The 143605-nt window shown below is 44.1% G+C and overlaps 4 protein-coding genes and 1 pseudogene across 6 annotated transcripts in view; 3 read left to right on the top strand and 2 right to left on the bottom strand.

Annotated features, from left to right (window-relative positions):
• TMOD2 (tropomodulin 2) overlaps nucleotides 1-29381 on the top strand; it is a 36275-nt gene extending 6894 nt beyond the window's left edge. Inside the window, exons 2-10 of the mRNA XM_080934885.1 lie at nucleotides 5030-5222; nucleotides 7739-7895; nucleotides 10186-10308; nucleotides 14806-14892; nucleotides 16624-16754; nucleotides 20610-20717; nucleotides 24838-24981; nucleotides 26499-26643; nucleotides 29243-29381. Coding sequence (XP_080791011.1) covers nucleotides 5097-5222; nucleotides 7739-7895; nucleotides 10186-10308; nucleotides 14806-14892; nucleotides 16624-16754; nucleotides 20610-20717; nucleotides 24838-24981; nucleotides 26499-26643; nucleotides 29243-29277 — 1056 coding nt within the window. The 5' untranslated portion in view covers nucleotides 5030-5096 and the 3' untranslated portion in view covers nucleotides 29278-29381. The remainder of the gene's footprint in view (nucleotides 1-5029; nucleotides 5223-7738; nucleotides 7896-10185; nucleotides 10309-14805; nucleotides 14893-16623; nucleotides 16755-20609; nucleotides 20718-24837; nucleotides 24982-26498; nucleotides 26644-29242) is intronic.
• A 14429-nt stretch (nucleotides 29382-43810) lies between these two features.
• TMOD3 (tropomodulin 3) lies at nucleotides 43811-96086 on the top strand. The gene is made up of 10 exons (XM_080934884.1): nucleotides 43811-43948; nucleotides 66084-66254; nucleotides 69942-70098; nucleotides 81495-81617; nucleotides 82736-82825; nucleotides 83930-84060; nucleotides 85119-85226; nucleotides 87382-87525; nucleotides 89370-89514; nucleotides 93675-96086. Exons 2-10 carry the CDS (start codon nucleotides 66129-66131, stop codon nucleotides 93707-93709), a joined length of 1059 nt encoding a protein of 352 aa, XP_080791010.1. The 5' UTR covers nucleotides 43811-43948; nucleotides 66084-66128; the 3' UTR covers nucleotides 93710-96086.
• Nucleotides 67512-68090, top strand: LOC308434140 (high mobility group protein B3-like; annotated as a pseudogene). The gene has a single exon. The product of its transcript is annotated as a high mobility group protein B3-like (transcript).
• A 7056-nt stretch (nucleotides 96087-103142) lies between the features above and the next one.
• Nucleotides 103143-114059, bottom strand: LOC308434176 (RNA polymerase-associated protein LEO1-like; the record flags this gene model as incomplete). Its single annotated transcript, XM_080934345.1, has 9 exons — nucleotides 103143-103189; nucleotides 104148-104246; nucleotides 105564-105768; nucleotides 107155-107287; nucleotides 108690-108824; nucleotides 109832-109926; nucleotides 112108-112192; nucleotides 113199-113359; nucleotides 113979-114059. The coding sequence occupies 9 exons, from the start codon at nucleotides 114057-114059 to the stop codon at nucleotides 103143-103145; spliced, it is 1041 nt and encodes a 346-aa protein (XP_080790471.1).
• Nucleotides 114060-118237: 4178 nt separating this feature from the next.
• LEO1 (LEO1 homolog, Paf1/RNA polymerase II complex component) lies at nucleotides 118238-142064 on the bottom strand. 2 transcript variants are annotated; one of them, XM_080934278.1, is made up of 12 exons: nucleotides 141953-142064; nucleotides 137274-137969; nucleotides 136425-136529; nucleotides 134747-134841; nucleotides 133792-133937; nucleotides 132779-132863; nucleotides 128736-128830; nucleotides 127808-127942; nucleotides 126451-126586; nucleotides 125402-125588; nucleotides 123271-123368; nucleotides 118238-118548 (listed from the first exon to the last, which is right to left on the bottom strand). In XM_080934278.1, the coding sequence occupies exons 1-12, from the start codon at nucleotides 142008-142010 to the stop codon at nucleotides 118444-118446; spliced, it is 1941 nt and encodes a 646-aa protein (XP_080790404.1). In that variant the 5' UTR covers nucleotides 142011-142064; the 3' UTR covers nucleotides 118238-118443. The 2 variants fall into 2 exon arrangements, with proteins under 2 accessions (XP_080790404.1, XP_080790405.1); XM_080934279.1 differs by having other exon boundaries at nucleotides 118238-118544.
• Between the last annotated feature and the right edge of the window lie 1541 nt (nucleotides 142065-143605).

Raw genomic sequence — 143605 nt, 5'->3', positions numbered from 1 at the left:
GGTTTTAAAACCCAGTCTGTAATTGTCACGTCTATATTTGCCTATCATCTAACAATTAATTAAAGTATATGTCACCCTTGCCTTTAATCCCAGCACTCTGGAGGCAGAGGCAGGAAGATCTCTATGAGTCTGGGGCCAGCCTGGTCTACAAACTGAGTTCCAAAGGCCAGCCTGGGCTGTATAGTGAGATCCTGTCTCACCCCAACCCAGGGAAAAGCAATAGAGATGAATTAAGTATGCAATAATAGTGCAAGTTTTGTTAGAGGAGTGTGATAAACTCATGATATTCTGTTTATCAGTTGTAGAAAATACGGCTTGACTCTTGTACAAATTTATTCATAATTTTTTTCAGGTCTTGTGAAATAATGAAGGTTTATTAAACACCTGAAGATTATCATCATTTATTGATTCAGAAGTTCAGCAGCTTGGGTTTGCGTCTGTCTTTGGGTAGAGAATGTAACGGGCTGGGCCCTTCGAGTTGGAGCTGATTTTCCTCTTTCACGGGAACACAGTTGCATTAACAAGACAATGGAAAAAGAAGCAAAGAAAAGCATGTGCTTAACTTTCCTTTCCAGGGCTTGTGTTTCTGGGTGACAGGAAGAGGCGCTTCCTGCAGCTAGCTGCCACTCCTATTTTCCAGTTTGCTGATTGGCTCTGTGTTTGCCCACCTGGGCTCCTGGAAACCTCAGAGGCACATGCTCCATCCCAGGCTGTGCTCTGGTATCCTGTTGCGTGTTGAATGTTCGCCATGGGATAGACACCCCGCTGGAGGCGAGGCTGCCTCAGGACTTTGCAAACTTTCCACTGTCTCATCGATCCTGGGAGGGGAAACAGATGTGAACCCAGCAGGGCCTGCGTGGGTACAGCAGGCAAGCTAAGCGCTGGGAAGTCAGAGATTTGACGTTAGGAGTTAGGAGCGAATCAGCTCTATGGCATACCTGCATTTGTTTTAGGAGTTTAGTTTGGTTTTGAGATGGGACTCTTACTATGTTAGACCAGGCTGGCCTCAAATGTCTATCAATCCTCCTGCCTCTGTCCCCAAAATGATGATGATGATGATGATGATGAGATGTAGCAGGGTTTGGCTGTGTGTGCCTGTAGTTAACATTACTCAGGCTGAGGAAGGATTGCTGTAAGTCAGCTCTAGGTTACACAGTGAATCCAGGCTAACCTAGGCTATAGAGCCTGATTCAAGCAAACAAGAGCCTGGCTCAAATAAAACAAAACAATTCACCAATAATTCAACGTTCTCTTTGAACCTTCAGATCTGTTTTGTGCTCTAAACAGACACGACTCTCTTTTCCCCCTCTGTCTCTGAGACACTACCCCCCCCCCCCCCCGCACCTTGCTATAGTATATGAAGTTCGCTTTGATAGACACTGTTGGTGGTTTTGATTGTGACAGTTATCACTTGATGTTCTTTCCCTTGTGCATTATGGCTAGCACCCAGTAGCATCTGTTTTGTCTGCCGCGGAATCCCAGCAGTGTTTGGAAAAGGCAGGCCCTCATTTGTTGAATGAATATGCAAGCCTGAACTTGAGAAGTCCGGAAGCATTGAGAATTACAATATGGTCCCTACTTCCTGGGAGGTTATGGTATCTGGAGAGAGATCTCTATGGCAACATGCATGAAAGATAGCAAGTGATGGATTCAAATGGGAGACATAGGCAAGTTTAGGGAGAGAAGCAAATCCTGTGGGCATAGTGATCTCAGCAGGCTCCACGGAGGGGGTGACGGGGAAAGATGGCCGCCATGGGAAGATCCCTGGATCCACGTCCACCTCACTAGTCTGAGCTCATTTCCTTCATTCGACAGCAATATTTACTGCATGTCTACTGTGGGTCAAGATCTTTGCTGGGAGCCAAGATTTTATTGGTGGATAAATGCTACATGGTCTCCACTCTCATAGAGATTAGCAAATAACTTGGCTGAAGCCAAGCTGTAGTCAAGGGGGTACTGTGGGGGCGGCAAGTGACCCAGATTTTGATGACTCAGGGTCTGATCCGATGAAAGAAATAAAGCTCGCATTGACACTGGAAGATGAGTCTGGCAGAGTCAGCCAGGGGTGGGATATGAGTAGGAGTTCTTAGTGCTCTGAGCAGAGGGACCATACATTTATGTTCCAGGAATTAGAAATGGTCCAGGAGGCTGGACCCAGGGGGACATTGGGGATGCAGTGCAGGAGGAGATAGAACTGCAGGGGCTTGAGTGTGAGTTTGGACTTCATCCTTGGGGCAACAAGGAGCTACTGGGGGATTGCAAGAAGATTGAAATAAAGGTAGTCAAAAAGCACTGTGTGTCGAGTGATCAGAAGATGAAGGGCTGGACCTGGGCATGGAGATGGAGATGAGGTCCCAATCATTCTGTAAGGATAGGGTGGTGGAAGGGAGGGGGAGGGAAATGGCCAAGATGACACCCTGGTTTCTGAAACTACTTCTTGAAATTCTACAGGAGGAAAGGGCAGCTAAGGGCTCTTCTGGTGTGTTTTAAGGGTCTGAAGTAGCCAAGGGAAGATTTTGGTTAGATTACTCAGATCTGGTCCTTGGGGACAAAATTCCTAATACACATAGAGATTTTAAAGTTAGCAGAATATAGATTATAATTAAATTTTCAAGGCAAGTAAACACCCTTGCCAAACTTGAGGATAGGGCTACAGTGGCCAGAGTATGAATTTGAACTTCTTCCTCAGGGCAGTGAGAAGCCACTCAGAAAGTATGTAAATCCTAAGGTGAGACTCTGAAGAATACCAGTACTCAAGACAGAGGAGATGTGAGAAAGCCCAGAGCTGGCTGGCTGTGTGTCTGGGCTGGATAGCCACAACCTCCCTCACTCAATCCTGTGGTCCTGCAGAGCCTGGGATCTTAGCCAGCCTCAGAGGCAGTACACAAAGAGAAGGGGACATTCCAAGCCATGGTGCCACATCTGCCAACTTCCCGACAAGAAACAGAGGGTGGGCTCAGACCGAATGACTTCAGGAGATCTCAATAAAGAGGCTATTTACAAGGATATAGGAAGCTTTAGAGAATCAACAAGGCATAAATCTGGCAAGAGTCATTACAGAGACCCTTTACCACCCCAAGGCCTGGAACCAGCAAGATGGTGGCCCTGGAGAGACATGGTCTTCTGAAACACCCTCTGCACACCCTCTCACCCTACCCCCACTATGTCCTCCTCTTTGCCGCTGGTGCCTCCTGTTGGTCAGACAGAAGGCAGAAACAGCAGTCTGCGTCAGATAGTACTCCCGAGGCACAGAGCAGAGTAGGCAGCAGAAAAGGAAGGAGGAACTGAGGATTCTAGAACAGTTACCCTGGAGATGAAAGCATTCGGGGTGGGCGGAGCGTATTTTAGTTTCTGAATTGCTGTTGTGACAAAGAACAAACTCAGTTGCTTAAAACAATATGAATATATTGTCCCTTCAGAAGTTAGGAGAGTCAAATGAATCTTGCTGGTATTGGCAAGACATTATCACTCTCTAAAGGCTGTGGGGGGCAAGTCTTAACTTATTTCAATGTTCCTCTTCTCGTGGCCCTTCCTGCATCTTCAAAGCCCCAAATCATGTTGTTAAGACCATGTTCTGTTCCAGCCATGACCATTTGGCTTTCTCTTCTGTCACCTGAATACTTTGGAGTAAATTGTGACCACTCAGGCAATACAGAATGCTTTCCCTGCGAGAGGTCCCAGTAATGGCTCAGCTGGTAAGATCCAGGTCCCTTAGGTATAGTTTATAACTTTCACCAACATCTCGTTTCTCCCAGCCAACCAGTCCACCCCCTAGCCACCCTAACCCATTCCACCAACCCATCATGTACTGTCCTATCCTATGTTTCTGTGTATGCCCTGCTCTATCCTAGATGGCTCTTGCACTTACATGTTCCCCTTAGGGCCTCTTCCTTCAAGATGCAATGACAATCTCAAACCTCCCTTTCCATTATCCAACAATTTTTAACCCACTTCAGACATTATACATAATTGTAACACTTGCCACATGGCATTGGTACCATCTGACCTTCCTAGGGGAGCTTTTCTGGAACTGTACTTTGTGGTAGCAAAGCCCTTACTGCATTTGAAGAGCTGACTGAACACCGAATGCAGAGTTTGTCTTGTTAGGGAAGAATTGCAGATTTTTTCTCAAGGGGCTGAGTAAAACTTTTGTTGGGCATGAAAGTTCAGGAATGAGGCATTTCAGAGGAGTGGGAGACTGGAGGAGAATGTCTTAGCAGTATAAAGAAAGAACAATTAGGAAGAATGACTACAGAGAGAATAGTAACCAAAAGAAAGAGGACGTGAAGCTGGGAGGGAGATGGGGAGGGGCACTGGAAGGTGTTGGAGGGAGGTTGTCATGGATAGATGAGATTGAAGGACTGTTATTTAAAGGTAGGAATTTTCAAGTGAATAAAAAACAAAAAAACTATTAGAATACTCTCAAAGACATCATTAAAGGTGGAAGATAAGAAAAGAAGAAGAAACAAGAGAGAATAACTGTGTGGCTAGAGCTTCAGAATGTCCCTTGGCTTCATTGCATGGACTTAAGGGACAATGTGTTCTCACCCAGAGCCTCTAAACTCTTTGCTGAATGAGTCCCATTCTGTGTTCTTCACAGCACTCTCCACCCTGAAAGGGCACAAGTGTGCTGCTTACAACTGCCATACAATTAGTCGTTGTTCTTCACTGTTTTCAATGGAAAGCAAGGAGAGGCTTTGTAGTAGAATGGAAAAGCACTCCCTACCCTGGGAACCAGAAGCCAGGCACACCTCCAATAGCAAGGCCTCTGGTCGCCACCGTCCTAGTCGTGGTCTGTAAAATCCAGTGATGGTGTTGTGCAGCCTTCTTTACACGGCTGCTCTAAGCAGGGAATGATTGGAGTAATCTGCTGTGTGTGGAAATACTGCAAACTGTGGTCGGCTCTGGAGATCAGGGTAATACTGCTTTCGGGCCAATTGTCTGAGCAGTAGAATCCATTTCACGCCTGGCACAATGTTACTAATTTTTCAGTGTACAGTAAGGAGATGATGGTGTTTCTCTTTGTCAGTGGTAGTGTGACGTCTCAGGAAGCTGGCCTCCTCGAAGGTGTGTGAGGAAGGTGTATCTTGGAAACCATGGCACTCCCCTTTCAAAAAGGACTGGAGAAATACAAGAATATCGACGAGGACGAACTTCTTGGCAAACTCTCAGAAGAGGAACTGAAACAGTTGGAAAATGTTCTAGATGACCTAGATCCTGAGGTGTGTGGCGTCGGACTGGAGTGGGATACTTAATGAGCACACAGGAGAGAGGGGGTGGGTGGCTTTCTCCTTCAGCACTTGCTGAAGTCTCCACAGCTCCGGTACGGAGTTATTTGTTCTTCCCTATTGCTGCTGAGACATTTTTGCAAGTTCACAGTGAGCCCAAGGGCCACTATGGTGAGAAACAGCAAGTGTGTTTCTCAAAAACTAGTCCACTGTAGATGAGCAAAAATGTTTTCTATCGGAAAGGAATAGTCTGATTTAGCCTGGGGCTTGGGGGAACAAGAGAACAAATCTTACCAAGTATATTCCAGTGTCAGATCCCTTGCTGAGCCCAAGAGTCCTTGGGGGAAATGGCATTAACTCTGTTTTATAAATAGAAGGCACACTAACAGGAGTGACCCGTGCAGGATCCCACGCTGGTAAGTGTCCAAGGGGCTGTTGCATATACTTGTATAGTGTAGTTTCTTTGGGTTTCATTTTTTGAGACAGGGTCTCATGTACTCCAGGCTGGCCTAGAACTCGTCATGGAGCTGAGGATGACCCACACTTCTGATCATCTACTCCCAAGTGTCTGAATAACAGGCATGAGACCCCACACTAGCCAGACTTTTTGCCAAAGGCAGGTCTCACTATGCAGTCTCATCTGGCCTGAAACTCACTATAGCCCAGGCTATTCTCAAACTCATAGAAATCCACATGTCTCTGCCTTCCAAATTCTGGGATTAAACATATATAACACTATAACTAGGCCAGAATCTTTCTTTTTAAGATGGAGTCTCACCATGTAGCTAAGGCTAGCCTGGAACTTATTACATAGCCCAAGCTAGCCTCTTATGTATTGACTATAAGCATGCAACACCATGTCTGGCTTTATACCATTTTTTTCTCTTTTTGGTTTGTTTCTTTTTGTTTTGTTGTTATTTGGGGTATTTTGTTTTGTTTTGTTTTGTTTTGAGACAGGGTCTCACATAGGAAAGACTGGCTTCAAGCTTATGTATGCAAGGAAAACCTTGAAATTTCTATCATTTTCTTTATCTGTAAAGTCCAGAGATTGTGTTGCTATCACAACTGGCATTATTTTATTCAAATATACTAAGAACTTGAAATTCTATAACAATGTATAGATTATTATCACTATAATATCAATTTCTAATATTTTTATCAGTTCTTGAAAAGCGGGGTGCCTCTTTATAGTGTCTCTCTTGCAAGTATTTTCTTCAGCCCTAATGACATTATCTTAAACTTAAAATTGGAGGTATCCAAAATTGTAATTTAACTCTAAAGATGTTAGCAAATAAAATTATTTATATGGCATTTTGCTGTACTAGATACTTTGGACATTTACTTTATTTTTTTTAATTTAAGTATAAATCATAGATATAGAGGTAGAGATAGAGATATATGGGTGGGATTTTGGGGATTAATCAGAACCGGTGGGTATAATGCCCTTTGCCCTATCATCTCAATGCTTGGGTTGGGGAGGAAGATTGTGTGTTTGGGTCAAACCTGGGCAACATGGTGAGTTCTGAGATAGCATGGGCTACAAAGGAAGACCTTGACTTAAAAGTCTAAAATATAGCCAGGCATAGTGGTGCATTTCTTTAATCCCAATACTTGGGGGGTAGAGGCAGGCAGATTTTTGAGAGTTCAAGTCTAGCCTGTTTTACATAGTGAGTTCCAGGACAGACAGCCAGGGCTACATGGTAAAACTTTGTCCAGGAAAGAAAGAAGAGGAGAGAAGAGGAAAGGGAGAAAAAAAGAAAAGGAAAGGAAAAAGGAAACAGACAAACAGAGAACCTAAAATGAGAGCTGGCCCTGCTGGCACATGATCTTGATCCCGGCACTCAGGATGTGGAGGCAGGAGGATCAGGAGTCAAGGCTAGCCTCAGTTACACAGTGAGTCAAGGCTAGCCTCAGTTACACAGTGAGTCAAGGCTAGCCTCAGTTACACAGTGAGTCAAGGCTAGCCTCAGTTACACAGTGAGTCAAGGCTGGCCTCAGTTACACAGTGAGTCAAGGCTGGCCTCAGTTACACAGTGAGTCAAGGCTGGCCTCAGTTACACAGTGGCCAGCCAGGGCTTCATGACACTATCTCAAAAAGACTTGGACAGATACCGACATATACCATAATATTTACTTACCTCTTGGTTATTTCTGGAGGAGATAGATTAGAGACAAGTGAGTATAGCCATCCTGCCTTAGGAGCCCTTGTGTCCACACCTGACCAAACCTAATCATGGTGGACACAGAGCAACCTTTTCCCTCCACATTCTAGAAGGCAGTTGCAGAAAGTCCAAGGTTGATACCTCTGCCGCTGTGCCCCTTGAGCTGGGTTCCCTTCCTCAGCAAAGGTGGTGAAAACATGCACATCCCCAGAGCCATCCTAGAGACTCCGGGTCTTAGCTGCTGTAGGTGCTCCCTGCTGTCCCACTTACAGCTAGTGCAAAAGACTAAAGACACAACAGACTCAGCCTAGTCAACGTCTTCCCTCCATCTCACGTGTGTCTTGTCAGAGTGCGACACTACCGGCTGGATTCCGACAGAAAGACCAGACCCAGAAAGCAGCCACTGGCCCATTTGACCGTGAGCATCTGCTCATGTACCTGGAGAAAGAGGCTTTGGAACAGAAGGACAGGGAGGACTTTGTACCCTTCACAGGAGAAAAGAAAGGTAAGGTCCACAGACTACATGTCTTGGGACAGAATGCCCTTCACACACTGTGAAGTTCCGGTCAAAGGGGGAATCTGTGGATAGGCAAAAGGCCTATGAACTATGCGTGGCAATAGGCCTATGAACTATGCGTGGCAATAGGCCTATGAACTATGCGTGGCAATAGGCCTATGAACTATGCGTGGCAAAAGGCCTATGAACTATGCGTGGTATTTTAGAACACTGTGGCTCGAAGATACGCGTCCAACACCCAGAGTGAACTCTAAGGTAAATTACAGCTCATGGGTGATGCTGGTGGGTCTTCATGGGCTCATGGTTGTCACAAATGCTCCTACTGTAGTGTGGAATATTAGTGGGGAGGTTTGGGGAGGGCATGGTTCATGAAAAATTTCTGCTCAGCTTGATATGAACCTAAAACCATTCTCAAAACTAAAATTCATTCACTTAAAAGAGAAACGCAGGGCAGGATGTGTGATTAATTAAATGAATACATGGATTGAAATGGTTCTGTGATTGATTCTATCAAAAAAAATTATTTTCAAAGTCTGAAGAAAAGGCATTGAAAACATAAAGAATGGCTTACCTGAATGAACTGCACCGGCAACGGTGTGTTCCCCTCAGCCTTTGATTCATCAACTAAAGGTGTCTAGCAAGGCCTTTCTACTCCAGTGGTTAGAGCCCCATCCCCCAACCCTAAAAGCTATGGTGCAAAGTGTGCCATTCTTTCATCTCAGATTCACTGAGACCCTCTAGGGTCGACCAGACCTCCAGGTATAGAAAGTTTCACCTGCCCTCTAGAGGGAGACTTGTCCAGTGACAGGAGCACAGGAATGTGACTGGGAAGCCCATGAGGAGCAAGTCCGTGCCAGGACCCTTTCTCATCCCCTCCTCTCTTTTCTTTCCCTCTCCTCCTTCTCATCCCTCCCCCTGCCCTCCCCCATCACTGTGTAACCTACATAGGCTCCTAATTCGTATCATTCCTGACTTTACCCTCCTCCAGTGCTGAAACTTCAGGCATGCTGCCTGCATCTCTCCTTTCCTTGCTAAGCCCCAGCCTGTGTCTTTGTTCACTTTCCCAGATTTATCCAACTCAAGTTAGTTTTCTTGTCGCCTCTTCTCTCTTACCCACATCCCCCTCCCCGCCACTTTAAATCAAGAGACTCTCAGCTAAATGCTAGGCCTTGGATTTCCCTGACCCCTCTCTGTCATCACCCGTTTCCTACCGGAATGACCCCTGAGCATTGCTTTCATAGCCCTGTGACTGTGTTTACCATTTTTGCTGGTTTACTTTGGTGGTTGTGTGGTCTCTGTATCAGTCTAAGAAACTAGGTAGAGCTGAATAACAGGAAGGAGAGTCTCCTTCCCCTGAGCTCCAGTGAGGTTGTTTTTGAAGAAAAGGGAGTCATCCCTGCCACTCCCTCTGTGCTGGTCACAGGCCACTGAGAAGGAAATTAAGAAAGTATAGCTGATCAATAATGAGTCAGGTTAACAGCCTCAGGTTACTATGGGATATGAGCTGTTTTTATGGTAACACAGTTGCCACTGGACTTACCAAATTATGACAAGCATAAAGTATAATATTAAAAAAATCTTCAATAAAATTTCAAAATTGTTATGTATTTAATAATGACAAGATAACAAAGGATGAGATTATGACATGTCTTCTCTGAGTTGAGGAGTGTCTAAGGCAGATTGACCTACAGGAAGCTTATAGAGAGATGGCGTGGGGTAGTTACCCTCCCTGCCGTGACTAAGTAGCTTACTGAAGCAACTTAAAGAGGGATGGGTCTGCTTGGAGTCACAGTTCAAGAGTACAGCCCTAAGTGTCATGCCTTCACGGCAGCAGAAGCCTGCAGGAAAGGCTCACTCTGCATCCACAGCGGGAATCAGATGGACAGGCTAACTCTCCTTTTTGTTCAGTCCTGGACCCCAGCCCACAGATTGGAGCCGCCCACACTTAGAGTCTCTCCAATTAACCCAGTCTAGAGACACCCTCATAAATATGCCTGCAGATTTGCTTTTCTAGATCCTGTCAAGTTGATATTAGAAAGTCTGTTAGGAAGACGCTTAACTACTAAAGTGAGCTCCGGGGAGTTGTATGTGGTAAAAGGCAAGGTTCCTTCCCTCTCACACTAGATTAGCCCCAACCTAGCAGTTCAGTAGCCTCAAATGATACCATACAGCTCAATGGTGTGTGTCTTTAATGCCAGTGTTGCATTTTCTGTTCAGTGTGCCAGTCCCACACATAAGGCAATAGCTCAGTCATCTTTGTTTTTCTTCTAATTTAAAGGGAGAGTCTTTATCCCCAAGGAAAAGCCTGTAGAAACTCGTAAAGAAGAGAAAGTAACTCTGGACCCAGAACTGGAGGAAGCCTTGGCCAGTGCCTCAGACACTGAACTCTATGACCTAGCAGGTGAGTTTTCAGGGCTGGTCTGTGATCCTCCCATGTGACCCCCAGGCATACACTCACTGCCCTGGTGCAAACCTATGAGCTGCTGGTAGCTGTTGAGTACTGTATGGCCAGGGTGACAGCAGCCCTATCTTATCTATAAGACTGGAGCTCAGCCATGTTTTAGCCCGTTTTCTTGTTCAGATGAGTCCCATCTTACAAGACTCCTGTGAGAAACTGAATAGAACAATAGGAAATCTCATATCAAGAGCTTAAAAGGAGCAAATTGCAAGCTAAGTGTGGTGACGCATTCCTGAAATGGTAGCACTAATACTCTAAAGGATGAGGCAGGAGGATTGTTGTGAGTTGGAGCCCAGCCAGGGCTATAGAATTAAGACCTTGTCTCAAAAAGAAAACAGACTTAGAAATTAAAAATGAATGAAGTGACATCCCCATATGCTTTCTGAGAGCTTCCACATTAAAACACACTCATGAACATCACATAATTATGGCCACATTTCTTTTTGTTTGTTTGGTTGGTTGTTGTTTTGTTTTTCAAGACAGGGTTTTTCCATGTAGCTCTGGCTGTCCTAGAACTTGCTCTGTAGACCATGCTGACATCAAGCACAATGATTCATCTGCCTCTGCCACATGAGTGCTAGGATTAAAGGCATGCACCACCTTTCTATGGAGTTCTTGGTCTCCCCTTACAATTGCCATTACAAGCTGATTTGTGCCAGGAGGTCAGCTAGCCTTCTAGTTTCTTTAACAAACTGAAACATGACAATGACAACAGGATTGTTATTTTAATTGACTTTACATGTAGATTGGATTAGTTACTTTGCTGCTGCTATAACAAAGCACCATGACCAAGGCAACTTATATGTTTAATTGTAGTGTTAGAGGGTTAGCGTCTATGCTGGTGAAGCGAAGACATGGCAACGGAAGCAGCTAAATACTCACATCTTGATCCAAAAGCAGAAGGCAGAGAGAGCACACACTCAGAAATGAGTCCTTTAAAACCTCAAAGCCAGTGACACACGTTCTCTGACAAGGCCACACCTCCTAGTCCTTCCCAAACAGTTCCACCAGCTCAGGATCAAGGATTTAAACATATGAGTCAAATGATGACCATTAGCATCCAACCTATGATGTAGATATCATAAATATCAAAAGTTCAAATAATACAAAAGAAATGAAAAGCAAGCCTTTCCTCCAAATTAAATACTTTCCCTTTAAAAAAAAAAAAAGATGTGATGTGCGTGGGTAATCAACATAGAAAGTTCTAGAGTAGCATGGGCTACATGATAAGACCCTGACTTAAAAACCTAAAACAAGAGTGAGCATGGTAGTTCATGTTCCTAATCCCCACAACTCAAGAGGTAGAGACAAGAAGCTCAGGAGTCCTGGCCAATCTCAGGATGTATGTGAAGTTCAGAGGACAACTTTATGTAGGTTCTGGGGATCAAACTCAGACCACCCAACTTGCATTGTGGAGTAGCAAGTGCCTTTTCTTGCTAAACCCCAAGCCCCACCTGCCTCTACCCACCAAGAATTGGGATCACAGATGCACACCTCCATATCCGACATGTATCTGTTTCTTTCTTAAGTACTGGGATTCTAACCCAGGTCCTTGAGCTTTTGAGGGAAGTAGTTTATCAGTTTTTAGCTGCTTCCCAGTTCCAGAACTCTGATTCTTATTCCCCTAGAAGATGTCTGTAGGGATCTATCTCCTTCTTGTGGGGATGCCTGTCCTGCCTCATTCCACTGTGTCTGGAATCTCCACACATCTTCCTCTGCCTCTCATGTATCAGTAGGGGACATCAGGTTCATGACTGTCAGAGGTCTCTGTAGCATCTGACTCACCTAGTGAGGAAAGCGTTTCTCAGTGACTGGGCATCAAGGCCCTGTGGTTACTATGGAGAGATCTCTCCATGGTTACTGCTTCTCCCAAGGGTTGTCTCACAGGTTTTACTGGAATTGCCCAAAGGAAGAATGCAGGGTGGAACTTTGATTCCCAGAAAACACCTGAGAAAAGAGAAAGAAAAAAAAGCAATCATTCTGGAGATACTTGATCCTAGAATCCGGGTAATAAACCCAAGGAGAAATTGCGAATAGAACTGCCTTTGTTCTCCTTACTCAGCTGAACAGACACTCCCTAAGAACTCAGTGGAAAGCCTTCTGTGGGGATGAAACTCAAGCAGCTTCCTCTCTAGGGTGGGTCTTTCTAGAAGACTGGGAATAGCCTGTCAACGAAAGGGCTCACAGCAAGTGAGGGAGCCCTGAGGAGCATCGTCTGTGCTGGTACGGAAGGTAGAGAGTAGAAAGACAAGCAATTCAAAGTGTGGCCGAGCTCCTCTTGGTCTCCTTTCTTCCCTCAGTGGTGGTGCCAAGCACATTCGGAGCAAGGCTTCCCCCTTAGTGAATGCTCTGAGGAAACACACTCACAGAAAGTCCTGCCTGTGCTTCACTAACCTAGCCACTAATCAAGTTAACAATCTGTTGGGGTTAATGAGGAGGCGGACTCTGGGGGCATTCCATGGCTTCCTGAATCCCACAGTTAGGATGTGGCAATCAGGGTTCAAACTCAATGTATTCCACATTTCCCCTCTTTAACTCTGTGATTGTTGTTGTTACTGTTTCCAGTGCAAGGGGTTGGCTGAACCCACGACTTTTGCTTTAGGCATGCTAGACAGGCACTCTACCATTTAGCATAAGCCTGGGGTCTCACTATGGTAGTATACTGTCTAGGCTGGCCTTGAACTCCCGAACTGTCTTTACAGCCCCCAAAAGACCTCCTGGAATCCTTTTGCTTCTCACGTACAAGTCACACACCCACCTCTAACCCTGTTCCTTTTTACTCCATGTTGCTGTAGCTGACTTGGAACTTGCTCTATAGACCAGACTGGTCTCAAACTCAAAACATCCACCTGCCTCTGCCTTCCGAGTGCTGGAATTAAAGGTATATGTGCCCACCACTGCCTGGCCTAACTTCTGTTCTTACTGACTTAACCACTGACCTTTCTTCTCCTACTGCCTCCCTTCTAAAATGTAGTTTACAGTCGATCCGGTCAGACTCTTAGGGACCTGTGCCTCTCACCTGTAACTTCATGAGAAGGGAAATCGGTTTCTACCTGCCCAGGACCACCCGTAGTGTATGTGCCTCCTGGTGCCAGTTCCATGTAACACTGGGCACTAAGACCTTGATATGCCCATCTGGCCTTTTGTTCCTGATAACACCTCTCTTCTTTCCCAAAGGGAAAGAAAGGACAACTCCTTTTTCTACTGAAAAGGGGCCACAGTCTTTCTGGCCTTACCTCTGGAAGGGGGAGGGGAGGACAACACAATAATCTATATGGCGTTAGACCTTTAAAATGTGTAGATTCCACCAGCCTTACTAGTACCATGTTAATCTTACTATTCAGGAGGCAGAAGGAAGCAGGACTCCTGCAGCTCTAGGGACAGCCTGCTTGGTCTACATGATGAGTTCCAGGCTAGACAGGGTTACACAGTGAGACCTGGAACAAAGCAAAATCCTTAGCTTGAATCTCACCTTTTTAAAATTTTTGATAAGAGGACGTGTGGGTAAGGTGGCACCTACTCAAAGTCACAGCATCTGGGAGCAGAGGCAGGAGGATCACACTGAGTTTGAGGTCAACCTAGCCTACAAGTGAGTTTCTGGCTATCCAGGGCAATAAGGTGAAACCCTGAAAACAGTATAAGAACGAACAAAGAAACAAACAGCTGAATGTTGGGTCTACTTAACTAGGGCAATATTCTAGTTTCATTCCTTTTGCCATAGTAAGACACCCTGAACATAAGCAGTTCAGGGGAGGAAAGGGTTTTTTCTGCTTACATTGCCAAGTTACAGGTTACAAGGGGGAGTCTAAACAGGAACCTAAGCCCCTAGTCACAGCACATCCACAGCCAACAGCTGAGAGAGAAACAAAATAAAGAAACACATAGATGCCGCTGCTTCCGTGAAACTGGCTTCTTTCATGTTTGCATACTTCAGGGCCCAGTGCATAAAGTGGTGTTGCTCAAAATGGGCTGGGGCTTCTGAATCAATACTAATGAAGACACACGCACACACACACACACATACACACATACACATGCCACACACACACACACAGAGACAGTCATCTAGAGAATTCCTCATTAAGACTCTTTCCAGGTGACCCTAGGTTGTGTTAAATTGCCAGTTAAGACTAACCGCACAGAAACCTAGCAGTGTTCCAGTGACTGGAAGATATGGCTGCACAGTTGTTTCCCAGTTCCTAATGACCCTACACATTTAACCTCACAGAGGCCTGTAAAGCTACTGACAGTCTTGGGAGGAGTTTTAGCGCTGAGGTTTTTGAATGCTGTGTACACAGCACACACTTCCCCAGGAAAGGGGACCTGGAGACTTTCTTCTGTATACAGAATGGTTCTTCTATTTGCAAACTAACAATGTGGCCATCCTAATTCGAGTTTCGAAACTTCCTGCTTGTTGTTGTTACCTGTGGTTTCTTTCAGCTGTCCTTGGAGTCCACAATTTGCTCAACAATCCGAAGTTTGATGAAGAAACGACCAATGGCAAAGGTCACAAGGGGCCTGTGAGGAGTAAGTTGATAAGGGATCTGGGAGCGTGGGGGGCTTAAGAGCCACTGTCTGGTGCCTATAGGACAGAGAGCTTCTAGATGAAGTCACTGGGCTCTGAGCAACCAAACTACGTGAAGTTGATGCTGGGCTCTATGCCCGGCATGACACACGGAGCCACAGGACACACATTCATGGCAGGTCTTCTAGTAAGAAAAAAAAAATCCCTGATAAGTTTGCAGAGTCAGCTCAAAATGCAAACAAAGTTTTCCGTTCGAAAGGATATCTCATCAATGAGGGAAACTTGGCAACATTCCCTCTTTTATGCCAGTGTCTTTTTGTCTTGACTGTGGACGCTGGTCATTGGACTCTACTTACTTCCCCCAGAAAGCAAGAAGGATACCCTGGCTTGGACAAGCTTCAGCCTTCTGTCACCTTCACCAGGCATTTGTTAAATACCTACTGGGTGTCAGGAACGCTCTGGGCATATATAGAAAGATCTTTTCCAAAGGAACTTATTCAGAGTAATCAGTTGGCCTTTGTCCGCACTGTGAGATCTAAGTGGATGCAGACCCTGACTCCTGGATAAATCATTTATTATTCTCTCTCATGGAGACTTCAGAGATACTGCTCAGTCTCAGTAGCTTCCTGTTTACTTGGTTAGTTATTAAGAGGTCTTGTTACTTAGCTTAGGATGGCCCCAAACTCCTGTTTCCCAGAATCCTCCTCTCTCAGCCTCTTCAGAGCTGGGATTATAAGTGTGTTGCTGATTCCTAAGAGCTTTCTTTACATTAGAATATCAATCCTTTGTGTGTTGCATGCACTCCAAATATGATAAATTAGTGTGTGTTGGTTTTTGTTGTTCTTCGGGTTTTGTTTGTTTTGAGACAGGCCTGAAATTCACTGTGTAGCCCAGGTTGGCCTCAAACTCATGATCCTTCTGACTCAGTCTCCTAAATCCTGGTATTGCAGACATATACTGCTATATCTGGCTTAAGTAACTTTATTTATTTATTAGTATGTAAGTGGGCTTTTTAATAGCATTATATATGTTTACCATATGCATATCCACTGCCCAAGGAAACCAGAAGAGAGTTTCAGATCCCTAGAAGTGGACTAATTAATGTCTTTAAGACACCACTAGGGTGCTGGGAACCAAACTCCAGTGCTCTTAAAAAGTAGCAAGTGCTCTTAACTGCTGAGCCACATTTCCAGCCCCCAGAAATTGTTTTTAAGATGCTTTTCATTCTTCTTTTCCGTTCCTTATTCTCTCCATACCTTTATCAAAGCGAGAGATGCAAAATGGAAATTGGAGGAAATGCAATCAAGAAGCCAGGGGGATATTAATATTTGGGAACTGGGGATAGAAGCATAGCTCAGTACTAGAGCAAACGCTTTGAGTAGGTCTTGGGCTCGAGTCTTAGCATCACACAAAATTTTTAAAACGGATTTGGGAAATGAAGAGGCTTATCGTGGTAACCATCTTTGCATCTCAGAGCCTATGGTCTGGTGCACATAGTGTGGGGGAAATCCATGTGGTACTTCAGTGCCAGTGGATGAGATGTCTCATGGTGGCTGAAGAACATCTGCCTTCCAAACTAACTCAGAGCGGCACCACTGCACAGTGAGAATGAACTGATGGTGGCTCCCACTGGAGGGTTGGGCTCTACTTGAAGGGATGGTGCTTTCCAGGGAAGCTGTCTCTAGTTGGATGGAGAACCTCTTGCACTTTATAAACTAAAACTTGTATTTTAGATGTCGTCAAAGGTGAAAAGGCCAAGCCGGTATTTGAGGAGCCACCAAACCCCACAAATGTGGAAGCAAGCCTGCAGCAGATGAAGGCCAACGACCCCAGCCTGCAGGAGGTTAACCTCAACAACATTAAGGTCGGTCACCTCCAGCAGTCTGGTATCACAGAGCTGATTGGACACCACTGACTGTCTGATTTTACACTGGCTTGCCATCCTTTCCAGTCACTGATTTCAGACAGAATGTGCTAGTCAAAAGAAATGGGTCTATAAGAAGAATAATTCCTAGAACTTTTTGAAAACGTTCATAGAACTCAGGCCAAACAAAGCCCATTCTACCTGATGCTAAATAGCCACATCAACTTTTCTTTTTTTCTCTTTTTCTGAGTGTGCTACAGCATTCTACCACTTAGCTATATCCCCAGCCCCATCACACAGTTCCAAGTGTCAGGAATGTCAGAGTAACTTAGAAGGGTAGTTGGTACTGTAGTGAAGCTGCCAGTCAAGGCTAAGGTATCCAAAGGATCCACTTCTAAGATGGCACCCCCAAGCAGCTGTGGGCCCACCACATGGGCCACTCTTCGGGGTTACTTGAGTGCTCTCACATAACCACATCTGGCTTTCCCCAGAGATAGTGATGGCCGAATAGAAAATGTCAAGAAGCCAAAGGCCCAGTGGTTAGAAGAAATTGCTTTCCTTGCAAAGGACCCAAGTTCAGTTCCCTGTACTCATATCAGGTGCCTCACAACCACCTGTATCTCCACATCAGGTGGGTCTGACATTTCTCTCTGGGTTGCCCCCACGACGCACACAGTATTCTCCATGACCTGGTTTTGAAGTCACTACCATTGTCATTCCCACCTTGTTCTTTTTGGTGGTAAGTCTTGCTGTTGCCTCTAGTTGGCAGTGTGGACCTAAAACTAAGGTAAACTGAAGTCTCACTCGGGAGCCAACTTTATTCAGCGCATCGGACAATTTATACTCTGGGGGTTAAGAAGAGTCACCTGAGTGAAGTGTACGGTCACAGGGACAAGAAGCACGTGGCCAAACACGTTTGTTTCCATATAAATAAAAAACAGTAGCGGGTCGTAATGAATAATCAAAAGTAAACACACCCCTAGCCACTACGCCTTGGAGGGGCACGAAAGCACATTCCAAGAACAATCCACGCTATAAAGGAACAGAGATACTAAGACTCTTGTTTACTTGGAGCTTTCTCCCAGGGTCTTAGAAATCTCTCGAAGCTTTGTCCATTGACCATGCTGAGAGGAGCATGAACACACGTGACCTGCCTGTGGCCTAGTTTATTCATTCTCTTCAGTCGGTTGGTGACTTGGTTGGCTAGTTTGAGACAAGGTTTCACTGTGTTGCCAAGACTGGCTTTAAACTCTTCAAAATCAATATGTAAACAAGGCTGGTTTCAAATTCTCCATCCTCCAGCCTCTACCTCCCTAAAGATCGGGTATTAGGCGTGTGCCTTCAGATAGGTTTGTTTCGTTGGCTCATATTGAGCTCCTAGCATTTAATATTATTTCTAATGAGCGTTTTCTTCTATCTATTTATTCTTCTCCCAAACAATGTATCCTGACTGCACACCCCCTTCCCTGTGCTCCTCCCAGTTCCAGCCCCCACCCACATCCACTGCATCTCCATTTCCCTCCAGAAAAGAGCACTCCTGCAGGGTTACCACTGGACAGGACGTAACAAGACACACAAGACTAGGCAGAGACGCTTAGGTCAAGACTGGATGAGGCAACCCAGCGGGAGGAAGAGAGAGGGTCCAGCAAGCAGGCAGAATGAGTCAGAGAGACCCCCACCAGCTGCCCAAGGAAGCCTCTTACTTCTCTGATAAAGATTGGGCTCTTCAGGGATCTATGAGCACAGCAGAATATTATTAGAAATCATTCCATTGGCCCTTTCTTTTCTTTTCTTTTCTTTCTTTTTTTGCTAGTCTTGTTTCATTCTACCCTAGATCTCTGGGACCCAGCTTTCAGTTCCTGGCCCTCCAGGCAGTTTTAGGCCTGGGCTTCCTCACCTCAAGTTAGACCAGCCATTAGTTGGCCACTCCCACAGGCTCTTAGTCACCATTGTCCCAGCTTATCTTGTAGACAGGACAGGTTGTAACAGGTAGAAGGTTTATGGCTGGATTGGTGTCCCCATCCCACCACTGCAAGCCTTGCCTGGCTACAGATGCCTGGTTACAGAAGCCTGGTTACAGATGCCTGGTTACAGATGCCTGGTTACAGAAGCCTGGTTACAGATGCCTGGTTACAGATGCCTGGTTACAGAAGCCTGGTTACAGATGCCTGGTTACAGAAGCCTGGTTACAGAAGCCTGGTTACAGATGGCTGGCTACAGATGCCTGGTTACAGATGGCTGGTTACAGAAGCCTGGTTACAGAAGCCTGGTTACAGATGGCTGGCTACAGATGCCTGGTTACAGATGGCTGGTTACACTGGTTACAGATGCCTGGCTACAGATGCCTGGTTACACTGGTTACAGATGCCTGGCTACAGATGCCTGGTTACACTGGTTACAGAAGCCTGGTTACAGATGGCTGGTTACAGATGCCTGGTTACAGAAGCCTGGTTACAGATGCCTGGTTATAGATGCCTGGTTATAGAAGCCTGGTTACACGGGTTACAGATGCCTGGTTACACTGGTTACAGATGCCTGGTTACACTGGTTACAGATGCCTGGTTACACTGGTTACAGATGCCTGGTTACACTGGTTACAGATGACCAGTTACAGTTGGCTGGTTCAGGCTCTGTATCCTCCATTACTGTGAGTCCTTGCTAGGGTCACCCTCGTAGGTTTTAGGAAGTTTCCACTGCGCTATTACCCAATTCCAGTTACTTCTCCCCATACTCTCCCTCCATCCCTCAGCCCCTGACCTGATCCCCCGTGTTTTTAACATGTATAGGTGTGTTCACATGAGTGAGGTTGCCTGTGGAGGCCAAGAAGGGTATTGGATCCTGGAACTGGAATTACATGCAGTTGTGAGCCATACAGCACGGATGCTAGGAACTGAACTCAGGTTCACTGATGAGCAGTCTTTGCAGCCCCAATAATACTGTTTTCACTGAGTGTGCATTATGTGTTACATCTTTGGCTACTTAAAACTCATTCTCTCGTCTGCTCCTCCGTGAGAATTGAGGATCACGTTGCTGTGGTCACTCAGCTTACCCATCACACAGCAAGGCTCATATCCACTGCTGTCCCCTTGCTACTTACTGCCTTCTTCTACAGTGGTAGGTGATTTGTGCATATGATTTATAAGAAAAGTCCACATATACATTCATGCACGGAAAACACTCATAAAATGCAATTGATAATCTAAAAGAAAAAAAGGAATGCAAACAAATGTGTTAGGTCATACCTCTGTATCCAGAGGATCCACTCCCAACATGGCACTTCACTGTGCCCACAGGCAAGAGACCTCGCTTTGTAGATACTCTGCCTTGTAGAGGCAGGGGCCCCACACAGAGAATTGTAGGAAAGGAAAAATTTAAAGCTGCCTAGGAGAACTCATAAACCAAAGAGGAAATAATTCAGGTGGTCTTCAGAGGTGAAGAAAAAGATATCAGGAGTTTCCAGGCCAAGGAGAAACTCATCTTTAGGGTATCTTAAGGCTATCTGTGAGAGAGATCATGATTGTTAACCTGTCCTAGAATATGAGACTGAAAAAAAGAAATCTTTGAGTTATATTCCTTTATTGGGCACTAGGGGGCGCTGTTCATTCAGAATAGCTTAGTTATCACACATGGATTTTTTTTTAAGAGGTATTATGTAATCATCCATCTAAATACAGGTGGTAGTCAAAACCTGAAGGGGGCTTGCCGATCAATGGTGGAGCTCAGAAGCAGAGCATTTATTTGTGTAGTGCATGTGAGACCCTGGGTCCAGTGGAAAATGAAAACAGTATTTTCAAGTTGAGGGTGAGTACAGTGCAATGTGAACGGTTTATAACTAACCCTGTCTTCTATGCTTAGAACATTCCAATTCCAACCCTGAAGGAATTTGCAAAGGCTCTGGAGACTAACACCCACGTGAAGAAGTTCAGCCTGGCTGCAACCCGCAGCAATGACCCTGTGGCCCTTGTAAGTGAAACTTGAAACACGCCATGAAGTCATTTAATTCCCTGGTGACTTTATTTTTAGTTTTTTTCTTATTGTTTAAGATTAGCTGGCTTAACTTTTCGTTGTTTTGAGATAGGGTCTTGCTGTGAGGCCTGGGTTTTGAACTCATTGTGTATCTTGGACTGATCTTCAATTCCCAGTAATCCTCCTGCCTCAGCTTGCCTAGTGCTGAAATTTCAGGCATGAAATCACCATTCCTGGCTAATTTGTTTCATCAATTGAAAGTCTTGGCTCTGGTCGAATCTGACAAACTTACAGTTCCAAGGCTCAGGCTGAGATTAGTGGACTTAAGTGGATTCTTGTCAGGGCTGTACTTTCCAAAACAGAACAAGACAGGCATCTTGGCATTTAACTAAATAAATATTTGGAGTTTGTTGTATTAAGAAAAACCATTCTGAAACTTTCCCTCCTACAGTAACTTCCCATATCAATCATTGGATGTTATGACCTCCCCCCAAAACTTACTTAAACCTGGCAATGTCAGAGTGCATTTTATCTTAATTTTTGTGTGCAGTCATGTGTCAAGAGTACTGTAAACAGTCAAAATAATGAAATGTTTCATTTGATATTCAGTTAATTCGAGTATGGAAAGAGAAATAATAACGAAAACCCTTGTCCTTTTATGCATTTGGGGTTATCGAGCCAAACAAGAATGCTACTTAGCCTAAGTAAATACCGTCACTGACATGGCCATCACCCCTTCCTCTTGTCCGCTTCTCTTATTAGAAGCCACTCAGCGAATGCAGCTCTGACAGCTTAGCTCTGCATGCTTACCTCACCCAATCATGGCTGTAGTGCTCCAAGCCTGTTGTTCGTCCCCGAAATAGCATGAGAGGTCAGATCCTCCCAGATGTGGCAAGTAACGTCAGCCAAGAATCACCACCAGGGCTTTCTGGTTCCACTACACTACATATACACACACAGCCCCACCATTGTCGAAGGGTCTCTGGGGATCAACCTGAGAATTTACAACACCGGCCACTTGCTCTCAAATCAAACTGGAAAAACCAAGGTCGCGCGCGGCATAACGGTTCATTTTAAAGCAGTGGTCTTAGGCTGGAGAGATGGCTCCGTGGTTAGGAGTGCTCGCAGCTTTTCCAGAGGACCTGAGTTGATTCTAAGTACCCACTTCAGACAACTCACACGTGACTGTAAGTCTCACTCCAGGGAATCTGATGTCCTCTTTTGGCGTCCTTGGTACCCCACACACGTGGTGCACAGACAGACCTGTAGGCAAGACACCCATATGCATCAAATAAAAATAAACTCCAAAAAAAAGTAAAGTATATAGAGATATGTCTGGGAGATAGATAGGGCTTAGAACTATAGTGGGGTGCTCTACATTCGTTTATTCATACTGCATCTTTGAAATCCGTGGTGTGCTTTATATCTCTAGCACATCAGCTCAAACTGGCTGGTTTCCAGGAGCTTAGTAGCTGCATTGCTTGTGGCTACCATTTGCTCAGCGGTGAAGCTATGCGTTTTGGGTTCTGTTTGTTAGACTTAAAAGACTAATTTTAATTTTTAACTAAAAGTGTGTGTCCTTGAAGTTTGGAAGAAGGTAAGTGGACTCCTGAAGCTTGAGCTACAGGCGGTTGTGAGCTGCCGGATGTGGGTGCTGGGAATTGAACCTGTGTCTTCTCCAAGAACAGCACGTGCTCTCAACTGCTCAACCATCTTTCTAGCCCCAGGAAACTATAGTTTTGTATAACCCCATAGAGTGCAGAAAGCAAACCTTTTCTTGAGACATGTATTTCTACCTGAATCATTCAGATAGCATTGAAGGAACTGTCTCTAAGTTTTTCTGACACTACCATCCCACGCATGGGAGAAATGTTCAGATATTTGCTGAACCAAAGTGAACTCAGCGTAATAACTCAGTTATGTTTGGCTGCCTAGGCTCCATTTCATTCGGCTTGAGAAAAAGTGTTTTCTCGAGTTTAAGATAAAGCGACTGCCTGCCAGGAGGTTGCAAGTTTTTATAAAGAACTAATTGCTCTGAAATGTCCTTATTCTGGGACTGAAAATTCATGCCAAAACTTGGTGTGTCACATAAAAAAAAAAAAGGCTTGCCCCACTCCCATCCCATGCTCTGATTAAAATGTGTACATTTAATTTTAAGATCAAGTATTAAATGGAGCACATATCTCTAATACCATCACTTGGGAAGCAGAGGCAGGTAGATATCTGAGTTCAAGACCAGCCTAGTCTACAAATGAGTTCCAGGATAACCAGGGTTACATAGGGAAACCTTGTCTCAAAACAAACAAAAAGCAAACAACGAAAACCAACTATTGAATGAAGGTACCTTGAATTGCTGAGTGTGCCATCCCATCAGCCTGTGACCCATCAAGACACAGATTGTTATTCTGCCCCAGTGATTCTCAGTTCAGGAGCTCTTTTGCTCCCGGGACACACTGACAGTGGTAGGAAATGTTTGAGGTTGTGACGAGAACAGATGCTACTGGTATCTGTAAGGTCTCAGAAGCCGGAGAGGCTGCTAATGGGACACCCACAGCAAAGAAGTCTCTAGGCCCAGATCTTAGCCATGCAGAGGTTGAGAAACCTGCCTCATCTCTTGTGGAATTCCCTCTCTTCCTTCTTCCTGTCTTAACTGCCATTAAGATAATTAAGATAGTTTAGGGCTTCTGTGATCTACTCCCTAGAAGCAATAAGTATTAGCAATTTGTTTTCCATTCTTCTACTTACTGTCTTCATGGATTTAATGAAAGGGGCTGTCATGTCAATCTCAACTGTTCATGCACTTGAGGAACAGAAGGCCAGGTCTCAGCCTTTGTGCTCATCTGGGCGGGACCAAAATATACTTAAATTTTATATATGCATATGTAAATGTTATCTCTCTCTCTCTCTCTCTCTCTCTCTCTCTCTCTCTCTCTCTCTCTCTGTGTGTGTGTGTGTGTGTGTGTGTGTGTGTGTATTTGCATGTACGTGTCTCAGTGAGTATATGCACACAGTGTGGGGTGCTCATGGAGGCCAGAAGAGGGTGTTGAATACCTTGGAGCTAAACTTACAGATGTCTGTGAGCCTCTGGATGCTGGGATCTGGAGACTTGTCTTTATGATTGAGCATCAAGTGCTCTGAACCACCGAACCATCCCTCTGCCCCACCCCCCAGTTATATGTGTATTTTTGAAATTTGTTTGTACCGAGACACCTTTAAACCATTATTAAAATGTGTTCTTTTAGGGAATATGTCTCTTGAGGAGTACAAACATGAAGATCAGCACTTCATGGCCAAGCCTCAGTTACACAAGTTCAAGGCCAGCCTGAACTACCTGAGAGTCTGTCTTCACACACACACACACACACACACACACACACACACACAGGCTAGAGTGATAGCTCAATGTTTAAGAGAACTGGCTGTTCTTCCTGAGTTTTTGTTCCTCACCTACATGGTCCCCACAGTTGTCTGTAACTCCAGTTCCAGATGATCCAACACCCTCTTCTGGTCTCTGCTGGTTTAATCACACACATGGTACACAGACATATATACAAGCAAAACACCCATGCATTTAAAAAATAAAAGTACAAATATAGAAAACATACAGTTGCACACACCATGTGGATGCTGGGAATCAAATCCAGGTACTCCAGAAGATCAGCCATTGCTCTAACTGCTGAGCTGCCCAGCTCTACTAAGCTATTTTAATTTTTGTTTGGTTTGGTTTGGTCCTTTGGTTTGGTTGTTTCTTTTGGTTTTGGCTTTTGGGCTGTTTGTTTGTATGTTTTGGTTTGGTTTTTGAGACAGGGTTTCTCTGCATAGCCATGGCTGTCCTAGAACTCGCTCTGTAGACCAGGCTGGCCTACTCAGAGATCCGCCTGCCTCTGCCTCCTGAGTGCTGAGATTACAGTCATGTGCCACCACTTCCTGGCACTATTTTAGTTTTTTTAATTGTAGCTCAAGATTTTAATTTTACATAAGAGATGAAAATATGACTGAATAAAGTTTTCTTTAAGTGCTGTAAAACAATCTTTTTTTTTTTTTTTTTTTTTTTTTTTAAATTTGGGAGAGAGATGTTCATGTTTAGAAACCCTGATGGCTGTTTTCGTACACTTAGGCCTTTGCAGAGATGCTGAAAGTCAACAAGACCTTGAAAAGTCTAAATGTAGAATCCAATTTTATCACTGGCCCTGGAATCCTGGCCCTGGTGGAAGCGCTGCGGGAGAATGACACCTTGACAGAGATCAAGATTGACAATCAGGTACAGAGGAGGTGGGGCAAAGCTGGCTTATGTTGTAGACAGTGGAAGGGGGTCCCCGCAGGGAGTGGGCTAAAACTCAAAGCTCTGTGTGGACTTGTGAGGCCTCCTGGCTTTCCTATGAATCTGAACAGCTTCTGGCCTATGGAACGTATATGTGCTGTCTGTCTGTCTGCCTTTCTCTCTGTCTCTCTCTGTCTCTCTCTGTCTCTCTGTCTCTGTCTCTGTCTCTCTCTCTCTCTCTCTCTCTCTCTCTCTCTCTCTCTCTGTGTGTGTGTGTGTGTGTGTGTGTGTGTGTAGAGACCAGAGGACAACCTCAGCTACCTTTCTTCAGGTGTTCACCATCCTTTTTGGGGGACAGGCTGGCTGGTCAGCCCCAAGGACCCCGTTGTCTCTGTCTCCTCAGTTTTGGGATTACAAACATTCACCAACATAGCAGCTTTTTAAATGTGGGTCGTGGGGGTGGGGATTGAACTCATGTCCTTAGGCTGTTGTGGCAAGTACTTTACTGACAAGCATTCTCCCCAGCCCCAGAGCATGTTCTTCAGGAGACTTCACAGCTGGTCAGTAGACACTGTTTTTATAATGGGGTGTGTGTGTGTGTGTGTGTGTGTGTGTGTGTGTGTGTGCCAGAGGTAAAGTGGTCAGAGATACCTGATTTTGGGTTGCAGGAGGTTGAAAATGCCTAATGTTAGTGTGGGAATCAAGTACAGGACTAGATCTTTGCTTATTTTGGGATATGGATTCCAGGATAGAAAATTCAGCAGCTAGTTTCATGGCTGTCAGACTTTTCTTCTATTTAAGAAACATCCTTGTTTTAATCCCACTAGTACTGACTAACTTGGAAGCACACATACTAGTTTTGCTCAAATACATCAGGAATCACTTTCTCTCTATTTTTGTTGGTTTTGATCATATATTTGTTATTGAGACAGTCCCATTGGTTAGCACAGGATAGCTCTGTTTGGTTTTGCTTAAGTGTATGTTCGTATTAGTGTGTGAACACATGATGTGCATGCAGAGCCAGAGGCTGATGCCAGGGGTCTTCTTGTCACACTCCGCCTTAGTTTTATTTTTTAAACACAGTCTGCCACGGGACCTGGAGCTCACTGATTAGCTAGACTAGTTGACGAGTGACTTCCAGGAACTGACCCATCTCTGCACGCCCAGCTAAGGAAGCTCTAGGTTCATGTCACCATGCCTGACTTTATGACATGGGTGCTGGGCTCCAAATTCAGACCCTCATACTTGTACAGAAGCACTGTTCCCACTGAGCATCTCCTGCCCAACTTTCCGCGGTTATTGCTGTGGTTGGTTGGTTGGCTGGTTGGTTGGTTTTGTTTTTCATTTTTCAGTACCAGCAGACTGGACTGTCTACATTTTGATTCTAGACAAAGAGCCAGATTCAGTGGCTGCATGGAAAGAAACATCTCAGGTCTCTCCCCCACCCCCTCTCGGTACCATGTAGTTTTCCCCTGTAAGTAACTGTTTCCTTTCCCTTCCTGTGTATGTACAACCAGAGGCAGCAGTTGGGAACAGCTGTGGAGATGGAGATCGCCCAGATGCTGGAGGAGAACTCAAGGATTCTTAAGTTTGGGTACCAGTTTACCAAGCAAGGGCCACGGACAAGAGTGGCCGCTGCCATCACAAAAAATAATGACCTGGGTAAGGCAGTTGTGATCTGTGCTAGTGACAAATAGGACAAGCACCGGGAACATTGATCTTCCCACTTTAGAGGCAGCGTCTCAGACGCCATGCACTGGACTTGGCGACACTACGAGGTAGTCATGTCAATGCTCTGGTTTCCAAGGCTTCAGTGCAGTGCTGTTTTAAGATAGCCCTCATCTAGCTTAGCTCTACTTGTTTGTTTTGGCCTCTCTTCCGGTCTCCTCCTTCCACTCTCTCTGTTAGACAAAGGCAGAGGAATCCCAGGTTCCTTATGTTTGGGTTCTGATGGTGGGTGCCTTTTTCACTACTCAGACTTAGCTGTAGGCACATGAATACTTTTAAAAAATATTTATTTATTTGTTTAATGTAAGTACACTGTATACTAGCCTTATCTTAAGACACACTAGAAGAGAGGATCAAATTCCATCACAGATGGCTGTGAGCCACACAACCACATGGTGGTTGCTGGGAATTGAACTCAGGACCTCTGGAAGAGCAGTCAGTGCCCTTAACCACTGAGCCATCTCTCCAGCCCACATGAATACGTCTGTACTTTATGTGTCAACTGTACTGACAGAGCTACATAACACAGGTTAAAGTCTCACGGAGCTTTCAACTGGGCCTCTCTATAACTTCCTGTGCTGTTACACTTTGCCAGTGATCCTCACTGTTCCTTCTGTCAGGAAGAGATGGGGCATGTCACAGTGAGAAGGAGGTCAGTCACAGTGTAGGAGGATGGGACAGAATGGGAAGGCTTGGTCTGGAGACGTCTCAGTTAACTGGAGTAGCATCGCAAAGGGACATCAAGGACTGGACAAGTCCACTTGGCAGTCAGGCAGCATCAGGCTTGAGTCTCTTGTTTGAGGTTTGGGAACAGTGTACCAGATCTTGGACAAGAGAGAAAGAGAGACACTGGCAGGACATAGGCTGTACTTACTTACCCACTGGGTACAGAGAGTAAGACCCATGACCCAGCAGGAGGCTTTGGGAAAGGATGGAGACAACCGGAAGATGCCTAGGAAATAGACCGTGTAAGACCCGGATCTGAGCGAGCCAGAAAACAAAACAAAACAAAACAAAAATAATAATAAGGCAGAGCAAAACTCTAGAAGTATTGACCATAATTCCCATGCCCAGAAACAGCCACTGCGGGTGTCACCTTTGTCATGTCCTTCAGCTTAGGCTGCTGAAAAACATCGAGGTAGAGAGGACTTTGGACAAGGTACCAGTTGGCCAAATCCAGGGGCCTTCCATAGGCCCCATTCTACCAACCAAAAGAGCCTGCAGCCCAGGAAGTGAAAGAAGAAAGGGGTTATAGAAACAGGAATGTAGTCAGGTGTGATGCTGTGTGCCTGTAATCCCATACTTCAGGAAGTTGAAGACCAACCTGGGCTGTGTGGCGAGACCATGTCAGAGGAGGGGAGAGAAGGATGGAATCAGGCCATCTTTTCTGTTTAAAATGTGCTAATTTCTGCATACGAATGTTTCCTTTGTATGTCTCTCTGTGTGCCTTGTACATGTCTGGTGCCTCGTTCGGAGGGAGCATCAGTTCTCCTGGAGCTAGAGGTGTGGCTGGTTGTGAGCAGTTGTGTGGGTGCTGGGAATTGAACCAGGTCCTCTGCAAGAAGAAAAGTGCTCTTAACTACCAAGCCATCTCTCCAGCTCCCAAGTCAGGTGATCCTGACAGTATCTTTGATTCCCAGTGCTGGTTTGAAGGAACCTCAATCTCTGATTTTGCCTTTGGTCCAAAACCACTTTTTTAAAAAGGCCAATATTTAGGATTTTGTTTGTTTTGAAATAGAACCATGTTATATTTCCTAAGCTGTCCTGGAATTCAACTCTGTAGCCCAGGCTAGTCTCCAACCCTTGATTCTCCTGCCTCAGCCTCCAGAGTACTACGAGTGCAGGTGTGCTCCACCATGTGTAGGACTTGGGAGTTTTCAAGATGAGCTGTCGAGAACTGGAGCTTCTGTTTATAGATGCTTGCTATCCCAGCTATGATCAGGGATGCTGGGCGTGGCTGTGTTCCCCCCGGGGGCTTCAAGCCGGTTGGTGACTGAACTGCACAGAAGCCAAGAGGATGCCCTGTGTGCACATCCCCGTGAAAATATTTAGCAGTTCACTACTCTGTGGTCTCTCAGGTTACCCCATAGACGCATGGAGAAGCTCTCACACTCACGTGACCAGACACAGCTTGATTTAAATGTGATTATCTTTACCATTTCCATGTGTTACCCTAGATCACTGAATGTTGGAATTTAAGATGATTTATGCCCCCCGTGTGTGGCACAGAGCTTTGTGGGATGAATACAAGCCTCTGAACAGAGATTCTCAACCTATGGGTCACAAGCCCCACGGGGATCACACATCAGATGATGTCAGACATTTACGTTGTGATTCATAACAGTAGCCAAGTTACAGTTATGAAGTAGCAGTGAAATAATTGTATGGTGGGGGGATCAGCACAGCAGGAGGAACTGTATTAAAGGGTCACGGCGTTAGGAAGGCTGAGAACCACTGCTCTAGAGTGATTTTTAAAGAACATTCTTTTCTTCTGTTTGTCTTTTTTTTCAATTTTTCTCTCTCTCCTACCCAGTTCGCAAGAAGAGAGTTGAAGGAGACAGGAGGTAAACCTATACTGAAAGAGGTGAAGTCTCACCACTCAACCATCCAAAAAAAACCACACAAAACCCTCCTCTTCTCCACGGGACCATTTTGTCTGAGGCTTGTTTCCGTTAACCATACACGTCATAATTTTAACTGTTCCTCTTTCTTAGCACTACTTGTCTGAGGTTCTGAACTATGTGTAGCGGTTTGCCTTGCTCCTGGACATACCTGGCAGCCTGCACAAGTAGATCTTAGACAGTAACAACGCCGGAGGTGATCTTAACTGCTTTCATATTGGGTTGTCTTGCTTTCTTACATGAACATTTCTTAATCACGGGAAGGAACTTAGCATGTAGCATGTGTTTGTAGTTGATTACACAGTGGAGGCCTATCTCTGTTTACATGCGTAGCTTTGAGCTAGGCTGCATACATGACAGCTGTGTGCTACTGACCTCATGAGTATTGCCAAGCTTTCACAAACTCTCCGTTAATTCCAGGAAAAAAAGTGTCTCTACATGCACATGTCCAGCTGATAGACGGTCAGTGGGATCCTCCTTAGGAAGCACTTTAATGTAGCACTAGCAAAGGGACTGTTTAGTACCCCATGAGTATATTAGTAATTCACACGCTTACCTTTCCTGACTATTAAATATATGTGGTACTGGGAATTGTACCCAGGACCCTGTGCGTGCTAGGCAAGCACTCTAATCCTAAACGACATCTCCAACCCAAATTATATTTAAAATGAGCCTCTAATAGGTAATTATTTGCAAAGCCATTAAAAGACTTTCCAGGTATGGTGGGAAATTTTTAAATTGTTACTGAAAGAAAATTTTAAGATGGTACATTCCCAAATAAAATAACAATAACAACACCTTAGGGGCTGGAGAGATGGCTCAGCAGTTAAGAGTGTTTGCTACATTTCCAGGGACCAGAGTTCCGTTTCAGCATATGTGTCAGCAGCAAACAACAGCATATAACTCCATCTTCAGGAGAATCTGATGCCTCCAGCCTCTGAGGGCATCCACACATATATGTACTTACTCCCCCGTATATACATACACATGATTAAAAATATATTTAAAAGATATGGCACCTTACTCAAAGTTTCTGATTCAATGCATAATAAATTCAACAGTGAATTAAATGAATTTGACAAGTTTTAAAAGCAATTGTTGATTCATAGTTAGCATTAGCATAATCAGATCACTGGATAAATTGTGGGGCATTGTTATGTATTAGTTATGTAGATTTTTGTCACTTACAATTGCTTCTTTGCCTTTTGGCGTAAAATCAAGTGTTGATTTTTGGTCATATGTCACAGTAAACCCAGTCATTTGCAAACATTAGGTTAAAATGAATTGTCATTTGCTGAGATATCTGTCTCCTCGAAGACAAAGCCTTCGAGGACATGACTGAAGTGACCATGACGTGATTAATTTCTTAGTATAACAACTGGACAGTGTAGTGCAAAGTTAAGATATCAGAGATGGAAATCAATCTTTGGCCCCAAGTAATCGCTTCTCTCTTCTGTCATAGATGCCCGTTCATCCCAGCCATTGTAAGGTACCTGTGTTAGCTGCCCTTCTCACTGCTGTGACTAAATACCCGACAAAGGGTATATAAGGAAAAGGGGGTTTATCTTGGCTCACAATCTTAGGGTGCCACCTTCTGTGGCTGAGAAGTATGGCAGCAGGAACATGAGGCAGTCGGTCACACTAATCACAGACAGGAAGCAGAGAGGTGAATGCTGGGGCTCAGCCTGTTTTCTCCTTTCCCTCTTTTTTATTTAGTCTGGAACTCCAGCCTATGGGATGGTGCTCCCTACAGTTGGGGTGAGTCCTCTCTCCTTGGTTAAACTTCTCCGGTAGCACCTTAGGTGATTCCAAATCCCATCAAGTTGACAGTGAAGATAACTGTCATAGCATCTCTTGCCCTTCCTTTTCCTCTCCTTTTGTTACACAGCATCCCTCTTCTTCCCCTCTCTCTGTGTCTCTAAGTCAGTGGTTCTCAACCTGTGAGTCACAACCCCTTTGGGCATTAAATAACCCTTTCATGGGGGTCACCTAAGATTATCGGAAAACACAGATACTTACATTATGTGTCACAACAGTAGTAAGATTACAGTCATGAAGAAGCAATGAGATAATTTACAGTTGGACGGGGGTCACCACAAGAGGAACTGTATTAAAAGCAGTAAGATTGAGAACCACTGCTCTAAGTCCTGTAAAGGTGATTGATTACCTTTTATGCTGTTGACAGCAAAAGAAGTTGCTGTCCCTCAAAGGTCTTAGTCCCGATCCCGTATATTTTAATTACTGGGGTTCCTTGGTAGCAGTAAGACGATTTAATGGGAAATTAACAGACTGGAAAGCACTTGGAGTCGGGAGCCTTAAAAAAAACTGGACATTTGGAGGGAGAAACTGGACATGTACTGTAAATACCCACCACAGCTAAAGCAAAATTCCCTGACACATCTCATTTTCTTGTCCCATTTTTATGCTCTTCGGGACATAATAAGTAGGGTATTCTGACATTTTCTGAGTCATCCCCAAGTCCTTTAGCTTAATACTTCATCTTCCTGTCAATCTGAAAACGTTATTTGTTTTATCTTTATTCCTTAATCTGATTTTTTTCCCCTTCCTTCTCACCCACTTGGGTATGGCATTGGAGCCAGTTCGTATAGGTTTGCTGGTCAGTTTTCAAGAATTCTTTGACTTATTGCTCAAAATATTCCTACTAAAAATGAAGGTGTGTTTGTGCACCTCAGTATCCTAGCATTTGGAGTCAAAGCAAGACCAGTGTTGGCACACAGGAAGTGTGAAGCCAGCCAGCCTGCTGCCTGAGACCCCACCCTCCTCCAACCAAAACATACGGTAAAGGCAAACCTATGCTCTTAAGATGATTTACATATGCTGTGCCTGTATGGCATACATGCCACTGTAATGTGCTGTATGCCACAGGTCTTCCCCCCGCCCCCGTCATCATTAACTTCTTGGCCATGGTGAAGAGTCTTTGGGAACTAGCAATGTGTAAGAAACTGGCTCTTTTCTTTCCTCTAGATAGTTGGCTGCTAGGCAGTAATCAGTTCGACCTGGGTGGAGTGTGTAGATTGTATTTTAATCAGAAATTTTTGGTTACTCTGTTGCCAAAGGAAGGATGCTAAGTGTCTTTCCTCTGTCTCAGCCACAGACTTCTTTAAGAGCAGAGTCCCTAACAAGATTCTTTCTCCTTTTTTTCATTCACTCTCTTGCCTTCATTCCTAAGAAACCCTGGCCCTGAAAATTATTGTCTGCACCCCCATGTTGTGGAGAGTGGGTTACAGTTGTTGGCACACCCTGGCAAAAAGCAAGAAAAAAAAATCAGATTTAGATCAAAGCTATTCCTTTTTACAAGAAGTTATTAATACTGTTAAGATTGCAGAACATTATTTTTAAAATTATTCTGGTTTTAGCTTATGAATTTATAAGATTATTTCTAACTAGTCAGCTGCTTTATCCTTATGGCATATAAAGTGACATTTCCATCAACATTTCCATTTTGAAGGTAACTATTAGAAGATAAAATGTACATCTTGGGGAATCTCTCAAATCATTTAGTTAGATGAAGACTTCACCTCTCAGCTCCCCAAAGTGAACCATTAATTTCATCCTAATGAGACCTGTGTAAATTCTTTCTGTAAGTATCTGTCTGCTAGTGTGTTGAGGTATGTGCTAGTGCCCGAATAGCTGTTTGGAGGGAGCTCGAGCTTGCCCAAGGCTGCTCCCCTCACCCGTACAGTTGTACAGACCCATAAGTGAGAAATCACTCACCTGGACTTGACTTGCAGGTTGCTGTTGCTGCTGTCTTGTCATGACACCTGCAGATGGATGACTTTTAGGAGATGACTTGTCGAGTCTAGAAATGCTAACTAGCCTAGCAGTACAAGTGTATATATCTCTCTGTCTACCTGATGTGGGTGACAGAAGCTCCTTCGTCCTTATCAGCTTGATTGCTCTCTCTCTCTCTCTCTCTCTCTCTCTCTCTCTCTCCCCCCCACCCCCGTGTGTGTGTGTGTGTGTGTGTGTGTGTGTGTGTGTGTGTGTGCATGCATGTGTGTTGTCAGATATCTAATCTAACTAGGTATTTGGCTACATCTGGACAACTGATTGAAGGGGAGGCTCTCTCCCCAGCTCCACTTCCCCTCCCCCTTTAGAGATGCTGCAGACCCAGGTTCATGGGAAATTACCCCAGAGTCTGCAGTTTCTGTCACCAGCCACCATGTTTCACACTTGTGTGGAGGATGACTCTTGGGAAATCCACTGGATTATTCCCCGTCAGATCTTCCTACATGTCTAACGTGTGACTCGTTTCATACTTAGAAACATCAATTAGCACCCTTCTTCCATCTCTGTAGGCCACACTGTATATAGACATTTTGTACATAATGATCGCCAAATACTGCTGTGAGGTATTTGGCTGCACGTGGACCATGGATTGATGGGCCACGCCTCCCTTGCCCCTCCTGAAGTTGTTGGGGGCCCAGGTTAGAGAACCGAGTGCCTGGAGGGGCAGGTGCTGCTCGTCCGTCTTTCTGCACACAGCTCATCTTTCAGTAGAAGCTCATTCCCATGTTAAAGCTCAAAATTTCTCACAGTGCCTGAACTCTTGGAGCCAGTTTTCTTAAAGGAAGACTGGTATACCAGAGCACGGACAGCTGCTTCTCTTCCAGATGGAGATGTGCGCCCCTGGGGGGGCACCAGCATCATGGGAGCCACTGCCTCCTGAATAACTACCACAAGACATTTCTCACGCACTAAGTGTTGATTTGGCGTGAAGGCGTCAGCAGGATCTCGTGCTCAGAGAGTCCTGGAGGGTGGGTGAAAGTGTTTGAACAGACTTCCTTTTCCATGGCTGAGAAGTATTCTGCTCCCCTCGATACTTTGAAGGAGGCAAGAGACTTAATTCCGGACAGAGAAGCTTACATATGGTTTAGGGTCGGCATGACAGAGTGCCTCTTTGGGAGGTAGCTACTGGGGAGTAGTTGCTTGCTTCTTAGGTCTCTCACCCTGGTACTCTGTTCTCTCTTAAAAGACTGAAAAGTATGAAAGTACAGTGAACATCAGGGTGGTCCCACTGGGGAAATCACGGAGCAGCCTTTTGGAACTATCTGGCCAGAGAAAGGTGCCCAGACTTTTCTCATCCTTTCCTTGCTCCCTAGTTCTAGGTCTGACTATACTTGACACAGTGGCTCAAGATCCTTTCAAAGGGAAAGGGCTGGGGGCTTGATATTTACATTAGCTTAATGGCAGAACTCAGTTCTGCTCACCCTCTTAACCGCTTAACCTGACAACAACTAAACCACCAGTAGATATGTGAGCAATGGGTTGCAAATTTTAAGTCTGTATTATGGGTTCTTTCCTAGAAACAGCACTTGAATTGGAGTTTATGCCTATCTAGGACACACTGCTGCTTGGGGATGGTGATGGAGAGGGCATGAAGTCATGGGCAGAAAAGAGGAACAGGTTGGCCGTGTCTTGTGGCAGTCATTCGGAGCATGTCGGCTCAGCTGGTTGGTATGGTGAATGGGCACCATACCAACGGATTTGGAGGCTAAATCCCAATCCCATTACCAACACTTAGCAGGTGTATGATCATGGGCAATTCACTTAATTGCCTGCCAATTATAGACTATATGGGGGACAAGCACCAGAAACGGAATCAAGTGACCTAAACACTTGATTCCACACTTTCTTAGCTGGGTGACTTCAGGGAAGCCACCCGCTCTCTCAAGCCTAAAGCTCCCCAGATGTTAAATGGGAACAAAATCTTCACTAAACTACCTCGCAGAGTTGTAGTGAGAAAATAAAATCAGATGATTAGATGAAAACAGCATCGAAACTAGAAAGCCCTGCACAGAAGTAGATGGCTTTAGTCAGCTCACCAGTGTTTCCCACTGTCTCTGAGTCTGTTTTATTCTGAATAGTGGTTTGTCTTTTGGAGTAGGGCAAGAAGCTTGGGTATGGTGTAATGGACTAGAGTTATTATAATTTATGAAGAGAGGTCGACAGGGCAGTGGGTGTTATATTTCATGATACAAATGACAGGTCATTTTTCCTGGGTCATTTTGACCCACTTTATAAAGTGCTGGGATGTAACTTAGGAAAGCAGTGTTCACAAAGGCCTGGATTTGACCCCCAGCACTGGATAGACAACTGGGTGTGGTGGCAGTAGCCTGTAATCCCAGCACTCAAAAGGTGGAGGCAGGCGGATGAACAGCTCAAATTCATCCTTGGCTACATAACGAATTTGAGACCAGCCTGGACTGCATGAGATCCTGTCCCCAAGAGTAAAAGGCTCCTTGTAGATACTGGACCCAAGAGGGGAAATTCCATTACTAAGAATTCAGGCAACAGCACTACTGCCTTCCTGTCATCACCGAAGGAGATGGGGGCTAAGCAATAAAGGTATTGCTGGCAACCTTGGAGAGCATCCCCTTGGGACTCCAGGCATTTTTATGCCTAGCATCTGTGTACTGGGGGCCAACTCTGGCCCTGGAGGTGAGAAAGCTCTCTGGGACTGTGGCTACCTATCACCAGCAACCCAGCCCTAGTCAGTTCTTTATTTTGGCCAAGAAAAGCATTGGAGCCTCACAGGGATGGTGACTTAGCAGTCCTTGTATCCTGGGTACCATCTAATAAGGTACCTTGTACATAGTAGATGCTTAATCAGCGTTGCTTGTACTGTGTTGTCCTCCAGCCCTACAAGAACTATAGTCTATTTACAACCATGTGAGATATATAGATTCTCTCTCTCTCTCTCTCTCTCTCTCTCTCTCTCTCTCTCTCTCTCACACACACACACACACACACACACACACACACACACACACATTTAATCATACTTATTTGGATGCCAGCTCTGTGACCTTGGGCAAGGTTTTCCATCCACCTTATGTGTTCCTTTCATCTATAAAACAGTGTAGTCTTTAAAGTTCCTTCTAAATCCCAAATACTACAACCCTGTGATTCTGAACACGGGTGGGTAATGTATCCACCCCAGCTCTCTCCAGGAACGTTCTGCAGATAGCTGCTTGTTTCTTTTCAGCAGCATCTGATGACTTCAGAGTAACTGTGGAGGGGGAGTCTCATCAGAAATGCTACTTCAGGGCTTGGGGAGGTAGCTCAGTGGTAGAGCATCTCCTGGCACGTGGGTTCAGTTCTCTGCACTACAAAATAAAAAACTTTTTAAAAGTCTTGGGATGCCTACTTCAAAAACAGAAAGGATATTCTTAACATATCTAATATTTTCCCCTTAGAATCAGAGAGAAAGAAGGGAAAATATACAAAGAAAGAAAGTGACCAGGATGGGTCTTTGTAGGCTTGTATTTCGAGTCTGAGTATTTGCATTTCCGGGAAACAGTATGTATTGATTGCATAATGGGAAACGATCAAACATGCGCTGTGTGTTGAAAGAAGCTGATCCAGGATTTAAGCTTCTGTGGACACCATCTAGATGTAGGTAGGCAGAAACTGGCCAAGCAGAGAAAGGAGATGGATAAAAGGTACACTTCCTGAGTAATTTTACTTTAGTACCAAATGTTAGCCACGACAATCTTTATTTAAGTTATTCTAAGCCAGGCTTGGCAGTGTCCACCTGTAATCCCTGCACTTGGGGGGTGCAGGGCAGCGTCAGGGTTCAAGGTCATCCTTCATAGAACATTCAAGACCAGCCTGGGATACACGAGACTCTGTCGTACATTTTAGATAAATATATAAATAAAAACAATTTGTATTTCTGCTACTTTCTTGTTAAGACCAAAACTATGTACATGAAAGAACATATTTATATTTTAAGTAAGCCTTTATCTTAATCCTATTTCATGTTTTTCGGAAAACTAGAAGCATTTTTCATTGCACATAAAAATGTAAAAATCTTGCATGCCACCAGTCATAATGGCTTACCAGTTCTATGCCTGTCAAGTGTGACCTTATCTATATTGTCACCTATAGCGTGTTGAAGAGACTAAGGGACATAATATTCTTGTAAGCTTGTAAACTTTGTTGGTAACATTTGTTTTCTTGAGCAGATACTGAAAAGCCACAAGGCTTTATTTTTCATTTGATATATTTTGACCAAAGTTAGATGATTGGTTAATTCACTAAGAATCTAAAGACTAATTTGCCTTTTAAATGTGAAGTTGAACATCTTGTGAAAAGTAAGTGTGAGATAAAAAAATGTATAGAGTGTAAACTAATTTTATCTTCATAATAAGGAACCCCATTGGCCCAAAAGGGTGTAATTTTGGGCCCTTTGGAATTAGCCACCCAGAGCTAATGTTAAGCTAAATAGAAACTGTTTTAATTAACCAAGATTTTTCTGCTTTCAGAGATGTTGTGTGTTCACTTGTGTCTGGAATGATAGTTGTAAATTAAAATGTAAAAAGAAGGGGGGTCAATAAACTTAACTTTAAATGTAAATGCCTGGTTCCTGGCTACTCTAAGACAGAGTATCTCTTTAAAATAAGTGTCTGACACTATGTTCTTACTTTACTTAAGAACATTTGAAAACAGAATAATGACACCTTAATACAAAGAAGACAAAGCACACAACCACTGTCCCCTGAGGAGAAATGGAAATATTGAAACCAAGAGGCTCACCTGAGGTTACACAGTTGAAGTTTGTTAGAACATTTGAGAGCCAGAATACAGAATTATATACAGCTGTGTGTACCCTCTGCCAGCTAACACTAAACCAAATTTCTAAATAAAGATTTGACCTGGAATAGCAAGGAAACTAAACTTGCTGAACTCTGTCTCAGCTTGGTGATCCCTACATTTCATTGTGTAGTCTGGTGACCGTCTGAGAAACAGAGGACATAGATCTAGTTTCTATATTTGCAGTCCCACACCTTCATGAGGAAATACATTGCTTTATTGTTTTGCTTAAAGAATTTTCCTTTTCAGGGGCTAGGGATGTAGTTTGGTTGGTAAATCAGAGGAAGCCTTGGGTTTCATCCTTAGCACCACATAAAGCCTGTGTGATGGTGTGTACCTGTTAGCCTGACATTCAGGAGGGGCAAAGAAGAAATTAGGGGTTCAAGGTTATTCGTAGCTACACAGTGAGCTTGAGGCCAGTCTGAGCCACATGAAACCATGTCCCTTTGAATCTGTGACTGGATTTGTCTGTATTTACTGTTTTCTAGACACCAGCTTTTGGATTTGGCACTCAAACCTTATTTGACCCCTTGACTTGGAAATCTATTGTCTTTGGACTTTAAGGAAATGTCCCCTCTTTACTGGACTATTTGATAGTTCAGCCTTTTTCTAGGACTAAAAGAAATGGTAGCCCGTACCCTGTCTTCCTTCCTTGGCAACTATCCTAGAAACTCATTATTTTGTATGCTAATAAAAAGAGAAACATGAAGACCAGATGCCTATAGTCTCTAGGAAGTATTCCTTATGCCTAAGTCCTTAGTGGGGACCAGATGAATAGGTGATTGAATAAGGTTAGTCTAGGCAGTGGATGATGGAAGAAAAGCACAGAGGTCTTTGGCTTGACACATATGAAGGTAGGAAGGGGGTTTTCTGTATATTTTAGAAACCCAAGTTTCTCAAGCCCAAGCGAATTTCAGAGAACTGTAATATCCAATATAATAATGGCTTGTGTCTTAGTCAGGGTTTCTATTCCTGCACAAACATCGTGACCAAGAAGCAAGTTGGGGAGGACAGGGTTTATTCAGCTCACACTTCCACACTGCTGTTCATCACCAGAGGAAGTCAGTACTGGAACTCAAGCAGGTCAGGAAGCAGGAGCTGATGCAGAGGCCATGGAGGGATGTTACTTACTGGCTTGCTTCCCCTGACTTGCTCAGCCTCCTTTCTTATAGAACCCAGGTCTACCAGCCCAGAGACTGCACCACCCACAATGGGCTGGGCCCTCCCACCCTTGATCTCTAGTTGAGAAAAATCCTTACAGCTGGATCTCATGGAGGCATTTCCTCAACGGAGCCTCCTTACTCTGTGATAATTCCAGCTTGTGTCAAGTTGACACAAAACCAGCCAGTACAGCCTGTAAGAGCCAGATGGAGAATGAATGGTTTCGGTTCTTGATCCTCTGACATTTGCAGAAATCTGTATTAGCTGCATCTCTAGAAGGGCCACGGTAGAGTGGGGATGTGGGGAAAGTCAGTTTCAGCTGCTGATATTGGAGGGACAGGAGTAATGAACGGTATTTGAGTTTTGTGGTAGAACATGAGGAGTCACTTAGCAAGCAGACATGGGATGATGGAAAGGGGCATTTCAGGCCAAAGAGATTTCTGGAAATCTTTCCCTAAACATGCATACCAGCCACAGTGCTGATCTCCCCCCTGATCTCTACCTCTCTCCACTTTAACCAACTCCAAGGCCCCAGAATGAAATCCTTTCTTCCAGTTCTTGGTCTACAGTTCAAATTTTCACAGCTGTCTTGCAAACTGTGTCCTTAAAAACTGCTCAAGTACGTGAGGCAGGCTGTTTCCTGAAGGAACCTTTGATAATTTTGATAATAAGCAAATTGCCTCTGGTATTCATTTGCTTGTGATGACTCACTATGGCACAGGCTTTATGAGTTGCTCTGGCTGGAGGCAGGGAGATAACACTAATGAAAGCTTACAGTACTCAAGTAGAATTGCAGGATCCTCTTACCAATCACTTTCTCTGTGCCGTGTGTGTGTGTGTGTGTGTGTGTGTGTGTGTGTGTGTGTGTGTGAGGGGGGGAGGGAGAGAGAGAGGGAGGGAGAGAGGGAGAGAAGGGACAACCTTGAGTATCCCTTAGATACCATCTTTTTAGTTTAGTTTTTTTGTTTTGTTTTGTTTTTGGAGGTGTCTGTATGTGTGTTTGAAACAGGGGCTGTCCTGAGCCTCACTCTTCGGACCAGGCTGGTCTCGAACTCAAGATATCCTCCTGCCTCTGACTCCCGAGTGCTGGAGTGTGTTTGCCACTACTGCTCATCAAATGCCATCTTTAAAAACAGGAAGGGAGGAAGTAAGGAAGGAAGGAAGGAAGGAAAGAAGGAAGGAAGGAAGGAAGGAAGGAAAGAAGGAAGGAAGGAAGGAAGGAAGGAAGGAAGGAAGGAAGGAAAGGAAGGGAGGAAGGAAGGAAGGAAGGAAAGAAGGAAGGAAGGAAGGAAAGAAGGGAGGGAGGAAGGGAGGGAGGGAAGATTTATTTGCTTGTATTTATGTGTGCCTGAAGGTGTGTGTACATATATGTGTGAGTGCCTGTGGAGGCCAGAAGAGGGCATTGGGTCCCCTGCTCTTAACCACTAGACCACGTCTCCAGTCGTAGATGCCCACTGGTGCCTGCTCTGGAGTTCACTGAGTCAGCTGGGCTGGCTGGCCAGAGAGCCTGAAGCCTGAGGATCGAGTTAAATCCCGGAATGATGGAAGGAGAGAACCAGCACAGCCTCTTTTTCAGAGCAGAAGAACCAGGATACTGAGAGTGAATACAGAGCTGTCAAAGGAACCAGATGTGTGGTGCATGGCAGTTCTTGGTGTGGTGCATGACAGCAATTCTTGGATCTGAGAAGTGAGATCAGGAGGATCAACAGTTCCAGGCCAGCCTCAGCTACATAATGCATTTGAGGCCACTCTGAGCTACATGAGATATTCAAAATGTGACATACAAAATGGGCTGGAGAGATGGTTCAGCAGTTAAGAGCATGTACTATTGCAGAACACGGGTCCAGTTCCCAGCACCTACATTTAGCTACTCCCAAGTTACTATAACTCCAGTTCTAGGGGATCCACAATCCTCTTCTGGCCTTCATGAGATACCTGTACATACATGATGCACATAAACATGCAGGCACACATACATAAACATCAACGGTAAATCAGGTTTTTGTTTTGTTTTTAAATATACGTATGCACTGTCAAAAAGAATCCAAATTATCCATTTAAAATGCTGTCTTTTCTGGATATTTTTTTGGAGAAGTTTTTCATGCTCTTTAAGCCTGGCCACAGATAATCGAATTTTAAAGAATTTGGTGAGATCTAGAAGACATATCAGTCTAACCAGGAGTTTAAAAGTAGGCTAGAATTTGAGTATCTGCTTCATTTCCAGATCTATGACTAGTAACTGGCCATTTGACTTAATGCAAATTAACTTTATCAATTCTTCATTTTTTATTTTCACATTTAAAACCTGAGGATATTAATCTTTTTATAGGGTTGTTTCAAAGTTTGTTTCAAAGTTTCATGAGATATTACAAATGCTGGTCAATGCTTGGTATGTACTTTATATACTCAATAAATATTAATTAAAATATTAATTAACTTTATATACTCAATAAATATTAATTAAATCTGAGCACTTGGGTAAATTCTTTCAGAAACAAGCTCCTGAATATTTTAATTAACAAGGGAGGTGGTGTACACCTGTAATCCTAGTCCTGGGGAGAAAGAAGATTTCTTTGTGGCCAGCCTGGTCTAATAGGGAGTGTGTCAGGGCAGCCAGACTATGTAGCAAGAGTTTATGAATAAATAAATGAAAAAATGTAGAGAGAGAGAGAGAGAGAGACAGACAGACAGACTGTAGGGGGAGGAGGGAAAAAGAAAGAAGAGAGGAGAGACAGAGGGAAGAGGGGAGGGGGGAGAAAGAGATTGAGAGATTGAGATTTTCCAGATCATTAGTAATATTCAGTGAGTGTCAGGTACACAAAATTCCAGGCTGTTTACCTAACCAGGGGAACTCCCACCCTGAGAGGAAGAAGTAGATGCCAGGAGAAACTAACCATTGGGTGACTCCCTATTCTGGGTGTAGCTGGAATGTACTTCAGGCATGCTCTCCAGTCCTCTTTCAGAGTGCTTTGTTTTTATGTTACCAAGATAGAACACTGTTCCTGCCGATACCCACCCTGATGTTCACGCCGATGCCCACGCTGGTCATTACTCAGGACGTCATTAAACAATGCTTTGAGGCCATCGTCCCCTCCCTAACTCCATCTCCTCCTTTCCCTCCTTGGAGTTGCTTCTGCTGTTTACTCTCACTCACGTTAGCCCAGTTACCCTGCCTGCTGTAGTACATGAAGGTTCGGGAAGTTGGGATGGAGCAGGACAATGGGGCACATGCTACCTACCAGGCTGTTAGGAGCGACATCTGTTAAGAAGCACTGACTTGCTTGGACTCATACGATAACTAAAAGCAGGGTAAAACCTAGCTTCTCTACTTTCATTTTGTGTCTGCCTTCCTGTTTAGGGTTGCCTAGTTACCCCTGCATGCAGGCATGCTGACCATTCAAGGACTTATCTCATCACCCTTCAAGGATAAAGACATAAAAATAAAGTAACAGAGGCATCTTATAGTCAGCTTTTACAATTACTCCCCATGACACCTGAGGTCACCTTAGATTCCAGATGAGGGCATCCCATCCAGGGTGGGCAGAATGCATCTTGGAACATGAGCAGTTATCTTCTTAGAATGACATTGCCTCCTCAGGCAAAAGGGACTCTTTGGACCAACTTGCAGGACCAGACTGAAAGAATGTTCAGCCAGTCACACATCGTGACCAGGATTGCTCAATTATACATACAAGAATGCTTCCTGCCCCAGTTCTTCTGCTTAAATCTAAAGCTCATGTGGGCTTATTGACTTCTTATTCTGATTCTTTCCTAGGTGTGTGTATTAAGGAAATCTATCTTTGCTTCTCACCTTTACTCCTCTTTATGTTAGAGGCACCACACCCTGGTGCAATTTAAAACCTTTTCTGCCATATATTGGAAGAAAAAAAAAAAAAAAAACCTTCATATAGCTCAGACTAGCCTTGAACTCAGTAAGTAACTGGATGATAAACTTCTGATACCACTCCCTCTGCTTCAAGAGCTGAGTTCTGGGATTTCAGACATGTAACACCACATCCAATTTATACATAGTTTGGAATTAAATCTAGGGCTTTGTCTGTGCTTTGTAAGCACTCTATCAACTGGGTTACAATCCCAGTCCCTTAGCAGTTATCTGTCTTCCACGACAACTTTGAAAGGCTGATATCATGCTCTCGCATTGGTAACCAAGAGAATAAGAAAATCCTTGCTCTGTATTATGTATCTTTTTAAAAAGACTTACATATTTTATTCATATGGGTACACCACAGCTGTCTTCAGACACACCAGAAGAGGGCATCAGATCCTATTACAGATGGCTGTGAACCACCATGTGGGTGCTGGGAACTCAGGACCGCTGGAAGAGCAGTCGGTGCTCTTAACCACTGAGCCATTTCTCCAGCCCCCTATGTATCTGTTTTTACAAAAGACCCACCATGCAAGAAGGAAACCTATTACCAAAAACAAAAACAAAACAAAAAACTTCTAGACAGGCTTTCTACTTTCCAGAGGGTCGCGGGCAGGTATATACAGGAGCAAAAAGCATTTTCCTCAGCCTCGTCCTGGAATCTATAGCCTGCTATAAAACCCTTCCCATTGTAAAGGACCAGGGCCGTATGTATGGAGCCGCACCCATCTCCCTCTAACTACAAGTCCCAGCATGCAGTCTGCCACAAGAGTACGCACGCGCGTGGGAGGGGACAGTCAGGGGGAACCAGCAATAGAGACATCGCGGTCCGGTTTAGGGGCAGCTGGCGGGAGGATTCGGCAACTCCCTAAACCCGAGGCACAGCCGAGTGTGGGCGCAGAGAAGAGCGATTCAAACCCAGCGGACTGTGCAGTGTGTCGGCGGCGCGCAGGTGAGTTCAGCACTGTGCTTTCCAGGAAGTCTGTCGGCGGGCGCGGCAGCGGGTCGCTCCGGCCTGGGCGACAGAAGGGAGCGGCTGTGCTTCCCGCGTCTTGCCCGCGGGCCTCGCTGGAGAGCGGAGGGTGCCGTGCCGTTCTGGGACAGCGAGGTGTGCCGGGTGTCGCCCGCGGCCAGGCACGCAGGCTCTGGACTGTGAGTGAGTGACTTGCGGCCGGCCAGCTGGGGTTCGGGACCCGCCGTGTGGGGTTCGGGGCCCGCCACCTAGTGTTCGGGACCGGTCGACTGGTCAGAACAGACCAGATGGGGTTCGGGACCGGCCTCCTCGAGTTCGGGACTGGCCGTCTGAGTTTGGGACGGGTCGCAGCTCCGGAACCGGCGTACCCTGGGGAAGTGCTTGCCTCGCCGCCCCTCTAACCCCAGCCGTCGTCTCGCTGCCTGGGTGTTCTTGGTTGGGAGGAAAACCACAAAACTTGGGACACACCCTTTTTGTGATTGAAATCTGGTGTCTTGCATTGGCCATTTTGGTCTCTCGGCTCTGCCTTAGAATAAATTTCTGGCTCCCGTGGAGCACAGCTGAGGCCGGCTGTGAAGCTGATGCGGGTTGGTTTTGAGGACGTGACTGGGTCGTTGTATCTTTCCTTACAGAAGTTGATGCGTTTCCTCCATAAGCCTGCTTTCTGATTACAAACAGAAATGGGAAACAGCCCCAATTTTTACTTTCCTTTTCTTTCTCGACGTTTTTCCCCCTCTCTTTTCTGTTTTCTCCTCTTCTCGTTCGTTTTTAATTAAGATTCCCTTTCCCCTTTCAAATCCTGCCCCCGCCCCGTTCCCTTTTTATCCCCCCCAAACCCACCCACCTTCACTCTTGTTTTCTAAGAATCACATTCCCAACTTGACCTCTGCTTCTCTTTAAAACCAAACCAAACAAAACAAAACCACACAGCCATCTACTTGGAAATGAACAGTGCAGTAAAACTTATCCCAAGAGGTCATACTTAAACAGGAAATGAGCCTGTGGAGATCTGCTGGCTATGTGCAGTCTTCTGACATTTGAGTGCAGTTCATGTTTCTTTTTCTGAAAATTTTTCAGAATGGTTTTTTTGCATATTAAATTGATTAATCTACAGACCTGTCACTATTTCAGAATAGCTTTGCTCAGACTCCTTTTCTTTAGTTCTCTTCCTAGTTCTAGTTCACACATCTTACACACACATATCTCTTTTTTTTGATATTTTGAGCCAGTCTCACTTTGTAACCCAGGTTGGCCTTTAAGCCCATTCTTTTCCTGCCTCAGCTTCCCAGGACTGGAATTACAGACAGGGCCAAAGAGCTATAATATATTAAGAGCTGACAGTAGGGCCTGGAAAGAAGGCTCAGAAAATAAGAACACACTGAATCCCATCTCTGGCTCGACATGTGTGTTCCATTGTATTCCAACCTTAGAACATCCTAGCACTGCATCTGCCAGCTTTTGTCGATTATCTTAGAGTGAAGTTGATGATAGCCAGGTAACCCATTATTATCCTAGCCTTCTCTGGTGTGTGTGTGTGTGTGTGTGTGTGTGTGTGTGTGTGTGTGTGTGTGTGTGTGTGTTCACGCATGTGAACATGCATGTGAAAGCTTAGAAGTTCATGTCATGTCCTCCTGAATCATATCCACTAAACCATATCCCGAAGCCCCTCCTGTTATTATTAAAAATTAATCCATTTGGGAAGCCTTGGACATGTGTTATCATCCCAAACCCTTCTTAGACAAGAATGCCCAAAGTTGTGTCTTGAGGATATTACTGCCTTATAACTGAACTTCTTTTATCTTTGTGGTAAGCCACTGGGTCTCATTTCGTCTAATAGGTATTAAATATTTGTAGGTCAGATCCCATCACAATTTGGTTTTCAGAGTAATAGTTTTTTGGGTTTTTTTTTTTCAGGCTGGAGATGTAGCTCAATTAAAGGCTTGCTTAGCATGTGTTAGGACCTAGGTTTGAACCACAAAAACAAAAGGATAATTTTCAACTCCCAGTAACTGGCTTATTTAAACAACAGGTTCAGTGCAACAGAAAGAACCTAAGGGCTTACACCATGTAGGGGCAACACTTTTCACACTTAACATACATAAGTCACCATACCTGTTCTTTTTGAAGTGGGATTTCGAATTTTCGTATTTTAAAGTCAGTAGAAATCACTCTTTAAAAACCAAGATGAGAAGATAATTTTAAAGATATTTTAAGATGCTTATAATAGTTCTTTTAAGACGGGTGCTGATAATTGTGATATCAGATACGAATGCAGGGCTTGCCTAATTTTTAGTTGAAAAAAAAAAACATTGTTTGAGACAGGGTCTCACATAGCCTAGGCAGACCTCCAATTTACAATGTTGCCAAAGCTAGCCTTGAGCTCCTGATCTGAGCCTCCATATCCTGGGTGCTGGGATTACAGGCGGTGCCATGGGCCAGGCCAGCTCCTCCTTCCCTCTTTTCTCCCATCTTCAGAGTCATGTGTGTTCACGGTTTCAGTAATTAACTATTTCAGCAAGTATATAGTTCACTCTGTCCTAGACACTGGGGTTCCTGATGTGTGTGTAAGGCAGGATTCCTGTTAGGAAGCTTGCTTTCTTTGGAACTATGCCTGTGTCCTGCTGCAGAGCACTTTGAAGGGAATAAGAACACAATGTGTGCTATCTCAACACAGAGCACAGTGTAGTTTCATAGGTTTGCTTGGAACTTGAGATGAAGACAGAAATCAGCTAGCTCCAAGCGCTGTGATCAGTAGGGTCGAGTTTGCAGGTATAAACCCATACTTGGATTAGAGATCTACAGAGGGAGGGGAGAGATGAAAGGGGAAGAGATAGAGGAAGATAAGATGGAGATAGTGGGGGAAATGGCTTTTAAAGGTGTTCTGTGTCAGTCCGTACTCTGGTTTATTGTTTAGGCTTGAATCACGAACTTCCTGCCTTTGCTCCCAGAGTGCCAGGATTTTGGGCTTGTGCCACCACTTGGGAATCTTTGTTTGTTTGTGACGGGTTTTACTTTGGAACTCACTGTGACAGGTTGTTTGCACACTCACAGCAAGCAGCCTTCTCCACTCAGCCTCCCAAGTGCTGGAGTTAGAGCCCTGAACCGCCACACCAGAGTCCGGGAGGGCATTATTGTGCAAGCTATAATTGTAGCTGAAGTGTGTATCAGTGCTGGTTATTAACCTATCTGATTACACTTCTCAGATCAGTTAAAATTGTAAGTGTGAAATTATATTGAAAGGAAAACAGTATAGAAAACAGAAATATTATTTGTGATGGTCGAGTAACTTGTTAGATATTAAAATTGTAGCCAGATTCTGCTTGCTAATTATAGAATTTAAATCTAAGCATACATTCTTGTATCTGCCTGAATCCATTAGTGGGCATATATGTATTGGTATACACTCACACATGGGGGTACATTTGTGTGGAAGCTGGGACTTTTTTGAAGAGAGGGTCTCTCTACGCAGGCTGTCCTGGAACTCACTGTATAGACCAGGCTGGCCTCAAAACTCACATACATCTTCCTGCTTTTGCCTCCTGAGTACTGAGATTAGGGATATGTCCCAACATGCCAGATTCTACCTTATTTTTCTAAGAACTCAAGTGTAAGGTTGACTAGTCAGTCACTGAGTCCCAGGATCCTCCTGTCTCCCTTTCCCCAACTCAGGCATTACAAGCACACACCACTGGGCTTTTATTTGGGTACTGGGGTATCAAATCTCTGTTCCTTGTGCTTGTATGGTAATTACCAACTGAGCCACCTCCACGGACCTGTCAGTTTGTTTTGTTTAGATATGTAGTAGTGATGAAGGAATAGAGGTTTTAATAATTCCGAGTGGTAATAGTTGAAAGTGCATGCATTATAGTACTCTAAAATTTCTTCTGAAACAAAATCCTTACCCTGTACCTTAGAAATAGAAATTTTACATTTATTTATTGTGTGGATACCCAGGTATTACGATGGTGCAAATGAGGAGGTCTCAGGACAATCTGAGAGTCAGTTCTCTCCAGCCTGTGGCTCCAGGGAATTTAACTCAAGTCATCTAGCTTGTGCCTTTACCTGCTGAGCTGTATTGTTGGTCCCACCATGAACCTATGTCTTGAAGTAGAATGCTGCTCTTTTTATGACCTATCCTTAAGGCTGTAAAGATACTCTGGTTTCTTTACAGGGTCTCATATGCGCTAGGCTGGCCTCAAACTCAACTATTTTCAATAATGACCTTAACCTTCTCTTCTTGCTTCTCCCTATAACCATAACCCACCACACCCAGCGAGATAGCTGCTTTCTTATAGAGGATTTCTTGTTACAGAGTTTTCATGTTAGTCTAACTGTGATCCAATTCAAATAATTTAGGGGTGGGATGGGTTTGCCTTTTGTTTGATTTTGTTCTGAGATAGGCTGTTACTCATCAGCCCAGGCTGGCTTGGAACTCCCAGACTGGACTTTGACAGCCATCCTCCACCTTCTGCATCCCAAGTGCTAGGATTACAGTCATGAAGCATCACACCTAAGCTAGGTTCACTGTTCATGTATATCTTCCCATTACTCTCATTATTATACAGTCATTTTATTGAAGCCGTGCACAGGGTGCATGCTCATTATCTTTGCACTTGGGATACTTAGGCAGAGAATCTTGAGTTAAGGGAGGCCAGCTTGAGCTGTATGTAGAAATCCTATCTCAAAACAACCTTACTGTTTGTGTACCATACCCGTTTACCCACTTAAAAGGAAGTCCAAGGAGACACCGAAAAACCAAAACAAAACAAAAAACCAATCCCAGCATTATAATCAAGCAATTGGTAATTTAAACGAGACTGTCTCAAAGCAAATACAGCAAAACAATAAGTGTTAATGGTTGTAAAGTCAATGGATTTTTAGTATATTCTAAAGAACTGAGCCATCCATTTTAGAGCATTTTTCTCCAGAGCAGTCAGTACGTCTCTGGAGACTTGATATAAACTGAATCACATAACAAGTGATCTTTGACTTGTACTGGTTGTTGGTATTAGAAGTCCTGGAACTTACTGTGTAGCCTAGGCTCTTTAATTGTGGTAGAAGGGTCTTGGGCTTTGAAGTGCTGATATTATAGAGTTACCCACCATGTCTGGCTTTGTTCCCTTTTTTTTCCTTTCTAAATTACATTTATTTATTTTGTATGTGTCTATGCTGTACATTGTGGGTGGCCATGTGCCACCATGCTACGTGTGTGGAGGTCAGAGAAGAGCCCATAGGAGTCTCTTATGTCCCTCTACCTTGTAGGTCCAGGGAATTGAACTTCGGTCATCAGGCTTGGTAGCAACTGCCCTGACCTCTTGCTGACCTTTTTTTTTTAAACGGCTTCTTTGTAGGCTATGAAGCTGATGATGACCTTGAATTTTTTATTCTCTTGCCTTCCTCTCCCATGTTAAGATTATAGACATGGTATGTGCTACTAATTAAACCCGGGGTTTTATGTGTGCTGGACAGGTGCTCACCAACTGTTCTGTATCCTCTGTGCAACCCTTTCGATCCTGAGAGAATTGCTAAAATAGTATGAAGTTCTTGATAGGTGTGACCTTTTTGGCCTGTAAGAATATACACTCCCTAGGGTATTTATGCTCAAGTGCCTACACCCACTCCCTAGGGAAGAAACAAAAACACACAGAAACAAACTTACAAAAATAAGGTCCCTGATAGACAGAGATAACCCTTTGCTGAAGTGCATGTGAGAAAAATGGCCATAAGACAGACTAGGAGAAGTGAGGGCAGAGTGGACGGGATGCTGAGAGTGTTTCGATAGGGTCTTCCAGGCTGGCCCACAGCATCCTCCTGGTTCTCCTGTTCAGACATAAGCATGGCCCATCGAACCTGGCTACGTGTTACATGTATTCCTGGTATGCTGGACTTGTGGGGCATCTAGGCACCAGAGAGTCTGGTGCAGAAAGTTCACAAATTCAGGGCTAGCAGGGACTTTACAAAGCAAGATATTTTGGGTTTTTGGGTGTTTTGTTGTAACTAATGAGGAATTGTTGAGGAATATTCCTTCAGTGTGCATAGCAGCAAAAGAGAGATGGCCCTTCAAGTATGTACGCATCAAGTCAGACTCAAATGAAATGTGTGTACCTTTCCGTCAGCCCTCACCTTGAGCAAAGATGGCACGATTTCATACAGCTTGAAGGTTTCAGAGTTAACCCCTGACCCTCACCCCTCTTTTTTTTTTTTTCCTGCAGTTTGCCCTAAAGTATACAGTATTGCCACAAACCACAAAACATGAGGGGATGGGGCTGAGACAGAGCATACGGTTTTACCTCAGCAGATACTCCTCAGTGACTTCCTGGATGTAGTTTGTTCTTGCTACTCCATTCAGCCTCCGCCTTCCCCAGCTGCAGAAGAAACTCATTTGCACAGTTCCCAACCTCAGGTCTAAACCTTAGACTTGGCCCCTGTCTTCTGATTAGAACACTAGGGAATTGCCTTCAAGGAAGTGTTTCTACAGGTGTGTGAAGAATAGAAAAATATTTGAACACACAGGGAGAAGGATATTTTAGATTGGAGCAAAACAATGTGATCTAAGGATGGAAAGTAGAACAGCAGAGAGAGGAGAGAGAGAGAGAGAGAGAGAGAGAGAGAGAGAGAGAGAGAGAGAGGGAGGGAGGGAGGGAGGGAGGGAGGGAGGGAGGGAGGGAGGGAGGGAGGGAGGGAGGAGAGAGAGAGAGAGAGAGAGAGAGAGAGAGAGAGAGAGAGAGAGAACTCGACTGTGTGCCTGAGTGTGTGTGCTGTTGGTTGCAGATCCCTCTCAGTCCAGGAGATTGTCAGATGCCTTGCTCTGGAGTTACATCGGACTGAGTGGCTGCCAGTGAGAACTGGGAACTGAACTCAGGCCCTCTGTCCAAGCCGTACAGTCTCCTAACTACTGAGCATCTCTCAGTTCCTTTTTGCCCTGTTTTGAAACAGAATCTCCCTGTGTAGCCCTGGATGGTCTTAAATTTCTCTTTTACATTTATTTGTTTGTGTGTGACCCTCTGCATACTGGTGGCCATCAGAGGACAACTTCATTTTCAGGAGTCTGTTTCTCCTTCCAGGGATCCAACTCAGGTAATCAGGCAGCTGCTGTGTGTACCTGAACCACTGTGCAGGTCTTGTGGACTGTATTTTTTTTTTTAATCAGTCCTTTTTCTCTTTTTCCTTTTCTTCCCCTAGCTCCAGGCCCTGCTGCCTGTTAGCCTAGGCTTTGATCTTTTGCTTACACCGTACTTTTCTCCCTCTTCTGGCTGAATCCGCCTGTTTCTGACCACCCACAGTTATCTTGGAACTGTGGCAGCACTAATTGTCAGGCCCACGGGTTTGAACTGCTAATTATGTATTGCCTTGATTTTTAAAGTAGCTTTATGTTGTGTTTCATTTTCCTAAATAGGTGGTGTCCATGGGGCTCTTAGGACTCAGGGAACACAAACCACTTAGGCTTGCTTGCTATGGTGCTGGGGCTAGGATTGTCATGGATTGTTATTATAAAACCACTGAGCTCTCAGAATGAACTCCAGCTGGGATTCAGCTTGGCCCCTTAGAAATATGCTCACCCCGTGCCAGCTTCCTGGATATGTGTGTGGCTTGCTTGGGGTCTCTTTGGCTCTTTTCTGTGCTTCTCCACTCTACAATATTACTTACTTTTTTTTTTTTAAATGAGAATTATAATTTATCTTGACTTAAGCTTTTTGGAGTTGTCTTAAATCTTAACGTTTGGCATTTCCTGCTTTTTCATGACATATGGTTTCCCTAAAGCTTCTGTTGGTTTGTTCTTTAGCTTTGAGACGTAGGGTCTATCATTGCAGCCCAGGATGGCCTCGAAGTCAGTGGCGGTCCTGAGGGCTGGGATTATAGGCACAAACCACCATACATGGCTTTTATTTATTTGTTTATTCATTTGTTCGTTTATTTTTGTGCTGAGGATCAAGCTCAGGGCCTTGGGCATGTTAGACAAGTGTTCTACCACTGAGCTGCGGCCTCGGTTAAGATTTAGTTCCCGTGTCCGAGTGTTTGCTTGCATCAGTGTATGTGCACATGTATGTACCTGCTGTGTGGAGGCCAGAAGAGCAGGGGATCCCCCAAAGGTGGCGTTGCAGGTGGTTGTAAGTGCTGTGTATGTTCTAGGAACCACAGCCAGGTTCTCTGCAGGAGCAGCAGGCACTCTTTCTGGGGCTTGAAGGTTTGTAAATATATTACTTTACTTTGCACATTTGCTCAGCTTAAATGTGACTCTTCCTGGCTTATGGAGTCATGAGTAATACATGAGCCTTCAAGTTGGAGTTTTGTCTTTCAGCTGTCTAAACTATATTTGATCTGCCATGCTTGGGTGGAAAGAACAGAGAAAGGATATTTATCTATTTTTATTTTGTTGTGTGTATGCACATAAGTACAGTGTCCTTGGAGGCCAGAAGCATTGAATCCCCTGGAACTGATCGGAGGTTAAGAGCTGTCTGGCATGGATACTGAGAATCAAGCTCAGGTCACTGAAAAATTAGCATGTGCTCTAACCACTGAACCACCTCTCGAGCCTCTTGATGTAATGTTACCTTTTGCATAGTATTTTTACTGTAGCATGTAATTACTACTTTCTGGGGTTTAAAGGTTTTTGTAAATATATTACATTGCTTTGCACGTTTAGTTTTACTTTGGTTTTCCTTCTCTTTTATATCCTGCTGGCTGTGGCTTGCTCTGAGTCAATTAGATTAGTTAGCTTCTTTTAATGTGACATATTAGTGACATGATAGAAGTAGTTGAAACTAGTGATTATTAGTGACTATGATAGAAATTGAATGTTTTATAGAAATAGTATGAGATTGTGGAAAAATGGGAACTTTAAATCTTGTTTAAATCTTACATTCACTGAGAAGTATATAGTCTTAGGCAGGTTCTTTTTTCTCTCTGAGACTCAGATTGGTTTTAACAAATAACAGAATATTATTACTATAATTATATTATATAAATATTAATGTTATACAGGCTTATAAAATACTGTATTACTATGATTTATATTTTATATTATGTACTATTACTCTTGTGTCGATGTTAAAGAAGGTTGCATATAAATATATATGCAAATGAAATTTATTCCTCTTCTTCATTGTTGTGAAGTATGGTATGTGGTCCCTTATCAATCTGAGAGTCTTAGGTAAAGAAGTGAATCTTCAGGCTGGTGAGATGGATGGCAGGGAGAAGTGCTTGCTGTGTAAGCCTCATCACTACGTGCATGTAATGCTACAGAGGTACCTGTATTCACACACACACATACACACACACACACACACACACACACACACACAAAATGCAAAGTTTGAAGTAGTTCCGTATGATGTGATTGAAACACAAGCAGTTTCACTCTTAAAAAAAATAATAATAATTGCAGTTGTGACAGTCAGTTTAGATGTGTCTTGAACTCCTGTTTCCAGCCCTTGCTAAGCTCTCTGCAACCCTGCTTCTTTCCCAAGTAACGTTTTACTTCTGTGTGTCTCTCAAGTTCTCTAACTATGAAAGAAAATGTTCTTTCTCCCACGCCAGAGTCTGTGCCAAGGCAGCCCCTGTACCCACTTCTTGGCTGTGGCCACAGTTCCCGAGACTTCCCTTCTTTCCTCAGCTCTGCCGCCAGCTGTCCCCAGGCCTTCGTGCTGATTTGTTTTCTTTTCTCCTCAGCTCCCTCCCACTTTCCCTTCCCAGAAACCACCGCCACCAACTGTATGGTTTTCATTAGTTTAGTCATTTTACATGGCTTTACTTTGTGTTATATGTGACTATGTTTTTTAAGTATACATGAACCAATGTACACAAACATAAAAGTTACTCATATCACAGTAATATTATGGTAGGTATACATGCTTACACGTATTACTTAATGTCCAAATAAGGTTAAATTCATCTCCTTAGACATTTATCATTTCCTAATGGTAAGCGCTGTCCAAATCTCTTCTTTGTGTGTTTTAAAACGTATTGTATTAATGTTTTTATCTGTGATTACACCATTTTGCCACAACACACATTGTGTGACTGTAACTTGATGCCTGTTGTCTCTATCCCCCTTATGTATTTTCAAGGCTAGATTATAGTGAGGGTTTTCATGTTGTTTTGTTTTCAAGACAGGGTTTCTCTGTGTGGCCCTGGCTGTCCTGAGACTTATTCTATACACCAGATTGGTCTCCAACTCCGATCTGCCTGCTTCTGTCTCCCAAGTGTTGGGATTAAAGGTGTGTACTGTGCCCAGTTTACAGTGAGTTTTTTTTTAATCACTTAAAATGACCTCTTCTATTCCAATAGCATAAGAAATGTACACTTTGTGCTAGAGATTTTATGTTGTCTGAAACTTCCAGTACAGACTTGTAAATACCACATCTTACTGGACCACACTTACTCGAGTTTAGTCACTACACTACAAATTACTTTTTTTAATGCCGTAAGGCATCAGGGTATATTATACAAATTCTAGTCTTGTACCATTTATAACCTATAATGAGTGCCTCTGTGCCAGGCATGATGGCCCAGAGGATACAAAGGCCCTTGCTACGAAGCCTGGCAATCTGAGTTTAATCCCTGATACCCACATGGTGGAAAGAGAGCGCTGACTGCCGAAAGCTGCCCTCTGACTTCCACAGAGGGGCTGTGTTGACACGTGTACACACACACACACAAGAAGGAAGGAGAAAGCTTCCCTTTAATCTGAAAAGTAGTTTGTGATAACAAAGCTTCCTGTATACCCAGACTTTTGAAATTAATTAGAATGATAACCATTGCTGGCCCCTAAAAACCATAAGTATGCTGTGTCTGAGGTGTGTAGGAAATGCCTTTACAGGCAGGTGTTCATACTAGATGAGGCCCACAACCCATGAATGGCATGTCATGAGGTTAAATAGTTCCAAGTGTTGACCTTTGAGAAGGGAAAAGACCAGGTGGTTGAAGGAGATAAAAAAAAAAATGGCTTTAGAAAGAACAGGTTTGAGCTGGACTTAAACTGTGAGGGGTTTGGATAGGATGGAGAAATCTGGAGATGGGTGGGGCTTGTTTCGGATATGTGTGCACTAACTCTGTGAAACAAGCACAGCAGCAGGGTGAGACCCCTGCCTAGGGATCGTAGTTCAGAGTCACCCAGCGAACAAGAACATTCCTAAGTACAGGCTTGAAGAGTGCTTCAGCGACCGAGCTGCACCAGAGCAGAGCCGGCCTGTCGAGGGCCTGCCTCCTTCCTCCTCTTGAGAGCCAGGATTTCGTCAAGTCCTGGAACCTTGCCGAGGAAGGAGCAAGGGCTGAAGATAAGGATGTTGTGTGTGGTGCTGTTGCTTGTTTTTCAGTTAATTTTTAGAGATGTGGAGCTTGGAAGGTTGTTTCTCTTAATATTTCCTTAGGGAAAAGATCTTGAGAGAAAAAAAAAAAATCCCCAAACTGGCCTCGGTCCCAGTTTGAGACTTTCACAACCTTCAGTCAAAAACTGGAGAACTTGAGAGATTGCGTGATCACGTACATTTGAGGAAGGGTTAGCTATTGCTTTTAGAGACTGAAGTATTTTCTGATCTAGAATTATTTTTCTTGCTCTCAGTTCTTTTTTGTGTGAGGAATGAAGCCACTGCCTCACTAATACTAAACATACTTAGCAGGTCTGTTGGGTAGTTCATGGTTCTTGCTTTACTCTTTACAGCAAAGCACTCTTCCCTATCACCTCAGTGTGGTAATAGGAAATCAGAGACATTTGTTTCTTCAAGTGCAGAAACGCAGCATCCAGTTGAGCTGTCCTTCAGAAGTAGACAAGTAAACAAAGGAGCATGACCCAGAACTGAAAAGGGTATCACTCGGTATGTAGTGAACACTGGGGTGCTCTTATTTCAGCTTTCCTGTTCCTCTCTGGTTCTCATAGAATCCATTTCTTTGTAAAAGCTCTGTATGTAGAGTTCAAAGGACCATTAAGGATTTCTTGATAAGGATTTCTTGATAACCATTAGAGTTTCTTTCTGTCTGAATACGGTGGCTCCTGCCTTTAATCCCAGCCCTTGTGAGGTAAGTGCAGGAGGATCTGGAGTTCAAGGCCATCCTTGTTTATATTGTTGCTTTAAATAAAAAAGTGGTTTCTTTTATCCTGTACTAGCGCTGGCACCATTAGGGCCACATGGCACTTCGGGCATCTTTATCTCAGCTCTCCATGCTGCCTCCAAGTACTCGCAGACCCCAGTTTTCTTTGACCCAGGCAGTCCACTCCTGGCTGCTTCTATCCCGGGTGGATACGACCGCCCTAGCATGTTGTTTTCACTCACTTCCCCCTGGCTGTTGTTGCCAAGCCTTAGACACACACATCCCAACTCTGCGGAGGGCTTTGTGCGTCCCACCACTACGCTTTCTTTTGAACTCAATTAAGTCCCCACATTAATGAACAAACCAAAATACTCCTAACAACCTGTATTTATGTGCAGAGAATATTGACATCTGCTGCCATGTTGGCTTCTAGTTCCTTCCCCTTCTACATCTTCCTCCATTTCCCTCAATTCTCCTGCTTCTCCCCTTCCTCCCTCCTTCTTTTCCCCACCTTCCTCCTTCTCATCCAATGATAGGCTTCGCCTTATCCTGGACCCGCCTTGTTGCATAATGACATCATCTTACATATATAGGAGGTTCTGGCCAGCCTGAGCTACATGAGAACCTGTCTCAAAAAAAAAAAAAAAAAAGAAAAGTTTCTTATACCTAAAAAATAGGTCTAACTTAAGAGACGGATGCTAATATGTAATGGAGGACTGCTAATCTTCCCTAGAATATGACCTGAAATTACACGTAAGCTTTGATGAGATCTGCTTCCCAGAGGCCTCTTCTTAAATTACAACTTCCCCCTCCCCACCCCCCCCTCCTTTCTTGAGACAGGGTCTCACTGTTTAGTTCTGGCCCCTTGGAACTTGATCTCTAGACTGGCTATCCTTCAGAACTGTGACCATTCTCCTGCCTCTACTTCCCCAGCACTGGAACTGCAGGTGTGTGCAACACCACTCCCAGCTTTCTTTTTAAATAAGAGAAAATGTAGTAGATTGACCACAACAGATAGTAAATGAATTCCTACCGAAGTAGGGAGAAAACAGGTTTATTGAGTATGTCACAAACAGGTTTATCGAGTGCACTGCAGGGAGAGGCAGGCTGGGCAGTAACAAAAGCACTGCCTGAAACTTGACTTTGAGTGAGAAACCATGGCTGAGGGTAGTGGCTGAGCTAGGAAACAGAGGCAGGAGGATCACTGCAAGCTCAGGGTTAGACTACTCTACATAGTCTCCACAAAAGACAATGAGTGTTCGTTGTGTTTGTTTTACAGTCACTGATTGGGAAACTTCTTGGTTTTTATTTTGGCTTAAGACTTGTCTTAAACAGCCCAGGCTGACCTTAAAGTGCTAAGATTACTGGTATGTACCACCACACCCAGCTTTATTTGTGAAATCTTCATATAAAAATATCCCAAGGATATTTTTAAATCCATGTCTTGTGGGCATATTTTTGGTGGCTTACATTTTAGCAGTCTCTAAAAGCATTTTCTCCCATACTTTACCAAAAACCTTACCTGATTCAGTTATCTAAAATTTGGGGACAGCTTTCATTCAGAATACCCAGATGCCTTATTAACTGTTAACCAGCAAGTCTGCAAGTATTACTGATGGAAGTTATGTTGAGAATGGTTTTTCTCAGTAGAGTTTTCTCATTTAGGGACACTTGGTTTTCATGTGAACAGGGATGCACCCCTTACTCTCCACTGCAGCATGATTGTTGGTATACAGTGTTGCTAGAAGATGGGGTTCCACCTACCTGTGGGCGTGAGAGGTGCCCAGGGCAGAGTCAAGCTTGCTTTTGCTACTCCTCACAGTTTGCTGGTCACCACTGTTGTGAATCCAACAGAAGATGAGTGCTGTGTCTGTACTTAGACTCAACTTTAAGGAACTGTTGAATATCACAGCCTGTGTCTTTTCTGTGAGTTATCTTGGATCCTTGTGAGCTTTTAAAGCCAGTTTGAGAAACAGTTCTAAAGTGAAGAGAAAAAAAGAAGAATGTGTTCTGTGTAATTTTCTCTTTGACCTTTCCTCTTGTTTCCATAGGCCTTTTCCTGTCTACGTCCCATAGGGGCTCCCTCCCATAACACATGAAACGTGGTAGGCCTTTAATAAATGTATACATTGATTTGAAGATGGATTGGAAAATTAAGAGTGTTTAAAAATTCATGCTGAGTCCCAAAATAAAGCAATAACTATTTAAGTCAAAGAAAGTCCTAGGGACAGAGCTGAGAAAGGCACTTCTGTTCACCACGTGCATGGCAGTCAGCCCATCCTCTTAGACCTAGTCTAGTTTTGGGACTGTTTGTAAGTTGTTCCATCTTATTAACTTGGTAGAGTAAAAACATAATTGCAGAAGGAAGAGTGAGTCATAGCTGTACTGCTCTGTTGGGAGAGAAAGGGAAAAACAACAAAACTCAGATTAATCCCCCCATTATGCACTTGGAGTAGTTAGCCATTTATTTATGGCTGAGCACTGTTGGGTTTGTTCATAGGATAGCTGCAGAAGGCTTTTAAGTTAACTGAGACCGAGACACTGAGCATGCCAGGGGCACCTGCTTTGGCATTCATCTGTGTTTCTCACCTTGCTTCTCATCCGTTGCCATTGCTCCACCAAGATGACAGGAGGGTCACAGGGAGTGGGAGCAGTTTGCAGCAATGAACCATGACAGGAAGTATCTTACTCACACGGGAGCCCCAAAGTCTGTCGGGTCCACATTGACAGATTGCTTTTGAAGTGGTGTGAGTAACCTGTTGAAGTATTTTCTTGCAATAGTGGCTGGAGTGGTCTGGCTGCTTTCTGCTATAAGGTTGTCCTTGCCCTCTGTAACCTCCGTCTAATTAAAGCTCTTTGTTCTGACCCTAGCAGGTTTGCTGGGCTGCCTAGTAACCTTAGGTTTTGTTCTTTCCCCTTATGCTTCTGGTATCTAAAGATCTCAGTTTGAACACCTCAACTTGGGATGTGGCATTGGGAGAATGTGCTGGACTATGACACAATTCTAGAAACAGGTCAGAGCAGTTGCTCAGTGTGAGAGAGGTTGGTGGGTGTGGCTACAGAAGGGTAACGACCTGAGGAGTCCTGTAGGTTGAAACTTCATCTTGACAGTGGTGGTAGATGCATGGATTTGTGTTGGTGTAAAAGAAGAAATAGCATAAAAACACACATAGGACTGCATGTAAAACTGGGCAGGTGAAGTAAGACCAATGGGATGAGTCAAGATCATTGTCTTCCTTGTGATCTGTGGTTTTGCAAAACAGACACAATGTGGAAGAAACTCTTTGATATTATCTCTTTGCACTGTGTGTGATTCTACTATTAGCTCAGTAAAGACTTAAATATCGGGGGAGGCATGGGGAAAAAGACTTGAACATCACATTATATACCACAAATATACACAATTATAATTGGTTTACAGTGAAAAATTCTTGAGTTGGACTGAGAAGATGACTTCGTGGTTAAAGCACTGAATTAAACTCCTCAGAGTCAGGTCTGGTGTCAGGTATCTGCAGTCTCAGCACTGCTTACAGGGATGGGAACAAAGACGAGAAAGCCCCCCGAAGCTTATGAGCCAGCTGGCCTCATTCATAGCATCAAAAAGTGACCATAACTCAAACACACACCAACACCTGAGGTTGTCCTCTGAGTCCACATGTGCGTGCACACACACACACAAAGAGAAAAACCCTTCCATTAAAAAAGAAGATAACTCATGTAGAGTGTGGCTTTATTATAGGACTTGGCTCTGCAGGACCCACATAGTTTGGATGTGGAGTGTGAGAGAAGTCAAAGTGAACTTCAAGATTTTTGGTCAAAGCAACCAAGAGAATGAAGTTGCCGTTTATTGTTATGAGCAAGATGGCAAGGGGCTGTGTGTGTGTGTGTGTGTGTGTGTGTGTGTGTGTGTGTGTGTGTGAGAGAGAGAGAGAGAGAGAGAGAGAGAGAGTGTGAGAGAGAGTGTGAGAGAGAGAGAGAGAGAGAGAGAGAGAGAGAGAGAGAGAGAGAGAGAGAGAGAGAATGAGAATTAAGGAGTTTAAGGAGAAAATATTTTTCTTGTGTGTACAATTGAAACTTTTAGGCCCATGGTCTTGGTAGTTGGGGGCGGGGCTCCCAGGGAAGGGGAGTAGATCCCCCCTCAGGAAGGAAACCTGTTGATTGACAGTACTTCCCTGGAGTCAATTTGACCTGTGAGAAGTGGATTTGGGTGCATGCCCTGAAGCTTTTAAGTATCTCTTCAGTTTACAAAAAGATACATTTAGATGTGTTAGTGTTTCCGCTGTTTCATGTTAGAGCTCTGAACTTTGAAGTCCCACAACGGTAGCTCAGGGAGGGAAGATCTCTGAAGCATGTTCCTTCTGTGTGCCTTCCCTCGCTTTGGTCACCATTCAAGGTTTTCACATCTTCCAACCTTCATACACCTTACCATGCTTACCAGCCTCAAAACACCTTCCTATTTCCTCAAACCTTCCAGACCATGAGGGGACAGATGCAAGTTAGACTGTGGCTGTGTAAGGATGGGGCCTCGGGAAATTTCTAGGGATATTATGATGCTCATAAAGCCTTGAAGAAGGTATAGGGCTTCGGTTGAGGAAGCAGACGTGGTTAAAAAATGTATTTCATCTGGAGACAGAGAGCTTGGTAAGCAGGGGTGTGAGGATCTAGAGTTTGTGTCCTTAGAGCCAGGGTATTGTGATAGGGAACAGCTGGAGATAATGCTGCAAAGCTGGCTAAACCAGTTTGTAAACTGTATGGTGCTGAGGAATTTGCACTTTTCTCAAAGAGTTGGCAGCTTTTATTCTGTGAAGGGCCAGTAGTAAATGTTTTAGGCTCTGCAGACCACTGGAATTATTCATCTCTCCCGCTGAGCCACATAGACCAGGGACAGACTATACATCTATGAATAATGTAACTGTTCCAATTTACATTTATAAAAACAGCCAAATCCAAGTCCCTGCTGTAAAACACAAGAGCACATTCTTATCTGGTTGTGGTTTAGTGCCCATTACCCATCCTCCCATGCACAGCCTTTCTAGCCTGTAGAAACATCTACTCAGTGTCTGTGAAGTTAACTTTTTTTTTTTAAGGTTAAGGACATTTTATTGCTACCAGAGGCTTTATCAGCAGTACATGGTTCTGACTGCAGTGCCTTCTTCAGACTGCAAAGGGAGCTCAGGGTTCAGAAGCCAACCAGAGAAAAACAAGGGAATAACTCCTTATCAAGAGAAAGCCTAATAGTGTAATATAAAACTAGGGCACTGAATTCAATGATAAGTTACAGACTCAAATCAGGGCTGCCCCAATATCTAGACAGTTGCTTCTACTGATTATAAATGATCGAAAACGGATCAGTTATAAAAATTTACGTATATGTTACATACATGTTTCTTTGGTGAGCACCTGGATATATTAACTTTATCAGAAATTCTTTTATATATATGTCAAAAATACCTAAAATGTCCTAATTACATGCCATTTTTAAAGCTCAAGATGGACAAAATGACAATAGTAATCTTTTTAAAGTGAAAACTGAAATAAGACACACAAAGTAAGAGAACTTTTTCAATTGCCACTGATTCACGGGATAGCGTCAAAGTGCCCTTTTCAAACTAACATACTTGAACCCTGGGTTAGACATGGCTGCCACACAGAACAATTTGCTTACTGAATTACTTTAAAAGAACAGGCGGGTGTCAGAACACAGTGAAGTCAGAATACAAAGATCAAGAAGCACACAACGTATGAAGTATTCAACTGAGGCAAGAAAAGGCAAGAGGAAGTTAACTTTTTAACTTCTACTTATGCGTGAGAAACTACGGCGTTTGACTTTCTACGTGTGGCTTAGTGCATTAAATATGTCCTTCAGTCTGTGTTGCTGCACATGTCCATCATATTGGTTTTACCTCCTTGTCATTCAGAATTTGTTCTCTTCTAATAACGTGTCCTCAGAGGACAGGTGAGAGATGGATAGCATTGTCATCCTCACAGAGTGGCTTCTGGACTGCTGTCCTGGGACATTGTCAGTATACGGTGCTCCTCAGTGAAGGGAAGCTGAGGGGAAATGTACAGCCAGGATGGGGACTCCAAGAGTGGGAAGTGCAGAGTTTTAAGTGAGGTAGCGTGGACACTTTGTTAACACTTTGTTGAAGCAGCGTTGAAGTTTCTAGAAAAGTTGTCCGTGGTAACTGGAAGAAGTTCTTTCATCTTGGCAAAAATTCCAGGATCTGAATCACAAGGAAATGACTTATATTGTTTTGAAAGGGGAAAACAAGCTGGAGTGAAGCCATGGAAACATGCTCCCCTATGACACACAAAAAGTAGCAAGAGTTATGGAACGCAGCTACAGACCCTGTGATCTGCAGCAGTAGCGTTCCCGTGGCACACTGGCGCAGACCTGACACAGCTTAGGTGCCTAAGAACCTTAGAATAAATAGGCATAGGCCATGGGCCCAGGGGAAATCCAAATATATTATTGTTTTGCTAATTTAACACTGCAATCAAGTGACTCCTAATGGCATTCTGCCATACTTCCATATCTTAGTTTGAGACACTATTGCTGTGATCAAACACCATGACCAAAAGCAACTGGAGACGGTAGGACTTGTTTGGCTTACACATCCTTATCACTGTTCCTCATTGAATGAAGTCAGAACAGGAGCTCAAGCAGGGCAGAAACCTAGAGGCAGGAACTGATGCAGAGGCTGTTGAGTTCCGTACTGGTTTGCTCAGCTTGCTCTCTCGTAGAACCTAGGACTAGAAGTCCAGAGATGGCACCACCCACAGGGAGAGCTGGGGTCTCCCCCATCAATCACTAATTAGGAAATGCCTTATAATGGGATCTAATGAAGGAATTTCCTCAGTTGAGATTCCCTTTGTCAAGTTGACGTAAAACGAGCCAGCACACCACGGATCAGTGCCTTGCTCAGCTCTCATCAGAGAAGCTTCCTCTGTACATGGGGACTAATGCAGAGATCCACAACTGGGTGAGAGTCTGGAACACTCAGTCCTAAATGTCTTCATTAAATCCCTCCCCCCAGGCTCAGGGAGCTATGCAGAGGAGGCGGAAAGGTTGTAAGAGCCAGAAGGGGTGGGTGACACCAAGGAAACTGTCTTCCAGACACAACAAAACTGACTCACATATGAACTCAGAGACTGCGGCAGCACGCATGGGGCCTGCGAAGGTTCCAGACAGACATGCGGAGATGAGAGGGAGTAGGTAGGAGCTCCTGTTCCCGCTTCCTGAGCAAAAGAAGCTATCTCCAATTGACAGCCACTTGAAAGGAAAACCAGTCTTCTACAGCAGTGGCTCCCGGGTTACCCGAATCACAGTTGAGGGCAGGCCGCATGCCAAGCAAGCACATGGCCAACGCAGAATAAACTCTGACATTTTTATAGTGTTTTTGGTTTGGAATGTTTGTCTCGTGTTTTGTTTTGGGTTTTTTATGGGGGGATGGGGGGTTCTTTATTTTACTGGTTCTTTACTTATATGACATATTTTCTAATTTAATGGTTTTATGGGTTTTATTAGTATGTGTGTTTCTTGTGTTTTTTCTCTTATTATTATCATTATTCTAGTTGGTTTGCTTTTTTTACTTGCTCATTTGTTTTCTAAAGAGAGATATGAGGATGGATGGGTAGTGAGGGTCTAGGAGAAGATGGAGGAGGGAAAATTGACCAGAATACGGAAAATGAAAGTTTGTTAAATTTAACTTGATAACAAATATTAATATCTAGAACAAATGAAAGATTCCTTTACATTATTTCTTAATATAAAAGACCACTGGAGTAGGGCCTGGCTGAGAAGGTAAAGTGTCTGCACTATCAGTGTGAAGATCTGAGTTGAGCCCTAGAGCACAAATAAAAGGCTTAGCATGGTGGTGAGTGTAAATAGCCTCCTATGCCCGCTACTTAGGAGTGGAGAGACAGATGAGTCCCTGAAGCCCATTGGCCAGCCAGTAGCCGAATTATTGAACTTCAGTGGAGTTCAAGGTTCTTTTAGAACTGTCTCCAAAAAAAAAATAATAATAATAATCAAAAGATGGAGAGATCAAGGAAATACATCACAGGGCTGGAGAGATGACTCAGCAGTGAAGAGCTCTGACTGCTCTTCCTGAGGTCCTGAGTTTGATTCCAAGCACCCACATGGTGGCTCACAACCATCTGTAATAGGATCTGGTGCCCTCTTCTGGTGTGTCTAAAGACAGCTACAGTGTACTCATAAAATAAATAAACATCTAAAAAAAAAAAGGAAAGCACATTTCACATCAACCTTTGACCTTGACAAGCATTTGTATGCATGCCTGTACACATTGTGGTATACATCCACAATAACAAGTGCATATGGTGTACACACACACACATACACACACAACAATGTATTTGTAAAAATGAACAATAGGTTACCCATGAAAAAGAAATGCCATTGATGAATGAACATGTTAAACAATGCATAACCTTATCATAATCTATCACAGTGTACATTGAAGCCATGGTGAAATACCATTTCACATATGCCAGAATGCCAAAAATTAAACCTCTGATAACACTAAAACAAACAGGAGTCCATGAATTGTCATGTATGGAATCTTTTAGAAATGTAAATTTCTTCACTTCAAACATAGTTTGGAATTGCTTTCCCCCAGCAATTCCATTCCCAGGTTTGAGCCAAAGAGGAATTATACATCTATAGTAGGAAATAGGTAGATTATTTATCATAGCAAAGAAACAGAAGGGAAAGACTGCTAGGAGCTCATATGTTCACAGGATGGAATAGTATGTTGACATGAAATTGAAATTAATATAACTGAGCATCAACTCAAAGCAATGGTAATGAAACACAGAAGTTGGGGGCTGGGGGGGGGGATGTCCAGAGAAACTGCTGGCTCAGAGGAGTTGTCATCAAACAAGTGTACCCCAGGCCTGTCTTTGGCAGCTACACAAAATGTCTGCAGTGTGATTCCAACAGAAATGAATATCGCACGGTTGCTTATCATCAGACCTAAGGTGGTTGCTAGTAAAATCAGTGGCTGTCAGGCTCCTGGGTAAATCTTACTTTCTATACACGAGTCAAAAAGGTCTGCAATGAGTTTGTAGAGGAAGATAAACTGGCTAAAATATGAAGCTGGGAACTCTTCGAAGACAAGATAGCAAAGGCTTTAGGTCAGCCCTGATGAACTTCTTTATTTCACAGCCGAATGAAGCTCGGGCGCCTCAGCCCCGCATCGTCTCTTAGCCCGTATGAACATTATATGTGGTGGGAGCAGCTGACTGCCTGTGTTTCTAGCACTAATGAGGTCACTGCAGAAGGTTCACCTTGAATACAAGGCTAGCTTGGTCTATAGAGTGAGTTCTGGGTTAGCCTGGGCTATAGTGAGAGACCTTGGTTTTTTTGTTTTTTTTTTAAACTTAAACAAACAAATGACCTACTATTTTCTTTTGTAAATGTTTCTGGAAGATCCCCTTGTTTTTATTTTATTTGTACCTGTGAGTGTTTACATGTATGTATGTGTACCACTTGTGTGCTGGTACCCTTGGAAGCCAGGAAAGAGTGTCAGATCCTCTGGAATGAGTTACAGTTGTGAGCCACTCCATGTGAATGCTGGGAACTGACCAAAATCCCTCTGCAGGAAGTATTCTTAACTGCTGAGCCATTTCTTCAGCTTCTAAAATAATCTTTTTGAAAGATACTTTAATTTTTTTTCTCAGAAGCAAGGGACTACTATTCCTTCCTGTGAGACATGTATTGCTATTTTCCTATGTTGATATTATGTCACACTGTTCCCCTAAATAGTTTGTAGTGAAACAGATGTTCTCCATTAGGATAAAATGATATCATTTTGCCACTAAAATTCAGTCATCGGGACTTGTACATCCTACCGAGTTTTGGTGGTTCTCATCTTCGCTTCCTTTCTCCTACTTGGTCACTGTCCTGCGGAGACAGTAGTGCAGGCATGAGTGGTCTGTGGGTGAGAGCAGCAGGTTAGATGAGGAATGTAGGGCACACGGACTAGCGCCTCCCTCCCTTCCCCAGTGAGAGATGCACTGCATAAGGTGTGTTGGTAAAATGGCCTCTTTCCTCTCTCCGTAGCTGTAAGAAGTGGTGGACAGAGCAAGTGACAGCCGACCGCGAGCCATGGCACTGCCCTTCCGGAAAGACCTGGGGGACTTTAAGGACCTGGATGAGGATGAGCTCCTCGGCAAACTGTCAGAGTCAGAGCTGAAGCAGCTCGAGACGGTCCTGGATGATCTTGATCCCGAGGTTCGTGCTAACCGAAGAAGAAAAACGCAGTAGCCTTTCAGACTATTTAACTCAGTAGCTGCCTTTACCAGCTTGCTTTCTCGTGGCTTTTCCTGTACCCTTCACCCACCTGCCATCCAAATGAACTGGCATTTTGCTTCTCCAGGTCCCTATATCTACCTCCACATCTTATGACACAGACATTTTAAGCTATCACTAAACATCTACACAAATTTTTTTCTTCACTACAAACTTCTCTTTGTGTAATTGAAATTAGTAATAACTAATTAGCCCTTTAATTTATGCTAATCTGTTTCTCTTCAGAGAACCAGGCTGGCACCCGTATACTGTGCCTCTAGAATGTTCTTAGTGGCCAAAACCTAATTACAGTGGTACTTGAGAAGGGTTGACCAAATGACCTAAGTTATTAGCATTGGTAGAACAGATCTAAGGGGCAGATCTGAACATAGTTATTTCTTAACGATGGTCTTTTGTTCATGACAAACCCATCCTAAGTTACAAATATTATACATTGAAATGCATTTAATATATCTAGCCTACTATCATCATAGCTTTGCCTAGCCTACTTTAAATGTACTTAGAACACTTAAATAAGCCTACTTTTGTACAACATCATCTAATGTAAAGCCTAGTTTATAATAAAGTATTTGTTACCTCATATAAGTCAACTTATTGCTATACTGAAACTGAAAACCAAAATGATTGTATGGTGTGCTTTTTCACAGTCTTAGAGTGAACCATCCTTAAGTCAAGGACAGTGTGGATGTATACGTGTCTTAATTTGCCAAGTGGTTATTACTTGTCTTATAGGTTGCACAAGGCTAATGTGGAACCATTTAATCCTTGAAATGTGACTCAAGGAGGGGCAGATAGCAGGGAAAAAACCTCGAGGTAGTGGTTATTTGCAAAGCTTGACCACCTTTCTCGAAAGCACATTGGTTTTCTGTGTCCTTTATGAACTGAAGTATTGTGAGCTTTTAGGGAAAGGAGTGGTACTGAGAATTAAATTCAGTGCCTCAAGCATGCTAAAAATGTGCTTTATAACATTGTTTTTGTTGCTAAGTGATATGTCTATACACAGGTCGAGTCCTTTGACCACAATTACTATTACAAGAAAACTTTTCATGCCTAAGTGTGAGAGATTACTCAAGATAACAGAGCTGTCAACAATATATTTGGCAGAAGTCAGTGAGACCAATTTAAATCAAATGGTTTTAAGATCTAGAAAGCACCAGACCAGCTGACAATACAGTCAGGATGGCTAAAGGTGATCCTAAGAAACCAAAGGGCAAGATGTCTGCGTATGCCTTCTTCATGCAGACATGCAGGGAAGAACATAAGAAGAAAAACCCAGAGGTTCCAGACAGTTTTGCAGTTTTCCAAGAAGTGATCTGAGAGGTGGAAGACAGTGTCTAGTGAAGAGAAATCAAAGGTTGATGAAGTGGCAAAGGCAGATAAAGTACGCTATAATTTCATCGGGACATGAAAGATTATGGACCAGCTAAAAGAGGCAAGAAGGACCCGAATGCCCCCCAAAAGACCTTCATCTAGATTTTTCTTATTCTGTTCTGAATTCTGCCCCAATCCACAAACCCTGGCATTTCCATTGGAGACGTGGCAAAAAAGCTGGGTGAGATGTGGAGTAACTTAAGTGACAGTGAGAAGCAGCCTTACGTTAGTTACCAAGGCAGCAAAGCTGATGGAGAAGATTGAGAAGGATGCTGCTGACTGTAAGTCTAAAGGGAGTTTGATGGTGCCAAGGGTCCTGCTAAAGTTGCCCAGAAGAAGAAGAGGAGAAAGAGGAGGAAGATGAATAAAAACTCTGTCTCCTTGTGAATACCTTAGAGTAGGAGAGCGCTGTGATCGAACCATCTCTTGTTTGAGTCGTGTCTATTGCCCCTGTGAGATTTAATTACAAAATCTGATCACGATCATACTGTACTTTCTCACGTGTCAGTGGTTTACATGAAGTGGCCGTGGGTGTCTGGAGCGCCCTGAAACTATCAAAGTTGTGCATAGCTCCAAACATCGTTAAAAGGAAAGGCACTGTCACGTCCTCCTCACTCAGTGCACAACCCAGACAGACTCCCGATGCTCCTTGTTTGGCGTGGAGGCTGTGAGGGGAAGATGCCTTTTGGAGGGGCCGTAGCTCAGGGCGTGCACTGAGGCTGGACCTGTTGGTACTGCGGTGGGCATTCATTTAGCTTCAGGTTGTCTTGTGTCTGTATATAGTGCCATAGGATCTGCTGACAGTTATGGAGGGGGAGGGGTCAGCTGGCATGAGAAAGAAGTATTTGGAGTCTTTTCTTTAGTTAAGTGCGGTAGATTTGAAACTTTTAAGAGAAACCGTAGAACTCATCATTGTCAGCAAAGTGAAGAACTACAACATCCATGGAAGTTCAAGACCTCTGCACCTCAACACAGTCTGCAACATCCTGTTACTTTTTGTATTCGGAAATGTTTTTGGAGTTAAATAAACAGTATTACATTTTTAAAACTGAAAAAAAAAAAAAAAGATCTAGAAGGTATATAAGAGACTGTCTAACCTGGGATTTTTAACTTGGGCCAGTGATTTTTGTGAGGGGCTGTCAAGTCTGTTACAGAATGGTAAACGGCACCTTGTGTCGGTAGAACAGTCTTGAGGTTAGACTGTGAATGTTTTTGTTTGGATACAGGCTCTGATCAAATAGAAGCCATTACAAAGGAATAACAGATAGTAGCTTGCAATTCTTTTGTGATAGAATTAATTTATATACATATTTACAGGTCAGTTATTAAGCATTAAGAAAATTGTTGTTGCTATTGTTTCTACATTAAGCTTCCCATTTCCCTGCTTCAGCTTCCTGAATGCTAGAATATAAGACAAGCTAGGAAAATATTTTCCTTAATAATCTTGGAGAAAAACATGGTCAACTCTAATATAAATAGCAACATCAATTTAAAAACCATACCTGGAAAAATAATAATGGCTCATTTCTATAATTCCAGTACTTAGGAGGATGTAGCAAGAAGGATCATGCAAGTTTATGGCCAGCATCGTCCACATTGTGAGTGCCAAGCCAGCCAAGGTGATACATCTAGAGCCTGTTTCAGAAAAGATGCTAGTGGGATACTATCTGAAGAAAATATGTAGGTGCCTATCTTTAATAATAATATAAGTGAATTCTACCTACTTAAAAAAACAGAGAGACTTGCCGGCAGCAATGACATGCCCCTTCAATCCTATCACTTGGGAGGCAGAGGCAGGTGAATCTCTGAATTCAAAGCCAGTCTGATCTACCTAGTGAGTTCCAGGACAGCCAGGGTTACACAGTGAACCCCTGTCTCACAAATAAACAAAGACTGGTAGGCCAGTAAGATAGCTCAGTAAGTCTGCACCGATGTAAGATCCCATTGTACAGAAGGAATCAACTCCTAAAAGTTGTCCTCTGATCTCTACATACATGTCATGACACATGTACTCCCCACACCTAAAATCAGTGCATCAATGTTTAAATTAAAAAAAAAAAAACCTTTTGTAATACATCTCACATGACTATCCTACAATCCTGCAAGGAGGTATTTAATTTAATGTCTGTATCATGCTAGTTTCTTGATCTTTCTTGCATGGGAAATCTATAGCAGCATATAGTGTTGTCATTCTTGGTGCTTTGGTGGTCATAATGGCTGACTCATTCTCTTTGGCAGAATGCCCTTCTGCCTGCAGGGTTCCGGCAGAAGAACCAGACATCAAAGTCTGCCACAGGACCCTTTGATAGAGAACGGCTCCTTTCTTACTTAGAGAAGGAAGCATTGGAACATAAAGACCGGGAAGACTATGTGCCCTACACTGGAGAGAAGAAAGGTAAGTCCTCCGGGTTGTCTGTTGTCACTCGGCAGCTCTGGGTTCTTTTGATAATTGATACCCACGGAGAAAATTGTTTTTAAATGTAAGTAATCAGCACTCTTCAAGGATACACTGCTGGCGACCTAAAAGTTTACTAGGTAGTTTAGGCACGTCTTTTATATACTTATCAACTTCTTCAGAGTTCTTTTTTTAACCATCCATTAGTGAAGTTTGATTACACAGAGGCTTTGTACAACCTTACTTCACTACATGTTGTTGAAGCGAATTTAAAACACTATTTTATTACAGAGTGCAAGCAATACCAAAGCAGTGCTCTTTCCTAACTCTTAAAAGTCTTTACAGAGAAATTCTTAAAATAATCCATGCATTTTAGTTGTCTCCCCTCAGTATACCTAGTTTTTGTTTGTTTCCTATCATGACTTAGAGGAAGTTTTTCTAGTTTTATCTCTTTGATATTACAGTATCCAATCCCTTTATTGTCTTTCACTTCAGCACCCTTTTTATCTTCCTTAATCAGTAAACAAGCCACTCATGAAGTGAAGACTTGGATGGAACAAGTTTACTAGCTAACGGTACAGCTCAGGAAGTAGTAGTAACACAAATAACTCAGAAGTAGGGCATGAGCTACCTGAGAAGACAGGAGCCGGGGTCCAAGGACAGGTACAGCTAGCTAATCCGAGATGGCCTATTACTTATATGCAGGGTACACTGCAGAAGTTACAGTGAGGCTGCAGAGACGGTTCCGTGGTTAAGACTACTTGCTGCTGTTCCAGAGAAGCTGAACTCAGTTCCCAGGACCCATATTGTGCAGCTCACAACTGTTTGAAGCTGCAGCTTCAAAGGCTCCAGCACCCTCTTCTGGCCTCTCAGGGTACCTGCACTCACTTGCACATAACACACACCACACCTCCATACATATGACTAAAACAAAAAAAAAAAACAAAAAACTTTTAGAAATAAAATCAGAGTACATAAAACTAGAACCAAATATATAAACATATAAAATACAGTCAAGTACATTAGGTAGGTCTCCTGATGCAATAAAAGCCATGGTTGGTTTTTGTTTTGTTTTTGTTGTTTTTTAATTGAAGGGCTTCTTTTTTTAAATGTGTATTGTTTGTTTTGTGCATCCCTGTGTAGGGTTACTGTGGGGCCAGAAGAGGGCGTCATGTAGTTGCAGTTGTGAGCTACCCAATATGGGTGCTGGGACTTGGGGCCTGTGGAGGAGCAGCAGGAGTTCCTAAGCACTGTAACCATCTCTCCAGCTCCAATTTGCTCTTTTCTTATTACTGCATTCACTCCTTTATTTTCTGTCAGTATGTGGGATGAGGGTGCATGTGGAGGTCAGGGAACAAATGAGGAATGGGTTTCTCTTTCCTTTTCCTTCTTAGACAACATCGAAGTTACCTAAGGAAGAATTGTGGTGGTGGGGATAAGTGTCTTGGTAGTCCAGACTGACCTGGGACTGGCTTAGGCTGACCTAATTCCTATGCAGTCTTCTTGCTTCAGCACCCCAGTGAGCTGGGGTTATAGGTGTGATCCGCCATGCCTCACTAGAAATTGTTGAAGTGCATATTTTTTCAGTGTTGGCGTTAAACCCAAAAACCTTTAGTATAATAAAACATTCTACCACCGAGCTACATCCCAGCCCTCTAAGCGTATTTTTTATAGGCAGACCCACAATGTGCATCTATTCATATAACTCTAACTGCTTTAGGAATACTGTCATGATGTGAAATAATTTTGGCAGAGATTAATCCAAATAACTTTTTTATAATTCTAAATGTTTAAAAGTTAAAATTGTAAGTGTATGTTTCTTTCCCTTGTATATATTACATTAAGATGTGGAAAGAGATGGGCTTTTTGCCTCTTTAAACTTTTGCAAAGTAGTAATGGGGATTATAGCTCAGTTTGTAAGAATGCCAGCCTCAGGTAAGAAACCCCGGTTCAGTCCCCAGCACTGCGTGAGCAGGGTGTGGTGGTGCAATCTGTGAGCCTGGTACTGAGGAAGTGGAAGCAAGAGAATCGGAGGTTCGAGGCTAGCCTGGGCTACATGGGACCCTGTCTTACACCACATACATGCACAAATAAGTAAGATAGAATTGCAAAGTAGGCAGCTGGGCACAAAGACACGGGCAAAGGAGAGTATTCATCTAGCCGCTTCTGAAAATGGTGGTCATGCCCAGTGCTGACTGTGGCAGTTACTGCCCGCTACACGAGTACAGATCGTCGGTAGTCTGTCTCGGTTAGAAAGGCCCAGAGCTGTGTGCGCGTGTGAATCTGCCCAGCCTTTGATACTTCTCACCGTCTTCTGTTGCTCTGCCTCCGAGTCCTTCTCCCATGTGCTCCCGCTGTGCTTCACTCTGACCTGGACTGTTTTCCCTGTCCATTATTCCAATGCCAGGCCTGCAGTCTCTTTGCTACAGATAGGTGTGTTCTCTTGGATTCTGCCTGAGCTGCTGACTCACCAGGGTTGGGCCCAGCCCGGCCCGGCCCTTGGGGGCACGCCTGTTCTCCCTGCTCTCCTTGGGGTACAGCCCTCTGCACTTGATTGTTTCTGAGTTGGCTGCCTTCCCGAGAACCCTGCCCACTGCACCTTGTTTCCTAGGGGTGAATTGTCTTAAACGAACGGTCCTGAAACACTCTTCCCTCACTTGCCTCAGCTCTCCAGAAAACTCGGGTTCTCCATTATTCTACAAGAGGCTTCCCACATCCCTTTGAGAATAAGACTTCTCTGGAGAACATTTGACTCTTGAGTAAGTCAGAAAGCCTGTAGTTAGATGTCTTTGCAGCAGCAGTTTGTAAGGTTTGGTTGTGTCTGAAGTTCTACAAGGGCTTAAATTCACTTTGTTACTTTTTAGGACTGTACCATTTCATACTTCCCCAGAGATCAGTTTTTCCTGGCATAGTCCCCCCCCCCCCCCCAGTTTAAAAAAAATCAGTTTTAAATTTTCAGTGAGTCCTGGACTTTGTTGAATAAGGAGATTAAATCAGTCAGATATATTGTCTACTGTGATGAACACAGTAAGTAGGGGTTTTGTTAGAACTCTGTTGAACGTTATGTGAGGAGCTGCAGAGACGGGCTCACTGATGGTCCACAGCCATCTGCGTTTACATTTTAAACTTCAACTGTGTGCACTTGTGTCAGTGTGCACACGAGTGCAGGTGCCCTAGAAGGCCAGAGTTGGGACATTGAACACTAACGCAGTGTCCTAAGTCTGAATCTTTGTGTCCAGGCCTGCCTGGGCAACACTGTGAGACTATGCCTCAAAAATAAAATAATTGATAAGAAAAATGTACATTTTCCTGTTCACTATAAATAAGTTCCTTCATTAAAGTTTATAGCCTGGCATGATAGTGAATGCCTTTGATTCTAGCACTCAGGAGGCAGAGGTAAATACAATTTTTAGTTCAAGGTAAGCCTGGTGTATAAAATAAGTTCCAAGACAGCCAAGGCAACACAGAGAAACCCTGTCTCAAAAAAAAAAAAAAAAAAAAAAAAGCCAAACAAACAAAAACCTTATATATATATATATATATATATATATATATATATATATATATATATCAAATCATTTTATCCGAAGTCAAAATTTCAGTAGAGAAATAATCATGACTTTTTAAAGGCATGCAAGAATTAAGATGATCATATACAGTCCATTACTAATACACTTGTTAATGAATGGCTTGGGGTAAAAAATAATACATCCACCCTATATCTGCCTGATAATGCCTAGCATTTCACTCACCATTTGAGGTGTTTAGGGCACAAACCAAAAACAACCAGTATAAAGGAATGGCATTAAATTAGTCCGTCTCATAGTTATTGAGATTTAAAATATTATTAAGACATATCAATTAATACACATATGAAGAAGGGCATTTACTGTTTTAAGAGACTTCTTGGTGGCTGGAGAGGTGGCTCAGTAGTTAAGAGCACTGACTGCTTTTCCAAAGGTCCTGAGTTCAATTCCCAGCAACCTCATGGTGGCTCAACCATCTGTAATGGGATCCAATGCCCTGTGCTGGTGTGTCTGAAGACAACCACAGTGTACTCATACATAAAATAAATAAGTTAATTAAAAAAAAAAGAAGAAGAAGAAATGGAAGAAACTCTCCAGCAGTTTCCTACTATGTATTTTTCAGAAAACATCTGATTTGACCAAGAAGCACACACAGCCCCACAGGCCAGGCAGGTGCCAACCACTAAGCTAAGTCCAGTGAAATTATCTTTTTTTGCCACTTTCATATTTTAGAATGCCACATGCAAACTCTCAATAAAAATAATGCACATCCTAGGTTGTTAAAATGTGTTTCCTGGCTTTGAATGTCAGTTAGGTCTCCACTGAGCCATCTCACTACCCAGTCCCCTTAGTTTACAAAAGCAAACGGTGGCTCAGCAGTAGGTGTTGACCACTCTTGTAGGTGATCCAGCACACAGAACTCATGGCTGCCTGTACCGCCCTCTCCACCCATCTGATGCCCTCTCCTGGCCTGTGAACCAGCTTGTATTCAAATACACATTGCCATAAATGCAACACACATGCACACACACATCTCCATAGTGTGTAAAATAATCTTTAAAACCATCTTTTGCTAATTAAGCTTGTGTAAAAGGAAATTCCTGTGCCATAAAAATCTCCCCATATAAGGTATATGATTCAGTAATGTTGACCATATTCATAGAATTACACAACAACTCCCACAGTCTTCAGTTCGGAACAGTTTCATCATGCCCCATAGACTCAGTCTGCCACATCCCCTTCTATTCCATAGCCGTAGGCGATCCCTGACTCACTCTGGCTCTGGACACCTCACATCAGTGATGGGATGTCAGCTGGTGACTGCCGTCCCTCACTGAGCGTGCTCACTCTACAGCAGACTCACATGCCCAGCCCTCCCTCACTCCTTTAATCAGAATCATATTCCACTGTGTTTTGTTCTTTAATATTTGGGTTGTTTCTTATAAATATGCTGCAATGAATATTATATACAAATGGTTGTTGTTGCTTTTGGTCTTTTGCTTTTTTAAGACAAGTTATATGCTATAGCCCAGGCTGGCCCCAAACTCCTAGGGATCCTCCTGCCTTGGTCTTCCAAGTGCTGGGATTGCAAGTGATCAATGAGCCATTACACTCGGCTTTCTGTTTGTTTTGGATTAATGCCCGTGATGGGAAAGGAGGATCTAACTTCATGGAATTATGCATGTGCCTGTCTAGTTATCTACTGACCTTTCTCAGTTGAATTGTTTTATGCTCTTGTAGGTGAATCAGTTGCTCAAAGTATAAGAGTTTACTTATAGATCCTATTTCCTTGATCTAAATGTCTTTTTTTTCTACATGGCAATACTGCCTTGCTTATAGTAGGTTTGCATTAAGTCTTCAAATGGTCACCTGTGAGTTCTCTGGTATTGGTTCTTTTCACGGCTTGCTTAGAGTCTGTAAGGCTGTTCTGGCTTACATATGAATTTTCAGATTAGCTTGTCACTTCATGTAAAGTGAATATTTGGGATTTTCACAAGAACTCAAGTCAAAAAATAAATTTGGAAAGATTATACATATCTGTATTCATACAGTAAATTTAGATCTTACCTAATTTATACATTTTTATAAAATTGATATCAGTTATTTACTACTGTTAAAGTACTCCCAAAGAAAATATGAAGTAATTCTTCTTTTATTGTTGAATAGGAATTGTCTTTTTTATTTCTTGCATTTTTTTTTTTCCTTTCTGGTACAGACAATCCAGCTCCTGACTTCATACACTGTGAGCTGGTGCCTGCTGAGCTAAATCCCCAGCCCCACCCCCTCCTATTAAAAATAGATTCTTTTCTCATATAATAAACCCTAATTACAGTTTCCCCTCCTCCACACCTCCCAGTTCCTTCCCACCTCCCTCCCATCTGGATCCACTCCCTTTTTGTCTCTCCTCAGAAAAGGACAGGATGAAGTAATTACTTTTTGTTATTAACACATTACTACATATGGAGAGATTATTATGAAGAGAATGTCAAGACAGATAACAAATCCATGTCAAGAGCCATTTAAAAATAATGTTTGGTATGTGCACTACCACTTTTAATATCCCTAGTAAGATTATAACAGCTCATTTTTAAAGCTGAATTTATTTAGAAATAAAACATTACATTATATTTAAAAATTGAAAGGAAATATGAATTCATCAAAAATCATTATCCTTCCAAAGATTGTTGTTATATTTAGTGCCTTTAAAATGTGTAACTACATCTTCATATTAAAGAATTAATAAAATGAGTTTGATTCTAAAAAAATAAAGATAAATATTTGTGTTAGAATTTCCATAGGTCTTCAGAAAACTTTTTGGCTTTTTTTTCTATTAAAGTTTATTTTGTACTTTTAAGCATTAGTAGAAGTTTGTGGGTAGGAGAAATCAGATATAAATAATACCTGAAGAAACATGGGTGAGGATTATAAAAATAAACATCTTAGATTTTTACAGTGCTTTAGATTACTTCAGCTCCTTTAAGACATGGACAGCTATTTGGTATATGGTTGGCTTTCTTTTTCATTTTCTTTTCTAGTTTCATTTTTTTAAGCCTAGGCTGACCTCAGACTTAGTACATGTTAGACATGAGGGTGACCTGGAATTTTTGCCACTTCCTCCCACATAAGGCCACATCAGCTTTTTTTCCTTTTTTAATTGACAAAAATAGAACTATATATATTTACAATTTGTGTACACAGTATAAAATGGCAAAATTGAGGCATTTGATACATGGTTGTTTTTGTTTGGTTGGTTTTGTTTTGGAGGTTTGTTTGTTTGTTTGTTTGTGGCAAATAGCTCATGGTTTTGTTTGGCCAGTGAATGCCATAATCCCGTGTTTCTCAACCTTGCCTGCTGTCTGTTGGAATGCAGGTGCACATCAGACCCACTACTAAACCAGAGTCTCTGGGCTGCAACTCAAATATTAGAATTTCTCAAAGCTTATTGCAAAGTTTATTCTGCATTCACTACTTAGAAGCAGCTTTGAGCATCAGGGGACACAGGCAAGCTTGAGCCCAGCAGGTGGCGAGCGCAGTGACTGACAGTGGAAGTCACACCTGCCAAACCACACGCACTCCCAACCCTGTTAGATGTTGGAGGTCAAGCCTGGAGCCTGCACATCCAGCCTCCTGTGTACCCATTTTCATTGTAATAGTAATCCCACTGAGGATTTGGGACACGATTACTCGGGTTTGCCTTTAGTTATGAACCAATAATAAAAAATTACCTAAAGGGCTAGAGAGGTGGCTCAGGGGTTTAGAGCACTTGCTATTGGGACACAGGTTTAGTTCCCAGAACATACACACTGTGGCTCACAGCTGTAAATCGAGTTCTAGGCGTCCAACACCCTCTTCTGACATCTGTGGGCACCAAGCATACACATGTAAATAATACTAACACTCAAACACATAAAATAAATAGTAAAAGATACATGTAATCTATTAGTAAAAAATATACTTTTTAACTACTGAACAGTAAAAAAATGTAATCACCAGAACCCCCAAATTTTGAGAACAGTTATACAAACTACCATATAAAGCCTGACTTTTTTGTTGTTGTAGGGGGAAGGTCTTCTACTAGAAATAGTTAAGTTTTTAAGCTACTAGTTGGAAGAAGCACTGGCTTTTATTTGGGAGCTGGAGAGGTGATTCAATAGTTAAGAGCACCAGTTTCTCTTCCAGAGGACCCACATAGTAGCTCATGACCATCTATAACTCTAGTTCCAGAGGATCTGATGCCCTTTTCTGGCCTCTGTGGGCACCAGGCATGCATATATGATACATAGACCCATGCTCAGGTGAAACACCCATATATAAAAAATTATTTCTGGTTAGTTAGCCCATCTTTGAATTATGCTGTAAAGAGTGAGACCACTTGGACTAAAAAGTTGTTCACCAAGTTGTTATTTAGCAAGTTGAATTGCCTTCTGTATTCTAGGCAAGAATACAGAGGTGACCAGATCATAGATTCTGTCCTTGAAAATCTCAAGGGAGGAAGGTGCACAAAGTAGTCCTAATTTGAACTTCCCTGATGACTAAGGTTGTTAAACCTCCATTTATATATTTCTTCTGAGAAGTGCTTACAGGTTTCATTAGCCCATTTGTTGGTTGGTAGTTTTAAATGCTGTGCAGAAAGCTTTTAATTTCAGGTAACCCTATCTGGTGATAGTTGAGTTGGCTCCTTTGCTATTGAGGATCTGTTGAGAAAGCTCTTGCGTATCCCCAGTGTGTTGAAGAGTATCTCCCCTATTTTTCTCCAGCAGCTTGAGGTTTTAAAGTAAGGTATTTATTCCGTTTCTAATTGCTTGTTGCCTGGCATTAAAGACAGTGAGTGGACCAGTTGTGTTCTCTGCAGGTTGACACCCAGTTTGCCAGCACGTTTTGTTTGCTAGACAATCACCACACATTTTTGGCCACTGTTGTCAAAGATTCGATGTCCACAGCTTTGTCAGTGTACCCCATCCTCTGTTCTGTTCATTCGTCTTTCTCATTACCAGGCTGTCTCTGTCTCTAAAGCTCCTGTAGCATATATGGTTTGAGGTTTGCTGATACCTCCACTTTTGTTCTTGCTCTTTAGGGTTGCTTTGGCAACCTGGGATTCCATATGAATTCTTGGGTTCCCTACATCTGTGAAATAGCATCCAAATTTTGATGGGCATTGTGTTAAATCTGTAGGTTAATTTTGGCACTAAACTCATTTTCACAGTTAATTCTGCAAGTCCAATATCTTCACTGATTTTCCTTTTCAGTGTCTTAAGTTTTCTTTGTAGAGGTCTTTTTAGCAAAGCAAGGAACACAATATGAATGGGATATTCTTTCTCTTAAGAGTTCAGTGTTTGTGTGTGTGTGTGTGCTGTGTCTGTTGTGTATATGTGGTCTACTAGTTTCTTATATTGATTTTTATACCCTGCAACTATATTGTTAGAGCTAAGAGTTTTCTAATAAGTCAGATGGTAGTGTGCACCTTTAATACCAGCACTCCCACAGTAGATGCAGGGAGAGGTCTATACATCAAGTTCCAAGACATCCAGGGCTAAACAAAGGAAACCTTTCTTGAAAAGCCAAGGGGTGGATTGCATAAGCTCTTTTTAAGTACAGACAATTCTATGATTGGTATTAAGGAATCTTTGTCTAATTAATATAGCCAAGGCTTCAAGCTCTGTCTGCACCAGATGCTCTGTGGTCTGTGTGTCATTAATACAACCTCACTGCTGGAGCTAAGACTTAAAGCGCTAATTTCAACTGGCGCTCTGTGGTATGCAAGTAGTTAACACGTCCTCATTAATACAACACCATTTGGATTGACCCAGTGTCAGAATCAGAAAATCCCTGGCTTTGAATTGAGATATAGGAAGTTACAAGAACCTGTTATTCTCTCTGTGCTAATTTTTCTGTCATTTTAACAAAAGACCTGAGAAAAACACCTTTGTTTCTCTTAAAGGAAACATTGAGGGCTGGTGTGGTAGCACATAACCTTTAGTCCCTGCTTGGGACACAGGAGGATCTGAGATCAAAGCCATCCAGGGCTATACGGTGAGACTGTGGACATATTTGCTGGTGGCCCTGAAAGCGTCAGTACGTAGTCAGCCTGCTCCTTTACTGTGGGGCCTACAGTGAAGCAGAGCACCATGAGAGCACGTTGTGGAACAGAGATGCTTGCCACATGGCAACCAGGAGGGGGCCAGAAAAGGGGTGTACTCCCCAGATCTCTCCAGTTACTTGCTTGTAACTAATCTCCTTACCCACACCCACCCCACATTCCAGGGCCATCATGTGGCCGTCATGGATCCACCTAGGGACTAGGTCACAGCCCTCATGATCTAGTTACTAATGGTGACTGGATTACCAACTGAGAGACAGGACTCTGCCCAGGAACTTTTGAGGTAAGCCAAGCCATAACAACCAAAACAACAGAATAAACTGGCTAGTATCTGCTGTATGGTTAGCACAGACATCAAACTAGACATTTCTACAGAGCACTTGAAATGTAGCTGAATTTTTAATCAAATAGCCACAACTCTAGTATTGGATACAGTGCAGCAACAGAGATGGGGACGTCTGTCTTTAGTGTTGGGAATGGTACTCCAAGAACAGAGGAAGTGGGGAGAGACTGGGGAAGGGCAGAAGAGCTACAACTTTTCCCAGGCCATCCTCCTGTCATTGAGCAAAAAGCAGATGAGGTAAGCAGGGGTCACTTATCCTCCATGGTACAAAGAGCAGGGCGGTGGGAAACAGCTACACTGTTACCTAGAGAGTTTGGTCAAGGCTGTGTGTCAGGGGAAGAGGTCACAGGAAAGGCATTTTCTCCAACATCCCAAGGTCCAACTGTCAGACCTAGACAAGAAGCTCCTGATATGTTCTCAAGACAGTTTAGCACTAAAGAGGCAGGGGAAAGGGGATCTGTGCATTGAAGGCCAGCCTAGTCCTCATGGTGAGTTCCAGGGTAGCCAAAGGTACAAAGAGAGACCCTGTCTCAAAGGAAAAAAATCAATAATGATAATAAATCTTTAATTATTAAAATAACCAAATAATGTAATAGAAAGCATACAGCAGCATATATGAAGAGATGGGAGCTTTTAGCAGAGACGCGAGACAACTTAGTTTTGATTTCTTTCTTTTGAGACAGGCTCTCGTAAGCTCAGGGTAACCTTGAACTTCTGATCTTCTTATATCCACCTACTTCACATCTCGCTAGTGTCCTTGCTTCAGAGGAATGGATGTCAAGGTTTAGGACAGCACTTGGGACATAGAGAAATTTCCCTGCAATTAGAACTTGAATTTCTGGAATTGTCTCTACTGTCCCTCAAGTGACCGTAACAATTTGTAGCTTAACAATAAGAAATTGGATGCCTTTTTAATTTTTATAGATTTTCTAGGATTTTGGGGTGTGTGTGTGTGTGTGTGTGTGTGTGTGTGTGTGTGTGTTTGGTTGGTTGGTTCGGAGCTCACTGCCATTCTGCTTCAAGTACCCGGTCCTCCTCCCTTAGTTCCTCAAGTGCTTTCATGGTTACTCAGCCAGCTTCATTTAAATAAAGTCAGAATTTGCGAAATAACTCATAATCGCTTCAGAAAAGAACTGGGCATTGTGCACTCAGGAGGTTGAAGAGAAAGGTTATGAGTTCAAGGCCAGCATGAGCCATATAGTGAATCTTATCTCAAAAAAACAGAAAAACAGCCATTTTTATTTTCTGAGATGGGAAGATGTTTCATTTACTCTCCTTTTCTAGCACGTGTCGTCAATATGTTATAGTCAGTGTGTTTGGCCTGCTTGTGTGTTTCAGTTGCCCATGCCTTACCTGGGTGTAAAAGTGACAGAGATGGCACTGAGTTAGTGGCAGTAGTAATGCATAACAAATGCTTTTGTTTTTTCAGGGAAAATTTTTATCCCCAAACAGAAGCCAGTGCAGACTTTTACAGAAGAAACTATAGCCCTCGATCCAGAGTTAGAAGAGGCCTTGACCAACGCTTCAGACACAGAACTGTGTGACCTTGCAGGTATCTCCCGGGACGGGGTTTGAATGAGCCTGGCATGGGGCAATGCAGGGCCCGTCTGCATGCGTCAGACAAGTGCCTGCTTTGTACAATAAATCTGACACACTGTCTGTGGTGAATATTTGACGATATTCCTATGTTGTTGTATTTTAGTCTTTCTAACAACAAAAGCTGTTCCGTCAGCTGGTGAGCCTGCCCAGTCTGAGCACTAGGAACAGCCTTCAGGGTCATCTTCTACCCTGCTTTTGGAGAGTAAATAGAAGTCACTTCCCCTACTTCACAAGGAACACAGCAGACTTCTGTGTCCCCATGGCCAGTTTCCTACCTAGGCCACTCTTCCCACTTACTGTGCCCATTTTCCTGGGGAGAAAATGTGACATACAGGAAGACGCTCATACCCGATAACTCTGAGACATGTTTGAAAGCAGAGCGAAGGTCCCTGGGAAGGACCTTGGGAAGCAGGAAAGTGCATGTGTTACCACAACTTCAGAAGGTGGTGTATTCCTTATGGAGTCGAGCACCGGGAGCTTTGTAAATGGAAGCATTATCAGAGAGCACATGAGAGTATTCGAATGCTCCGGAGAATGCTGTGTTATTCTAAATGAAAGAACTTAACACTTACTGTAGTCTCATGTGCCATCATGCCCAGCAGAGATGTAAAGCCTTCATTCCTACAAACCTAGGCATCAAACAGCAAGTGCGTCTTTTCACTCTCCTCTCTTAGCCACCAGGTGGAGCTAAGCACAGCTTTTCCTTTAAGGTCAGCCTGCTGCACACTGTAGTCTAACTTAGATGAATGCAGGCAATACAAGGGTATTGGTGGAAATCAGTGAAAGTGTGTTGGTGATTTCCAACCATTTCTCCACCTCTCCCTCCTGTTTGGGGATGTCGAGTCCATTTTCAGTTTAGTAGGAAAATGTCTGCAAAATGTTAAAATATTTTAAAATGTTTGCAAGCTGCGTGCTGGGCTCACACCTATAATCACAGCTACACGAAAGGCTTTTCAACCCAAGGAGATAGAGGCCCGCCTGAGACACAGCAGGGGTCCGTGTTTAAAAAAAGTGAAAATGAAAGGTTTAGAATAGTAGAAGTAGAAAGCTAACTCTCTTTTGTCTCTGCAGCAATTCTCGGGATGCACAATCTGGTTGCAGACACACAGTTCTGTGACGTGCTGGGGAGTAGCAACGGTGTCAGCCAGGAACACTTTCCAAGTGAGTAAACGCCTCGTGGGTCCTAATCCGTCAAGTGTTGGTTATTCCCAGCTAACACAGCCCCGTGGAAGACATACTGTTCTTAATGTCCTCTGAAGGAGCTGAGGTTTTACAGTGATAATGAGCCGTGGTGTCACATAAAGCCCAGAGTCCGAACTGTGTTCTTCACAGATATCCTCAACGTCATCTCCCTGCCATGTACTGCACCAGTGAACCGGGTTATTTGACAGATAAATATTAGTTCTAATGGCTATGTCCGGTTTGAACATGGGGATTTTGTTTTGGTGAATGTTGTTGGGAGTTGGTAAATGCTTACATCACACACCGTATCGAGTGTGATCTCTCAGTTTTGGAGATTGTCACGACTGACCATTGAGGAACTGTGAGCTGCAGCGGCACACCTCCAATCTCAGCACTTGAGAGTCTAAAGCGGAGGATTGCAACTGCTAGGCAGCCTTGCTTACATGGCGAGGCTCTGCTTTAGAGTAAGAGGAGGGGAAAGAAAAGAGGAGCTGATTCAGGCACCTGCCTGAGCCGCCCACTTATTGTTCCTTACGAATCTTTCATGTAATTGTAGCATCCCATCAAACAGATTCCATTTCAAGTCAAGCCTTGCTTTTGTTACTTTGTCCATATATGTGTAGATCTGAGGACAACTTGTGGGAGTTAGCTTTCTCCTTATGGGTCCCAGAGACAGACACGTGCATGCGCACACACACACACACACACACACACACACACATATGCCTCACAAATTAAGAACATTTAAAAAAACATAACCCAGTGCCACTAGTAGATGCTGGATCTTTAAATATCCCCGTGGCTTTGTAAAGCTGCGAATTCCCTCAAGTTTCCATTCAGCAAAGTGCTCCTCTGTCTCCCACAGTCCACGCTGGAAGAAAGCCAACTCATTCCATTTAAATGGACGCAAACCTCCTCTTCCTTATTTTCTGTATGCAGTAACATTCACCTGGTGACATACATAACTACAACATATGAGGGGTCTTTCAGCAGTTCTGCAGTGTGGGGGTGGATGGCCGAGTTGACGTTCCCCCTCTCAGTCTCAGCCATCTCAGTCAGCCCTTGCTCTATCTGTTCCTGCAGATGTGGTTAAAGGGGAAAAGATTCTTCCAGTGTTTGATGAGCCACCGAATCCAACCAACGTTGAAGAGAGTTTAAAGAGAATTAGGGAAAATGATGCCCATCTTGTTGAAGTTAATTTGAATAATATAAAAGTAAGTATGTTAAGCATGCAATATATGTATGTATCGACATGGACATAGGATGTTTGCCAAGAGTCACTGGAACCCAAGGCAATAACATGGCGGTTCTGGTGTGTAGTCTTAACTCCTTGCTTTAAAAATGTAAGTCCTACAATAGTAAATTAATTTTAAAATACCGCCTGCTTTTTTGAGGGTTGGTTGGTTTGTTTGTTTTGAAACAGGGTTTCTCTGTGTAGTCCTGGCTGTCCTGGAACTCACACTGTAGACCAGGCTGTTCTCAACTCAGAGATCCACTTACCTCTGTCCCGAGTGCTGGGATTAAAAGCCGCCCAGCAAAATACTGCCTACTTCTAAGAACTTTAACCTTTTGGTTTTCATTTTAATCAGGTTTCTGAAGGTATTTTTAGTATAATTAAGTAAAATTATTTTAGTGTACAGTCCTGAGTTGTACACGCTGTAAGATACCATTGTCAAACTGTAAAACAAACAAACAGCTGATGGACAGTAAAGGCCACTGTCTGTTAGACGCTCTTCGGGCCCCTCTGCTACCCTCTGTCCATCCTGACAGCCACTCACTCTGCCGTCTCCAGCCTTCTTAAGTCTGGTCTTTGGCAGAGCGCATTCGAGACTCACCCATTTGGGTAGGTTTCACTAGCTTGTTCTTCCCACTGTGGAGACATTCTCACATAGGTCTTACTGTGCTTTGTTTATTATGAGCCATTTAGTCTACATGATTGCTTCCAGTTTAGAGGTTATGTGTAAAGTAGCTGCACGCGTTTGACGTCTTTTAAAAGTATAGGTTTTTCCCCTTGACCAAATGCCGAGATACTGGCTTTCTTACTGTTTTTTTTTTTTTTTTTTTTTTTAATTATTATTATGGGTGGTTTGTTTGGTTTGAGGCAGGGTCTCTCTATGCAGTCCTGGCTGTCCTAGAACTCTGGGCAGACTAGACTGTTTGTGTGTGTGCTTCCTGAGTATATTTGAAAGCAAACAGTGAGTATAAATGTATTTGACTGATGGGTTGAAGTTCCTGAAAAGTAAAATGTGTTTCACTTTTCTTGTCTTTCGAGAATATCCCAATTCCAACTCTAAAGGATTTTGCGAAGACTTTGGAAACCAACACACATGTGAAACATTTCAGTCTTGCAGCCACCAGGAGCAATGACCCCGTGGCTGCTGTGAGTATGCTGTGACTGATAGTCAGTCATTCCCTACTGGTGCCCACAGACCTGTGTGTTATAGTGAGATTAAACCACTTTGTTTCGTGAGACAGGATCTCATAGTTCCAGGCTCTGTGTAATGGAAGATGGTCTTGAACTCCCTGGTTCTCCTGCCTCTACTTCCCAAGTGTTCGGACTATAGGTCTATACCACTGCACCCACTTAAACTGTGACCTCCTTTCACATTTATCTACCCATTTATTTGTGTGTGTGTGTGTGTGTGTGTGTGTGTATACACATGGGTTACAGTGTATATTTGGAGGCCAGAAAATAACGAGTTGATTCTTTCCACCATGTGTGGGTCCCAGGGATAGAATTTGAGTTGTCAGGGTTCACAGACAGTGCCCTACCCATTGAGTCATATCATTGGCCCTAATTTATCTATATTAATATGTATATTATAACTATATACATACATAACATGTACATATAACTGTATATAATAGTAATATAACATGTATATATTATACATATCAGTTTATCAGTCCTCCAACTTCACTCGTTCCCAGGTTCCCACCCATCCCCCCAAGCTCTGAACGCTGGAGTGATGCAGAGCATTCTGTTCACCTGCACTGCTGCCTGGGGAAGCTCATTCCAGTGCATGCTGGTGACTCCAGCGCTCCTGTCCCTTTGTATCGCTGTTCTTAACTCTGCACTCACACCCAGCCACCTACTAAGTAGCTGTGCCTGGATGTCTAACAGACACAACTAACGCAGGACCTGCCCCACGCCGCCTTTGCTCACCTCCTACGTGGCAATGTCCGCTAGACGGCAGTCCCGTCTACTTCTCTTGGTAGACATGCAGGCAAACAAACACAAACAATTCCCCTTACCTTCCCTTTCTTACAACCCTAAAGCATATATTCTGTCCTGTCTCCAGAATATTTTTAGAATCTAAGATAGCCATGCTGGTTCACACAGGTCATCCTAGCTTCCAAGGAGAGAGAGGTTAGAGGGCTGTGAGTCCAGCTTTACATAGCAAGCTCCAGGCCATGGTGAGATTTTAGCTTTAAAAAAAAAGACACACACACACACACACACACACACAGAGAGAGAGAGAGAGAGAGAGAGAGAGAGAGAGAGAGAGAGAGAGAGAGAGAGAGAGGCTGGTGAGATGAATCAGAAAGTAAAGGCACTTGCTACACTAGCCTGACAACTTTAGTTCAGTCCTCAGAACTCACATAAAGGGGAAAGAGAGAACCAACTCCAAAGTTTCCCCCTGACCTCCACATGTATACTATAATGCATGTGCATCCGCACATATCATAAACACAAGACACAGTCATATTCTTTAATTGCCTGAATCTAGGTGCAGTGGTGTGTGCCTTTAATTCCAGCTGTCTGAAGGTAGAAGCAGGCTGCTCTCTGTGTGTTCCAGGCCAGACAGGGCAGGGACAACACTGCAAAACCTTTCTTTAAAGGGCACGGGGAAGGCTGGAGATGTAGCTCGGTTAATAGAATGCTTACTTCACATGCATGAAGCCCTGGATTTATCCCCAGCACCATATAAACTGAATGTGGTGGCACATACCTGTATCTCAACATATTCTTATAATGCCTATAGTTCAGAAATAGAACCAAAAAAGACCAGAAGATCAAGGCCATCCCAGTCTGGGACTCAGGGTCAGCGACACCCTGTCTTTAGCCACAGTGCTGGTACATTCCTCTAATCCGAGCACTTGGGAGACAGAGGCAGAAGGATCTCCTGGTGCCAGGCCAGCCATGGCTACATAGTGGAACCCTCAAAGAAGAAAAATGAGGAAAGAAAGAAAATATTTTCAGTCTCCAACCATTTCTCACACTTTTATTTCTGCCCTGGTCCAAGCAGATTTCTCTTTCCTGAATTACTGCAGTTGCCTCTCATTGATCCACCTCTTAAGAGTTAGACATGTCAGCACCAGGAAATTACATGTGCCCAAATAACGTAAGGATTGTGTATGGTACTGAACATGGGATAAGTAAATACACCAGGACCCGAGCAGCGATGTCTAGAACTGAGACAGTGTAAAGAGAAACTTGAGAAAGTTAAATTCATGAATTTACTTATGGCACATGCAGTGAAAGATAGGTGCGATCAGATTTTAATCTCCAAATATTTCCTCTTAATTTCCAGGCTTTTGCAGATATGCTGAAAGTGAACAAAACTTTGAAGAGCTTAAATATGGAGTCCAACTTCATCACAGGCACTGGGGTTTTAGCACTGATTGATGCTTTGAGAGATAATGAGACCCTGACCGAGCTCAAGATTGACAATCAGGTTTGTGTTTTACAGTAGCAGTTTGGAGGGAGCTGTAGCCCCCACTGCATGTGGACCAGAAGCATTGGACTCCTGGAGCTGGAGTAGAACGTGGTTGTGAGCCGCCTGATGTGGGTGCTGGGACCTGGACCTGGGTCCTCCCGGAGAGTGACAAGCGTTCTTAGCTACTGAGCTGTGTCACGAGTCTCACAGACAGACTTTGGAAAGCCGGGTACATGCTAGAAATATTTCAATATGGAGCAACTATTAATTTTTTTTTTTAAATAACTTTGAGGACTGGGGAGATGGCTTGATGGTGACGTTCTTGCTGCATAATCATGTAGGCCTGACTTCGGATCCAGCACCCACAGAAAAGCAGGATGCCACAGCACGTATCTTTAACCCTGTGTCTGGAGAAGCAAAGACAGGCGGATCCCACGGGCTCACTGACCTGCCAGCCCAGTGAAAACAATGATTTCCAGTGAGAAATTCTGTCCCAAAGAATAAGGTGGAGAATGGCAGAGAAAAATTGTCAGTGACAACCTCTGGCCACTACACATGTATACTGGCAAATGTACCTGCAACCATGTGCACATACACAAACACACAAAATAACTTGTTATTTGAAAAGATATTTGGCAAGTGATTCCCTGTGCCCTTCAGAATAAATTTGTAGACTACGAAGATAGAAAAAATATTGGTTATATCTAAAATTGAGCCAAGATGCTTCTTGATTCATGATCTCAGATTTTTAACTGAGATGTAGCTCAGTTTGTGATGTTTGTGACCAAGTCCTGGATGCTTATGCATGTTGCAGTGCATGTCAAACTCCAGTGTGTACATGTAGTTTCTATTTGGGAACTATTCAAATAATGCTGTGGAGCTGGAGAGATGGCTCAGCAGTTAAGGGCCCCTGTTGCTCTTGGAGAGGGCCTGGGTTCAGTTCCTAGCATCTAAATGGTAGCTCTAATACATTTTCTGACCTTCATGGGCACCAGATATACACATGGTGCACATACATACATACACACATACATGCATACATACATGCATGCATGCATGCATACATACATACATGCATACATACATACATGCATACATACATACATACATTCATGCATGCATACATTCATGCATGCATACGTACATACATACATGCATGCAAAACAGTTACATACTCATATGCATGGAATATTTTTAAAAATCAAACAAATGAAAAAGAATGTTCTTGTGAATTTTTTTATGAACATACGTGTTTATTTCTTGGACTTTATACCTACAAGTAGAACTGCTGGAGAGTATGATAATTCTGCATTTCATACAATTACCAAGGGCTCACTTTTCTACATTCTTGGTAAGTACTTAAACAAAGCAGATAAAGGGTCACACAGTATTGCCCAGACTTTTTGATCTAGGGTCAAACATTCCTCCCACTTCAGCCTTCCCAGTACCTGGAGCTCTTAAGTGTACACTACCATGCCTGATGCTGATCCATCTTGTCCTTTGGTGAGTTTGTTGGTTTGGGGCCAAGGTTGAGACAGAGTCTCATGTATCCCAGGCTAGCCTCCACCTTCTCTGTGTGGAGATGACTTAAATGTCTGCTGTCAGCTCCCAGTACTGGGCTCCCAGGTGAGCACCACCAGGCCTGGTATATGTGGTGCTGGGATGGAAGCCAGAGCTTTGTGGATATTTGGTGTTATTGCTGTCAATTGAACTTTTAAAAATGTGGGTTTTTTTATATGAAGTTGGGAAAAACTGGAGACTTAACACAATCATTATAGGACTGAACATCTTAAATCTTAATTACCTAAAACATGTTTCGATCTGGTTTACTAATACTATTTTTTATTTTTTAATTCTTCCAGAGACAGCAGTTGGGCACCTCTGTAGAATTAGAAATGGCCAAGATGCTTGAGGAAAATACAAATATCCTTAAATTTGGATATCAGTTCACGCAGCAGGGACCCCGAACCAGGGCAGCCAATGCGATCACAAAGAACAATGACTTAGGTAAGATGCGCTGAGTCATATTTCCAACATACAACAAACACTAAGCTATGTTTAGAAATAAATACTGACATAGAAAAGGTACCTGTCTTTAGTGTCTAATAATGCTGGGTCCTTTAGACCGTGAGTCAGGGCCAAGCCGGATTGTAGTGGTCTCCATGTGTAAAGCAGCTTCTGTGATGAGCACGTGACAGCTCTCAGTGAAGCTCTGAAACAAAGAGTTCATTGAGCAGGGCAGAAGTTCAGCTTTCCACGGTGAAGCACAGAATAGGTACAGTTTGGCTCCCACCTCCCTCCTGCTGCACCTGCCTGTCCAGTGTTACCACTGAGTCTTGTGCTCTGACTCAATTCTGTAGCCGGGATCGTGTAAATATGGGTTCATAATTTTGTGTCTCTGCGTTTTCAGAAAGTGCCTCTCCTCTTAAGTTATACTGTTTGCCACAAAGGTGTTTTATAGGATTTATTATTGGAAGAAGACTAAGTCCTCAACAGGCTGTGTTTCCAAGTAAGGTAGTTCTTTAAAGCTTCAGCCATGTTTGAATTTATAGTGCTATAGTTTGTTCCTTTAGTCCAAGTTACATGAGCTGTATTGTTTAATTCCCTGTCTAGGACAGTTGCCCGTAGATGCTTTTGCCACTCGTTTTCAAATGAGAAGATGTTCCTTTGCTGTGCTCTTGATTCTAGGTGTAATTTTCAGTCATCCAACTTGTCTTCGTGTTGGCTCACTCTGGCAAGTGGAGTGACTTTGCTGTTGAGAACAGTGCTTCTTAAATCCGGACTGAGAACTTTCCTTCCCTTAGAGATTCAGATTAAGAAAAGGGTGGAACCTGGACATATTGACCCTTAACAGGAATTCTAAGTCTGTTGTGGGCGGCTCTGCACTGAAATAGCTTATTTCTCGGGGTATTTGGAGGTATTTGGGCCTCTGAGTCTGACATTAATACATATCTTAAACACATGTGCCTTGTATTTTATACGTTAGTTGTAGTTCATTTAAAGTGCCTGTCTCCAGATACATTTTGGTTTTGAGCAGGGTCTTGCTATTATAGCTCAGGCTTACCTCAAACTCCTGGTGATCCTCCTGCCTCCACCTGCAGAATGTTTGGATTTAGCTAGCATGAGCCGGCGTGCTAGCTGCACTAGGTCATTTGGGGCAGGAAGATGGCTCACCGGGTAAAGTGGTTGCTACTGAAGCCTGAGAACCTGAGTGTGATCACCAGAACCCAGGTAACAATGCAGCGAGAGACCCAGTGCCAAAAGGTTGGTTTCTGACCACACACACACCATGGCATACATATATGCACACATCTATTCACATCATACACAAGCATAATATGTGAAAATTTTAAAACAAAATGTTTCAAATATTACATGTTTTTTTTAGCATTGGAACATGTTGCTGTCAAGAGCCATGTTCAAAGTCATATCTGGCTCATAGTAGGTATTTAGTAAAAATGGATACACCTCAGGGATAGAGTGCTTGCCTAGCATGTTCAAGGTCCTGGAATTGATCTCTAGCAAAATCAAAAAGAAGGAGGTTGAGGCAGAAGGGAGGGAGGGAGGGGGGACGTGAATAAGAGGATAAAATTTATCTTTATTCAGTTACAGTTTTCTGGTAACTGTGTCATCTTAAAATAAGCCAGGTGGATCTTCTATTTACCTCTCTAAAACTGCCTTAAATTCCCAAATGCATCCAATATACATCACCTCTAGTCCCCTGTGTCACAGGCAGACGACACCCACAAACATAAACATCAGAACAGTGAAGTCACTCTTTGCAAAGTTAGACTTACTAACAACTGGTTACCATGGAGGATCTAGAATTTTATTCATGGGAAGAAATTGGACCAAATAGATAAGGACACCAAGTAACTACGAATAATCAAGGTGGTGCTCTGCCCTTTGCCCCCTGCCTTGTGCATGCACCAGCCCCTCGGATCCGCTCCACAGCCATTGTCTGTTAGTGCACTGTGATCGGCCTATGGACACAGGGCCTGGGGACCATGCTTTCTAACACATAGATTCAGCAGCCTGACAAGACTAAAAACTGACCCAGTCTCCTGGGCAAGTGACTTTTCTTCAGCTTCGCAAATGAGACTGTATCAGGTCTTTGTTCTCACTGTTATGATATCTTCTCCTTGTCTTCTTGCTCTCAGCTGTCCATTGAAAAACTCCTGCCTACTCGCCATCTCTCCAGCTAAGAAGTGTCACAGCTATAACAGAAAAGAGGTTGTATGGGACACATACAATATGCACTTCAACTCTGAGTCTCAGCTTTTTACCTGTGTGCTAGCTAACTGCATAATCAGCTTTCTGTGGATTTTTGTTTGCTGTGCTCTTTCTTGTAGATCCTGTCTGTAACATTTTCTAACTTTTTTTTTATAGCATGCATTTTAACATCTGAAATGGTTTGCCGAAAACAGCTAAAACCTTGCCCTAAGAATTGCCTGGTGTTTCCCTTTTGGGGGTATATTTGTATTTTTTTTGTTTCAGGTCTTAGGGTTTTTTCTCCCTTAACTTTTCAGTAGACACTTGAAACTTGTTGCTCTTCCCATAGGTTAGAGTCAGGGACGAATGCGTAGGTAAATACAGTTTATGGAGACTGTATCCTTTGCCTTTATTTTCTGACTCCACCCAGCCGTTGACTAGACAGGTCTTATGCACACCAGTGAATGTCTGATCCCAGCAGTCAGTAGTGAGAATAGCATGGGAGCAGCCATTACTCCTGCTGGATACAGAGCAGACAAGATCCTGGACGGTGTTCAGCCCGTTCACAAACTGGTGACATTAAACCACTTCTGGCTCGCTAGTGGCAGGTAAGGTTGTCAGCTTCAGGAACTTGTGACTAGCTCCTCTGACGGCCAGTTTAGGCTAAAACAAGGGGCGGTGACTTGTGACTTGCGTCCAGAAGAGAAGTGGGGAGTCAATAGCCAGGCCTCTTGAATCAGAGAATCTGGGCACAAAGTGCCAAGACCAGTAGCACAGGAGTGCAGATTGGCTATGGTAGCCAAGGTGGCTTTCGGCACTAGAAAGATGACTCACCAGTGCCTCTGGGCCAGTGTGTGAACCGAGGTGGTGGCTGAAGGTGGTGGCCCTCAGTACTGTGTTCTCAGCACTGCAGATTACACCTTTAACTGTGGCCATAAGCATTACATACCATTATTCTCTTGCTACAGAGGAAAGTTGAGACAGACCCAGAGAGGCTAATTGCCACGGCACACACCACAGGACGGTGGCAGAGCTGTGGCTCTGTCCCTTTGCTGACCTCTCTGAATAGTGCCCAGGCATAGTGTGGGACACTGAAATGGAGTGCTCGGAACGCCTTGGCAGGTAGCAAGTTCCTGAGGCTGAGCACCTTCCCGCCACAGGAGCGCCATCAGGCATGAGCATGTTGCTTGCTCCACCCTCTGGAACTTGGCAGCCACTTTGAGCAGCCATTTAGTACCCAGAAGGAAACTCTGTAAAGAGAAGGGAAATTTGGAAAGCAGTTGCAAGTCAGTTATTACATTTAGAAACGATGAAAGTATTTTTATAGATTCCTTCAGTGTAAGGAAATATATCTAACCAGGGGAACATGCAAATGGTTTTAATAAAACTTTACGTTTTATTTTGTGACATGGTGTTTTCCCTGTGTTTATGTCTTTGTACCATGTGTGTGCCCAGTGCCTGTGTAGACTAGAAACTGTTGTCAGATCCTCTGGAACTGGAGTTACAGACAGTTGTGAGCTGCCATGTGGGTGCTGGGAACTGAACCTGGGTTCTCTGGGAGGACATTAAACCATCTCTTCAACCCCTAACATAACTTCTTAACCACAGCTTGCTGGTGTCATTGCAAACATTATTGTACGAATTGCTTATTCCTGTAAACGTAGGTGTGTGTTTTTTTCTATATGCAAATGGCTTGAAACTTGAGTGCTGAATGCTCTGGTTTCTAGCCAGCTGTTGTGTAAGCACCAGCATCACAAAGTACATAGCTCTTGTTTGAAGCCTTTTGATTTTCAAGTAAATGACAATGGCAGATGACCGAGCATTCTATTAATGGTCATATGAATGAGAAATACTCAATTTGTTGAGATTTTAACTGTATCACACAAAAACATGTTATAAGCATGTTAACATTTTATAACAAAACATGGATTAGTAACAGACTTTTTCTCCCACAGTGCGCAAGAGGCGAATTGAAGGAGACCACCAGTAAGCATGCTGAGGACAACCTTTGGAAGACTGCAGATCACCAAGGCTCGTGTTTGTGGTAGCAGATGTAAACATTTCCTGGGTAGAAGGGGAAAGACTGGAAATCTTTTTTTTTTAACTATATGCATTATTTTCATAGCTTAACGTATTATATTTGATTTGTAAAATCAGTAATAGGTAGTATTTTATATTTGTATCATTTCTACTGAAACCAGTTTAATTTAGCTTAATTGAATGGTTTGTGATGATTTTTAGGTAAAAATGCAGTTGCGGAAAGTTTCATAAGTCATGTAAGAATGATTTGAATGAACATCTTGAGGACCAATCTTTTTTAAATCAAAAGGGATGTTGCTAACTCAGTACTAGTGTTGCTCCTTATACATTGAGGGTAAGGCAGATGGTGGGTTCCTTTTCAAAAATCCATGAATTAGGCAAAAGTTTGCTTATTCCTTGTTAGGGAAATAAAATGTCAGAATTTTAAAAGATGGTTCAGAATCCAGTATATCTACATGAGCCAAAGCAGGCCTCCACAAGACAGAACAGCCGTCCGTGCTGCGGGTCCCCACATCTGATGGGTCTCAGCTACGTGGGCTGGCTGTGTCTGTTTGCCTGCTTAGTTCTGCCCCACTACATACCTTGTTAGAAGTATAGCTGTAAGTATTTCTCCTTGCTGTGGGCGTTACATTTTTATAAAAGCTAATGGTTAAGAAGCATCCGAGTAGAGGGGTTATTTTCCCTATAAAAGGCTCTTGGCCAATACTCAGTAAAAGAAGAAAGAAAGGTGCTGTTAGATGTAGGAGAGAGTTCAAGCCTGAGAAACTGGCAAAGTGGCCATACTAATGAGCAGTGTCAGTTGTGAGCTCGCTGTGGTGGCTCACTCCGAGAATCTTAGCTCTTGGGAACCTGAGAAGGGAATATTGCCAGATGTTCAAAGCTAGCTTGAACTACATAAGAACCTCCCGGGTTAGCCTGGGCTATATATCTGAGAACCTGTCAGGAAAAGGAAAGAACAAACCCGTTGTCTGATAAGAAGCGCTGTGTGTGACTCCACAGATACAGTGCAGCATTGCCTAAGCATAGTTAATCCCCCCTCCACAGTGTTCCAGCCAATCACAAAGACTGCTACTCACTCTTCAGAAACCCCATTTTAGTAGGTGTTTCCTTTCATCTTGTACTTTTAAGGTCTATATAATAAAGAATAATTTCTGTAACATGGGTTATCTTTATCACTGGAGCTTTAGAGTGAGGACTTGAGCCGTGTACAGCCGGGTTGGGTGAGGCTGCCCACCAATGCCCTGCTAGAGGATTTGGGTTGGTACCTGTGCTCTGCCCATGCAGCTCCTGCAGGAGTAGCAGAGGCACGGACAGCCTCAGACAGGAGACAGGAAGGAGGCCGGGTGAGGCATGAACCGTGAAGGAACATCTCCTTATACCATTCCAGTGCTGGTCTAACACATCATACAGCCGAAGAAATGCTTCATGAGTAAGTTAGTGTGGACTCATCTGATTAAATAGGTATCTCAAGAATTATAATGGAGAACAGTGTTTACCTTCATCTTTAAAAGTAGGCACCTCCTTTTAGTAACAGGATTTTTAAATTCCTCTTAGATTTTTAAGACATGGTAATAAATTAGGACTTTGCAACAGTTTTAATTTTAAGCCAGAGATTTTTCTAAGCCCTCAAGTTTTATGTCAAGTTAAATGATAAACTAAGAATATTCATCACATTTTTTAATTGTTCTTTTAAAAAGCCTTAAATTGGGGGCTGGAGAGATGGCTGCTCTTCCTGAGGTCCTGAGTTTAATTCCCAGCAACTACATGGTGACTCACAACCATCTGTAATGGGATCTGATGCCCTCTTCTGGTGTGTCTGAAGACAGCTACAGTGTACTCATATACATAATATTTTTTTAAAGCCTTAAATTGCCCACTTTATAAGACTGTATATTTATATTTTTCTCAGATTATGCTTTTTAGTATGTCTACATGATATTATTATATACATTAAATTTACCATTAGTAACTAATATTAATGCCTTGAAAATAGATTTTGGTGCCATACACTTATACTAAAACCTATTAGAAGTTTAAAGAATGCATAAAATACATTTTCTTAGGGTGCCTGTCATTTCAAAGACCAAATAGGCATTTTGTGTTAAACACATTAGAGTTGATCATTTCAAGAAGAACATTTGTGATCCTGAGGTTGCATATATCACTCTTGAAATTAGCTCTGTTCCTTTCAGTGGGGACCCTTCTAAAAGTTACATGTAAATAGAATTTAAAAATTGTTTTTAAATTGATAATTCCTTCATGTGTTTTCTTTAAAGGTGATATAATAAAATTAAAAAGGAAGAATGTCTTAATAAAATATTAGTTGTATGCCACATTATCTTTAACCTTTATCGCCACTAAAATAAGATGTTATATTAAGCTTCATAAAACCTTATGGTTCTGAAGGCTGGCTTACTTTTTCTGTATAAAGTCAGGAACCACCGTCACCTCCCAGGCAATGAGTAGTGGCTCACCTGGGCTGACAGCCACAGCCGGTCTGGAGCCCTGCAGTGCCTGCCTGGGGTGACAGCCACGGCCGGCCTGGAGCCCCACAATGTCTGGCTATGTTCCTCCAGCACAGCATCGGTTTGAATACACGTCGCCGGAAGACAACCCAAGAGAAATGAACTGGTGGGTATCTGAGGGACAACAGCTGCCGTTGCTGCCAGGCACAGATGTAACTTCTTGGTCTGTTTCATCACCTCTCACAGGTCGCTTCGGTTGATGTCATGTTTACTTTACTACACTATTATTTGGTTCCATGAGTGCTTCCCTGTAAAAGCAAGCCTGAGGCTAGAGAGATGTCTCCATCATTAAGAGAATGGCTGCCCCCAGCGGTGGTGGTGCACACCTTTAATCCCAGCACTCGGGAGACAGAAGCAGGCAGGTCTCTTGAGTTTGAGGCTAGTCTGTTCTACAGAGCAAGTTCTACAGAGAAACCCTGTCTTGGAAAAAATAACAGCACTGACTGCTCCTGCACAGGTCCCAGGTTCAGTTCCTAGAACCCACAGCAGGCAGCTTCCCCCCTCCAGGAACTCCAGTTCCAGATACAGTGCCCTCTTCTGCCCTCTGTGGGCACCTGCACACACATACACAGACAATTACAAAAATGGAACAATATGCAGATTTTATAGTAAACATACATTTCATTAATTTTCAACTTTTCTTTACCCTTGTGGTTTAGTTTAGAAGGACCAACCTTAAAGGTTAGCTTGGAAAAAGACTCTCATAAGTAAATCGTTTTAATCAATGACACATATTTCTGTTTTGCATGTGTTTTAGGAAGCCTTCTGTAACTAAAGAATTGGCCCTAGGAACCCCCCGCTTTCAAGGCTGGGTGAAAATAGACTGTAACATACAAGTTCAGGAGACCCCCTCACCCACTTTATTCCTTTTTCTACATTGTTAGTATTTTGATACAGAGAAATAATTCCTATAAAAGTTTTCAGGTATTATAGTTTATATAGTCAGACAAGTTTAAAAACAAATCATCAATACTTTAAGTATTTGTATGTGTGGGTGCACACACACAGTGTGCATACATCTTTTTAAACCTCGGTTTGTGTATTTACAACCCATAATCTGAAGAACCCAGTTACAATTTTCACAAGGTTAAGGAGTTTTCTTCCTACCTTGTTTTCATTCCAGGAGCTGACCACACTCTCATCTAAATAAACAAAGTGTCAATAACTCCTAATGATTCAGATGTCTTATCTTTGGTTATTAAGAGACGCAGTTTGAGTCTATGAGGGGTCAAGGCAGCTGGTTGTACAGTCTAAACCACTCTGCACACCTCATAGAAGGCCCGAATGCCAGCACTAATTGCAGCCTAGTGACAGCTTCAGACTGCACACTCTAGTGTCCACCCTTAGCCTTTCCGTCTGTGGCACTGAAGGCCCTTGCCCTCCTGGTGATGCAAAGGTGGTGTGTGTTTTGTTCACCATCTGGGTCTGTATACTCATCTCTTTTTTTACTCTACAAATGAGATCTGTGTCTGGGTTTTCTTTCTGCAGTATTGGTGAGGGTTTCTATTGCTGTGAAGAGATACCATCACCACAGGAACTCTCATAAAGGAAAATATTTCATTCTCGCTGGCTCAGAGATTCAGGGGCTCAGTCCATTATTGCCATTGAGGGAAGCATGGCGGTACACACGCATGCCCCGTACTGGAGAAGGAGCTGAGAGTTCTACATCTGGATTGGCGTGCATCAGGAAGAAGGTGACACTGGGTCTGGCTTGAGGTTCTGAGCCCACCCTAGTGCCACTCCCTGGTAGCCAAGCATTCAAGTGTGAGTTTATGGGGGCCATTCCTATTCAGACTACCACACCATCCAACAGCTGGTTCCACCTCAGAGAACACAAGTCCCCTATGCCAAAGTAAAACTGAGCCCATTGTGTGAGTCTTGCTCGTCCTCGTCACACTTTCACCTCTTGCTCCCTCTACGTCAGTCAACAGAAGCTTTCCAGTAAAACCCAAGAGCCTCTACAGCTGGTCCACATGGTCCTGGTATGAGGCAGAGCTGTTGCTCCATGTGCCAAGAGCCTCGTTTCTCCAGATTGGACTTGTTAAGGGAAAAACTGCTCAGTAGCCCTCAAAACAGTACCTTCTCCAGTGGTTAGAGGTGGCTGAGGACAGGACCGTGTGTTACTGTATCTTATGTCTTGCCTCAGGCTTGGCACCATAGGACCTCTTGTGTATTGCTATTGACACCCCATTTCCTCCCCAGTCATCCAGCAACATATGCCTTTTATAGAGGGCCTATCTTAGGGTTTCATTGCTGTGAACAGACACAAGGCAACTCTTAGAAGGACAACATTTAATTGGGGCTGGCTTACAGGTTCAGAGGTTCAGTCCATTGGCATCAAGATGGGAGAGCATGGTGCAGGAGGAGCTGTTCTACATCTGGTTCCAAAGGCAAACAGAAGACTAACTCTTCAAGCAGCTAAGAGGAGGGTCTCAAAGATCACCCCCACAATGACTGCACTTCCTCCAAGGCCACACCTTCTAATAGTGCCACTCCTTAGGCCAAGCATATTCAAGCCACCACAGGCCTGACAGTGAGGCCTTGTCCTTCACCTTTTGTCATAGGTCACTGCAGCCTTGGGATCCTGAGGATGCAGCATCCCAGGTACTGCCTTGGAGGCAGACTGAAAACTAGACAGGTTTCCACCCCCAGAACTGTGAAATCTCAATCATTGCTTTCCTTCTCTTGTGCCTAGTAGATACTATTCTTGATGTACTGTAAAACTTCAGGTCCTAAAGGCTGCAGAGCTGAGACCTAGTGCCGGCAGATTGGGATTCAGTTTGCAGATGGTGTCCTTGCTTCATGCCGTGGGGCCAAACAAGCAGCAGCAAATGTAGTGAGAATTTGGGTCTCTGTTAAACCCCAGTTATACTGTGTAAATATATTTTTCTTCTGATCCTAGCTGTGTGGTACGCGGCTGCTTCAGAATGTCCTCAGCAGCTGGCTGACTTGTCTCCGTGCTCTAGCAGGGACATGATTCTGCCAACTGATACTTTACATGTGGAATAATGGGAACTCTTGAGAGGGTATAAAATGCCAGAGCCCAGAGAGGAAGCTGCTGCTGCAGGTTGCCAGGTGGCCGTAAGGAAAAACATGAGAAGAAACTGGATGTCCACACAAAGATAAACATTGCCCCACGGAACTCTTAATCAGCAGGAAGTAGTCTAAAGAGATCTACGCCCCATTTCTCCTCTAACCTTTCTTGCCTACCTAGTGTTGGGGAGTTGGAGGGGATTGGGGTGAAGGGTAGCAGGTTAAAGAACAAAGCAGCCAAAAAGTATGCCTACAGGTGGTACCCAGATGAGCTAGACAGAACAGGAGACTCGTTTCTAATGCAGTAGAGGAGACAGCAGGGTATGAAGGAATGGGTATTCTATTTCAGGATGTTTGCTCCCAAAGGGTTCTCCCCTGCTTTGCTCCCAGAAGGGATTTTCTATCTCTTCTTCCTATATTCTGTCTCAAAAAAAGATGAGAATGGCTGTGAAGTTTGAAAATTTGCAAGTGGAAATGAAGGAATGGGAGAAACAAAAAATGGATGAAATGGGAAAACTAGAAGGTCACCATCCTTATGTTCTTCAAAGGGTTGCAGAATTGTCTGTGTGACTGGGGAGGTTATGGGTCGAGCTGGAAGTGCTCAGAAAGCAAGTAGTGCTGGAAAGGGGGGACCAAAAGGACTGAGACCCGGTGCTTGCTGAGGGTTGGAGCTTCCCACAGGATGAGAAAGGGAAGCAAATGGGGCTAGAAAGCAGATCTCAGCCTGGCACTGAGTCCCACAGCCTCAGGGAGGAGGAGGCCGTGCAGGGAAAGCTAAAACAGCTGGATTTCAGGGAAAGGGTCTACCAGGAACCACCTGTGCCTCCAGAGGGGCAGCCTGGGGTTATGAGATTACCACCATTAGCTTTCCCTGTAGTTGCACAAGGTCTTTGATATCAACATGCCCAGTGCTTCAATTTCAGTAAATTTGGTCATTTAAAATAAAATTGCGAGCAAGCCACTAAAAGCTTAAGATCTCTGAATGCCCAGTGTGTTAACGGTACTTTCCACCAGAGAACCAAGCAAGCCCTTTCTATCGGCAATGTATTATCTGAAAGAACACCTAGGCTTCCCAGGTTGTCCAGGTGTTGTGGAAAGAGATGCCATTGGACCAGTAAGTGCAGGTCCAAGGAACATATGAGGTAAACGCTTACTGTTGGGAAACAAAATAGGGCACCTGCCACCTCAAGGCCCCACACAAGCCTTTTCAGACTAGAGCAGCCAAGAATCACAGGTTATAGGAAAAAGAAAACTGATCCAAAAAGCAGTTGGTTCATTGGTAATGTCTGTTTAGAACTTCTCACTAATGGCATAAAACAGAAAGGGAGAAATGTAGTGAGGACATCATTTTTTTAGAAGCCCAGTTTTTAGCTCGGGTGTGGGATATATGGGGTGCTTCAGATCTCTGCTGCTGCTCTTCCTCCTCCTCCTGCCCCCCTCGCTCCCTGCCCTCCTTACCCCCCCCCCCTTCTGCTTTTCCTAGATTGCTGTATTTTGCTGGTTGGAGATATTTTGAAGACAAGATTGAACTTGCCCGAAGGAACTTGATACCCCTAATCAGCAGGAAGTAGTCTAAAGAGTCTACACCCCCTTTCCCCTCTAACCTTTTCCTTCTACCTAGTGTTATGGGGTTGGAAGGGGTTTATAGAGTAGCTTTGTGTGTGTGAACTGCTGATGACAAAGCTCAGCCCTGGCTGGTTTGGATCCCAGCCTGCTGCCTGAGGCAGTAGGATCTCAGTCCGAGATTCCCCACTGCCTGCCTTGTATGCCACCCTAAACCCTCACTGTACTCTGTTAAAAGAACAAGCGCAATGATCCCCAGCTACTCTTTCCTTTCTGCTAGGGACTCAGTCTTTGTGACCTCCCCCAGTCTCCTCATGCTGGAGCCCCGGGATGCAGATGGGATTCAGAGATGGGCCTTTGGAAGGCAGAACAAGACAAAGTATGCACACACATAAAGCTTTATTTGTCTCAGTCTTGTGAATGAATCGCATTTGTCTTGGTTTTGTTGGAAGCCTGGGTAGATCTTTTTGGCAGTGTATATTTCTCTGTCCTTTGAAGTCAGGTATTAAAGTTTTTTCTAATATTAACATACCAAAACACTCAATGTTTTATAAGTAAAAAAGCAATTCATTTTCTGACATTTAAATAACAGTATTATTCATCCAGTTTATGACACGATATTTTGAAGACTATAGTTATTTAAACATTGTATACTGAAATAACTTTTTTAAAGTTCATGAAATATCCTATATTGAGACTTTTTAAAAATCCCTTTAGTTTTGGAATCTGACATTCGCTCCTTGCAGCCTCCTTCAGGAACAAGCCTACTGTGGTGAGGAGAATGAGTGGGGACAGTGTACACCACGCGTACGAGGATGCCACAGGGAAACCCTGCTTTGCATGCTAAGCTGATTTAGAAGTAAAAGATAAAGCTTATTTATTCCCCTGAGCTATTCTTTCCTGCCTTACGGACTTCATTTTTATCCTCCCCAAATTCCTACACTGAAGCCCTAACTTGGAGCAGTGGTGGGATTCGGAGATGGGCCTTTGGAAGGCAAGTAGTGGTGTATAAGGTCTCCAAACGGAGCTCTCGTCACGGAGCTCGTGGTGGTGTCAGACCAGCAGGAAGCTGTCTGCAAGCCCTCGCTAGGACTAACTTGGTGCACTGAGTCTGTTAGAACCTCCCGGTCTGTAGCCTGCACGCCCATGTTGAACCGTGCAAAATGGTCTCTAGTCAGCCATTTCTTTATCGGTGCTCAGCTGTGTCCGTCCATCACATGTTCCGCTGACTGAGGGTGGGGTGGGGGTGACTGATACCCAGTGTCCTTCGCCTTACTGCAAAACATGTCTTCTGTATATGCCAGTTTAGTTTTATGGACAGACAAGAATGAGTATAAATTAAACCGTATGAAATTATTTTTGGTTCAAGTATATTCAGTAATCTACTTGAAGTACATTAGTGAAGGCCGCAGGCTGGGCTCAGACTCAAAGTAGTCCTCCTGCCTCAGTCTTTCAAATGCTGCAATTAGGCGTGAGCTGTAAGTCAGCCATACCTGGCTGAAATCACCGTTTTATGAATAAAGATGGCTGTGCTTATCCTCCTGAGGATGGTGAGTCATGGAGATTCATGCAGCCCAAGCTGCAGCTCTCCGGAGTGTGAGAGGCCTAGAATACTATGTGCTGGGCCTGCACAGTGCCGCCGTGTGCTCCCTGAGGCATCCCCATCGAAACTGCAGAGCCCAGGGATGCAGTCTGTATGGCTAAACCCCCCCCCCGGAATGCAAAATTGCCAAACAGTTTTGCCAAGCTTTTCTGCATGGTCTGTAGAGTCAGCCTGGAGGTTCGTATCAGAGGCTCCGGGTCAGCACCATGTACAGGAGCCCTGAGCCTGAAACTGAAGCTCAGGACCTCCGGGCATTCTCGCTGAGTCTGAATGCTTTCTGAACAACCACAAAATCGTGCTATAAAAATTTAAAGTGGGTAAGTGTGGTGCCACACAGTCCCAGCCTTCTGGAGGCTGAGGCGGGTAGATCTTGTGAATTCCTGGACAGCCAGGGCTACATGGTGAAAGCTCACTTCAAAACAAGACAAAAAAATATATAGTGCATATATATACATGAGAGGAGAATGGAATTTAGGGGGTTCTGCATGGCTGACTAATTGGTTCATGTAGGTCAAAGCAACTGTTCTGTCTGTGATAGATCTTATGGGCTAGGGATGTACCGTAGTAGTAAGAAGCATGTTCAGCACACACAAAGCCCTAATTTCAGTCCCAGCAAAACAGAGATTTAACAACTTGGCTGTGGAGACACCAGTGCACAGTTATGCTTCAGTCTTCCCCCGTCTTCCTCTCCTGGAGGGTTTGTCTCCTGAAGAAATATGAAGGACGGGTTATAGAATTCAGTATAAGGCATCTCTGGCAGCTTTGTCCAAACTAGTTCTGAAGTGACGGGAGAAATCTGCCAGAGACCTGTGTTCAATTCATAGCACTTCCTCTGGGAAGACAGACCCCTAGGACCTGGCTGCCCTGGGTGCCTGTCATGGTAGGAGGGACACTTCATTCAGTGTGGCATTTTTTAAGTCTGATTTGAGAGGCTGGAGAGATGGTTCTTGGAGAGAACTCAGGTTAGTTCCCAGGACCCAGATGGTAGCTCAAAACCACCTGTCACTCTGTTTGGGGGTAGAGAGTGTTCCATCATTGTCTTCTGGACTCCACAGGCACTGTGTGCGTGTGGTATATGTGCAAGGAAGCCGCTCATAAATTTTTAAAAAATCTTAGACTAAATTTTCAGAACACTTATGTATGTTTTAAACTTGTTATATACACATCATATACACATTAAAATGGATTGACAAGTCAACACTAATTAAGCATTAATGCAACTGCAATGCCTATCCCTACTCGGGAACACAGGGCTTGCTAAATGCTAGGAAGACAGTGACTTCCCAGGAGTGATAGGAATGCTCATATAATTATGACCTAAAGTGTCTTTGCTCTGTGATCTTACAAGAGAAAGGGAGGCCAGAAATCGGTGAGAAACAGCACAGACTGAAGCCGCCTTCACTTGCTCTTCTATCCAAACATCATCTCTAGATGAACGTTGATGTCTTGGGTCCTGTATCCTGCCTATACTTCCTGTGTAGCTGAAAAGCCTCACCCTGGCCACACCTTTCCAAAGCTTCTGTTCATTCTTCAGGATCTTTGTGGCCTCCCAGGCCCTACCCCTCCAAGCTTCTCACTGGGAGTCAGCGAACTGTGCTCCTGATCTGTGAGCTAGCTTGTGGACCCAAGGTCACCCTAGAATTGAATAAACATAGCTTACCTACCTCGGTCACTCCTGAGTCGCTTTGCTTTGAGTAATCCTCTGGTTTGTTCTTCCCGTCCCTCATGACGGCAGTCTGAACAAGACACGATTGCTTGGTTCTCTGAAAACAAAGGGATTTTAGGAGTGGGGTTGACCTTCGGTGGGACCCACCTTTACCTGGCTGCAGCCACCCTGAGTTGTAATTTCCATGATCGCCCCTGATTAACCCTTGTCTTCCTTCCCAACTATTTTCCAGCACACTACAGAGGACCACAACCATTAGAACGGCTGTGGAGCTTTCTGTACAGATCTGGTGCCATCACTGTCGGGACGTGATAACACCATCAGGTCCCTACAATTGGTACCTCCTTCCTTGGGTGAAAACCAGCTCTGTCTGTCTTAACTGCTATGTGAGCTCCTGCCATCTTACCCAGGTTTCGAGGACTCTTGCTGTCTTCCCTAAACAAGTCTCTGCTGGTGTGAGCCCAGTACACTGCCCCCTGCAGGCCTGGTCAGCCTGCCTGATTACTCTCAGCACATTCCGACACTGGTGGCTTTTCCCGAAAGCCTTCACAGATGAAGACTTATTCCTGAATCTTACGTTGAATATTGTCACTCCCCACTGTGCTTTTCCTTAAGAAGTATGGTATTAGCATTCTGTTTGGGGGAGGGGGTCTTTTTTTTTAACATTTATTTACTTATTTTATGTGTATGAGTATATATGAGTACACTGTCTTCAGACACCAGAAGAGGGCATCAGATCCCATTACAGATGGATGTGAGCCACCATGTGGTTGCTGAGAACTGAACTCAGGACCTCTGGAAGAGCAGCCAGTGTACTTAACTGATGAACCATTGCTCCAGCACTCTCCTTTTTTATTTAAGTCTTTCACATGAACTGAAGACAGCTTGAGACATTCTTGGGTTGCGCTATTAAGTGCCCAGGAACCTGAGAAACACATTACCATGTGGGTTTCATTTGTTGGCTTTTGTTTGGTTATATTGCTCTGTTTTATTTTGTTTTGACATAATCTACCCTGGCTTACCTAGAATTTGTTAAGTAGCAGCCCACCCAGACTAGCCTCAAACTTGAAATCCTCCTGCCTCAGCCTCCACAGTGCTAAAGGCAAGCTCACACCACCACGTCCAGCTGTTGTTCATAATATCTTTAAAAGTAATAAGGTTCAAATACTGAGTTCTTAATTGTGCTAATACATACATTTGCCGCCACAGTACATACCACATGTTAAACAGGTTTTATGTTTTCTGGAGAGGTCTTATTTTCAATTAACCTTTTCTATGGTGAGTGGCCCTAGCCAAAGCAAAACAGAAGAGGGTGTGCATTCTACTGTCGTCAGGAAATAATACTAGTAGGTGAAGATCTCGCCAGCGTGAGACCAGGCCTGTCTACAGTGAGGTGGCAGCTGTGCTGACTTACTGTGGGCTGCGCCCTGGTAACAGCTTTGAGTGGCAACCACGCTGGGGGTCTTGCCTTCTTCATCTCTTCCCACCTCCTCTACATCATGCTTAGGCTTCTGGATGGTGGAACTTGGACCTGAACGCTGCTGTTTCTTCTGCCTCTGGTTCTTCCTCTGCAGACGGACTTTCTGGGGAGTAGATACCCTCAGTTCTTTTTTCTGCATCTTAAAAAAAAAAAAAAAGGCTGGGGCTGGAGAAATGGCTCAGTGGCTACTCTTCCAGAGGTCCTGAGTTCAATTCCAGCAACCACATGGTGGCTCACAACCATTTGGAATGGGATCTGATGTCCTCTGCTGGTTCTGAGGATGGCCACAGTGTACTCAGTAAATAAATGAGTCTTTTTTTTTTTTAAGGGGTATTTTCAACTTAAAAAAATGAACTACTTCCAGCAGGATGTGGTAGCATGCACCTGAGGCAGGAGGATATCTCAAACCAGGAGTCCAAGACCAAGAACAGTACGTGCAATGTGGTGAAAATCTTTCCAACAGAAGAGGGAAAGGAGAGAAAAGGAAAAGGGAGCCAGCTACTCTGTGCCCATTCAAACCCACGCTTAAAGCCATCTGATATATGTGCCTTCTACCACAGTTGCCACAAGCCCACAGAGCAGGTGGTTTGGTGGGGTAAAGGCAACACACAAGTGGGAATCAGGGAGGACTGGCACCACCCTGATCAGTGTGTGTGTGTGTGTGTGTACACCTGGGAGCTATGTACATCTCTGATGATGTCACAGCTCTTGAGTGGCAGCCTGAGAAGCCCTCTGGCGTGACCCTCTGGGCAGTAAAAGCTGCCTGTGCTCATCCCGAAGCTGCAGACACCTGAGGAGCTGAGGCTTGACCCATGCTTCCCAGACATTGCTAGTATAGCCTTCAATGCAAATCACACATCCCGCTCCCACAGCAGGCTGAGGAGCTTGTCATGTCCTTAGACCTGCCCAGCATGCCACACTTAGGAGCTAAGAGCTGAGCCAGTGCCAAACAAGGCAGAGGGCTCTACAGTCTTTTTATTTCTTGTGGTACCAGGAATCCAATCCAAGGCTGTATGCACTTGAGGGAAAGCATTCTGCTACCAAACTTGGCTGTAGTTTTTTCTAAGATGGTTTTCTAATGTTGGAAGGGTTTCTGTGGTGTCACCTAGAGATGAGAGCGAACTCCGTAATCCTACTGCAGTCACTGGCAGTGGTGAGTGTAACTACAGGCAGGAGAGGGGCTGCATCCCAGCACTCCCAACAAATAAAATAGCAACAATAATAATGGATAATAATTGATAATAATAATGGGCCATCAGGGAGTCTCAATGGGTCAAAGCTTGCTGCGCTAATCTGATCACATGAATTTAACCCCCAGAGCCCACGATGAGGAAAATAACAAACTCCTGAAAATTGTCCTCTGGCCTGCACACATTATGGAATGCCACTATGGAATGAACACTCCTGCCCATCTCTCTCTCTCTCTCTCTCTCTCTCTCTCTCTCACACACACACACACACGCATGCGCGCGCACAAACAAACACACACACACACACACACACACACACACACAGAGTAATATACCTTGATCAAATCTGGGTGTGGCCACTCAGGATCACGACCAGCCATCGGGAGGAGTCTAACCTGTGTCTTTGAACTTCTGTTCCCAAATGAAAGGGCCATCTTTTTATATGTGGCGCTGTCTGTACAGTGAGGTCTGCCGGGAAATGAACAGAAAATATCTGTCTCACGTTTGTCAAAAACATCAAACCCGCCCATGGGGTAGTGATGGCCTCATACTAGGCAGAGGAAACAGCAAGATGATGGTTCTGGTCCATCTGTTCACTGCTCAGGAAAAGTGGGTTGGACTGACCCAGGCTGCAAGAGGGAGGCAGGTGGCTGCATGAAGTGTTTTTACAAAGAATACCCCACCTATAATCACAGACAAGGGTGGAACAGGCTAGCGCAGGAACATTTTGAGAACTGAGTTGTTCCCTTCACTCAGAGCAGAAGAATGGTTTTAAAATGTAGGAAGCCAAGCGTGTGATCCTGTTTCAAAACCAAAGTGAAGCACAGTGGCAGGAAGAGCCTCAACAGCTCAGCCAGGCATGAGTCTCAGCAGGGAAACAAGGCAGGAGGATTGCAAGCTTGAGGTGGCTGGCTGCAGAGTTCAAAGCCAGCCTGGGTTACACTGCAAGACTCCCAGAAACTGTAAGTCTTCTGGAGTATGGGAAGACAGCGCTCAGCTGGGGTCCTGACATGAAGGACCTGAAGAAACACCCCACTGCAGCTCAGAGCAAGTGGTAAAGCAAAAACAGAAACGGACATGTTTCAGGATGCTTCTGAAAAACATCTATACATGTGACATGCACATTACAGTGAGACTGAGATCCTCAAGACTACAGAACCTATATATTTTTTTTTTACGAAGTTATACGACCATGCCCACAATCTGATTTTAAAATACTAAAGCATCTTCAAAGGAAGCATGTGCCCACAGTCATGGAAAGTGCTGTACTGCTCTTAAGGACAACTGGATCCTACTGACATCTGTGTCCTAAAGGGGACGGTGTTCACAAAGGACCAAAATACCACCCACTGAAGCCAGCGGAGCTGGGCCCATGTACTTAGGCCACACCTGTTGCTGCCCCAGCACCACACTGTTGATAGTTTAGCTTCTTTGGGTCAGTTTCACTAAAGAGCAGACAGCAAGTTCCGATGGCAAGCCTTTCCCAGGAGCACTGACCAGTGACAGGCCATCTACCAGTCCCTTGTAAGTTTCTATAACATGAGTATTTCCCTGAGAAGCCTATAGTTAACTTTAGACACTTGTCATCCACGGCCCAGATGAGCCTGTTGGTGAGTTGTACTATGGAATGATGTCGGAGAAGGTGCAGGCTTTCCGAATCACAGCTCTGCTTTGCTCTTGCAAGCACCAACGTGTATGTGCATGTTAAAAGTTACCTAAAGGGCCGGGTGGTGATGGCACACGCCTTTATTCCCAGGCAAACAGAGGCAGGCTGATCTCTGTGAGTTTGAGGCCAGCCTGGTCTACAGAGTTGCAGGACAGCCAGCGCTACACAAAGAAACCCTGTCTGGAAAAACAACAACAAAGTTACCTAAAGGTAAGTCTGGATTTAAAGACGGCCTGTCCACGGAGACCAGTATCTTCCCGTATAAACAGTTGGTTTTGATTGTCCTGCAGTGGGGTTTTGTAGATATCGAACACTTCCTTGCCTAAATGCAGGGACATGCTGGAAAGGGGTAACAGTGAGGTATTAGGATGTTTAGTGGCACAGGATCCTGTCCTCACATCAACTGGGCAGGGGATGTTTGCTGGTCATCCTAGTGCTTAGGAGGTGGAGCAAGAGGATCAGGAGCTTAAAGGCCACAGCTCAGAGTCAGCTGTGAAGTGAGTTCTGGGCCAGGATGGGCTATGTGCCCCTGTCTCTGTTTGAGGTTACGTACCTTGGGTGGCCTGGAAATCAGTGTGTAAGGCAGGCTGACTACTGCTTTATAGAGCTCAGCCTGCCTTTCCCTCCCCTGTGCTCGGACCAAAGGTGTGCTGTACCACAGGAGGTGAGACTGTCTTAGAAAAACGGAAATCTGTTCTCTTTGTGGTGGTTTAAATAAGAATGCTGCCCTATGTGGTGGGAGGTTTGAGTACTAGGTCCGCAATCACTGATGTTTGGGTGGGCTTAGGAGGTGTGGCCTTGCTGAGGAAGTCTGTCACTGGGTGTGGGTTCTGAGGTTTCAGAGCCACTGCCAATCCCAGTTGGCGCACTCTCCTGCGTGGCGGGAGAGAGGTGACGGCCACCACACTGGCTGCACATTGCCACAATTCCCATGACCCATTCTTATACCCCTGGAAGTCCAAATAAACCCTCTCTACAAGCTGCATTTTTATCAGAGCAATAGAAAAGTAACTTATAAATAAATAGCTTCCCATCTATATCTTTAAATTAGTAAACTGAAATGGACTCTCAACAATTTCGGTTTAGGGGCTCAGTTGTTGCCTTGCAAACATGAAGCAATGCCAAAGCAGGCAGGTGGTTTCCAGTTGCCCTGATATCTCAAAGGCTAGCCTTTAGCTGATACAATCGAGCAGGTTTAGGCTGTGCACTAGCTCAGCTGTAAGGCCCTAACGCTTATCTCATCAAGTTTCCTAGGAGAAAGCAGCGGCCCAGACTTCCCCAATCCTTAAGTCCTACACAGAAAATGTCAACGTATCTAGGCCTCCCTCAGGTGCTCCAACACTTGCCTTCCATCTGACCACCTGACTATCCGAGCATTGCTCTCTTTAATTTTAGAACCTTCTTGATCCTGGCGTATCCTCCAGCGGATGGTATTTTCCACCTGGTTCAAAATAAAAAGGTATTAGACGACCAGTTTACCTAGCTACGTGCTGTTTCTCAAATAATGCAGAATCATACACCAAGAACTGTTGATGGGTGACAGGAAAGTAGGATGCTGCCTGTAACCACAGCTAAGAGTGCCACAGGATAGCAGGTTAGTCTACACAAGGTAAGGAGCCAAAATCAACACCTCAACTGAGGATACAGTATAGTGGTAGAGCACTTGCCTAGAGTATATGAGGTTTCCAGTTCTATTCCCAACACACACACACACAGTTTCTTGGAAGGACTGTGGGCCCAGTGGGGGCAGAGGGTGGAGCTTTAAAAGTGTCTCTTAGGGAACACTGCCCACAGAATGAACTAAGCAGTGCTCATAGGAGCTCACAGAGACTGAACTGACCATCATGAACCCTGTATGGGTCTGAACTGGGTCCTTTGCATTTAATTATGGTTGTACGGCTCGGTATTCTGTGGGACTCCTAACAGTGGAGTAACGGGGTTGCTGACCCTCATGGGCTGTGGACCTTTCTCCTCCTACTGGATGGCCTCGTTAGCCACCCTTGACATGAGGGTCTGTGCCTGGTCTTATAACTCCTGGGAGGAAGAGTAGGTCTTGGGGAGAGGGGAGTTTGGGGGAGGACTAGGAATGGTGGAAGGAAGGGGTGTAATGTATGAGAGAATAAATATATCAATAAATAAATGAATTCTTTTCCAAAAAGGGGGGAGGGAATTCTCAGGGCCAGTGACATGAGCCACTGGACAAAGGTGCTTGCTGCCAAGCCTGACTACCTGAGTTGACTCCCCACATCCATGTGATGGGAGGACTTCTGCACATTGTTTGACCCATATGCACATACACATGCATGTTCCTGCACACACAAATTAATTTTTTAAAGAAAAAAAGGGTTTCTTAGTCTAATGAGAAACACTCCAGACATGTCAGTTTAAAATAAATTTTTAAAGACTAAATAACTAGGAGCTGGAGAGGTGGCTTAGCAATTAAGAGCATTTGTTGCTTTTCAGAGGACTGGGTTCAGTTCCCAACACCCATGTTAGACAGCTCACAACCATCTATAATGCTAGCTCCAGGGAAACTAATACCTTCTTCTGGACTTTACAGACACACACACACACACACACACACACACACACACACACACACACACACGGTCTATAGACACAGACAGACACAATCATCATCATCATCATCATCATCATCATCCTGAAGAATAATAAAACAATTAGCAGCAAATTGAAATCTGAGACCTATACATAGTTCTGTTTGAATCCAAATTTATCTATGAAGTAGAGAACTGAAAGTCACAAAAGACCACTAAAAGTGACCCATGTCCAGTGTTGCCATCCTTGTGTGAACAATGGTAGTCCCTCGTCATCCCAACTTTCTAAAGAGAAATCCCCTATTGGCAAGGTCTGCTGCTGTACAGTCTCCATGGAGACAGTCCTGTGATGGGAGGTTGCTGGGACATGTCTGGCAGGAAGTGTGGAGGTAGGTACACACCTTCCACTGTTTATACCTATATTATAATAAAGGTTAAATTTAAGTTAAAACTGAGACTGGGCTAGTGCACACCTTTAATCCCAGCACTCGGAGGCAGAGGCAGGCCAACCTGGTCTACACAACACAGAGAACCCCTGTGTCGAAGAAACACAAAGTAAAAGCTGAAAACATTAGAAAAGTGTCAATTCTAAAGGAGAGAGAAAGGTGTGTGCTTACTCTCCTAAAATATCTGGAAAGGCTGCTTACTTCTGTGTTCTAGTGCCATTTGTTGAGTAAGCAGGAAACGTTAGGGGTGTTCTTAAGCTCTGGTCTCACATGCTCATCCCTCTGTTTACTGTCTAAAGGAACAGTCAGGGGAACAGAGAGATAGCCCACGATTGAGAGCACTTGTTACTCTTCCAGAGCATCCAGGTTTGGTTCCCAGGATCCACAGGGTGACTCACACCTATCCACAGATTCCAGTTCTAGCGAATTAGGATGCCCTCTTCCAACCTCTGAAGGTACCACGCACACACGTGCCACACATACATGCAGTCAAAGCACTCCCACTCATGAATTAGACATATCTGAGAAACAATGTGAGGAAGAACTCAGCCAGCATGGTAGTGCATCCTGTGGCCACAGCTACTCGGAGGCTGAGGAGAGGAGAAGATGGCACAGTACCTTTAATCTTAACCTGGTTTTGTCTTCCTCATAGAGCACTTTCTCATCTTCAAATTCATCTTCATAATGCTGAGGATCAAATGGTCTAAAATTTTTTTGCCACATTAGTCATAATTAGTGATTGACTAACTATAAACACATCTTCTCTAGAACATTATATCACAGCTGAAAACATATATATATCATTATATATCTGTGAAAACCTTCAGGAAGTATGCCAATGACTACTTCGTGGAAACTTGTTTTTAAAGCAAACTTCTAGGGGGTGGAGAGATGGCTCAGCAGCTAAGAGCACGGCTGGTCTTCCAGAGGACCCACATGACAGCTCACAACTGTCTCATGCTCTCTTCTGGCCTCTGTGGGCACCAGGCACATAATCATAAATGTTAAAAAAAAAACCTTCTGGAAATGAAATCCAAACATTGTTTGTAATTCAAGCTTGTTGAAGAAGCACATCTTATAATTATAAATATATCCTATAAAACATAGGTAGTAACCTACTCTATCCATATCCTAAGAAAACCAAGACCTCTGACTCCTGTTTGAAGAGCTGTGAACCCAATGAACTGCTTTGAAAGTGTCCTCGGACCAGCCGAGCTCGAAGCCAGCCGAGTCTATGGAGTTCCAGGCCATCCAGGGCTTCACAGTGAGACACTGCCTCCCCACCCCCCAAAGTAGCTTAATTAGGCAATATCTAGACATGACATTCTTATATTTTTAAAGAATAAATAAAAACTAACAACGAATTAAAAACTGAGATCTCTGTTTAGTTCAGGAATTAAACCCCCCCTGGAGTTTGTACCTGTGTGCCTTAGCGAGCAGGAAAAGCCAACACTATTTTGTTCTCAAAGTCATCTGGTCAAGATTCCCTGTCATTTTTACTGAACACCTGTGATTTCTCTGACATGACACCTGCTCACTTCTAGCAGAGCCCCAAAGGCTAAGGGGACACTGGCCTTCTAATTCTCTGCAGCACCTTATCCTTCTCTTGTTCTCAGTCACCTGATGATTAGTCAACTCATGACACATGAATTACATTTCATTCAGTTCTTTTTGTTCAATCTCTTGAACCTTTTATTCAGTTCTCTTACTTGGGTTCTATCCTGAGAAATCTGGGTAGTTTAACAAAATACAATTCATTTCCCAAGTCAGAGTTGATGCTGGGAACTGCAATTCTCACTCTGATTTCTGAGATGCGGCGTTCCACCTGCTGGTTCTGAGGCACTCCAAATGTTCCAGCTCTGCTCGGTGTCTGGAAGGGATCAGAATGGGAGAGCGTGAAGAGACAGGACAATGGTTCCAGCTCTGCTCTGCATGTGGCAGACACAGGTCTGAAAGGAAGTTATGTCATACACACTTTAGGGACAGCCATTCCTTCCCCCAAGTCTCTCCTTAAAACATCACTCCAACCACACTCAAAAGGAAAAGGAGCAACAATAAATTCCATGGAGGAATAAGATATATTAACCTGAACATATTTTGTTGGCATATCTATTTTTCTATTTTGCAAAAGACATTAAGGAGCATAAATAATTCAACCCATCATTACTAAGTAACTACTAAAACCAGAAAAGGATAGCAACATTGCCCCCGTGGCACAGTGGAAGTGTGGATAAAGAAATACCTTCTAACTCAAAGGTGTTCATGGTAACAGTCCCACATCCTGCCCCTAGAGTTTGGTATTGGCCTCATTCTAATGGTTCCTCCTGTGCCCTCTAATTATTTCCCCAAATGCCTAATTCAGCTAAGAATGTCACTACATTAGCCTTCTTTGAACACATCCCCTCTCAACATGAGAGACTCATCCTCCTCAGAATCTTTTCTCTTGGCTTTCAATCCTGTCATCAGTCGCGATTGGTGGTTGTACTCACAACAGGCTGTCTTGGAACAGATGCTTGCTGGTCCTCATTGCTCTCTGAGGAAATGTCATCTATATCTCCAAACAGGTCCATGTCCCACTATATAATCTTCAGTGTTGAAGGAATATACATTATTGGTCTACCTAAAGTTATTTTTCATTTTTAACTATGTACATGGGGGAGGGTGGTATGTATACGGAGTGTAGGTACCCACCGAGGCAGAAGTCAGATGGGAGTGAGATACCCTGGAGGTGGAGTTACATACAGGTGGTTATGAGCTGCCTACCATGGGACTGGGAACTGAACTTGAGTCTTCTGCAAGACCATGTTCCCCCCTGCCCCTCCAGCCCCTTAACTGACATTCTTTATTTAGTTCCTCAACACATTCCCAACATAAACATTCATAAACCAAATCTATACCAAACCATCTCAAGCTGGCTGCTCAAGCCTGGCCTTAAGCACCTTCACCAGAGTGTCTTCAGAGAAGGAGGGAGGCGAAGTTACCAGGATAACCAGCCAGAGGAAGGCTCCCAGAGAGCTAGGCATGATGGTACACACCACGCATGGTGGTGATTCCAGCGTTTAGGAAGTAGAAAGGGAGTTAGGGCTAGCCTGGACTACATGAGACCCTGTTTCAAAAACAAAACTTTTTCGGTTCTAGTGAGTCCACTGACGGTGACGCTTTCTCATGTCCTGTCGGTCATAGCTTGTCTGAGGGATCAGCAAACTATCACCTCACTATGAATAATGCTGTGGTTTTTCTGCCTTACTAGTTTCCCTTGGATCACTCACTGGGAGGGAAGCAGCTACTCTGATTATGAAAACACACACTCTGCCTTCGGGGACTCCCACCCACGTGATGAAAAGCAGTTGTAGAAGTTAGCTCGGAAACAGATCTTTCAGCAGCAGACAGGCCTTCAGAGAGTGCAGCCCTGTGGGAGCCTGAGCCAGACCTCACAGCTAAGCCATTTCCCAGTTCCTGAGTCCAAGGATCTGAGTGAGAAATTCCTGTACTGTTCTAAGCTGTTGTGTACTGGGATACTAGGTCACACAGCAAAGACACTGAACAGTCATCCAAGAAGCACTTCCTCCCCTCGTTTCCTGTATCTTTTCCCATTCCCTTTAGTCTCCAGGATCCCTAATGGCCTCATACAGTCTTAGGACACTTAACGAGGACACTTGAGTCCTCCACATTCATAGGATGTACTGGCCACCTGACTTTTAACTCTGTTGTTATAATCACAGACCAGATAATGACATTCTCCAGGTTCCCGCCATCCCAGCGTTTCTTCTATAGGCCCTCAACAACCCTGGAAAGCAATGCTATAGCCCATGACTGAACAAGACTACTTTATACTTACACTAATTACCTGTGCACATGAAGACCAGCATCCTGAAACAGTAAATAGTTTAACAGCTTGCCAATAAAGCAAAACAAATCCTAGCCCAGAAACATAACCTAGATTTTAAATACAAGTTTCTAGCATTCATCTATGTGTACATATTGTGGAGGTCAAAGGACAACTTGCAGGAGTTAGTTCTTGCCTACTGTGTGGCTTCCGGGAACCAAACTGAGGTCATCAGACACGGCACCAAGCATCCTTAGTCACTGAGCCATCTTAGTGGCCCTACTGAAAGACCAAGAAGACACAAATGACAAACACCTTGAGTAAAAGAGGGCTATACCACGAGATGTAGTTATTCAAAGTAACGGGAATAGTGCAAATAAATTCAGCAGCTTAAGCAAATAATTCAGTTACTTGATAATTACACACCACCAAAATTTACTAAAGAAGAAATAATCAAAACAGCCTTATCTCTATTAAGGAAACCAAATTGGTAGTTAAAAAGCCTTTAAAAAATTAAATAAAATAAAAAAAATTAAAAACTGGGCATGGTAGCACAAGCCTTTAATCCCAGAACAGTCAGGGCTACACAGAGAAACTATCTCAAAACAACAACAAAAAACAAAACAAGCAAACAAAGAAATCCTGGGAGCAAGAAGCTCCATCGGGTTTGATAGCTAGATATACAAAACATAAGCCCTAACCAGTTACCATGGCAGAATTGTGATAAACATTTTAAAGTAATTTTCTAGTATTTTATTACTACAGAAAAAAATGTAAAAATGTTATAATCATTTCCTAAATTGTTTTCTTTCTTAAAATGTTTCAGCAAACCAGACATGGTAGCATACCTGAGTCTAGGCTACACACTAAGAACTGTCTTAAAGAAAAGAGCGGCTGGTGAGATGGCTCAGTGGTTAGAGCACTGGCTGCTCTTCCAGAGGCCCTGAGTTCAATTCCCAGCAACCACATGGTGGCTCACAGCCATCTGTAAAGGGATCTAATGCCCTCTTCTGGTGTGTCTGAAGACAGCAACAGTGTACCCACATGCATGAAATAAATACACCCCCCCCCCAAAAAAAAAAACTAAGTTCAAAGACAGCCTAGGCTATACAGCAAAACACTGCCCAAATAAACAAATAAAATTTAAAAGCAAATAAAATCTAATACATTTAAAATTACAATTAGGCTTAAAGTTGTTTGCTAGGCTACTATAAATAAAAATAGAATTTTAATTAGAAACAGAGCCAAATACAGAGAACTTTCAAATCCAGACCTGAGAAAATGCAGGGAAGATAGAATTATTAGAACTTAAATATTTAGCCAAGTAAATAAAGTGGCTCACACCTGTAATCCCAGCATTTGGGAGACAAAGACAGGAGGATTACTGTGGAGTTAGAATGCATCCTAGGCCATAGAATAAGACTTTGTCTCAAAGAAAATAAAACTACTAACAGCCTAGAAGCAGGTAGGTCTCTGAGTTTCAGGCCAGCCTGGTCTACAGAGCGAATTCTCGAACAGCCAGGGTTTCACAGAGAAACTCTGTCTCGGAAAAAAAAAAAAAAAAAAAAAAAAAAAAAAAAAAAAAACCCTTCCCCACCCCACAGAAATAAACTTAAAACACATCAAGAGAGTAACCCTGAGGAGCCAGGCATGGTTAGTACGTGTCTGTAATCCCAAAGCTCAGGAGGCTGAAATAGGAGAGCCTCTAGGGTAACTTCAGTCTGTGAGGACTACAAAGTGAGACTGTCTCAAAAAAGTACAGATATCCCAAAAGACCCCCTCATACCTGAGGAAAGCAGCTGCCCCCTGTCCAGGCCACCCTGGGGTACACTGAGGGTGGCTCTGCCTCAGGCTTCACACTGGACTCGGCTGCTGTGGGAAGGAACTGCCTCTCCTGACCTCAACTGCAGGTGGACCCCTCACAGAAACTCTAATAGGAAGCCCCCTGAAGGGCCCAGGAGCAAACAGGAAGGAGCTAACCCCTCTCTGCTATCCAGCCTTCCAGTCTCCCAATAGCGCCCCCAACAGGCTGGCTGTCAAGGATGAGCACAACCTCACAAAAATGGATGGGCTTAGAGACAGAGGCTGACAACTGACACCCAAGTGTCTAATAGTAAGGGAATCCACACAACTGCGTTGGGAAGGATGGAGGCAAAGGAAGGGCTCATAAGTCAGGTACAGGAGTTTCAACTCAGCCACGAAATACACCGGAACTTAAATTCTAAGTTAGGAAAGGGGTGGGATGATGATTTGGGATTTTTCTTCAAAAAAAAAAGGGGGGGGGGTGGGTACCATATAATCTAATCTTGGAGCTACACCTCAGCTCCTATAAAGCAGTATTTTTTAAAGATCAAAATTAGGGGCTGGAGAGATGGCTTAGCAGTTAAGATCACTGACTGCTCTTCCAGAGGTCCTGAGCTCAATTCCCAGCAACCACATGGTGACCCACAACCTTCTGTAATGGGATCTGATGCCCTCTTCTGGCACACAGGTGTACATGCAGATAGAAGAACACTTTTTTTTTTTTTTACCAAAGTATTCATGACTTACTGTAACTACTCAAGCAGGATGAACTGTAACCCCACACACAGAATCTGAGAGTGTAACCTTACTAGGGATAGGTTTTTGCAAAAATCAGCAGTTAAAATGAGGTTGTATTGGACTTAACTTTGCCCTGTGGGTAGTGAGTCTTGATCTGGAAGAAGTATGGCCCTGCATCCACCTTCATTTCAGTCCTACGAACTGCCCATAAGGCTGGGGAGAGTCATTACTGCTTTTGTCATGCTCCTTTGCTGCTGAGCCATCTTTCCAGCCCAGGTTACACCATTTGAAGCCAACCACCATGTAGTCCTCTTAGGGCAGACCAAATCTTTGTGGAAACCAATCTTTGTGTGGAATGAGAGAACGGGTGGCAAGGAGCAAGATGCTTGCAAAGTCAGCTTGCTTTTTTAATTATCTTTTCTGCAAAAAGCGGTTCTTTTAGGCATAAGGACTTGCCTTAAATGTTTTATTACAATTAAAATTTCACAAACACAGATCAATTAATCTCAATCAAAATAACCCATGTTTACATCATATTTATAGACAAGCTGTACAATAAATATATAAAATGCATTCACAGTTTCAACTCAGTCATCCTCTTCCTCCTCTTCATCGCTGATCACATACTTCTTATGCCTTTTATTTGCTTTATCGTCGTCGTCTGCTTTCCTCTTTCCAGAAGATTCACCTTCCTGAACAGATAAAAAACATTTACCGCCTGAAAGTCACAACACTTCTAGGGAAGTTTACCAAAACAGCTGTATTCGTTACTAAAGTAACTTCAAAGATCTTGCAGCTGCTCGTTTCAGCAGCCGCACGTGAACTAAAAGTTGGAATCTACAAACAAGATTAGCCTGGCCCTGTGCACGGATGGCACACAAGTTCTGACACATTCCATATTTCTACAGAAAGAGAGAAAAGGGCAGAGCATGGTGGTGCAGGGCATGGTGGTATAGGCCATAAGGAGCACACACACACACACACACACACACACACACACACACACACACACACGTACACATACACGTACATGGTTTCCTAAATGAAGATTCACTTGTCCTGATGGAACATTTTCCCCACAATCAGATACTTAATCAATAGTAACTTTCTTTTCTCAGCATTCAACTTCTTTTCCCTATCCAAAATTTTAGTAAGTATCAATTTTTAAAATAATTTTGTTTGGATATATTAAAAACAAAGGTTTTTTGAGAAAATATTTAAAGACAGCAAAGGCCTATATACACAGAGAACCTATTAAATTCTATTAAAGCTATTAAATTCATTTGCACAATCTTCTAACAGCAGCACCACATAGGAGGTTTTCTAAGGAAGCAGCTTCGACAGGTAGAATTCAGCTTTACATTTGAGTCAACACCCCTTCAACAACTCTGACACTGGCTAACACTTCCGAATAGTCACAAACCACACCCCCACCCGAGTTAAAGAGATGAGAAGCTGGGCTGCATAGACCAGAGGCCAGCTGCTCGCAGGATGAGCAAGACCTTGGACTGGGTCCCTAGTGCCACAACAACTCTGTGGACAGAGTCAGGGAAGGCCGCAGACTGCCTCGAGATGCAGCATGGCATATCCCCTTCCTCACCCCTCGGAGACCGAGGACAGCAACACTCTGTATTCCTAAAGACTGGGCGAGCCACAGGAGGGCCCACAAGGACACAGGCAGTGAAGCAAACCCAGTAGCAATACTGGAAGATGGATCATGCCTCCAGGATGTGACAAGTCACCTTCTTTCCTACTCCCCAGCCTAGAGTAGACCCAAATCCTTCTCTTGGGCCCCCATTAAGAAAGGCAGCACTGACTTTTCTTCCCACTGAAGAATCTTGCAAACACATTACATGCCTGCACATAAACAGTGTGTTTGGTGTCTGGGTCTAAAATTCTTTAATGGTAGACATTAGATTTGGGTGGCTGAAAGAACTGGCACAGTACTTCTAAGAATGTCTAACGTTCTTCCAAAAGCTCTTGGGCAAGGTACAGTGTCAGCCCGAGGTCTAGACTCTCCCAAGGAAGTCTAAACAGCACCAGGTCCAGCTCATCCTCAGGGCTGAGCAGCTGTGGAAAACCTTCAAGATGACCTCAAGCATGCAGAATGCTCTCACTGACCACAGCTAAAATGCGCCCCTGTGCTCTATATACTGACAATAAAAGCAAGACTAACTGAAGCTTGATAATGTAGTCATGAACACGGTTCCTACAGACACAGGCAGCTGTGACATAAGGCAGAGCAACTATGTGGTTCCAAAAAGGAGAGGCAGGAGTGAAGGGAGCTGGGCTCTTCCGGCTAACCCTGCCCGTCTTTGCTTTCCAGTCTCCATCTGATCTGTGCACCTCAGTGTTCCCTTTTCTTAGTCCCCAGGAGCAGAGAACAAGGCAGTCCCACTCTCCCCACTTGACTGTCTCTGAAGGAAGACACAGGCTTTCTACAGGTTTCCCGATGAGCAAAGGGGAAGGCGATGGATAAAGCACCCTCCTTTATACTGTTCTCCCATTAGGCTGGGGAAAAGAAAGGCAGTGTTCCCTGTCAACCTAGACACCACCATGTCCCCACATCCTACAGTGCTGACTACAGTACAGTACCTCTCCTAGGCAGCAGAGGGCATACAACAAAAGGACAGACTCAGGGAAGACAGCTGCCTTGCCCCATGGCATGCAAACGGGAACTGGAAGTATGGGGAGCCCTCAAAGTCAACGCTGTAGCTGACAGTAACCACTTCTATTTCCATGTTTGTCTTTGGAGCTGGGTCTCTCTCATAGCACAGCTGCCCAGGAACTCACCAAGTGTAGCCTCTTGGGAGCATGAACCACCATGGGGTAACCTAATTTGCCCTTACCCTCCAAGGCCTGTTCTGGCAAAATGGTAATTCCTGATGTGGGTATCCTGACACCTGACCACTCCCCTTCATCTTAGAAGCAATGCCTGGTTCCTGGACTTTGACTTGGGGGGGGGGGGGGTGTTATGCAAAACAGGAAGGTTTCTCTGTCTTCACTGCACTAGTTACCCACCACTGAGCTGCCTCAATAGGAGGAGGCAGAGGCAAAACACTTGTCAGGAAAGGTAAAAGAGTACAGAGATTTTGGGGGCCGGGGGGGGACACAACCTGGAGGAGTAAGAAAGTAAGAGCAAGAGAACTTGGAGGTCATTCAGAGTTGTGTTTAAGTCTCAGGTCTGCACTTTCCCAGCCCAGCCAGCCACAGGGGAAGCTGTCAGGCATAAACAGTTCCATGGCACTTCTCAATTCTCACAGTTCTGCCAGCCAAGGATTAAGCATCTGCTTAGAGGAGAGCCCTCGTTTGCCAACTGTTCATCACACTGTAAACACACCATTGAGATGTTACTTCATTTAACTCACAACAAATATGTTGCAGAATAATATTAAGAAATTCTGTCTATATCAAGCTACTCCCAAGGACATCACAAAATATCACGTATGGTACTCAACAGAAACCTAAGAACATACTTTTGCAGCACACGAGAAAAAGAGGTCATAAAGCCCAAAATGTAAATTAGCTCAAAAGCAAAACAGAAAAATATCTGCTCCCAACAACATGGGAGGCCAGTGCTTAGAACAGCCTCTCCCTGGAAACAGCAAATGATGGGGAAAATAAAACAAAAGCACACTAGAGGCCGGAAATTAAGCAAAAGCAAGAAAGCAGAGCAAAGCACAGCACAAAGCAGCCTTCTCCTGAGACACGACAGCAGACAAGGGCCCAAAGCCTGTCGTGTAAAAACAGACTGGGGTCGAAGCCTAGCCTGGCTCTCTGAGTCAGGGGTCTACAAACGTAAAAACATTATTTGTGTAGTACTGGGGGCGGGGTACGTTTGTGCTTCAGTGTGCATGTAGAGGTCGGAGAACAAGTTGTGGTAGTCAGTCCTCTCCTTCCACTAGGTGGACTTCACAGATCAAACTGGGTTGTCAGGCTTCGCAGCCAAATCAAGAACTTTCATTATCCAAGTTATCTAGAAAGACTTCATTCTGGGAATGCAGTTTCAGGTGGTCCTAGACAGCTGATGCCCAGAGCACCCTGCAGAGATATACAAATAAGCCAGGCCTGCCTGTGCAAGCCTGTATGCAAGTCTCAGCCTTAGCAGGAGGATCAGAGTAAATTCCAGGCCTGCCTGAACTACACGGGACTCCAAAAACCAAACCCCAAACCAACCAAGAAAACCATCTTCAGAGAAATTAATCTAGGCATCAACGATTCCTGTGGAAGGGCTGGAGAGAAGGCAACAGCACTTGCTGTTCTAGCAAAGGACCTAAATTTGGCTCCTAACACCTGTTACCTGGCTTACAAACCTGTAACCCCAGCTCCAGGGATCAGATGTACTCTTCTAGCCCCAGTGAACTCCCACATACATGTGCTCATATACACACAGAGAGAGACTTATACACAGAGACATAAATAAAAATAAGTCTAAAAAAAGTTCTCTTAGCTATCAACTCAGTAAACCAATCCAAATCAATCATTAGACTAGAAAATATATTTTTAAAAAAATGGTATCATTTTTTTTTTTTTGAACGAAGAAATAGATACAGCCAGGAAAATGCCCTGGTTTGTCTGGGTCTCAAGACTCACAGGTTGAAATGCTAGCCTGTGAGATTAGGAGGGATTTTGTTATATTAACTGTCTCTTCCTAGGATTGAAATATTCTATCCCTACAGGAGGCTCCTTAAGCAGAAAGGTAAACAACTCAAAACAACTTCAGGAAGTCCCTGAAACTGACCAGACTCACTATCCCCATCCTGAAAAAGCAAGCAATAGAAGCCGAGTCCCTCTCAGATGAAGTGAAGCTGAGCTACAAAGACTATGGGATGAGCAGAGCTGCCCAAGAAGCTGTGACAAGCTGAGAGCCTCTAAGGCCACACCAGCAGCCTGGAAGAAGCAAAAACCAGCTGAGCTACTGGAAGTTTAGACCAACAGAGGCCCCTAGAAAGAACACTCGAACCCGCTGAGCTGCATGTAGACCAGGCAGTGTGCTCCCCCAGTTCCCAGCATTTGTGGACTGTCACCCATGTGGACCATGCTGGAGTGGGCCTTGGCAATGGAGCTGTCTTTGAGTCCTATCTGATCCTGTAAGTAACCCCAACAGAACTCACTGGTTCACCAAATTGGGCTTCGGTGATGTCTGGACATTGGTCTGTCATGAGTTCCCTATCCGGGGTGAGCAGAGTTGTGTCTCCCCAGGGAAAGTTTTGTCACACAACAGTAATCAGGACAAAGACAGAGCCTCATGAATGGAGTGGGCACTTATACAAATGTGGGCCCAGAGCCTGGCCTCATCATATCAGCTTGTGGACTAGGACCTTTCTGAAGAAGTCACTAGTGTCTGTCCTGGAGCTTCTTATTACCCCAGGAACCAAGTCCTAAGTCCGAGGGAAGCCTCGAATTCAGCTTACCTCATCACTGTTGAGCTTCTTTGCTTTGAGTAATCTTTGAGCCTTGTCTTCTTCCGAGCCTTCATCGCTGTCTGAGGAGTAGATTCTGGCCCGTTCCTCTGAAAACAAAGTGATTTCACAGAGTCATTTTCAAAGAGTCTATTCATTCTTGGATTCTCCCTCCAATAACCATCAGTTCTCTCCGTACACTTAATTTTTATTTGTCCCATTCTTCTGTGCTGTGTACATGTGCTATGCACATATGTGCACATGCATGTGGAGGGGAGGGGCTGATGTTAGGAATCAGCCTCAGCCACTCTTCCACCTTATTCAATGAGGCAGGGTCTTCCTGTCAGCCTTAGAGCTCACCAATATATCTACTCTTGCCCACAGCTCGCTCTGGGGATTTCCTGTCTTTGCCTTCCAAAGCTGTAAATTACAGGTGGCCCCAGATCACACCGCCCAGCATTTACACAGGTTCTGGGGATCTGACCCCCAGTTCTCATGATTGTGTGGCAAGTGTAAATGAGCCTCCTCAGTCGCAGCTTAAATTTTCTTTTGTTTTAAATATGTTAAAATGAGCCAGGCCTATTCTTTTCAGATAAAATGCCTTCCTAGCTCCCTATATCTTTGCTAGGTAAGTACTGTACTATGCTGGGAACTACTGACCTTGACTATTTGGTTTAAATCTCTGATAAACTGGATATTAAATGTCCTAATCCTTGAATGCATCACTAATATTTTGCATGAAAATATTAGTTAAGATATTTGTGATAAATTAGCATTGGCAACTACTAGGTTATCAAAATAGGTAAGTAAGGTATAATGGGTCAGCAGAATACAGCCCTCCAAGATAATGGACAAAGGGAACTTAGGAGTCGGGAAACCATATCACTCAGCTGGGACCAAAGAGTAGGTTCTGAGTTTATACCTAGTGCAACACACAACACAAAGCAACAGCAGACCTCATTTCTCATTTTAGAGACAAGGCAAATGACATCCAGAAATGAGGAGTCACTTGGCTAGAAGCTGACAAGGTGAGACAAGCAGCTTGAGGAACGCTCACACACCGGCATCACACAAGCGCATCACACAAGCACACTCCTTCACTCCCCACCCCATGTTCCAGGCACCGTTAGTAGGCTGACTTACTCCATACAAGAAGTTTACAGAGGGTGGAGCCCTTCCAAAGTCACTGTTAACGGTGGCCGAACTAGCTGGGCATGGCGATGCATGCCTGTAATCACACACTCAGGAAGCTGAGGCAGAGAAAGTTCAGAAATCCGGGCCATCTTCTAAGTCTGCTTTTCTTTCTCTTCTTTCTTTCTTTCTTTCTTTCTTTCTTTCTTTCTTTCTTTTCCTTCCTTCCTTCTCTCTTTCTTCCTTTTAAATACATTACTGACATATTTAATGTGTGGTTGTTTGGTCTACATGCATGTCTCTGCACCATGTGTGTGCCTAGTGCCTGCAGAGGCCACAAGAGGGCACCATATCTCCTGGGACTAGAATTACAGACATAAACCTCATCAGTAACAGGGAACATTATCAGAGCACTGCTTAGAGATCACACAAGCTGTCTCGTGTGTGCCTGCATTCAGTGTGTGCTAAATAAATGCCAAGCACTACGAAATAAACCCTTCGAGGAGGGCCCTGCAAAGCTGATGGGCAGAAGAAAGCACCGTGTGTTCTCAATAGCTGGTTTCTTTATAACTGTCAACTTAGCTGAGCGAGGAAGTTCATGCTGAGAATACAACACTTGAAAAGCCGAGGCAGGAGGATTGCTAAAAGTTTGAGGACAACTGGACTAGAATGAGACCCTTCCACAAAACAAAAACTGTCAACCTTTCAAACTGGAAAGCAGAAGGTCCAGGGGTAAAACTGTATGGGGCCTGATGTGTGCGTGTGCCCGCAACCCCAGTGCCCAGGACACAGGCAGCAGGGGCCCGTGCAAGAAAAGGCCCCAAAGACAAAACAGCTGGAATGGAGCCGTGGGAGACCCTGCGCTTCTAGGATGACCTCAAACAACAACGACGTCTGCACTGAGACCTGGCAGGAGACACTCAGTAACACTGGCTAACTTAAACTGTCCAATGTCTGGCCATCCGCGCATGTGCAGGAGAACATATATGGTGAGGTTTTGCACCACACTCACCGCGGATGCCCCCTTTGTAGCGGTTTTTAATGGCAGCCAGGCTGACTGACTCCTCGCCTTCCTCCTCCTCATCATAGCGATCAGGCTCCAGGTAGCTGGCGCTCAGCCCCCGCTGGTGCTGCTTCTCCCTCATCCGGCGCTGCTGGGACTCCCTCCTGATGGAGGCTCTCAGGCGTTCTTCTTCTTTCTATAAGAAAGCAAATAAGCCATCTGCTGTGGTTTGAAAGTGACCCCAATTCCATGTGTTGGAAGCTAAATCCCAAGGTAGCTAGTTCATGGGTTAACTGGTAAAGTAATGAACTGATGGGCTGTCGTGAGATTGACCATTACAGAAGAGAGCCTGTTTTTCGCTCTGCACTGCTATGATGGTTTCCACCATGATGAAACATAGGAAGAAGGCCTTTCATCAGCTGCTGCTCCCTTGCTCTTGGACGTTCTTAGTCATGAAACTTTTTTTAACTAATTAGATCTTATTTATTTTGATAGGCCAGCTTATGGGCACTGGCTATATCCTTCCACCACATAGGTGCTAGAGATTAAACTTGGGTTGTTAGCCTTACGAGAAATAAACTTCATACCTTGCTTTTTTGACAAGATCTGAGCAGACACCAGGCTGGCCCAGAACACACAATCCAAGAATGACTGAGGCTCTAAGTTTAATCCTCAGCACCACAAAACAAAACTTACAGTTACCCTGTGGGACTCTGTCCTAGGCCTCCTGCATCCTCTCCTTAAGCTGCCCAGTGACTTCTGGGTGATACGCTAGTGTTGATGATTTAGTGGTATTGATATGAGAAAGCTCAGCTAGTCCAGTGACCGGCTTTATGGAAGTTTCAAGCCCTGCTGGGGAACAACCCAACAGCCTGTATCTCTTCTATCAGCATCCACAGATCTTCCCACTTGATGAGAACTTAGGAAATTAGCCTAGCTCATATCAATGGAGGAGGGAAGGGAAGTCCAACAAGAAACGACAAACAGACAAACAGCGAGTTTGGGCAATCTGTTCTTAATACACAAAACAGTTCCAGGACAAAGCCTAGGCAACATACCTTAATCATCTCTGTGCGCTGGCACTCAGGGTCACGGCCAGCCATTGGTAAGATTCTAATCTTCTGTGTCTTTGAACATCTATCTGCAAGGGACAGTGTCATCTTCCTGTGTGTGGCACTGTCTGTAGAGTGAGGCCTGTGGGAAAAGAACAGAAACATCCCACTGTTTCTCAAGGTTATTTGTGAACCAGACACACCCACATCACAAACACACAAAGCCAGCAGCCACTTCCTAATCAACAAGGAACAGTTTAGAGGCCAGACCTCTAAACTGAATATTCTACTTGGAGGACGGAACTTTCCTCTGACTCAGTGGCTCTCAACCTGGGGGTCTAATAGACCATTGGGGGTCTAATGACACTTTCACAGAAGTTGCACGACCCTTGTACAGGGTCACACATCAGATATTCTGCATATCAGATTTTTACATTACGATTCCTAACAGTAACAAAATTACAGCTATGAATAATTTTATGGCTGGGGGTCACCACACCATGAGGAACTGGGAAGGTTGAAAAGCGCTGCTCTAGCTCAGTGAGATGGGTAAAGTGAAAAAGAAAACTCTGGAGGCAGATTGGCGGGGTGGCACACCCCTTTGATCCCAACACCTGGGAGGCAGAGCCTCGAAAATGTATGAGTTCAAAGCCAGCCTGGTCTACAAAGTGAGTTCCAGGACAGCCAAGGCTACACAGAGAAACTGTGAAAAGAGGAAGAAGGGGGTGACCCCAGAAGCAGCTAACAGTTGGCTCAGGTTCACGCAGTGTACCCCGCACATCACCCTGCACCTCACTTGTCACAGCTGCCCACTGAGACAATCTCACAAAATGACAGCTGTCCAGGGTCATGAGCTGGAACAGTTTAAGCATTACAGTTCTGAAAGTCAGTGCTCCCTACAGAGCAGTGTCACCCAGGAAGGGGGTCTGCTTATCCCCAGGAAAGGAAGACTACAAGTGCCCAGGGTGTTCCGACCTGCCTGGGGGGCACATTCCCACAGAGGCCTGCTGCAACAGCACCGGGTGATGGGATAGCCCCAGCGTTTGCATCCCCGGCTCAGTGCCTTTCCTCTGACCCTAAAACACGCAAGCCCTGATTATCAGTTTGTCTCCAAGTCGGCTTGACTGAAAACAGAAGAACACATCTGACCTGCACAGACAAGCACTTTAGGATCCCTGTCAGGGAACTAAAATACCAACTTTCTGCTTTACATCACAGCCTCTGAGAGAGCAGCCTCAGCTGTCCTTGTCAGTCCTCTGAGCCTCCAGACTAAGAAGGAACCTCTGGGCTGAGCTACAGAGCTCCATTGGGGGGGGGGGGGGTGGTTCAAACATCCAGCAACATTATCAGTAAGAGCACTTACCTGAAGGTGAGCTTCGTCTTAAAGACGGCCTGCCCCTGCAGCCCAGTGCCTTGTCTTATGAAAAGGTGGTTGTGGTCACCCTGCAGTGGGGCTTTGTACACATCAAACACTTCGTTCCCTAAATGCAGGGACATGCTGAAGAGAAAAAAGAGCTCACATACTAAATCGCATACTTTCACTGTACAGCTTTAATAACCGAAAATGGGAATCAATCACTGTTTCCTCTTTACACAAAATGAAGAAAATCACCATGCTGGGGAAAATGACCTGACAGAAGTCAGACTTGCTGTGACTCAGGTCCAGCCCCCACGATGTTCCCAGTGAAGGATGCTTTTCCTCATATTTCTAGTAGCATTCATGGGGCTAAGAGGAGAGTTTGAGATTCTAAACTTACATTATGGTAGTTTTTTGTCCCCCACCTGTCCTGCCAGCATGGCTGTGACCATTTTGTCCCACGCCCACCAGCTGTTTCATACTGTTGCAGTAAATGCCTGCCAGTCACTGATGCAGAAAAATAACTTGACGCAGCGGGGACATGCTGACCACACACCCTGTTCTGTTCTGTATGTTATGAAGTATGTTAAGCTGAAGGAATTCTACAACTAAAGAGCTTCATGGAGGACCCATCAAATGAAAGGTCAATATGAACCTTACGTGTAAATAAACTGAGTCGGGGCTGAGCACCAGGCTCACCTCCCAGCACTGGCATATGAGCTCACTGTGGCTTCCGTGGTTTAGCTTTCATAATCTGACTGAAACAGCTGTTCACCAACAACCTCCAAGCACCATTTCTCTCAGGTTTCTGTGCAGTCAGGGAGTAACTGATGAGGATTCTCTAACAAGAGCTGCCGCCCAAGTAAGGCCCGAGCCCAGAACCTTCTCTCCTTCCCGCTGTCTGGGTGTAAAGTGCCAGGCATTTCGCACTCACCTTCCATCTGACCACTTGACTATCCGCGCATTGCTCTCTTTAATTTCATTTCCTTCCTCATCTCTGCGTATCCTCCATCTTATAGTATTTTCTACCTGTTTTAAAAGACAAAGCCTTAGAAAGCAGGCCTGTGGGATTCCCTGGAGAGATGCTGCCATAGTGCCTGTGGTGACAGGAAGAACAACAGTGAGATCCTCTTGAGGTAATTAACGACAGGGGGAGATAGTGCTGAAATGAACTTTGGGGCTGTATTATGATTGTAGCTTACAGCAGAGCATTTGAACACACAAAGCCTGCACACACCTGGGAGGTCACAAGCACAAGAAAAGCTCTGAGGCACAAGACGCAAAGGCCGGGTGAGGCCTGGGGACGTATATGAAGCGTATGGAGAGTAAGTGGTCTTACTTACAGACCTAAAAACCAGAGAGTGAGACTGAGACCCTCTGCCTACTGCCCCCTCCCCACACGTGGGGACTCATCACCTTCAAGATAGAAAAATGCCAGACTTAGGAAATGAGTCACCACTACAGAAATGAAAAACTTATGAGCCTTCCAGAACACAGCACACTAAATGCATGGGTTGTATCACACTACATCCTGTAAACACTAGAATAAGGGGGAAGTACAATTGCTCACTGCAAGGATTAAAAGTATGAGAGCACCCCAGGTGTGATGGTGCAGCCTGTGCTTCCAGTGCATAGGACACTGAGGAAGGAGGACTGAGGGCTGGAGTCCAGCCTGGGCTAAAAGGGCAGGGTTGGAATGAAGATGAGGATGGTGTGGAGGAGAAACGCACACTCTGGTCCGGGCATCCCTTCCTCTACCATCTGCCTCAGCTCCACAGCTCTCCGGACAGCCACTGTGATGCTCACGGTCTCTTCCAGTTTTCCTATGTACCGACTCCTCACTAAAGGAAGGACTACCAAGTCAGCTAAGCAAAGACTCGACAGCGTTAGTGATACCACTTCTGAGATGACGTCATAATCGTCTACAGAAGGTCAGCTGAGGCATACGGAAACAAGAGTGGTCACGCTGACAGGCAATTAAGAATTCCTCACACCACCACTCCTGTGTCCATACGGGATTTTATTAAGATGGTTTACCAGGTAAAGGTGCATGCCATTAAACCTAACAAACCAAGTTCAATCTCAAAGCCTTGTTGGAAAGCACCAACCCCTAAAAGTTGTCCTCTGACCTCCCCATCCATACAGTGAATTGTGAATGCTCACACCATACAAACACATAAATATATGCCTTTTTTTTTTTTTTTAAGTTTAAGAAATTGGGTCTGTGGGAACACCCCGGGGCCTAGAATGCCACTTGAGAGGCCTTGAGAGGCCACTGCCGAGGGTATCGGATCATTCTCAAGCCCCAAGACCATCAACTATCACCTTGGTTCACCCATTAGAGTTGTAAAAAAAATGTCAGACAAACCAGACATGGGGGAAATTGCCAGCTTCAATGAGGCCAAGCTTAAAAAAAAAAAAAAAAACAAAACAAAAAACTGAGACATGGGAAAACAGCTCGCCGACCAAAGAAACCACTAAGCTGGAAAAAAGGAGTGAAATCTCCTAAAAGCTTAGATTGGAGGATTTCCCCACTGCAACCCCACCCCATCCCCACCCCATCATCTCCGAGACTCCTGGTGATGTGGAAAAGGAACCATCTCCAAGATGGACCCCAGCTACAAGCTGCGCTGTGAACCTTGGCACTGTTCACTGAAGCCACAGGCCCCAGGGTCTCTGAGGACTCTCCCAATAATCGAACTGTCAAATTTCAGTGGTTTGCCCTGGGATATTATAGAAAATTACTTGCATGATTGATAAAAATAAAACACACCTTGTGACAAAAATAAATGAATAAATGAATTAGAATGAAAAAAAAATGAGTCCCTAGTTCTCTGTCCCTCTTATGTACAACACATTAAAGTGATAGTTGGTTTTGTCAACTTAACTCCGGAACAAATCTGGGAAGAGGGAATCTTAATTGAGAAAATGCCTCCATAAGACTGGCCTGTAGGGGCTGGAGACAGCTCAGCAGTTAGAGCACTGACTGCTCTTCCAGAGATCCCGAGTTCAAATCCCAGCAACCACATGGTGACTCACAACCATCTGTAATGGGATCTGATGCCCTCTTCTGGTGTGTCTGACAACAGCTACAGTGTTCTCACATACATAAAATAAGTAACTCTTTAAAAAAAAAAAAAGAGTGGCCTGTGGGATATTATGTTGATTAATGATCGATATGGGAGAGCCCAGATCATCCTGGGTAGTACCATCCAATGGCACTGGAGCAATAGCTGAGAGCTCACATCCTGAACAAGCACAAGGCAAAGAAAGCTTACTGAGAATAGTATGGGTTTTGAAATCTCAAAGCCCACTCCCAGTGACATAGCTCCTCCAACCACAGCTCCTAATCCTTTCTAAATAGTTCCACCAACTATGGACCAAATATTTAACTAGATGAGCCTTTGGCAACCATTCTCATTCAAACTAGCACAGATATTATCAACTAAGAAGACATTTTGAAAGATGTTTTTGAGAACACACTATGAGGTCTCATTCTATAGAAATGAAGCACATGGAAATACTCCTAAAGACATAAAACCTCACAGAGCCACAGAGCTCGACCCTGGTTCATTAACGAACTAATTATGCCACCAATTGACTCTAAGACTGTTCACCTTGTCTCAACCATCACTCAAGAAACAAAGCATCTAGGGACACTTTCGGTTCCAGCCCAAGTCTGAGGGAGAGCTAGCTATACTAAACTCTGAGGTTTTGGAGCGGAGCAGTGATGCCTACAGTGATTCTGCACTGGAACATACGGTGGCTACACTGCTATTCACTGCTGCACTGTGACAGAAAACAGAAAAGTGCCAAAATGGACAAGTTAGCAGGAACAAAGAACTACCACATCAATTTATATATGTGACGGAAAGAATGAAAAACAGGAAAATTATGTCAGAGGCATTTAAATGGCCTTGAAAAGTTAATAATACTAACTCTAAATCAATACACACATGTTCCAAGCAAATAATATTGATAAATGAGCTAGCAGTGCAGAGACAGTCCAAAGCATCCACAGTCTAAACCTACCCACTGGATGATCTCAAACAAATTACTGGCATTTTTCATCCCCTCTCTCACTTGCTCCGCATTTCCACAGTGGTCATGGAACAGCTCCAGACACTTACACCCTTAGACAGGAACCATCTTTACCAATGTTACTTAGGCACTTATGAAGCTGTTGTATTCATAAGACAGGACTACTGAAAATGAAGATGCTCAATCCTTAGTCAGGCATGCAGCTCATGCCTGTAATCCCAGCATTCAGGAGGTGCAGGAGGGGAGATCATGTGTTTAAGGTCATAGTAAGTCCTTGCCTTAAGTTAAAAACAAAAAAACAAAAAACACAACAAAACCACAAGTGTAAACTGCAAGACCGAGGCCTGGATTCTGTCCCCAGCCGGCATGTAAGGGACCAAAGAGGCACCTCCATGAAGATCACATGCAAAGGCTCAGAACCTCCATGAAGATCACATGCAAAGGCTCAGAACCTCCATGAAGATCACATGCAAAGGCTCAGAACCTCCATGAAGATCACATGCAAAGGCTCAGAACCTCCATGAAGATCACATGCAAAGGCTCAGAACCTCCATGAAGAGCACATGCAAAGGCTCAGAACCTCCTTGAAGATCACATGCAAAGGCTCAGAACCTCCATGAAGAGCACATGCAAAGGCTCAGAACCTCCATGAAGAGCACATGCAAAGGCTCAGAACCTCCATGAAGAGCACATGCAAAGGCTCAGAACCTCCATGAAGAGCACATGCAAAGGCTCAGAACCTCCATGAAGAGCACATGCAAAGGCTCAGAACCTCCATGAAAAGCACATGCAAAGGCTCAGAGTTCAGTGCCCAGCAGCAAAGATTCTGAGATGATACAACAAGAAACACAAAACCTATCTTCAAAGCTCAAGTCTTAGAGACTTGGTGTCTACCAGAATGACTCTATAAAAAGAAAGGCAAAGTTGGCATGGTACCTTCAATTTTAACCTGGTTCTCCCTTCTTCATCCAGCATCTCCTCGTCTTCAAATTCATCTTCATAATACTGAGGATCAAAAGGCCTACAAAGTATTTTTAAAATAAGCTATATTAATTAACATTTCATAAAAAATACTGCCACAATGTAGTTACTATAAGCCATATATCAAATATATTTTGAAGCTCAATTTGAAAGTAATCAAAATATACTAAAATTTAGAATTCTGATGTTGCTATATATTACCTGAAATAAAGTACAAACAAGACTAAACATGTGGCATATGCTTTTAATGCCAGTACTTGGGAGACAGGGGCAGGCAGACCTGTGAGTTTCAAGTTAGTTTGGTCCACATACTGAATTCCAGCCCAGTTGGGGTTATATAATGAGACAATGTCTAAAAGAAATTTTCATATAAGTCTTCCAAAGAAAAGATCATATATGTTGAAGCTGCCTACATCGTTTTCCTCATGAAGGAAGCGTGTAAATGACCGTGTTTGAGTGTTAACTTAGGAACCTCTATCACCGTGGCCAGCAAATCCCATGGCCTCCCACTGCAGTACTGCTGGGCTGCAGGAACTGCAGGAGTTACTAAGCATCTTAGAGACTTAGTTTCTAATTCATTGCTGAGACAGTATCAAACTCCTAACCACAGCCACAATCAAAGGTCTTGCTAATGCTTTTCTGTTGTGGGATGCTTGATTTATTTTTTCAGACATATAAAAGAAGTTTCTGTTTCTGTTAGCCAATTCAATGAAAGTAAGCAAAACATATTCATGTATAATTTTTTTCTGTATTTTTTTTTTTGTTTTGTTTTGGGTTTTTAGACAGGGTTTCTCTGTGTTACAGCCTTGGCTGTCCTGGAACTCACTATGTAGACCAGGCTAACCTCAAACTCAGAGATCTGCATGCCTCTACCTCCCAAGTACTGGGATCAAAGGCATGCACCATCATGACTAGCTAATACCTACATATTTCTAGCCAACACTCAGAAGACATCTTAATGTTCTTACCTGGGCTCTACGCTGAGGAAGTTGGGCAGTTTAACAAAATATAAGTCATTGCCCAAGTCCGTGTTCACTTTGGGGATCTCCACTTCTATTCTGGTCTCAGGTATCGGCTCCTCCTCCTGCTGATCCTGAGGCAAGCCATTTTCATCCTGATGCAAGAAAATGGAGGGTTATAGCTATGGGGAACGGGTGATGTCCAGTTCAAGCTCCACATTTTATTACTCAAGGGAGCAAGAAAAACTGTTGGTTTTTTGTTTTGTTTTTTTAATTTTTGTTCTTTGTTTCATTTGAAACAGGATCTCACTCTGTTGTCCAGGGTAGCCTACAACTCACTACCTAGCCCATACTGGCTACAGGAATTCTCCTGCCTCCACCTTCCCAGTACTGGGGTTACGAGTCCAGCACGTATTTATATTTAGATACTACCTTAGGGCTTAGCCCTATTCATCTGTCTCAGGAGAAGCAAGCAGAGACTAGCCGCCTCAGTACGGAGCTTCCGTGATCAGTTACCTCCCAGAGTTTCCCTGACAGCCAGCCAGTGCTGATGCAGCAACTCTAACAGCATCAGAGAAGGTTATCTCTACATGGTGAATCTGAGGCCAGCCTGGGCTACACAGCAACACCCTGCTTCCAAAACTAAACTTAAAAAATAAAGAGGAATGAAGGAAAAATTATTAACACAGCACACATTTACTTGCATGAATAAAAAACAAAACAATTAGGTGAAAGGCTCTCAAATCCTGGGTGCTCACGGTCTCACTCCATGAGGCAAGGCACCACCTCATGAGAGTAGCACTCGCTTCTCCTTGGAACCAAGCACTTCCTAGAGAATTAAGAAAGTCACCTACTCGTTAGTTTCATACCATAATTTAGTTAACGACTTCCTCTTAGAGAGTGATCCTTCCCCTCTGAGACTGTCTCACTTGAATATGGGCCAGCTCACACTACTTTCACTTACCACAGGCTGTCCTGGAGTAGGGGGCTTATCTTCTCCATCACTCCCTGAAGATATGTCATCTGCACCTCCGAACAGATCCATGGTTTCATTATTATCTTCAGTGCAGAAGGAAAAACAGTGTTAACATCTGGTCTTCATTTTAACATCCCCAAGATTTCTGGGCCAGCTCAGGAAATGGCATAAACCCAAGTCTCGAGCATATGTGGGGCGAAAAGGGCACTATGGCACATGCGTAGACAGATAGATCCCAGGCTAGATCCCCAAATTTAGGCTAACACATTCTACGTCGTCAGAGTTAGCTACCTATCTATCTAGCCAGGTCCCATTCTCACAGGCACAGCATCAGAGGCACCCATCAAAACAAGAATGAATGTAAGCCAGGAAAGCAAGGAGACAGGAAGACAGAAGAGTGGTTAGAGAGTCACCTGTCTAAAACTGCAGTAACACAAGCCAGAATTACTGGAAATCATATGGCCTAGGATAAAACTATGAGACTGGGTTAGAGACGTGGCAAAGGTCACAGCCACTGGAAAGCCAGGCAAAGGGGACCAGAGTATTGGAAGTTCATTATATGATTTCCTGTTTAGGAAATGACCATGCCTTTGCCCCCCTAGAAGTCCCCTCTCAGCTCTTGTCACCATCCAGGGTGGTTCACTTGTCTCAGTCTGCATGGCCTTGCCACCAGACAGCAAGCTGTAGGACATCTCCTTAGATCGGTAGTGATGTAGAGCAGAGCCTCAGGAAACATCAGTGAACAATGGACACAACCCACTAATTCTCACCGCTCTGCAAGAGGGTCTGCATCACCCCACTTTACACCTTAGAAAATGAGCTTAGGAAAAAATCTGGAAGGCTGGAGAGATGGCTCAGCAGTTAAGAGCACCGACTGCTCTTCCACAGGTCCTGAGTTCAATTCCCAGCAACCACATGGGGGTCACAACCATCTGTAATGGGATCCGATGCCCTCTTCTGGTGTGTCTGAAGACAGTGACAGTGTACGCACATACATAAAATAAATAAATCTTTTTTTTTTAACTTCTAAAAAGGAAAGAATCTAACCAAACCCATCAGGTCATCTGATTCCAAACTCCAGAATGGAGCTACTAGGCTGGCATTCAAGGTTTCCTTTTCTCTAGAGTTGCCCCTCTAAAGACCCGCCTTAGTTACAGCATTCCTGGAGATAATTTATTTATGCTTTAGAGTATGGCTAGACACCATTCAGCAGAGTAACAGCTGCACATGGCCAAACATCTATTGCAGTCACATCTGCTGTACCTTTCATACTAACATCTTCCCTGCAGGGTCACCCGCCATTTGCAAATGCATCTCAGAGGTGAGCATGTGCAGTCCCACCTTTACAACCACCTTAATGCCAGGCTTGTATGAATGCCTTCTTCATGAACCCCCAGTTAAAGAGCACTCGACTAATGTTAGACAGACAACAAGGGCAGTCAGTACAGGGTCATCCGTATCCAGGCTGAAGAACAGTCACTTCCAAACCATCCATCCAGACGCTCAGCCCTCATCCATTACGTCACTCAAACTGTAACAAAGAGCTGCACAGTACACTGAGCACCTACAGTCTCCTGCGAGTCACACAGTCTCAAGGTCTGGCAGGCGCCCCAGTTAAAAGCACAGAAAGCTATGAACCAGGCCTCGGACACAGTCAAAGGGCTACCTTTGGGCACCTCGGTGTCGCTGTCCGCTTCCGAATCAGACGGGATCGCATTCTTGCGCTTCATTCGTAAAACCTCATCTTCACTGTCACTGCCTCGCGCAGATTCTAAAAGAGCAGTCAGAAGATGTACATAATGGCCCCCAAGCTTTACAGAGAAACTGCGCACCATTTATGCCACGTGATCTAGTGCAGCAATGAACAGAAAAGAGCAATGATGTAGGTGACCGTGTGGATCCCTCTACCATGCATTATGCTAAGTCGAAGAAGGAGACCTAACCTGGCAAAGCCAGGGCCTGCCATCCTAGACCTAGTGAGGCTGAGGCACAAGGAGGCAAGAGCGTAGCAATAACACATCAGTATGTGATGAGGTAGGCCAGGGGCGTGGCTGTCAAACAGGCCTCATAACACGATGTCCCTTATCCTCAGAGTGGTGACTGCAAGTCTATAAACATAGCAACACAACTAAACTGCACGACAACAAAAGGGTAGAGGTGAATATGAAGGAATAGAAGAGAACAAAAATGAAAACAGGACATAAAGATTGGAATAAAAGGGACTAGAGATGGCTCAATGGTTAAAAGCACTGGCTGTTCTTCCAGAGGACATGGGTTCAATTCCACTCAATTCCATTCAATTCACAGCTGGCTGCAACTCCTGTTCCAGGGGACCCAACACCTCCTTCTGGCCTCCGTGGGCACTGTATGCACATGGTACAGAGATATGCATGCAGGGAAAACACCCATCTGCAAAGCTAGATGAAAAAAAATACCTTTAAAAAGAAACAAGAAGGAACCATGGCTGCACCCAGACATTTGTACTAAGCCACACTGGTTCCCACGAATGTTTTACCTGACTTCTGGTCCTGCTCCTCCTCATCGTCTGAATGCCTTCGATCTTCATCTGAGGCTTGTGGCCTTTCATCGTCCGAGTTTTGCATTTTCTCCTCATCATCCGAATTCTGCTTCTCCTCATCATTATCAGAAGCTACTGGATGTTCATCATCAGAATTCCCCTTTTCCTCCTCAGACAGCTGTTGTCGGTCCTCATCATCTGTGTTCTGCATTTTCTCCTCGTCATCGTCAGAGTTCGGGAGCTTATCTTCTTCGGACCCTTGCTCCCTATCCTCGTCATCAGAGTTCTGCATCTTTTCATCATCTGACTGGTCACTCTTATCTTCTCCGTCCCATTTCTCATCATCTGACTGTGCTTTTTCAGAACCTTCTGCCTCTGAGTGTCGGCTCCCTTCGTCCGACCTGTGGCCCTCATCATCCTCATCGTTGTGGGCTTCAGAGCCACTGTGCTGATCCACGTCAGAGGGCTCATTATCCTCGTGGTCAGATCGCTCGGAAGCCTCCGACCTGTTGTCTGACTGTTCAGAGTGATTGTCGCTGCCACTGTGGTGAGAGGCCCCCTCGTCCTCACTGTCATCTCCAAACAGCTCCTTGTTACTAGGCTGTCCGGAATCACCCCTTTCATCTTGATCACTTTCGCTGCCAGAAGCACCGTTGTCCTGGTCAGAGTCTGAGTCAGAGCCAGAATCAGAATCTGTGGGATCATGTAAACACAAGGAAACATCAGCAGAGTAAGGAATTGTAGTCTCAAGTTGGAAAAGGCAAACAGGAACTGCCAAAACTGTTGAAACCAACTTTCTCATTGTTCCAGAAACAAAGAAGTTTCAAGAACCAGGAGAGGGTTCAGTTAAGAAAAATTAGCAGACTCACAGTAGGAAGGCACAATAGCCCACACCTTTAATTCAGCAACCCAGGAGGCTGAAGTAAAAGGATCAACTCAAATTTGAGGCCACCCAATGCTACATGGTAAGTCCCAGACTATCCTAGGCTACAGTGTAAGACCCTGTTTCAAAAAGTTGCAATAAATAAGTAACTTAGAACTCTTCATGTTTTACCTCACCCAGTCCCCCTTTGCTGCCTAGTTCTCACACATGAAATAAAGCAGTAAGCAGCTGTACATTCTGGTACAGGGAGCACTACTTGGTTCAGAGTGATGTCACTGCCACTGTGATGAGAGGCCCCTCCTCCTCACTGTCGTCTCTGAACAGTTCCTTGTTACTGGGCTGGCCAGCATCACCCCTTTCATCTTGATCTCTTCTTGAGCAGCAGGTAGTGGTCCCTGTACTAGAAATGCAGCAGGAAGAGAAACAAACAGAGCCTAGAAGCATGAGTATAGGAAAAATATTGAACAAGGTCCCATCGGAACACCATATATTCATTATGGAGTTCTAGAAGAATGCAGTGAGTTTTAGTTTGCTTACAAACCAGTTATATGAGAATGTTTTTGTCTGAATCCCAGGTGTGGGCTATGGGGCTGCCTCAAATTGCCTGCAGCCATTACTTATCGATTGTCTCTAGGAGGGGCGTGATTTTTGCCAGCTGCAGATAGTTTAATTCTGGGGGCCTCTGGAGAGGGTATAAACACAGAAGCCTGAGACAGCAGAGGGCACTCAGAGAAAGCTGCTGCGGTTTGTCAAGTAATCATGAGCAAAGAGATGAAAAGAAGCTGCAGATATCCTGAGGACTGAGACTGGCCCCAAGAAACACGATGACCCTAATCAGCAGGAAGTAGCCTACAGAGGTCTGCACCCCTTTCCCCTCTAACCTTCCTTCTCTCCTACCTAGTGTTGGTGGGGAGGAGTGGAAGGGATCAGAGTGGAAAAAGGGTTGGAAGAGAGGTAGAGATATAAGAACCCAATCAAATAATAGGACAAATATGCCAGCAGAACAAAGTAATAGCTAAAGAAATCATGACCCAAACTGAATGAATCTACATATCCAGGAAGTTCAATTAATGAATGCCACAGCTAAGCATATCGAGTTGTCAAAAAAAATCTTGAAAACAAACAAACAAAAAGAATTTTCTCATACGAGGGACCCTCTCTAAGGATGGCAAAAGCAGAAACAGGCATCCAAATGTGGAAAGGGAAAGACTGTCCATCAAGAACGCTTTTTTCTTTTCTCTTCTGTAGTACTGACAGGACCTTCAGTTCTCTTTTGTAGCACTGCCAGGTCAGTGCTAGTCAAGAGCATGAACCCTAAGCTATGATCTAGCCTGAGAGTGTTATATCTTACAGCTATGCTTCAAAGAAATTTTAATAATTTAAAGGGCTTTAGGACTCATAGAAAATATTTTAGGATGAATGAATGAAAGTGAAATCATTACACCGATTGTTAGGGGACAAAAGGAAAACAGTGTGACTCAAAAGATAATTCCTACATTAAAAAGGACACATCTTAGTCAATGACCTACCTTTACATCTTAAGAGATCAGACAAGGAAAATAAAAGCCCAAGCCAGGCAGCTGTGGTGACACCTTTAATCCCAGCACTCAGGAGGCAGAGGCAGGCAGATCTCTGAGTTTGGGGCCAGCCTGGTCTACATAGTGAGTTCCAGGACAGCCAGGGCTACATAAAGAAACCCTGTCGGGGGTTTGGAGGGAGCAACAAGGGAACAAAAAAGAAAATGAAAACTGGATAATCAATAAAACCAGTAGTTTTTTTTTTTTTTTTTTTTTTTTCCTCTTCAGCAAATAAGTTCTTACAGTGTCGGTTGGCCTGCCTGCAAGGTGCCAATCCTCCCGCCTCTTGTCTTTTGAGTGTTAGGATTATAGAGATGCACCATCATGCCTGGCTGACAGCTCATTCTTTAAAAACAGTAAAACTAAACGTTCAGACAGACTGCCCAAGAGAAAAAAAAGCAAGACTCAAATTACTAAAGTCGGGAATGCAAGTGGGGATGCCATCATTGGCCTTACAGAGACCAAGATTATAAACCATAAGAAACGCTAGAAACCTAGACACATGCCTTCTGAGGTCAGGAACAATATCTACTTCTGCAAGTCCCAATCAGCATCATAAAGAGAGTACCAGCCAAAGCAAGGTACATAAGCAGGTAAGAGAAACAATACAACTCTCTAATGATCACGCATGGTTTCACAGGTAGAAAACCCTAAAGGACCCACAAAAACTATTACAGTGAACATATCAGCATCAGGATAGCACCAAGTCACAAGATCGATGATGTATGCCAGAAATAAAAAGTATGAAGTAACTACTAGCTGAAAGGGGAGGTACACATACGTCATAACACCAGCACTCACCGAGGTAGGGGGATCAGGAGTATAAAGCCGGCAAAAGCAACATACACAGCGGATCCTGTAGAAGAAAGAGGGGAAAAAGAAGTGGGGAGGGAGGGAGGCAGGCAGACAAGCAGCAGGCCTAACAAGTTCTATCCGGTCACATCCATAGCAACTTCAAGACCAAGAGCCACTGTCAAGGACAGCACACCAGACCTGGAAGTAAATCTTAAGAGTGTCCACTAACTCAGTGGTAAAAATGCAAGAAAACCGCCATGACTGTAAAAGAATTTTAAAAAGGAAGAAAAGATGTGGGGAGAGCTTTGAACTGCAATCTGTACACCCCACCTCCCTAGGCTGTGGGCTGTTATGAGAAAGTACTACAGGTACCTCACTAAACAATGCTTTTCAACTGTGGATCGAAAAAGCACCAAACATTAATGAAAGCTGGGGAGAGGGGAACCTGTCTTCACGTGATTACGTCCCCAACACGTAGCGAGGTATCTAGGAAGTGAGAGGAATCCTTGCTTACTGAATGAATGAAAACACGCGAAGGTTTACACAAAACTGTGCCTCGAAGACCCGAAGAATAAACTAAGTTTAAAACACACTAGAAAAGTTGTGGAACAGGAATTAGTATACAGTCATATCCCAGGCTTAACCTGAGTAGAACCGTCACCGGGGAGTTCAGTTCTCTGTGATTTTTTACTTAGTGCTCCTTTTTCACACTGGAGTAATAACACACAAACAGGAGTTGGCGACAAATGGGGGGAGGGGCAAGGAAAACGGCATGTATACAGGTTAATCTGGGCCTGGAGGGCTGCAAGAATTCTTAAGTTCATCTCAGATCTTTCCTCATTCTTCTTCTATTCACATCTCAAATTCAGATATTCGTACACCTGTGCCAGAAATGCCCCCATGAACCATAATTCATTCATTCATCACCAAATCCTGTCACCCCTCTCCAAACAGCCCACAAGCTTCCCCATTCTTACATCACAGGGAAACTGGCTTTCTGCACAGGCTCCTCCAAGAGCACCCCTATCCAGTGCCTAGTCCTGTACAGCTCCAACCTGAGCAACCCTTCAGGAGCACCTGCAGTCTCTCATCAACTCGCTCTTTCGCACCGGACGTTATCACGCCCGGAGGGCAGTTGAATAGGTCTCCATTTATTCACTGCCATCCCTTCAATCGATCAGGTGTGCACGGAGGAGCACAGGCCACCGGTCCTCATTCTGCTCCCCCACGGGTCCAGGCCGGCCCGTGATCCTCCAGGCGCAGACTCCGCGCCGGTCTCCCTGGAGAGGCTGGCACCGCCGGGCATGCAGGGGGCGCTGGGCAAGAGCGTGGGGGCGCCACGTTGCCCGGCGCCGCGCCTCCGGCCGGAAAGCAACCCGACGCCCCATGCGCCCATCCGCGGAGCTCCCGGGCCGCCGTACCTTTGCGCTCGGCCTCGCTCTCAGCTTCGCTCCCGAAAAGATCCTCCATGTCCGCCATGGCAGCTTGGTCCGCGGCCTTGGCCTGGTCGACTCGAGCCTGCTTTACGGCCGGGCCAGAGCCGTTCAAGCACGACGTGTCGTAAAGAGCCGCACAAAGACCTACTTTGCTTCTGTGACCTAGTTTTCGCCTACACTCGGCGAGCTCCGCCCCCAGAGTGTCTGCGCTCGCCGTTGGCCCGTTAGCCGAGTGCTCGCCAGCCTTTCCGAGCTCGGGGTGCAGGGCAAACTTGTTTACAATCTGTCAGCTGCGACCAGGTTTCTTAAAATTAGCTGAGAGCGGGTGTGGTCTCTGCACTGGGTAGGCAGATCTCTGTGAGTACCAAGCCAGCTTCCTCTACATAGCGAGTTCTAGCTAGCCAGCCATGGCTACAAACGTAGAGCCTGTGTCAAAAGAGTAAAAATAAGTCATTTAAGAGTTCTAGCCGGGGCTGGAGAGATGGCTCAATGGTTAAGAGCATAGATTGCTCTTCCACAGATCCTGACTTCGATTCCCAGCAACCACATGGTGGCTCACAACCGTCTGTAATGGGGTTTGGTGCATCTGAAGACAGTTACAGTGTACTCATATACATAAATTAAATCTTTAAAGAAAAAAGAGTTCTAGCCTGGAGTGATGGTGCACCCCTGTAACCCAGCACTCCAGAGGCAAAGGGTCATAAAACCAAATTCATCCTCAACTGCATCCTTCAAGAGCGGCGTTGGATCTTTGAGAACCCCACTCTTTAAAAACAACAAACAAACAACCCCCCCCAAAAAAACCCGGTGAGATAGCTTGTCAGTAAACGACTTGCCCTTCAAGACTAAAGATCTCCATTTTTATGGAGATCTTTACCCAGTACCTACCAGGCATGGCTTCCAACATATGTAATTCCAGCTATCAGATTTAATATAAAGGACTCGTCTTAAAATACCAATGCTGGATGGTGGTGGCGAGGCCAGCCTGGTCTACAGAGTGAGTTCCAGGACAGCCAGGGTTATACATAGAGACTGTTTCTCAAACAAAACAAAAACATAAGGTGCTGCGTGGTGGGGTAGGGTAAAAAACAATCCAGGAATACGCTGGAAAAGTAGCTCAAGACAGAGCTTGCGTGTTAGGACTGAGGGTTCAAATTCAATCTGCACTGGGGGAAAAAAATAAAAGATTTAGGACTGATGATCCCAACACGGGAGGCTGAGGCAGGAAGACAACTGAAAATCTGAGGCCAGCTTGGGCCAGAAAAACAGCTGGATTAACAAGAAGGAGGAGCTTTCCATAGTTTTAGGTTCGTTTCTGATAGTATTTGCTAATTTCTGATCTCTTCTTTAAATTACTATTAAAATACATTTATTTTTAATTTTATCTTTTTAAATGTCCATGGTGGTTTTACTTTGCATATTTATCTGTGTACCACATGCATACCTGGTACATGAAGACATCAGAAAGAGGCATCACTCACAGTTGTGAGCTGCCACGGGAGCGCTATGAATCAAACCTGGGTCCTCTGGAAGGACAGGCATTGCAACCCACCCAGTGTTCATAACCACAAAGCCATCTCTCCGAGTCTCCATTTCTAAACTTTTTTTTTTATTTTACAATTATAGATAAGGGATCTT

Source organism: Micromys minutus (assembly GCF_963924665.1).
Source record: "Micromys minutus genome assembly, chromosome: 21".
NCBI classification, from domain to species: domain Eukaryota; kingdom Metazoa; phylum Chordata; class Mammalia; order Rodentia; family Muridae; genus Micromys; species Micromys minutus.
Note: the sequence above shows the minus strand (reverse complement) of the source record. Positions and strands in the feature narration are given on the sequence as shown.

Excerpts from the sequence above, each read along its gene's own strand:
- TMOD3 (XM_080934884.1), top strand. The coding sequence starts at position 66,129 with ATGGCACTGCCCTTCCGGAAAGACCTGGGGGACTTTAAGGACCTGGAT. Across the intron at positions 84,061-85,118 it reads TTAATTTGAATAATATAAAA|AATATCCCAATTCCAACTCT; the intron begins GTAAGTATGTTA and ends TTGTCTTTCGAG. Across the intron at positions 87,526-89,369 it reads AGCTCAAGATTGACAATCAG|AGACAGCAGTTGGGCACCTC; the intron begins GTTTGTGTTTTA and ends TAATTCTTCCAG.
- LEO1 (XM_080934278.1), bottom strand. The coding sequence starts at position 142,010 with ATGGCGGACATGGAGGATCTTTTCGGGAGCGAAGCTGAGAGCGAGGCC. Across the intron at positions 137,970-141,952 it reads GAGCGAGGCCGAGCGCAAAG|ATTCTGATTCTGGCTCTGAC; the intron begins GTACGGCGGCCC and ends ATGATCCCACAG. Across the intron at positions 125,589-126,450 it reads AGCGCACAGAGATGATTAAG|AAAGAAGAAGAACGCCTGAG; the intron begins GTATGTTGCCTA and ends GCTTTCTTATAG.